A 144,179-nucleotide genomic window follows, 5' to 3' on the forward strand; every position below is an offset into this window, starting at 1 on the left:
GTTCAGCTCCAGAGCAATTATTTTTGTTTTCCGCATACATGTAAAAATCATTTTAAAGTTTACTAGTAGCTGTTGTGCAAGAATTATTGTTCTCACTCTGACATTCACGGCGATATGTCACACGTATGGTGCGGCTGCGTTTTACATGCACGTGCACACCCTGGGCTTGCGTTTGCATTTGCACACATCTGCGGGCCTACGAGGGTTTTCGGTAATTTTTTTTATTTAAATTTTTTTTATTATAATTTTATTTTTTACATTTTTTTATTTTCTTTTTATATTTATTTTTACTTGATTGCTATTACAAGGGGTAAAAAAACACCTATGTGATAGTATTGGGCAAGAGACAAGTACTCTTTATGGAGACATTATGGGTCTGATAGACTCCAATGTCTCCCCTACCCTTCACACCATCTAACATAGTGGCTTGGTTAGAGGTGTCCCCTGCCTGTACTAGACAGGAAAGCATCTGAAACTGAAAGTGACATCACTTCTGGTTTCACTGGTTGCATATGAGATTGAGGCATGGATTTGCCTCAGTCCCACTGCAATCGCATTCAATCTCTCTCAATCAAATGCATTAACCTCCCTGCGGTATGATTCTTTTGGATTTTAGGTGCTGAAAGCGGTGCCATTATTTTGCATGTAATTCTTGTGAATGAGCAGCCCAAACCAACTGTATACATTTATTATATATACAGTCAGGTCCATAAATATTGGGACATCGACACAATTCTAATATTTTTGGCTCTATACACCACCACAATGGATTTGAAATGAAACAAACAAGATGTGCTTTAACTGCAGACTTTCAGCTTTAATTTGAGGGTATTTACATCCAAATCAGGTGAAAGGTGTAGGAATTACAACAGTTGGTATATGTGCCTCCCACTTTTTAAGGGACCAAAAGTAATGGGACAATTGGCTGCTCAGCTGTTCCATGGACAGTTGTGTGTTATTCCCTTATTATCCCATTTACAAGGCGTAGATAAAAGGTCCAGAGTTAATGTCAAGTGTGCTATTTGCATTTGGAATCTGTTGCTGTCAACTCTCAATAGGAGATCCAAAGAGCTGTCTCTATCGGTGAAGCAAGCCATCATTAGGCTGAAAAAACAAAACAAACCCATCAGAGAGATAGCAAAAACATTAGGTTTGGTCAAATCAACAGTTTCGAATATCCTTAAAACGAAAGAATGCACCGGTGAGCTCAGCAACACCAGTAGACCACGGAAAACAACTGTGGTGGATGACCGAAGAATTCTTTCCCTGGTGAAGAAAACACCCTTCACAACAGTTGGCCAGATCAAGAACACTCTCCAGGAGGTAGGTGTATGTGTGTCAAAGTCAACAATCAAGAGAAGACTTCACCAGAGTGAATACAGAGGGTTCACCACAAGATGTAAACCATTGGTGAGCCTCAAAAACAGGAAGACCAGATTAGAGTTTGCCAAACAACATCTAAAAAAGCCTTCACAGTTCTGGAACAACATCCCATGGACAGATGAGACCAATATCAGCTTGTACCAGAGTGATGGGAAGAGAAGAGTATGGAGAAGGAAAGGAACTGCTCATGATCCAAAGCATACCACCTCATCAGTGAAGCATGGTGGTGGTAGTGTCATGGCGTGGAAACGTATGACTGCCAATGGAACTGGTTCTCTTGTATTTATTGATGATGTGACTGCTGACAAAAGCAGCAGGATGAATTCTGAAGTGTTTCGGGCAATATTATCTGCTCATATTCAGCCAAATGCTTCAGAACTCATTGGACGGCGCTTCACAGTGCAGATGGACAATGACCCGAAGCATACTGCGAAAGCAACCAAAGAGTCTTTTAAGATAAAGAAGTGGAATGTTATGCAATGGCCAAATCAATCACCTGACCTGAATCTGATTGAGCAAGCATTTCACTTGCTGAAGACAAAACTGAAGGGAAAATGCCCCAAAAACAAGCAGGAACTGGAGTCGCAATAGAGGCCTGGCAGAGCATCACCAGGGATGAAACCCAGCGTCTGGTGATGTTTATGCATTCCAGACTTCAGGCTGTAATTGACTGCAAAGGATTTGCAACCAAGTATTAAAAAGTGAAAGTTTGATTTATGATTGTTAATCTGTCCCTTACTTTTGGTCCCTTAAAAAGTGGGAGGCACATATACAAACTGTTGTAATTCCTACACCTTTCACCTGATTTGGATGTAAATACCCTCAAATTAAAGCTGAAAGTCTGCAGTTAAAGCACATCTTGTTTGTTTTATTTAAAATCCATTGTGGTGGTGTATAGAGCCAAAAAGTTTAGAATGGTGTCAATGTCCCAATATTTATGGACCTGACTGTATATATATTTATATATATACATATGTATACATATATTATATATGTATACATATAATATATATATATATTTCTATATCTATATCTATATCTATATATATATATATATATACAGTGGGTACGGAAAGTATTCAGGCCCCCATATGTATATATATATATATATATATATAGTGTATATATATATATATATACACATCTATATGTATGTATATATATATATATATATATATATATACATATATATATACATATATATATATATATATATATACATATATATATACATATATATATATATATATATATATATATATATATATATGTGTGTATATATATATATATATACACGGATGTGTGTATATAACTGCAGGAAAGGGCACTGGGGGGCAATCTAATGTGATTTTTTTTTCATTTTTAATAGTATCAGTGTGTTTGGTGTGTTTTACATTTGAATTTGCCGCCGGTTCCACCCCCCTGCGAACGTCACGTCGCAGGAGACGGAAGCCGGGGCACGGAGACGATCGGGAGGAAGAACCACCACTAGACACCGCCGGGCACATCGCTGGATCCCGGTGACAAGGTAAGCAACCCTGCTTACAGGATCCAGCGATGCTTCTGGCGGTACCCCGAGTGTGGCTCGGGGTTACTGCTTTTGGCTCTGAAATTTAACCCCCGAGCCACGCTCGGGAATACCGCTAAGAAGGTTAAGGTGAAAAACCTTAAGGCTTTAAATCCACTTTAATTTTTTATTTTGTTGTTTTTTTTCTAAATTATTTCCTGTGGGATGTGGTGCCCTTGTTTCCCTGGTACCTGGTAAATTCCAATATTGACTGTTATATTAGGGTTGTGTTTTTTTTATATATTATATATTTTATATGTTATATTGAATTGTTTCCCATGTGTATTGTTTCAGCTATATATTTGATGGTGCAATTGCATATAATATTGATGTAGAATCATGTAGAATTTGATATTATTCATTTTGAAAATGAACCAATTGCACCTTATCACTTATTTGAAATACCCTCATCTCTTCCTCCTCATTTCATTGCATCGTTTGTAAATATGTGGGTATTTTTGGATGCACATATCTATATGCAGATGTAAATGTATGTTATTCATGATGTTTTACGATTGTTAGACTCACGATTTAACAGTCAAAAATAGTTTTTGGTTAAAATAAGGTTTCATTTTTTTTATTGATGGGGGGTTTCTTTGATCTATGAAACGCATTGGCTGTCTTTATAAAAAAATCATTAATAAATTAATTTGGACTCTTATCCTTTGGTCTGGCGTTCCTTCAATATATGAACATCTTTTCCTGATAACCTCCTGGAGTATCTACAGTAGGGTGACCTTGCCTGTTGTGAGAAGCCTAACCTGATCCAGTGGGCTCTTCAAATGTCTTTTACCCTCTCACTACGTTGTTTAAACTTATATCAAAGTCCCAGTGCCTCCTGAATGCATTTTTTTCACAGAAGCTGAGACCGGTCCTCCTTGCTAGGCCGCATGTGAGCATTTTTTAACAGTTTTCAGGTGCATTTCAGTTCTTTAGCCTGTAAAAATTGGTCTCTTTCCCCACATTTCCATTGCCTTCTATTGGCTAAATAAAAAAATGCCTGAACCTAGAAATAGCCTTCTAAAACTCTCGCCTCCGAAGATTCTCAAAAACAATAATAAAAAAAAAAAAATGTAAGAAAAACGGGAAATTGCACTGCTCAGATATGAATGCAGCCTAACCAATAATCACTTGGCTAATTTTTAACGTAGTTTACTTTCAACAAATAATTGGAATAATAATTTCCCTCTGAACTCCTATTGGCAGGGCCTTTCACTTTTCCTACTATTATCTTTAAGCAGATAAGAATTTTTTACTGCTTAGTTTAATTTTAAAGAGGAAGTAAAGTCTTCATTTTTAATTGTACCTGCAGGTAAGCATATAATAAGGCCTACCTGTAGGTACAGTACAGTGAATATCTTCTAAACTTAAGAGATATTCAGAGTGCATGCAGCCAATAGTGATGTCGCGAACAGAAAATTCGCTGTTCGCGAACGGCGAACGCGAACATTGGCGAATGTTCGCGAACCGGCGAACATTGCGAACCGCCATAGACTTTAATAGGCAGGCGAATTTTAAAACCCACAGGGACTCTTTCTGGCCACAATAGTAATGGAAAAGTTGTTTCAAGGGGACAAACACCTGGACTGTGGCATGCCGGAGAGGGATCACACAAAAAAAAGTTCTTAAAAATTGTAATTTTTTGATAGAGAGCCAATTATTGGAAAAATTAAAAAAAAATAAAAATTAAAAATTTCTTTGGATTTAGCATCTGGGGGGTCTAAAAGTGTACCTGTGAAGTTTCTGTAGCGTGTCCGGAACCAGAAAAAAAATACGAATTAGGGTTAGGGCTAGGGTTAGGGTTAGGGCTAGGGTTAGGGTTAGGGCTAGGGTTAGGGTTAGGGCTAGGGTTAGGGTTAGGGTTAAGGTTAGGGTTAGGGTTAGGGCTAGGGCTAGGGTTAGGGTTAGGGTTAGGGCTAGGGTTAGGGTTAGGGTTAGGGCTAGGGTTAGGGTTAGGGCTAGGGCTAGGGTTAGGGTTAGGGCTAGGGTTAGGGTTAGGGCTAGGGTTAGGGCTAGGGTTAGGGTTAGGGTTATTTTTATGGCTAGGCTTAGAGGGTTAGGGTTAAGGTTAGAGGGTTAGGGTTATGGTTAGAGGGTTAGGGTTAGGTTTAGTGTTAGGGGATAGGGTTAGGGTTACGATGAGATACTTAGGGTTAGAGTTAGTAGCCCTACCCCTACCCCTCTAACTCTAACCCTAAGCACTAAAAATAACCCTAACCTTAGCCCTGACCCTAACCCTAGCCCTAACCCTAACCCTAACCCTAGCCCTAACCCTGATTCTATTTTTTTTCTGGTTCTGGACATGCTACAGAGCTGAAACTTCACAGGTACACTTTTTAGACCCCCCAGACAATAAATCCAAAGAAAATTTTTTTTGTTAAGTTTTTTTTTTTTCAATAATTGGCTCTCTATCAAAAATGACAATTTTTAAGAACTTTTTTTGTGTGATTTAGTGTCTAGGGGGTCTAAAAAGTGAACCTGTGAAGTTTCAGCTCTGTAGCATGTCCAGAACCAGAAAAAAGATAATTTTTCAGTAGAGCAGGGATGGTGGGAACCCCTTTTACACCTATATGATCTTTTTTTCCTGGTTCTGGACATGCTGCAGAGCTGAAACTTCACAGGTACACTTTTTAGACCCCCCAGACAATAAATCCAAAGAAATTTTTTTTTGTTAAGTTTTTTTTTTTCAATAATTGGCTCTCTATCAAAAATTACAATTTTTAAGAACTTTTTTTGTGTGATTTAGTGTCTAGGGGGTCTAAAAAGTGAACCTGTGAAGTTTCAGCTCTGTAGCATGTCCAGAACCAGAAAAAAGATAATTTTTCAGTAGAGCAGGGATGGTGGGAACCCCTTTTACACCTATATGATCTTTTTTTCCTGGTTCTGGACATGCTGCAGAGCTGAAACTTCACAGGTACACTTTTTAGACCCCCCAGACAATAAATCCAAAGAAATTTTTTTTTGTTAAGTTTTTTTTTTTTTTTCCAATAATTGGCTCTCTATCAAAAATGACAATTTTTAAGAACTTTTTTTGTGTGATTTAGTGTCTAGGGGGTCTAAAAAGTGTACCTGTGAAGTTTCAGCTCTGTAGCATGTCCAGAACCAGAAAAAAAAGATAATTTTTCAGTAGAGCAGGGATGGTGGGAACCCCTTTTACACCTATATGATCTTTTTTTTCTGGTTCTGGACATGCTACATATATATATATATATATTAAAAAAATACTCAAATACCAGCCCTCAAAGGGGCTTTTGGGGACAATATATACATATATATATATATATATATATATATATATATATATATATATATATATCACAGAACAAAAAAAATTACACAAATACCAGCCCTCAAAAGGGCTTTTGGGGACTATATATATATATATATATATATATATATATATATATATATATATATATCACAGAACAAAAAAATTACACAAATACCAGCCCTCAAAAGGGCTTTTTGGGGACAATAGATATATATATATATATATATCCAAAAAAAAACTCAAATACCAGCCCTAGGAAGGGCTTTTTTGGGTGCTGTCCTTACAGCAGGAGTGTACCAAGAACACTGGCTAACAAGACCGGGAACTGTCCCCAGCTATAACAACAGCAGCAGCACCAGCACTTTCCCTGCTCTCAGTAACACAGAAATGATCTAAGATGGATGCTGCCCTTGCTTATTTATAGGAGGTGGGAGGGAGGTATGCTGATTGGCCTGGAATGTGTCTGCTGACTGTGATGTTCAGGGTCAAAGTTTGCCTCAATGATGATGTATAGGAGGCGGACCGAACATCGCATATGTTCGCCCGCAGCGGCGAACGCGAACGTTCGAAGTTCGCCGGGAACCGTTCGCCGGCAAACCGTTCGGTACATCTCTAGCAGCCAATGACGTCTTTGACGCATGCGCACTAAAGATCCGGCTTACCATGCCGGACCTTTTGAGCCCGTGCCATAAACGGCGGCAAGGATGTCGGCCGTCTAAGCGGTGTGCGAGTGACGCTGGAGGGCTTTGTTCTAGCGTAAGTATTTCTTAATGAGCTAGTATTCAATGCATTCTAGCTCTTTATGCCTTTGTTATACAGGGTTTTTTTTTGTTTTTGTTTTTTATTGGGGTTTACAACCTCTTTAACCTAAACATTTCAGTTTTTGGGAGATGCTAGAGAGTTAAACCATCTTGCAGTTTCCTTTATCTTTCTGGAATTCTATTGGTAAGATCTCTGTACTGAGTTACTGGATCTGCACACCTGCTGTGACCATTGTCTGAGATTCCCACCACCCCCATTGGATTTATTCATGTACTTATTTATTTATTGATTGGTTTTATCTTTTTGGCAAAGCACCAGGAGAATCTGAAACACTCAAAATCCCAGGTGGTCAGGAATAATTTCAGGGATGCACTCAAGGGGCCCCAATAGTTTAAAAACTTTGTACAGAAACAGAGCTTATTTTATATGCCATGTGTGTAGACCAGGAGTCTCCAAACTTTTCAAACAAAGGGCCAATTAACTGCCCTTCAAACTTTAGGGGGGCTGGACTTCGGCAAGTGGGAGTAGAAAATGCTCTGGCATCAGTGGTAGTAAACCATGCCATAGGCTGAGTGGTCTGTGGGAGTAAAAAAATGCATCATTGGTGTCAATTGGAGGAATAGTGCCCTGTTATTGGTATCGGTGGGAGAATTAGTTCCCCATCTCTGGTGTCAGTGAAATGAATAGTACCCCATCGTTGGTGTCAGTGAGAGGAATAGTGCCCAGTATTTCATACCAGTGGAAGAAATAGTGCCCCAAGGGCCAAATGAAAGCAAGAAAAGGGACACATTTTGCCCACAGGCCAGAGTTTGGAGACCTCTGACATAGACCAAGCCCTGCTTTCCCTAAAACCTGGCCAAAAAACTACCATCCTGACTGATTTGTCTTGTTCTGTCCTGGAGCTGGCAAGTGGAGTTAGAGTTAGGCCCAGATATATCCAGGAACCATCAGATAAAGGGTCAATCGACTACAGCTGAAGGAATCCCTAACAAACATCTGGAGGAACCCTGGTTGAGAATAGCTTCTGTAGACTAATCCTTTTAATCCAATACAAAAGTAAAGCAATACAGAATTAGTAATAACATTGACTATGAAAAGAACTTTACAACATTTAGATTTTTGCTACTTCTTTTATTTTTTATAATACAACAAATAAATAAAGTGTAGACATCCCATAAAATATATAAATATATAAATACATTGTTAAAAATATAATTACTGTAGAATATGCAACATACATTGCTACACAAATAACTACACTTAATCAGTGCTACTAATCCTTACTAAGCGCAGTGTATCTGACAATATATAATACCGACAAATGCCCAGTTCGGTAGAACCTGTCAGTGGTGACCATCTTGTGTGTTGATCTAATGCTCAGCTTTCATATCACTAAGAACATGCCCCATCACCGCCGACAGGAGACAACTAGTGTAGTGGCAGTATATTTCAATGTTCCGGTCAAACCTACAATTTGGCTGGGTGACTGGATCTATGTAAAGTTCACCTATCATCCACTAAAAGATCTGCAAAGGAATAGGATTGGTTAGTTAGGTGCCAGCTCTATGTTTCTTCCCCAGTTATGAAGCTTGGTGTACTTCGGAAGTTGAATGATTGTTCAGGCTATCACACATAATTTTACCATAAACTATCATCAATGTCATTGAAAGAAGCAGGTACAGCATTTCCCTTCCCTACCCGCCACTCCAACATAATTAGCCCTATATGATACAGAATACTTCACTCCTGGGCTTCTCTTTACCTATCTAAATGAAATCGCATGACAACTAAATTGTATCCAAAGCCATCTCTTTTTGTTTTGGATGAAGGTTTTTACTGCTGTCTGTGGGGATATTTACCCTATGTTTTTGTCCTGGCCCATTGTTACCATTGTCCATTGACCAGTGTGGACAGAAAGTGAGGAGATAATCTAATAACTTGAGTTGTTGCAGGAAGAGATGGAAAATCATTCAATGGGGACACTTGTTCCAGTAACAACTGTACAACAGAGGATTTTCTTTAATGTGGAGAGATTTCCTCCTTTTTCCTTGTGTGTCTGAGACATGATGTAAAGGAAAATATCCCCAATGGGAAAATAAGTTGACAGGGGTTGAACTTTCCTTACTCTATACAAAACTTTGGCTTTGGGTATATTTTAAGTAAACTCTTTCAATACATTGTGATTATTTTAGAAGTGGAACATTTTGTACCATTACGTAGTTACATAGTTTATAAGGTTGATAAGGTTTATAAGGTTGAAAAAAGATGGGTCCACCCAGTTCAACTTATACGAACAGGTCAACCGTTGGGAGCAGGTCATGTTGGAGGTTCTGCCTTTTCCATATCTTTTAGAGAACTATGGCTGGCAGGCTAGCAAAGTCCAGAAACATCACTCTTGTTCTGTGTTATTGCTCCTGGACCATGGCCCGGACACAGGTGCAGCCAACAGTGACCATCTTTTTCTCCAGCTTGAAGGTGGGGATACAGCCTTTCATCTCCCGATGGAGGACCAGGATCTCCTGTTTGATGGGAACTGAGTTCAGGTTGATGTCCACATTACCCTCTGCATCCAAACATCCTGTATGGAGACACTTGGCCTCAGCGATTGTAGAGGGGAATCGATTGTTGTTTACGTCATAGCTGCCGGCAAGAAAAAAGCATACATTGTAAGTCAGTATGAAGAGGCTTCAGACAACAAGCTAAGTCAATCAAAAAACTTTAATGGGATCTGGGTACACTGCAACTGGGCTGAATTTTCAGGCTGAATTCATTTTAATGAGGTGAGAGGAGCACTGAGGTCAGCACTGCTGACCTCTCCTTCTGAGAATGAGTTATGCTGATCCTCCAACTTCAACACATTGAGTCACTGACCTACAAGTCACACAGGGGTTGATTTACTAAAACTGTGGCGTGCAAAATCTGGTGTGTCTATGCATGGTAGCCAAGCAGCTTATAACATCAGCTTGTTCAGCTAACATATGTTCCTAAGTATGATAGCTGGGATGACATCTAACCATCATCAATAGTTCCTGGATCTGCCATTGCCTCTTATAATACTCAATGCACTTAAAACACCAATGTAATTCTTCTCTCTTCAATGAGAAAAGGGAAGGACTGGCAAGGTTGCAAAGAGTTTTTCCAATATTTTGAAAAATCTTTTAGCAACATAAAACATTTATCTAAGAGTCGGTTCAGTGTGGACCGGCTCTAAACCTAACGGCATGCATTTATTTTATTAAAGCTTAGCAATCCCTAAGTCCCGGTTCACACTACTGCGACTTGTCAGGCGACTGGTCAGCCTGACAAGTCGCGGTCCTTTCTGTGCTACGGGAACCGTTCTAATAGGAGCGACTCAAGTCGCTCCGACTTAGAAAATAGTTTCTGTACTACTTCGGGGCGACATTGGAGTGACTTGCATTGACTTCCATTATGTGAAGTCCGTGCAAGTCACGCCAAAGTCGCGGTGCATGCGACTTCACAGGTCGCCCCCGAAGTCGGATCGTCATAGTGTGAATCGACACTAAATGTGGTGGCTGTTGTTTTCTTTTTTTTATATATATATATATATATATATATATATTCAACTGTCCAGCAAAAGTGGCAGTTAGTGGGTTGAGATAAGTAACCTAATTTTTACTGCAGTTAATTACATTTTGCCATCTGAAGACTTCTTCAAAATGACCAGAACATCCAAGCTAAAGGTAATTTATTTTGAAAAAGCATGTTCATATATTTGCTTTTTCAATGATTTTAACCTGATGTAAAAAACAAAAATTGACTTTTGAACTTTACTCTGAAAGTACTGAAAGCACAATTATTAAACGTGCACTTAATAGTTGCATTTTTTATTTTTATTTTTTTGAGTGATGGCAGAAGTAAAGAGTTACCTGTACTCCCATGGAGAGATGGAGCGTTTCCTCACATCACCACTCATGGCGGGAGCATCCTGTCCATTAATGTTCAGATTAACTTTCACTGATGTGGGGAACTTTGTAACAGGCGGACACCCTCCTTTCTTCAGGTGATGGAGATCCACAGCTGCAATAGGGACCAATAGGGAGACTCCCAGGAGCAAAATCAGTACAGTCATTTGAATCTGGGGGAAGAAAATCAGGACCCGTTATTAACATATTAATTTACAGCACAATGGGGTTGGCTTGCTAAAAGAACAGAGACTGTTAACTTAAAAAAAATTATATTTTCTGAGCTTAGTAAATAAGATAAAGCTATGGTTAGTTAACTCATAACAATAAGCCCGATTTTTTTTTTAACTTCCATCACACATATTTGGGTGTTTACAGCAGTGAACAGAGATTCACCTTATTTACTTACTTTCACCTTGCAAAGTGAGTAAACACTTTGCAAAGTGATCGTTCGCTTTTATAGGTGAACAGAATTGACTCCTTTACTAGAGCAACCAAACCGAATTAAAATCTGCAAAATTGTACATAAGTATGTTATAACAACAAACACTTGTTTAATTGAAGTTGCAGTTTAAAAATTTTGTCTGTGAAACATTTATTGTAATGAAATTCCATAATTGAAGATTATCTGCCACATTTTGAATGATTTTCCAGTTTCAAGCAACCAAAATTGCAGTAATAATCCAACAAAACCATCAAAATGTTGGTCAAAAGAAACTGCATTTGTTAGATTGCTATAGAGTGTTCAGTTCCATGCAATTGTGTTTCTACTGATGTACTTCCAAAACTGGCAAAAAAAATTCAAATATATGGACAGAAGAAAGAAACTTTGACCTAATACAGCTATTTATAATTTATAATGCTAGACAGGTATTTATCAAAATGTTATTGTCTTTTCCCAATGTAATCTAAATGTGCCTCTGTTATTTTATCCTTAGTTAAATCAAATATGTTAACAAAAATCAATGGAAAGAATATTGATACTTTTTTTTTTTAAATCAAGTTTAAACTACCATTTATTCTATATAGTTTTGATCAATAGGGATGGGACTGGACAATCAGAATTGATATCATAGCACACATTTTGTGGGGGGTTTTTTTTCAGCTTAAAAAAACAACATATTTTTTAAAATGTTACTTTTAGTTCTGAAAAGGAAAAACTAAAATACATATATAAAACAAAAATTGATATGTGCAGGGATTCTTGTGTGTGTAACTTAACTCTCTCTGTCTCTACAATATATTTAATATTATACAGCAATAAAATAAAATAATACATTTTGCAAGCAATAACCACTCCAAATAACACTACAGATTTTGATCCAGGGATCATGAAAACGTGTGTTTTTCCCTGTTGGAGCAAATTGGAGCATGATTTATAAGGGCTTTTATTGCCTTCCCCTGGATTAACTGTGGGTCCAGGGTCGCTGTATATAAATATCAGTTTTTTTTATTTATTTATTCATTTTTTAATTGGTTGAACTTGATGGACTTATATCTTTTTTTTTTCAACCTATGTTAACCCTTGTAAAGTTTGTATAGGCTTTTAATTATCCATTCTAACCAACAGAAAAATTGTCATGGAGGAGGGAAATGTAAAAATCTGACAATGGAATAATCACAAAGATGTAACATTTCATATATATATAAATGGGAATAATAAACCAATGCGCTAACTGCTAGGAGAATGAGTAAAATATAAAAAATATATATATATTATAAACTGTGTAATAAAACTTAATAGCAGCCATTTTTTTTGCAGTGTCACCACTTGCAATAATATAGCGTAAAAATATATATAGAAATATATATATGTAAAATCAGCGCTAAGATTACACAGATAACAGTGAATTCAAAGTGATAGGCTAATAGTGCATAAAATCAATGCAAATGAGTAGACAAATAATTCATAAAATAATCCATAATTTACACAGATAAAAAAAAAGTTAAAGTGACTAGTGCTCCAAAAATGTCCAAAACACGTGAATGAGAAAGTGCTTCTTTAAACAATCATGTGAAAAATACCATTAGTATTGGGGTGAATGGTTAAAAGATTCAAAATAATTCATATAAGTAAATAGTAATAATTAAAATGATTAAGAATCAAGTTCAATACAGAGAGTCCATGTGGTTGTGCAGAGAAAACACATAAAATCTTTACCACATGAATGGATTTTTTCACATGATTGTTTAAAGAAGCACTTTCTCATTCACGTGTTTTGGAAATTTTTGGAGCACTAGTCACTTTAACTTTTATTTTATCTGCATAAATTATGGATTATTTTATGAATTATTTGTCTACTCATTTGCATTGATTTTATGCACTGTTATCCTATCACTTTGAATTCACTGTTATCTGTGTAATCTTAGCGCTGATTTTATATATATATATATTTCATATATATACATACAGGCAGAAAGTGAAATATACATTTTCCCAACATTAGAACTTTGGCAAGTTCAAGAGTATTTAATAGATGAGAGGAGATACACTGTGAGAAAATATTTGCAGAATAATTTTGCTGCCCTTGCTTACAATTTAAATTAATATGATAAAAAGTAAAGACAGGGTCCCTATTAATCTTGCATGGTTTGAGAGTAATGTCTAATCAAGAAAGCTAGAAATAAATAAAGATCATCAAAACTGTCCTCACCATGGTGGCTCTTGTGTTGTCCATGGTTCTTCTTTGTCTTCTATGTGAGTGTCTCTATAGCAGGTAGGTGTTCTGAGTTGTACATCAGGTTGGGACCCCGGCATTATATAGCCCATTCTGTGGGTTTTCCACTGCTCTCTGGTAAGTCTGTGGTTTCACCGTAGAGTGGTTTCCTCTCTGACATCGGTGTACGCTCTTATTTCTTGTTGAACAGAAGGAAAATCTGTGGCCAGGCTTCCTGAACTAGAAAGTAGTGCTGATAAATGATAAACTATATTTGCATATCTCTAGCAGACGTCACTGTGCAATAATCATTCTGGTTTTCATTCATAAATAGTTCATGAGTTGTGGGTGTGTGTGTGTTGTCACATTGACATTGGTGTTTGTTTTACACAGCCAGAAAAGCAATGTGCGCTAATAATACTAAAGCCATCAGGAAAACAAATCTTTATTTAATACTATGGACACTCTTACCCTACGTTCACACCTATACGTTTTTTTAATGGGTGTTGTAGTTTGCAGAAATGTACAACAGTCCATTTAACATGGTTTCCTATGGTACACGCTCACATCTATGCATTTTGCTGCCGGTTTTTGGAAAGGGTCTGGGACTTTTTTCCCGCCTTCTGGGTAGGCGGGTCATTGTTGATAACCAAAGGTGGATTGGCTGTCCAATGAGGCTGTCCTATATATATATATACCTACGACACGAGTGCGATCACATGACCCTTGAGAACGTCAGCTGCGTGCTGATGAAACGCGCCGGGACGTCTGATCGCAATCACGTTGCCACGTCATTTCCGGCTCTGGGTGGAACGCAAACCAGAATGCGGAAGTGGCGTTCACCTGGCTTACGGCTTGTACTGTCTTTTATTCGTTTGATCCAAGAAACCACATTGTAAGTGTTATTCTTTCAATAAATTTTTGTTGCACCGATATACTTCACTATGGAGTCTCTTCTTGTCATCTCTATATGATTTATGGGAGCTTTGCATCCTGGCAAGGAAAACACTCCAAGGTGGATGGTTTAGATTCGGCTGGACTAACACAGTGAATATTGGCTATATACCCTGTCCTACATTTGTGCAACAAGGCTTCTACTGACCCCCCTATAATTTAGGGGTCTATCATTTCTGGTAAGCAGTTTGACACACCGGGTGGTTCCTGCTGTTTGGTGGAAGTGTTACTATCAGAAGAAGCATCATTATAAGACTCTTCAGATATTCCATAATTACTTGGATGGTGCTATTTGGACTGTTTTCTGTGGTCCATTATCATTTATTGTTGGGACTTTTGTTTGCACATCTAATTATTAGTCACTTTGCACTTTAGAGCACATATTTATTTATTTATTAATTTATTTATACCATTTATTGTATCTGTATTTATCTACTATCACAACCATTGAAATTTATATTTATGTGCACATTTAATTCATATGAGTGTTGTTTAAGAATTAATTGCACTTGGTATTTATACCCTTGACACTATTAGTTTGGTCTTTGCTATATGTGCTTAATTTATATAGGTTTTGCCACTACATCTATACACTTGACATAATTTAATTCATTTAATTGGTTGAGCGCAGTTATTATATATCATCATATAATTCCTTCATAAAAAAAAGAATTGCTGGCAAAAAAAAATTGGCAAATAAAATGGTGTGCCCTCCCCCCCCCCAAATCCCTTTGGGTCTGGTATGGATTTGAAGGGGGCACCCCCACACCAAATTTTTTTTTAAATTACATGGGGTCCCCCCTAAAGTCAATACCAGACCCTTACCCGAGCATGCACCCTGGCAGGTCAGGATAGGAGGGGACGAGCGAGCACATACCCTCGACATAGGGGGCTTTGGGGGAACCTTGTCCCCATGGATAAACCACATATATAATATGGAAAACCGATATTGAAAATTCATGGGAATCTTGAAAAATTGCATGCCATGTGAAATATGCAATATAAATGACTTTAGGATAATTTGGCAGGTTGAATAACCACTTGATCTCTGGATTTACCCCCCCCCCCATCATGACCGGGCCATTTTATTGCGATAGGGCACTGCATTATTTTAGCTGACAATTGCGCAGTCATTAAATGCTGTATCCAAATACAATGTATGTCTTTTTTCCCCATCAATAGAGCTTTCTTTTGGTGGTATTAATAATCAAAAAAAGACCGACAATTTTGAAAAAATTGGGCCAATATGTATTTTTCAAAAAAATCCCAATAGAAATATTGATTGGTTTGCGGAAAAGTTATAGCGCCTACAAATTATGGTATATATACTGGAATTTTTATTTTTTAACATTTTTTATATACTAGTAATGGTGGGGATCAGTGACTTGTAGTGGGACTGCCATATTGCGTCGGGCAATCATACACAAACTGAAACTTCTGACACTTTGTGGGAACAAGTCTTACTAATACAGTGTATAGTGCTAAACATAGAACTGTCACTGTACTAATGACACTGGCAGGGAAGGGGTTAAACATCTAAGGTGATCAAAGGGGTAAATGTGTGACTAGCCAGTGTTTTTGTGTACAATGTGTGCTGCTTATGCTAAGGAAAGTAATAGATTGTATTCCCTGATTTGCAGGGACACAAAATCCATCACTTTCCCTCTGTCAGAATGGAGCTCTGCCTTGTTTACTTTAGTAGAGCTCCATTCTGTGTCTTTGCCCGATGATCAATGGGTGACGGCAGACATCCATTACTCGTCACCCGCAGATCCGCTTCTGCTGTGAGTATTCACAGCAAAAGCGGCACACATGCCTGCCCCCTAGGCCGAAGTGCAGAATAACATATACAGTATCTCACAAAAGTGAGAACACCCCTCACATTTTTGTAAATATTTTATTATATCTTTTCATGTGACAACACTGAAGAAATGACACTTTGCTACAATGTAAAGTAGTGAGTGTACAGCTTGTATAACAGAGTAAATTTGCTCTCCCCACAAAATAACTCAACACACAGCCATTAATGTCCAAACTGCTGGCAACAAAAGTGAGTACACCCCTAAGTAAAACTGTCCAAAATGGGCCCAAAGTGTCAAAATTTTGTGTGGCCACCATTATTTTCCAGCACTACCTTAACCCTCTTGGGCATGGATTTCACCAGAGCTTCACAGGTTGCCACTGGATTCCTCTTCCACTCCCCCATGACAACATCAATGAGCTGGTGGATATTAGAGACCATGAACTCCTCCACCTTCAATTTGAACATGATCCACAGATGCTCAAAAGGGTTTAGGTCTGGAGACATGCTTGGCTATCCATCACCTTTACCTTCAGCTTCTTTAGCAAGGCAGTGGTTGGCTTGGAGATGTGTTTGGGGTTGTTATCATGTCGGAATATTGTCCTGTGGCCCAGTTTCCAAAGGGAGGTTTCAGTATGTCACAGTACATGTTGGCATTCATGGTTCCCTCAATTAAATGTAGCTCCCCAGTCCTGGCAGCACTCATGCATCTCCAGACAATGACTCTCCCACCACCATGCTTGACTGTAGGCAAGACACACTTGTCTTTTTACTCCTCCCCTGGTTGCTGCCACACATGCTTGACACCATCTGAACCAAGTAAGTTTATCTTGGTCTCATCAGACCACAGGACATGGTTCAAGTAATCCATGTCGTTAGTCTGCTTGTCTTCCGCAAACTGTTTGTGGGCTTTCTTGTGCATCATCTTTAGAAGAGGCTTCCTTCTGAGATGACAGCCATGCAGACCAATTTGATGCAGTGTTCGGCGTATGGTCTGAGCACTGACAGGCTGACCCCCCACCCCTTCAACCTCTGCAGCAATGCTGGCAGCACTCATACATCTATTTCCCAAAGACAACCTCTAAATATGGCGCTGAGCACGCGCACTCAACTTCTTTGGTCCACCATGGCGAGGCCTGTTCTGAGTGGAACCTGTCTTGTTAAACCACTGTATAGTCTTGGCCACCGTGCTGCAGCTCAGTTTCAGGGTCTTGGTAATCTTCTTATAACCTAGGCCATCTTTATGTAGAGCAACCATTCTTTTTTTCAGATCCTCAGAGAGTTCTTTGCCATGAGGTGCCATGTTGAACTTCAAGTGACCAGTACGAGGGAGCGAGAGGGATAACACCAAATTTACCACACCTTGTTCTCCATTCACACCTGGGACCTTGTAACACTAACAAGTCACATGACCCCGGGGAGTGAAAATGGCTAAATCGGCCCAATTTTTACATTTTCACTTAGGGGCGTACTCACTTTTGTTGCCAGCAGTTTAGACATTAATGGCTGTGTGTTGAGTTATTTTGAGGGGACATCAAATTTACACTGTTATACAAGCCGTACACTCACTACTTTACATTGTAGCAAAGTGTCATTTCTTCAGTGTTGTCACATGAAAAGATATAATCAAATATTTACAAAAACCTGAGGGGTGTACTCACTTTGTGAGATACTGTATATACACGATTCTGCACAGAACAGCTGTATATCTGCTATAGGGTGGTCTTTAAGTGGTTAAGAGAGCCTGGGGTTGCTTTACTAAAACTGGAAAATGCTAAATCTGGTGCGGCTGTGCATGGCAGCCAATCAGCTTCTAACTTCACCTTGTTCAATTAGCTTTGACAATAAAACCTGCAAGCTGATTGGTTTCTATGCAGAGCTGCATCAGATTTTGCACTCGCCAGTTTTAGCAAATAAACTCCCCTGTGTTCTCCCAGCACCAAATCATCTGCAGAAGAACAACAAAATAGGAACAAAATAGGAACAGAATAGGAATCTCCTTTTCACATGATTAGAGGAAGTAAAGATAATGATCAGCAGGACAAACAGAGAATGGGAAACTTCCCAGAGGTGACACAGACAGCAATAAAAAAAATCTGGAAAGGCACTTCCTTGATGTATCCAAAACTAAAAAAAAAAGAAATATATTGTAATATGTATGAAATTACACAAGAGGACTATCGGAAACAAAACCCAGTGCTGCTTTTTTATTGGTTCAGGGACTGAGTGACTTTGTTACCATCTCTGCTGCCCCCTGGTCCAATACTTTCAACAAAGGCAAAGTAAATTTGGTTAGTCTAGTGTTAGGGGGAACGTCACGTTTAGGGTTGGGATCAGAGGTTAGCGGTTATGGTCAAGTTAAAGGTTTCAATGTTAGCTTCAGGTTAGGTTTGGTCAGTTTCAGAATCTTGGTGTACTTTTTGTATTTCTTCCAAATTTGTGCAGTAATATAGGGTGACACTGTGGGGTTGATTTACCAAAGGCAAATAGACTTTCCACTCTGCAAGTGCAGTTGCTCCAGAGATTAGTAAATGAGGTAAGGCTTCAGTTTGGAAAGAGTACCCAATCACATGCAAGGAAAATAAATAAAACAGCATTTTTGCTTGTACATGTTTGGATGATGGAAGTCAGCAGAGTTTCTGCTCATTTACTAAGCTCTGGAACAACTGCTCTTGCAGAGTGCAATTGCACTTTGCAAAGTGCACAGTTGTTTTGCCTTTAGTAAATCAACCCATTGGCCTCTGTGCAGGAGCTTCCTGTAATAAAGACCGGTCATTGCTGCTCTCTATCCCTCTGCAGGGTGACTGGTCTTGTCTCCAATGAAGTGGATGCAGACTTAGCAGCTGCACAGACACAGTTACGTGTAAAATTTCACATGCAGGCAGGATCTGGTGCACGGACACAAAGGTGCAGGGGTTGATTTACTAAAGGCAAATACACTGAACACTTTGCAAAGTGCTGTTACTCCAGAGCTTAGTAAATCAGCAGTAACTCTGCTGACTTCCATCATCCAATCATGTGCAAGCAAAATGCATTTTTTTTTTTTTTTTTACTCTTTAAAAAGTGAAGGTTAACCTAATTTAAATTCTTTGGCTCACCTCTTGGAATCTATGCCCTGGACCCCCCATCCTGGGGTACCTACCTCACACGTGCCACCCCAACACCATTCCAATGCCTCCTTCCTGATATCCCCTTCTCTGTATATATGTATATATATTGCTGTATAAATCAACTCATTATATGGATACATTATTTATATATTCCAATTGTTTAGTATGCAATAAGGCGACAAATGTTTTGAGCCTTTAAATCAATCTTTTATTATTTATGTATTATCATATATTCATGCATGGTCTGCCAAAACATGATTCCAAGTCTTCTTTTCCTTTTACACATCCGGCACAGGGGACCCCGGTGATCCAAAAACCGGGGGCTCCATGAGAAATAGAAGATGAGTCTTCTATAATGATCTCCTTGCGGGATGTCCTCTCTATCCCTGTGTCGGCGGCCGTTATCTCTATACCCCGCTACGCTGACAGGATGTGCGCGCACACGTGCTACTTCACACAAACACCCGGAAGTCCAAACATGCCACGTCGATGCGCACATCTGCGCATGCGCGGAGAGTACAAAAGGCCGGGGAATTCCAATAGGGCGCCACTTCCCTCCAGCTGAGGGAACGAACGGACGCCCGGACCTGCTAGCCTGGATGACTGACTGTGGATACCTCCTCACACCTAAAAGTGAGTTAACCACAATGCTATGACATGCATTGATGGTTGTTCTTAATTACAAAAAGTGAAAACTCAGTCTCCCCCTCTCTTCCACCACTAGAACAAACGGGAAAAATTTGGACCGATCCCCTATTGGTCTGCCAAAGTATTACAACACAGCAAGCGCTCTTTCAGTAAGTACAACTGAAGATACCTATATTAATCCAACAGCCAGTCTCACCCACTATGTCTACTTACATGTATTAAGGGCCGATTGACCCCCCAAAATTATAACTAATATCCCTGTCATTATTAGAATTAACTGGACAAGAATGGGACTATCCTCCCTACTGGCTGTTTAAAGTACTACACTGACAGTAAGTACCTCCAAGCTACATATATCCACGATATATATCCAAAATAATAAATGTTAATTACTGCATATTGTACACCACAGCAGCAGTGTCCACTTTCAATTCCTGTGTGAAATAAAATGATCAGAAGCAAGGTCTCAGGAGCAGGCACACGTTTTTTTCAACAAGTATGTACCTTATTATGCAACCAATGGAAACTACCCACAGAAAGCATAATATTCACTAACTGTTTATCTACTATACTTACAGATATGGTGGACAAACATTCCTTGACAAAGGCAACTTACCTAAAATGCAGAAACGCGTAGGAAAACCCAAGGTATCTATCCCTACAGACTTCACGCTGAAATCATAAGCATGGACGGATAGATAGACATACCAATTGTCACCATATCACTATGTCACATATCTTCCTTCTTGAATCACTACCACCTATGGGTCTATAACCCATACACCAACCTTTACTTATTATTATTATGATTATTATTATCTATATCATTTATGTTATCAACTTTTCTCAATAAATTGTATATAACCACAAAGTTGTTCTATATTAGTCCATAAAGTCCCAACCCTATTTGGCCTGAGGCACCAAATCTCTTTCTAAACCTCATTTACTAAGCCCTGGAGCAACGGCACTTGCAGAGTGTTACTGCACCACTCAAAGTGCACAGTCTATTTGCCTTCAGTAAATCAACCCCACAGTGTCTGTGGCTCATTGCGAAGAATGGGACAGCACCCATCTGAATGAGTCCTATGGGAATGCACAGAGTCTGTGTTTGGGGCCATAAACATGCACCCACATGTCTGGAGGGCCCTGTCAAGTATGCTGTACAGGGCCCTATGATTTCCAACAGCAGCCCTAATATGGCCCCTTCAATATGAGCCGTGACTTATTCAGAAAAATATTGTGATAGTTTTGGTAAGGGCTCATTCACATGTGTGACAGCCCTTGCCGCCCCTCTGAAAAAGTGATCTGTGATGGATCGCTTTTCAAAGAAGTGGAGGTGAGTCCTGCTGTCAGAATACAGTGTCCCGACAAGGTGGGGATTCCTCCATCCACCTCCTTTGTGTGACCCATCCTGGCCAGTTTTACACAGGTTTCCTCTTCTTCTTCCTCTTGTTATTGCTCAATGCTAATAAAGTGCAGAGAGAAAAACGATAGCAAGAGATGATAATTTACTCAGCTGACCAGAGACCAATACAAAAAGGATTTGGTGAAATTCGTTAGAAAATTTAATTAATCTCCCTATTTTTTTTCTTTATTTAGAAGTTGTTGCTGTATTTAGGGTAGTTTAATTTATGTAATTTAAGTGTCCTTTGTATTTGTGTGTTTGTTTTTATTTTGTAAATGTTTCTTTAATTTTTGAATGCTACTTTCACAAGAACAGATCCAGGATAGTTGAAGGAGCTCCTGTAACCTCCAGGAGCCATTGAAATCCCATTGCACGTGTAAACACCACCAATAACTGCTTTAATATGTTGACTTCAGTCCATTTTGCCAAAAATGGCAATAATGCACTAGATTTTTTTCTGAAATTTCAAAAACATAAAGACTCTCAAATCCACTCATCCTTAACCAGTTCAACTCCAGAGCAATTCTTTTTATTTTCCGCATACATGTAAAGATCTTAAATTTTGGCAATAAAATTAATGAAACCCCCAGGACATTATATATTTTCTGAAAGCAGAGGCCCTGTAGAATAGAAATGTGATAGTTAGAAGTTTTTGTTTTACATGATATTTGCACAACTGTTTATTAAATGCAAATTTTCAGGAAAATATAAAATAAAAGCTAATTTTAGTGCTAAACCACACCATATAATACAAATATTTAGTTAAAATATAAAATATGAGGTTGCATCGAGTAAACAGAAACCAAGCATTCCATGTCTTAAAATTGCGTGTTCTCACGATGTCACCAAAAATGATGGTGCCCAAAAATCCCCAAAGGTGACGCTTTAAAAGCCTTTACAGCTCATCATTTTAGAGTTTTCTAGTAGCTGTTATGCTAGAACTATTTCTCTCACTCTGACATTCACAGAGATATGTCACACGTATGGGCTTGTGTTTGCGTTTGCACAGGTGTGCGGGCCTACAAGGGTTTTTGGTAATTTTTTTATTTTAAAATTGTTTATTATAATTTTATTTTTTGCATTTTTCTTTTCTTTTTATATTTATTTTTACTTGATTGCTATTGCAAGGGGTTAAAAAACACCTATGTGATAGTATTGGGCAGGTGACAAGTACTCTTTATGGAGATATTAGGGGGCTAATAGACCCCAATAACTCCCCTGCCCTTCACACCATCTAACCAAGTGGCTTGGTTAGAGGTGTCCCCTGGCTGTGCTGGACAGGAAGGCCTCTGAAACTGGAAGTGACATCACTTCCGGTTTCACTGGTTGCATATGAGATCGAGGCATGGGTTTGCCTCAGTCTCACTGCAATCTCTCAATCAAATGCATTAAGGTGAAAAACCTTAAGGCTTTAACCGCTTGCCGACCTCCGCACGACTATTTATGTCGGCAGTCAGCCCATCACAGGCAAAGCGTCGTAGGGTTACGTCGCTAGCCTGTGAGGCTCTAGGGAGCAAGCGCGTGCCCCCGGAGGCACGCTCCCACTCCCGCGCGGTCACAGACCCCCCCCCCCCCGATGTCCGCCGGGCACACGCGATCTTCCGTTACACCGGAAGAAAGGAAGGCAGCTAATGTAAACAAAGCTGCCTGTCATTCTTCCCTGTGTAAGAATGGAGATCATACGGTTCTACTATGTAGGACCGTTGATCTCTGTTCTTACACTAGTAGCCACAGCCAATCACAGTTAGAAACACGCCCCTAGGGACACACTTAACCCCTCCCTCTCCAATAAAGTTAACTCCTTCACTGCCAGTGTCATTTTTACAGTAACAGTGCATATGTATAGCACTGATTACTGCAGTAATGTCACTGGTAACCCCAAAAGTGTAAAAAATGTCAGTCAAGGGTCCGATCTGTACGCCGCAATGTCGCAGTCCCGCAAAAAAAACGCAGATCACCGCCCCAATACTCGTTAAAAAAAAAAAACAACAAAAATTACAAAAATCTTTCCCTTAGTTAGTAAACGCAATAACTTTTGCGCAAACCAAACAAAAATACGATTTTTGCAATTTTTTTTTACTAAACATAGGTAGCATAAAACAAATTGGCCTAAAATGTTAAAAAATTTTGATTTTTACATTTTTTTTGGGGAATTTCATATAAAAAAATGTGAAAAATATTGTTATTTTTGCAAAATTGACGCTCTTTTTTTTATAGCGCATGATCAAAAAATCGCACAGGTGATCAAATACCACCAAAAGAAAGCTCTGTTTGTGGGAAAAAAAGGACGTCAAATTCGTTTAGGTACATCGTCGCACGACTGCGCAATTGTCCGTTAAAGTCACGCAGTGCCAAATCGCAAAATAGGCCCTGGTCAGGAAGGGGGTAAAATCTTCCGGAGCTTAAGTGGTTAAATCCACTTTAATTTTTTATTTTGTTGTTTTTTTTCTAAATTATTTTCTGTGGGATGTTGTGCCCTTGTTTCCCTGGCACCTGGTAAATTCCAATATTGACTGTTATATTAGGGTTGTGGGTTTATTTTATATTATTTTTATTATATTGAATTGTTTCCCATGTGTATTGTTTCAGCTATATATTTGATTGTGCAATTTCATCTAATGATCATGTAGAATCATGTAGAATCTGATATTATTCATTTTGAAAATGAACCCATTGCACCTTATCACTTATTTGATATACCCTCATCTCTTCATCCTCATTTCATTGCATTGTTTGTAAATGTGTGGGAATTTTTGGATGCACATATGTATATGCAGATGTATATGTATGTTATTCACGATGTTTTACGATTGTTAGACTCACGATTTATCAGTCAAAAATAGTTTTTGGTTATATTATGCTTTTTTTTTTTTTTTTTTTTATTGAAGGGGGGGTTTCTTTGATCCATGAAACGCATTATTCATAATAAATGAATTTGGACTCTTATCCTTTGGTCTGGCGTTCCTTCTATATATGAACATCTTTTCCTGATAACCTCCTGGAGTATCTACAGTAGGGTGACCTTGCCTGTTGTGAGAAGCCTAACCTGAGCCAGTGGGCTCTTCAAATGTTTTTTACCCTCTCACTACCTTGTTTAAACTTATATCAAAGTCCCAGTGCCTCTTGAATGCCTTTTTTTTGCAGGAGCTGAGACCCGTCCTCCATGCTAGGCCGCATGTACACATTTTTTAACATTTTTCAGGTGCATTTCAGAAGTTCTTTAGCCTGTAAAAATTGGCCTCTTTCCCCAAGTTTCCATTACTTTCCATTGGCTAAATAAAAAAATGCCTGAAGCTAGAAATAGCCTTCTAAAACTCTCGCCTGCAAAGATTCTGAAAATCAATACAATTTATTTTTTTAAAAACTGGAAATCACACTGCTCAGGTGTCAATGCAGCCTAACCAATAGTCACTTGGCTAGTTTTTAATGCTGTTTACTTTCAACAAATAATTGGAATAATAATTCCCCCGTGAACTCCTATTGGCAGGGCCTTTTATTTCTCCTACTATTATCTTTAAGCAGATAAGAGTTTTTACTATTTAGTTTAATTTTAAAGAGGAAGTAAAGTCTTAATTTTTAATTGTGCCTACAGGTAAGCCTATAATAAGACTTACCTGTAGGTACAGTACTGTGAATATCTTCTAAATTTGAAAAGTTTAAGAGATATTCAGAGTGCATGCAGCCAATGACGTCTTTGAGGCATGCGCTCTAAAGATCAAGCTTACCATGCCAGACCTTTGGAGCCCATGCCGTAAATGGCTGGGAAGATGTCAGCTGTCTCAGAGGTGTGAGGGTGCCACTGGAGGGCTTTGCTCTAACGTAAGTATTTCATAACGAGCTAGTATGCGATGCTTACTAGCTCATTATGCCTTTGTCTTACAGTTTTTTTTTGGTTTTTTTTTAATCAGGGTTTACAACCTCTTTAACCTAAAGGGTCAACCCACCATTTGACATTTGACATTTGACACCAATGACATTTCAGTTTTTGGGAGATGCTAGAGAGTTAAACCATCTTGCAGTACCCTTTATCTTCCTGGAATTCTATTGCTGAGATCTCTGTACTGAGTTACTGGATCTGCACACCTGCTGTGCCCATTGTCCAAGATTCCCACCACACCTGTTGGATTTATTTATGTATTTATTTATTTATTAATTGTAATTATCTTATGGTCAATGCACCAGATGAAGCTGAAACACTCAAAATCCCAGGTGGTCAGGAATAATTTCAGGAACATTTCACTGTTTGAGTATACAAGACCTTTGAAAGGTTTAGTTCACCTTTCTAAAAAAAAAACAAAAAAAAATGTACTGTGCACTCAAGGGGCCCCAGTAGTTTATAAACTTTGTACAGAAACAGAGCTTATTTTATATGCCATGTGTGTAGACCAGGGGACTCCAAACTTTCCAAACAAAGGGCCAATTAACTGCCCTTCAAACTTTAGGGGGGGGCTGGACTGTGACCAGTGGGGATAGAAAATGCTCTGGCACCAGTGGTAATAAACAATGCCATAGGGTTGGTGGTCTGTGGGAGTAAAAACAAATGCATCATTGGTGTCAATTGGAGGAATAGTGCCCCGTAATTGGTATCAGTGGGAGAATTAATTCCCCATCTCTGGTGTCAGTGAAAGGAATAGTACCCCATGGTTGGTGTCAGTGAGAGGAATAGTGCCCAGTATTTGGTACCAGTGGAAGAAATAGTGCCCCAAGAGCAGGATGAAAGCAAGAAAAGGGCCACGTTTGGCCCACAGGCCAGAGTTTGGAAACCTTTGGTGTAGACCAAGCCCTGATTTCCCGAAAACCTGGCCAAAAAACTACCATCCCGACTGATATGTCTTGTCCTGTCTTGGAGCTGGCAAGTGACATTAGAATTAGACCCAGATATATCAAGGAACCATCAGATAAAAGGTCAATCAACTACAGCTGAAGGAATCCCTAACAATGTCTGGAAGAACCCTAGGATTTCACTGAACCCTGGTTGAGAATAGCTGCTGTAGACTGATCCAATACAAAAGTAAAGCAATACAGAATTAGTAATAACATTGACTATGAAAAGAACTTTACAACATTTAGATTTTTGCTACTTCTTTTATTTTTTATAATACAACAAATAAATAAAGTGTAGACATCCCATAAAATGTATAAATATATAAATACATTGTTAAAAATACAATTACTATAGAATATGCAACATACATTGCTACATAAATAACTACACTTAATCAGTGCTACTGATCCTTACTATGCGCAGTGTATCTGACAATATATAATACCGACAAATGCCCAGTTTGGTAGAACCTGTCAGTGGTGACCATCTTGTGGGTTGATCTAATGCTCAGCTTTCATATCACTAGGAACATGCCCCATCACCGCCGACAGGAGACAACTAGTGTAGTGGCAGTATATTTCAATGTTCCGGTCAAACCTACAATTTGGCTGGGTGACTGGATCTATGTAAAGTTCACCTATCATCCACTAAAAGATCTGCAAAGGAATAGGATTGGTTAGTTAGGTGCCAGCTCTATGTTTCTTCCCCAGTTATGAAGCTTGGTGTACTTCGGAAGTTGAATGATTGTTCAGGCTATCACACATAATTTTACCATAAACTATCATCAATGTCATTGAAAGAAGCAGGTACAGCATTTCCCTTCCCTACCCGCCACTCCAACATAATTAGCCCTATATGATACAGAATACTTCACTCCTGGGCTTCTCTTTACCTATCTAAATGAAATCGCATGACAACTAAATTGTATCCAAAGCCATCTCTTTTTGTTTTGGATGAAGGTTTTTACTGCTGTCTGTGGGGATATTTACCCTATGTTTTTGTCCTGGCCCATTGTTACCATTGTCCATTGACCAGTGTGGACAGAAAGTGAGGAGATAATCTAATAACTTGAGTTGTTGCAGGAAGAGATGGAAAATCATTCAATGGGGACACTTGTTCCAGTAACAACTGTACAACAGAGGATTTTCTTTAATGTGGAGAGATTTCCTCCTTTTTCCTTGTGTGTCTGAGACATGATGTAAAGGAAAATATCCCCAATGGGAAAATAAGTTGACAGGGGTTGAACTTTCCTTACTCTATACAAAACTTTGGCTTTGGGTATATTTTAAGTAAACTCTTTCAATACATTGTGATTATTTTAGAAGTGGAACATTTTGTACCATTACGTAGTTACATAGTTTATAAGGTTGATAAGGTTTATAAGGTTGAAAAAAGATGGGTCCACCCAGTTCAACTTATACGAACAGGTCAACCGTTGGGAGCAGGTCATGTTGGAGGTTCTGCCTTTTCCATATCTTTTAGAGAACTATGGCTGGCAGGCTAGCAAAGTCCAGAAACATCACTCTTGTTCTGTGTTATTGCTCCTGGACCATGGCCCGGACACAGGTGCAGCCAACAGTGACCATCTTTTTCTCCAGCTTGAAGGTGGGGATACAGCCTTTCATCTCCCGATGGAGGACCAGGATCTCCTGTTTGATGGGAACTGAGTTCAGGTTGATGTCCACATTACCCTCTGCATCCAAACATCCTGTATGGAGACACTTGGCCTCAGCGATTGTAGAGGGGAATCGATTGTTGTTTACGTCATAGCTGCCGGCAAGAAAAAAGCATACATTGTAAGTCAGTATGAAGAGGCTTCAGACAACAAGCTAAGTCAATCAAAAAACTTTAATGGGATCTGGGTACACTGCAACTGGGCTGAATTTTCAGGCTGAATTCATTTTAATGAGGTGAGAGGAGCACTGAGGTCAGCACTGCTGACCTCTCCTTCTGAGAATGAGTTATGCTGATCCTCCAACTTCAACACATTGAGTCACTGACCTACAAGTCACACAGGGGTTGATTTACTAAAACTGTGGCGTGCAAAATCTGGTGTGTCTATGCATGGTAGCCAAGCAGCTTATAACATCAGCTTGTTCAGCTAACATATGTTCCTAAGTATGATAGCTGGGATGACATCTAACCATCATCAATAGTTCCTGGATCTGCCATTGCCTCTTATAATACTCAATGCACTTAAAACACCAATGTAATTCTTCTCTCTTCAATGAGAAAAGGGAAGGACTGGCAAGGTTGCAAAGAGTTTTTCCAATATTTTGAAAAATCTTTTAAGAGTCGGTTCAGTGTGGACCGGCTCTAAACCTAACGGCATGCATTTATTTTATTAAAGCTTAGCAATCCCTAAGTCCTGGTTCACACTACTGCGACTTGTCAGGCAACTGGTCAGCCTGACAAGTCGCGGTCCTTTCTGTGCTACGGGAACCGTTCTAATAGGAGCGACTCAAGTCGCTCCGACTTAGAAAATAGTTTCTGTACTACTTCGGGGCGACATTGGAGTGACTTGCATTGACTTCCATTATGTGAAGTCCGTGCAAGTCACGCCGAAGTCGCGGTGCATGCGACTTCACAGGTCGCCCCCGAAGTTGGATCGTCATAGTGTGAATCTACACTAAATGTGGTGGCTGTTGTTTTCTTTTTTTATATATATATATATATATATATATATATATATATATATATATATATATATATATATATATTCAACTGTCCAGCAAAAGTGGCAGTTAGTGGGTTGATAATTAGATAAGTAACCTAATTTTTACTGCAGTTAATTACATTTTGCCATCTGAAGACTTCTTCAAAATGACCAGCACATCCAAGCTAAAGGTAATTTATTTCCAAAAAGCATGTTCATATATTTGCTTTTTCAATGATTTTAACCTGATGTAAAAAACAAAAATTGAATTTTGAACTTTACTCTGAAAGTACTGAAAGCACAATTATTAAACTTGCACTTAATAGTTGCATTTTTTATTTTTTTGAGTGATGGCAGAAGTAAAGAGTTACCTGTACTCCCATGGAGAGATGGAGCGTTTCCTCACATCACCACTCATGGCGGGAGCATTCTGTCCATTTATGTTCAGATTAACTTTCACTGATGTGGGGAACTTTGTAACAGGCGGACACCCTCCTTTCTTCAGGTGATGGAGATCCACAGCCGCAATAGGGACCAATAGGGAGTCTCCCAGGAGCAAAATCAGTACAGTCATTTGAATCTGGGGGAAGAAAATCAGGACCCGTTAATAACATAATAATTACAGCACAATGGGGTTGACTTGCTAAAAGAACAGAGACTGTTAACTTAAAAAAAATTATATTTTCTGAGCTTAGTAAATAAGATAAAGCTATGGTTATTTAACTCAGCCTCATAACAATAAACCCGATTTTTTTTTAACTTCCATCACACATATTTGGGTGTTTACAGCAGTGAACAGAGATTCACCTTATTTACTTACTTTCACCTTGCAAAGTGAGTAAACACTTTGCAAAGTGATTGTTCGCTTTGCTAGGTGAACAGAATTGACTCCTTTACTAGAGCAACCAAACCAAATTAAAATCTGCAAAATTGTACATAAGTATGTTATAACAACAAACAATTGTTTAATTGAAGTTGCAGTTTAAAAATTTTATCTGTGAAACATTTATTGTAATGAAATTCCATAATTGAAGATTATCTGCCACATTTTGAATGATTTTCCAGTTTCAAGCAACCAAAATTGCAGTAATAATCCAACAAAACCATCAAAATGTTGGTCAAAAGAAACTGCATTTGTTAGATTGCTATAGAGTGTTCAGTTCCATGCAATCGAGTTTCTACTGATGTACTTCCAAAACTGGCAAAAAAATTTCAAATATATGGACAGAAGAAAGAAACTCTGACCTAATACAGCTATTCATAATTTCTAATGCTAGACAGGTATGCATCAAAATGTTATTGTCTTTTCCCAATGTAATCTAAATGTGCCTCTGTTATTTTATCCTTAGTTAAATCAAATCTGTTAACAAAAATCAATGGAAAGAATATTGATACTTTTTTTTTTTTTAAATCAACTTTAAACTACCATTTATTCTATTTAGTTTTGATCAATAGGGATGGGACTGGACAATCAGAATTGATATCATAGAACACATTTTGTGGGGGGTTTTTTTTTCAGCTTAAAAAAACAACATATTTTTTAAAATGTTACTTTTAGTTCTGAAAAGGAAAAACTAAAATACATATATAAAACAAAAATTGATATGTGCAGGAATTCTTGTGTGTGTAACTTAACTCTCTCTGTCTCTACAATATATTTAATATTATACAGCAATAAAATAAAATAATACATTTTGCAAGCAATAACCACTCCAAATAACACTACAGATTTTGATCCAGGGATCATGAAAACGTGTGTTTTTCCCTGTTGGAGCAAATTGGAGCATGATTTATAAGGGCTTTTATTGCCTTCCCCTGGATTAACTGTGGGTCCAGGGTCGCTGTATATAAATATCAGTTTTTTTTATTTATTTATTCATTTTTTAATTGGTTGAACTTGATGGACTTATATCTTTTTTTTTTCAACCTATGTTAACCCTTGTAAAGTTTGTATACGCTTTTAATTATCCATTCTAACCAACAGAAAAATTGTCATGGAGGAGGGAAATGTAAAAATCTGACAATGGAATAATCACAAAGATGTAACATTTCATATATATATAAATGGGAATAATAAACCAATGCGCTAACTGCTAGGAGAATGAGTAAAATATAAAAAATATATATATATTATAAACTGTGTAATAAAACTTAATAGCAGCCATTTTTTTGCAGTGTCACCACTTGCAATAATATAGCGTAAAAATATATATAGAAATATATATGTAAAATCAGCGCTAAGATTACACAGATAACAGTGAATTCAAAGTGATAGGCTAATAGTGCATAAAATCAATGCAAATGAGTAGACAAATAATTCATAAAATAATCCATAATTTACACAGATAAAAAAAAAGTTAAAGTGACTAGTGCTCCAAAAATGTCCAAAACACGTGAATGAGAAAGTGCTTCTTTAAACAATCATGTGAAAAATACCATTAGTATTGGGGTGAATGGTTAAAAGATTCAAAATAATTCATATAAGTAAATAGTAATAATTAAAATGATTAAGAATCAAGTTCAATACAGAGAGTCCATGTGGTTGTGCAGAGTAAACACATAAAATCTTTACCACATGAATGGATTTTTTCACATGATTGTTTAAAGAAGCACTTTCTCATTCACGTGTTTTGGACATTTTTGGAGCAATAGTCACTTTAACTTTTATTTTATCTGCGTAAATTATTGATTATTTTATGAATTATTTGTCTACTCATTTGCATTGATTTTATGCACTATTATCCTATCACTTTGAATTCACTGTTATCTGTGTAATCTTAGCGCTGATTTTATATATATATATTTCATATATATACATACAGGCAGAAAGTGAAATATAAATTTTCCCAACATTAGAATTTGGCAAGTTCAAGAGTATTTAATAGATGAGAGGAGATACACTGTGAGAAAATATTTGCAGAATAATTTTGCTGCCCTGGCTTACAATTTAAATTAATATGATAAAAAAGTATAGACAGGGACCCTCTTAATCTTGCATGGTCTGAGAGTAACGTCTAATCAAGAAAGCTAGAAATAAATAAAGATCATCAAAATTGTCCTCACCATGGTGGCTCTTGTGTTGTCCATGGTTCTTCTTTGTCCTCTATGTGAGTGTCTCTATAGCAGGTAGGTGCTCTGAGTTGTACATCAGGTTGGGACCCCGGCATTATATAGCCCATTCTGTGGGCTTTCCACTGCTCTCTGGTAAGTCTGTGGTTTCACCGTAGAGTGGTTTCCTCTTTGACATAGGTGTACCCAGCACGCTCTTATTTCTTGTTGAACAGAAGGAAAATCTGTGGCCAGGCTGCCTGAACTAGAAAGTAGTGCTGATAAATGATAAACTATATTTGCATATCTCTAGCAGACGTCACTGTGCAATAATCATTCTGGTTGTCATTCATAAATAGTTCATGAGTTGTGGGTGTGTGTGTTGTCACATTGACATTGGTGTTTGTTTTACACAGTCAGAAAAGCAATGTGCACTAATAATACTAAAGCCACCAGAAAAACAAATATTTATTTAAAACTATGGACACTCTTACCCTACTTTCACACCTATACGTTTTTTTAATGGGTGTTGTAGTTTGCAAAAATGTACAACAGTCCATTTAACATGGTTTCCTATGGTACACGCTCACATCTATGCATTTTGCTGCCGGTTTTTGGAAAGGGTCTGGGACTTTTTTCCCGCTTTCTGGGTAGGCGGGTCATTGTTGATAACCAAAGGTGGATTGGCTGTCCAATGAGGCTGTCCTATATATATATATACCTACGACACGAGTGCGATCACATGACCCTTGAGAACGTCAGCTGCGTGCTGATGAAACGCGCCGGGACGTCTGATCGCAATCACGTTGCCACGTCATTTCCGGCTCTGGGTGGAACGCAAACCAGAACGCGGAAGTGACGTTCACCTGGCTTACGGCTTGTACTGTCTTTTATTCGTTTGATCCATGAAACCACATTGTAAGTGTTATTCTTTCAATAAATTTTTGTTGCACCGATATACTTCACTATGGAGTCTCTTCTTGTCATCTCTATATGATTTATGGGAGCTTTGCATCCTGACAAGGAAAACACTCCAAGGTGGATGGTTTAGATTCGGCTGGACTAACACAGTGAATATTGGCTATATACCCTGTCCTACATTTGTGCAACAAGGCTTCTACTGACCCCCCTATAATTTAGGGGTCTATCATTTCTGGTAAGCAGTTTGACACACCGGGTGGTTCCTGCTGTTTGGTGGAAGTGTTACTATCAGAAGAAGCATCATTATAAGACTCTTCAGATATTCCATAATTACTTGGATGGTGCTATTTGGACTGTTTCCTGTGGTCCATTATCATTTGTTGTTGGGACTTTTGTTTGCACATCTAATTATTAGTCACTTTGCACTTTAGAGCACATATTTATTTATTTATTAATTTATTTATACCATTTATTATATCTGTATTTATCTACTATCACAACCATTGAAATTTATATTTATGTGCACATTTAATTCATATGAGTGTTGTTTAAGAATTAATTGCACTTGGTATTTATACCCTTGACACTATTAGTTTGGTCTTTGCTATATGTGCTTAATTTATATAGGTTTTGCCACTACATCTATACACTTCACATAATTTAATTCATTTAATTGGTTGAGCGCAGTTATTATATATCATCATATAATTCCTTCATAAAAAAAAGAATTGCTGGCAAAAAAAAATTGGCAAATAAAATGGTGTGGCCCCCCCCCCCAAATCCCTTTGGATCTGGTATGGATTTGAAGGGGGCACCCCCACACCAAATTTTTTTTTTTAATTACATGGGGTCCCCCCTAAAGTCAATACCAGACCCTTACCCGAGCATGCACCCTGGCAGGTCAGGATAGGAGGGGACGAGCGAGCACCCCCCCCTACTGAAACATACCAGGCCGCATACCCTCGACATAGGGGGCTTTGGGGGAACCTTGTCCCCATGGATAAACCACATATATAATATGGAAAACCGATATTGAAAATTCATGGGAATCTTGAAAAATTGCATTCCATGTGAAATATGCAATATAAATGACTTTAGGATAATTTGGCAGGTTGAATAACCACTTGATCTCTGGATTTACCCCCCCCCCCCCATCATGACCGGGCCATTTTATTGCGATAGGGCACTGCATTATTTTAGCTGACAATTGCGCAGTCATTAAATGCTGTATCCAAATACAATGTATGTCTTTTTTCCCCATCAATAGAGCTTTCTTTTGGTGGTATTAATAATCAAAAAAAGACCGACAATTTTGAAAAAATTGGGCCAATATGTATTTTTCAAAAAAATCCCAATAGAAATATTGATTGGTTTGCGGAAAAGTTATAGTGCCTACAAATTATGGTATATATACTGGAATTTTTATTTTTTTAACATTTTTTATATACTAGTAATGGTGGGGATCAGTGACTTGTAGTGGGACTGCCATATTGCGTCGGGCAATCATACACAAACTGAAACTTCTGACACTTTGTGGGAACAAGTCTTACTAATACAGTGTATAGTGCTAAACATAGAACTGTCACTGTACTAATGACACTGGCAGGGAAGGGGTTAAACATCTAAGGTGATCAAAGGGGTAAATGTGTGACTAGCCAGTGTTTTTGTGTACAATGTGTGCTGCTTATGCTAAGGAAAGTAATAGATTGTATTCCCTGATTTGCAGGGACACAAAATCCATTACTTTCCCTCTGTCAGAATGGAGCTCTGCCTTGTTTACTTTAGTAGAGCTCCATTCTGTGTCTTTGCCCGATGATCAATGGGTGACGGCAGACATCCATTACTCGTCACCCGCAGATCCGCTTCTGCTGTGAGTATTCACAGCAAAAGCGGCACACATGCCTGCCCCCTAGGCCGAAGTGCAGAATAACATATACAGTATCTCACAAAAGTGAGAACACCCCTCACATTTTTGTAAATATTTTATTATATCTTTTCATGTGACAACACTGAAGAAATGACACTTTGCTACAATGTAAAGTAGTGAGTGTACAGCTTGTATAACAGAGTAAATTTGCTCTCCCCACAAAATAACTCAACACACAGCCATTAATGTCCAAACTGCTGGCAACAAAAGTGAGTACACCCCTAAGTAAAACTGTCCAAAATGGGCCCAAAGTGTCAAAATTTTGTGTGGCCACCATTATTTTCCAGCACTACCTTAACCCTCTTGGGCATGGATTTCACCAGAGCTTCACAGGTTGCCACTGGATTCCTCTTCCACTCCCCCATGACAACATCAATGAGCTGGTGGATATTAGAGACCATGAACTCCTCCACCTTCAATTTGAACATGACCCACAGATGCTCAAAAGGGTTTAGGTCTGGAGACATGCTTGGCCATCCATCACCTTTACCTTCAGCTTCTTTAGCAAGGCAGTGGTTGGCTTGGAGATGTGTTTGGGGTTGTTATCATGTCGGAATATTGTCCTGTGGCCCAGTTTCCAAAGGGAGGTTTCAGTATGTCACAGTACATGTTGGCATTCATGGTTCCCTCAATTAAATGTAGCTCCCCAGTCCTGGCAGCACTCATGCATCTCCAGACAATGACTCTCCCACCACCATGCTTGACTGTAGGCAAGACACACTTGTCTTTTTACTCCTCCCCTGGTTGCTGCCACACATGCTTGACACCATCTGAACCAAGTAAGTTTATCTTGGTTCAAGTAATCCATGTCGTTAGTCTGCTTGTCTTCCGCAAACTGTTTGTGGGCTTTCTTTAGAAGAGGCTTCCTTCTGAGATGACAGCCATGCAGACCAATTTGATGCAGTGTTCGGCGTATGGTCTGAGCACTGACAGGCTGACCCCCCACCCCTTCAACCTCTGCAGCAATGCTGGCAGCACTCATACATCTATTTCCCAAAGACAACCTCTAAATATGGTGCTGAGCACGCGCACTCAACTTCTTTGGTCCACCATGGCGAGGCCTGTTCTGAGTGGAACCTGTCTTGTTAAACCACTGTATAGTCTTGGCCACCGTGCTGCAGCTCAGTTTCAGGGTCTTGGTAATCTTCTTATAACCTAGGCCATCTTTATGTAGAGCAACCATTCTTTTTTTCAGATCCTCAGAGAGTTCTTTGCCATGAGGTGCCATGTTGAACTTCAAGTGACCGGTACGAGGGAGCGAGAGGGATAACACCAAATTTACCACACCTTGTTCTCCATTCACACCTGGGACCTTGTAACACTAACAAGTCACATGACCCCGGGGAGTGAAAATGGCTAAATCGGCCCAATTTTTACATTTTCACTTAGGGGCGTACTCACTTTTGTTGCCAGCAGTTTAGACATTAATGGCTGTGTGTTGAGTTATTTTGAGGGGACATCAAATTTACACTGTTATACAAGCCGTACACTCACTACTTTACATTGTAGCAAAGTGTCATTTCTTCAGTGTTGTCACATGAAAAGATATAATCAAATATTTACAAAAACCTGAGGGGTGTACTCACTTTTGTGAGATACTGTATATAAACGATTCTGCACAGAACAGCTGTATATCTGCTATAGGGTGGTCTTTAAGTGGTTAAGAGAGCCTGGGGTTGCTTTACTAAAACTGGAAAATGCTAAATCTGGTGCGGCTGTGCATGGCAGCCAATCAGCTTCTAACTTCACCTTGTTCAATTAGCTTTGACAATAAAACCTGGAAGCTGATTGGTTTCTATGCAGAGCTGCATCAGATTTTGCACTCGCCAGTTTTAGCAAATAAACTCCCCTGTGTTCTCCCAGCACCAAATCATCTGCAGAAGAACAACAAAATAGGAACAAAATAGGAACAGAATAGGAATCTCCTTTTCACATGATTAGAGGAAGTAAAGATAATGATCAGCAGGACAAACAGAGAAAGGGAAACTTCCCAGAGGTGACACAGACAGCAATAAAAAAATCTGGAAAGGCACTTCCTTGATGTATCCAAAACTAAAAAAAAAAGAAATACATTATAATATGTATGAAATGACACAAGAGGACTATCGGAAACAAAACCCAGTGCTCCTTTTTTTTGGTTCAAGGCCTGGGTGACTTTGTTACCATCTCTGCTGCCCCCTGGTCCAATACTTTCAACAAAGGCAAAGTAAATTTGGTTAGTCTAGTGTTAGGGGGAACGTCACGTTTAGGGTTGGGATCAGAGGTTAGCGGTTATGGTCAAGTTAAAGGTTTCAATGTTAGCTTCAGGTTAGGTTTGGTCAGTTTCAGAATCTTGGTGTACTTTTTGTATTTCTTCCAGATTTGTGCAGTAATATAGGGTGACACTGTGGGGTTTATTTACCAAAGGCAAATAGACTGTCCACTCTGCAAGTGCAGTTGCTCCAGAGATTAGTAAATGAGGTAAGGCTTCAGTTTGGAAAGAGTACCCAATCACATGCAAGGAAAATAAATAAAACAGCATTTTTGCTTGTACATGTTTGGATGATGGAGGTCAGCAGAGTTTCTGCTCATTTACTAAGCTCTGGAACAACTGCTCTTCAGAGTGCAATTGCACTTTGCAAAGTGCACAGTTGTTTTGCCTTTAGTAAATCAACCCATTGGCCTCTGTGCAGGAGCTTTCTGTAATAAAGACCGGTCATTGCTGCTCTCTATCCCTCTGCAGGGTGACTGGTCTTGTCTCCATTGAAGTGGATGCAGACTTAGCAGCTGCCCAGACAGAGTTACGTGTAAAATTTCACATGCAGGCAGGATCTGGTGCACGGACCCAAAGGTGCAGGGGTTGATTTACTAAAGGCAAATACACTGAGCACTTTGCAAAGTGCTGTTACTCCAGAGCTTAGTAAATCAGCAGTAACTCTGCTGACTTCCATCATCCAATAATGTGCAAGCAAAATGCATTTTTTTTTTTTACTCTTTAAAAAGTGAAGGTTAACCTAATTTAAATTCTTTGGCTCACCTCTTGGAATCTATGCCCTGGACCCCCCATCCTGGGGTACCTACCTCACACGTGCCACCCCAACACCATTCCAATGCCTCCTTCCTGATATCCCCTTCTCTGTATATATGTATATATATTGCTGTATAAATCAACTCATTATATGGATACACTATGTATATATTCCAATTGTTTAGTATGCAATAAGGCGACAAATGTTTTGAGCCTTTAAATCAATCTTTTATTATTTATGTATTATCATATATTCATGCATGGTCTGCCAAAACATGATTCCAAGTCTTCTTTTCCTTTTACACACCCGGCACAGGGGACCCCGGTGATCCAAAAACCGGGGGCTCCATGAGAAATAGAAGACGAGTTTTCTATAATGATCTCCTTGCGGGATGTCCTCTCTATCCCTGTGTCGGCGGCCGTTATCTCTATACCCCGCTACGCTGACAGGATGCGCGCCCACACGCGCTACTTCACACAAACACCCGGAAGTCCAAACATGCCACGTCGATGCACACATCTGCGCATGCGCGGAGAGTACAAAAGGCCGGGGAATTCCAATAGGGCGCCACTTCCCTCCAGCTGAGGGAACGAACGGACGCCCGGACCTGCTAGCCTGGATGACTGACTGTGGATACCTCCTCACACCTAAAAGTGAGTTAACCACAATGCTATGACATGCATTGATGGTTGTTCTTAATTACAAAAAGTGAAAACTCAGTCTCCCCCTCTCTTCCACCACTAGAACAAACGGGAAAAATTTGGACCGATCCCCTATTGGTCTGCCAAAGTATTACAACACAGCAAGCGCTCTTTCAGTAAGTACAACTGAAGATACCTATATTAATCCAACAGCCAGTCTCACCCACTATGCCTACTTACATGTATTAAGGGCCGATTGACCCCCCAAAATTATAACTAATATCCCTGTCATTATTAGAATTAACTGGACAAGAATGGGACTATCCTCCCTACTGGCTGTTTAAAGTACTACACTGACAGTAAGTACCTCCAAGCTACATATATCCACAATATATATCCAAAATAATAAATGTTAATTACTGCATATTGTACACCACAGCAGCAGTGTCCACTTTCAATTCCTGTGTGAAATAAAATGATCAGAAGCAAGGTCTCAGGAGCAGGCACACGTTTTTTTCAACAAGTATGTACCTTATTATGCAACCAATGGAAACTACCCACAGGAAGCATAATATTCACTAACTGTTTATCTACTATACTTACAGATATGGTGGACAAACATTCCTTGACAAAGGCAACTTACCTAAAATGCCGAAATGAGTAGGAAAACCCAAGGTATCTATCCCTACAGACTTCACGCTGAAATCATAAGCATGGACAGATAGATAGACATACCAATTGTCACCATATCACTATGTCACATATCTTCCTTCTTGAATCACTACCACCTATGGGTCTATAATCCATACACCAACCTTTACTTATTATTATTATGATTATTATTATCTATATCATTTATGTTATCAACTTTTCTCAATGAATTGTATATAACCACAAAGTTGTTCTATATTAGTCCATAAAGTCCCAACCCTATTTGGCCTGAGGCACCAAATCTCTTTCTAAACCTCATTTACTAAGCCCTGGAGCAACGGCACTTGCAGAGTGTTACTGCACCACTCAAAGTGCACAGTCTATTTGCCTTCAGTAAATCAACCCCACAGTGTCTGTGGCTCATTGCGAAGAATGGGACAGCACCCATCTGAATGAGTCCTATGGGAATGCACAGAGTCTGTGTTTGGGGCCATAAACATGCACCCACATGTCTGGAGGGCCCTGTCAAGTATGCTGTACAGGGCCCTATGATTTCCAACAGCAGCCCTAATATGGCCCCTTCAATATGAGCCGTGACTTATTCAGAAAAATATTGTGATAGTTTTGGTAAGGGCTCATTCACATGTGTGACAGCCCTTGCCGCCCCTCTGAAAAAGTGATCTGTGATGGATCGCTTTTCAAAGAAGTGGAGGTGAGTCCTGCTGTCAGAATACAGTGTCCCGACAAGGTGGGGATTCCTCCATCCACCTCCTTTGTGTGACCCATCCTGGCCAGTTTTACACAGGTTTCCTCTTCTTCTTCCTCTTGTTATTGCTCAATGCTAATAAAGTGCAGAGAGAAAAAGGATAGCAAGAGATGATAATTTACTCAGCTGACCAGAGACCAATACAAAAAGGATTTGGTGAAATTTGTTAGAAAATTTAATTAATCTCCCTATTTTTTTTCTTTATTTAGAAGTTGTTGCTGTATTTAGGGTAGTTTAATTTATGTAATTTAAGTGTCCTTTGTATTTGTGTGTTTGTTTTTATTTTGTAAATGTTTCTTTAATTTTTGAATGCTACTTTCACAAGAACAGATCCAGGATAGTTGAAGGAGCTCCTGTAACCTCCAGGAGCCATTGAAATCCCATTGCACGTGTAAACACCACCAATAACTGCTTTAATATGTTGACTTCAGTCCATTTTGCCAAAAATGGCAATAATGCACTAGATTTTTTTCTGAAATTTCAAAAACATAAAGACTCTCAAATCCACTCATCCTTAACCAGTTCAACTCCAGAGCAATTCTTTTTATTTTCCGCATACATGTAAAGATCTTAAATTTTGGCAATAAAATTAATGAAACCCCCAGGACATTATATATTTTCTGAAAGCAGAGGCCCTGTAGAATAGAAATGTGATAGTTAGAAGTTTTTGTTTTACATGATATTTGCACAACTGTTTATTAAATGCAAATTTTCAGGAAAATATAAAATAAAAGCTAATTTTAGTGCTAAACCACACCATATAATACAAATATTTAGTTAAAATATAAAATATGAGGTTGCATCGAGTAAACAGAAACCAAGCATTCCATGTCTTAAAATTGCGTGTTCTCACGATGTCACCAAAAATGATGGTGCCCAAAAATCCCCAAAGGTGACGCTTTAAAAGCCTTTACAGCTCATCATTTTAGAGTTTTCTAGTAGCTGTTATGCTAGAACTATTTCTCTCACTCTGACATTCACAGAGATATGTCACACGTATGGGCTTGTGTTTGCGTTTGCACAGGTGTGCGGGCCTACAAGGGTTTTTGGTAATTTTTTTATTTTAAAATTGTTTATTATAATTTTATTTTTTGCATTTTTCTTTTCTTTTTATATTTATTTTTACTTGATTGCTATTGCAAGGGGTTAAAAAACACCTATGTGATAGTATTGGGCAGGTGACAAGTACTCTTTATGGAGATATTAGGGGGCTAATAGACCCCAATAACTCCCCTGCCCTTCACACCATCTAACCAAGTGGCTTGGTTAGAGGTGTCCCCTGGCTGTGCTGGACAGGAAGGCCTCTGAAACTGGAAGTGACATCACTTCCGGTTTCACTGGTTGCATATGAGATCGAGGCATGGGTTTGCCTCAGTCTCACTGCAATCTCTCAATCAAATGCATTAAGGTGAAAAACCTTAAGGCTTTAACCGCTTGCCGACCTCCGCACGACTATTTATGTCGGCAGTCAGCCCATCACAGGCAAAGCGTCGTAGGGTTACGTCGCTAGCCTGTGAGGCTCTAGGGAGCAAGCGCGTGCCCCCGGAGGCACGCTCCCACTCCCGCGCGGTCACAGACCCCCCCCCCCCCGATGTCCGCCGGGCACACGCGATCTTCCGTTACACCGGAAGAAAGGAAGGCAGCTAATGTAAACAAAGCTGCCTGTCATTCTTCCCTGTGTAAGAATGGAGATCATACGGTTCTACTATGTAGGACCGTTGATCTCTGTTCTTACACTAGTAGCCACAGCCAATCACAGTTAGAAACACGCCCCTAGGGACACACTTAACCCCTCCCTCTCCAATAAAGTTAACTCCTTCACTGCCAGTGTCATTTTTACAGTAACAGTGCATATGTATAGCACTGATTACTGCAGTAATGTCACTGGTAACCCCAAAAGTGTAAAAAATGTCAGTCAAGGGTCCGATCTGTACGCCGCAATGTCGCAGTCCCGCAAAAAAAACGCAGATCACCGCCCCAATACTCGTTAAAAAAAAAAACAACAAAAATTACAAAAATCTTTCCCTTAGTTAGTAAACGCAATAACTTTTGCGCAAACCAAACAAAAATACGATTTTTGCAATTTTTTTTTACTAAACATAGGTAGCATAAAACAAATTGGCCTAAAATGTTAAAAAATTTTGATTTTTACATTTTTTTTTGGGAATTTCATATAAAAAAATGTGAAAAATATTGTTATTTTTGCAAAATTGACGCTCTTTTTTTTATAGCGCATGATCAAAAAATCGCACAGGTGATCAAATACCACCAAAAGAAAGCTCTGTTTGTGGGAAAAAAAGGACGTCAAATTAGTTTAGGTACATCGTCGCACGACTGCGCAATTGTCCGTTAAAGTCACGCAGTGCCAAATCGCAAAATAGGCCCTGGTCAGGAAGGGGGTAAAATCTTCCGGAGCTTAAGTGGTTAAATCCACTTTAATTTTTTATTTTGTTGTTTTTTTTCTAAATTATTTTCTGTGGGATGTTGTGCCCTTGTTTCCCTGGCACCTGGTAAATTCCAATATTGACTGTTATATTAGGGTTGTGGGTTTATTTTATATTATTTTTATTATATTGAATTGTTTCCCATGTGTATTGTTTCAGCTATATATTTGATTGTGCAATTTCATCTAATGATCATGTAGAATCATGTAGAATCTGATATTATTCATTTTGAAAATGAACCCATTGCACCTTATCACTTATTTGATATACCCTCATCTCTTCATCCTCATTTCATTGCATTGTTTGTAAATGTGTGGGAATTTTTGGATGCACATATGTATATGCAGATGTATATGTATGTTATTCACGATGTTTTACGATTGTTAGACTCACGATTTATCAGTCAAAAATAGTTTTTGGTTATATTATGCTTTTTTTTTTTTTTTTTTATTGAAGGGGGGGTTTCTTTGATCCATGAAACGCATTATTCATAATAAATGAATTTGGACTCTTATCCTTTGGTCTGGCGTTCCTTCTATATATGAACATCTTTTCCTGATAACCTCCTGGAGTATCTACAGTAGGGTGACCTTGCCTGTTGTGAGAAGCCTAACCTGAGCCAGTGGGCTCTTCAAATGTTTTTTACCCTCTCACTACCTTGTTTAAACTTATATCAAAGTCCCAGTGCCTCTTGAATGCCTTTTTTTTGCAGGAGCTGAGACCCGTCCTCCATGCTAGGCCGCATGTACACATTTTTTAACATTTTTCAGGTGCATTTCAGAAGTTCTTTAGCCTGTAAAAATTGGCCTCTTTCCCCAAGTTTCCATTACTTTCCATTGGCTAAATAAAAAAATGCCTGAAGCTAGAAATAGCCTTCTAAAACTCTCGCCTGCAAAGATTCTGAAAATCAATACAATTTATTTTTTTAAAAACTGGAAATCACACTGCTCAGGTGTCAATGCAGCCTAACCAATAGTCACTTGGCTAGTTTTTAATGCTGTTTACTTTCAACAAATAATTGGAATAATAATTCCCCCGTGAACTCCTATTGGCAGGGCCTTTTATTTCTCCTACTTTTATCTTTAAGCAGATAAGAGTTTTTACTATTTAGTTTAATTTTAAAGAGGAAGTAAAGTCTTAATTTTTAATTGTACCTACAGGTAAGCCTATAATAAGACTTACCTGTAGGTACAGTACTGTGAATATCTTCTAAATTTGAAAAGTTTAAGAGATATTCAGAGTGCATGCAGCCAATGACGTCTTTGAGGCATGCGCTCTAAAGATCAAGCTTACCATGCCAGACCTTTGGAGCCCATGCCGTAAATGGCTGGGAAGATGTCAGCTGTCTCAGAGGTGTGAGGGTGCCACTGGAGGGCTTTGCTCTAACGTAAGTATTTCATAACGAGCTAGTATGCGATGCTTACTAGCTCATTATGCCTTTGTCTTACAGGTTTTTTTTGGTTTTTTTTTAATCAGGGTTTACAACCTCTTTAACCTAAAGGGTCAACCCACCATTTGACATTTGACATTTGACACCAATGACATTTCAGTTTTTGGGAGATGCTAGAGAGTTAAACCATCTTGCAGTACCCTTTATCTTCCTGGAATTCTATTGCTGAGATCTCTGTACTGAGTTACTGGATCTGCACACCTGCTGTGCCCATTGTCCAAGATTCCCACCACACCTGTTGGATTTATTTATGTATTTATTTATTTATTAATTGTAATTATCTTATGGTCAATGCACCAGATGAAGCTGAAACACTCAAAATCCCAGGTGGTCAGGAATAATTTCAGGAACATTTCACTGTTTGAGTATACAAGACCTTTGAAAGGTTTAGTTCACCTTTCTAAAAAAAAAACAAAAAAAAATGTACTGTGCACTCAAGGGGCCCCAGTAGTTTATAAACTTTGTACAGAAACAGAGCTTATTTTATATGCCATGTGTGTAGACCAGGGGACTCCAAACTTTCCAAACAAAGGGCCAATTAACTGCCCTTCAAACTTTAGGGGGGGGCTGGACTGTGACCAGTGGGGATAGAAAATGCTCTGGCACCAGTGGTAATAAACAATGCCATAGGGTTGGTGGTCTGTGGGAGTAAAAACAAATGCATCATTGGTGTCAATTGGAGGAATAGTGCCCCGTAATTGGTATCAGTGGGAGAATTAATTCCCCATCTCTGGTGTCAGTGAAAGGAATAGTACCCCATGGTTGGTGTCAGTGAGAGGAATAGTGCCCAGTATTTGGTACCAGTGGAAGAAATAGTGCCCCAAGAGCAGGATGAAAGCAAGAAAAGGGCCACGTTTGGCCCACAGGCCAGAGTTTGGAAACCTTTGGTGTAGACCAAGCCCTGATTTCCCGAAAACCTGGCCAAAAAACTACCATCCCGACTGATATGTCTTGTCCTGTCTTGGAGCTGGCAAGTGACATTAGAATTAGACCCAGATATATCAAGGAACCATCAGATAAAAGGTCAATCAACTACAGCTGAAGGAATCCCTAACAATGTCTGGAAGAACCCTAGGATTTCACTGAACCCTGGTTGAGAATAGCTGCTGTAGACTGATCCAATACAAAAGTAAAGCAATACAGAATTAGTAATAACATTGACTATGAAAAGAACTTTACAACATTTAGATTTTTGCTACTTCTTTTATTTTTTATAATACAACAAATAAATAAAGTGTAGACATCCCATAAAATATATAAATATATAAATACATTGTTAAAAATACAATTACTATAAAATATGCAACATACATTGCTACATAAATAACTACACTTAATCAGTGCTACTGATCCTTACTATGCGCAGTGTATCTGACAATATATAATACCGACAAATGCCCAGTTTGGTAGAACCTGTCAGTGGTGACCATCTTGTGGGTTGATCTAATGCTCAGCTTTCATATCACTAGGAACATGCCCCATCACCGCCGACAGGAGACAACTAGTGTAGTGGCAGTATGTTTCAATGTTCCGGTCAAACCTACATTTTGGCTGGGTGACTGGATCTATGTAAAGTTCACCTATCATGCATTAAAAGATCTGCAAAGGGATAAGATTGGTAAGTTAGGTGCCAGCTCTATGTTTCTTCCCCAGTTATGAAGCTTGGTGTAATTTGGAAGTTGAATGATTGTTCAGGCTATCACACATAATTTTACCATAAACTATTGCCAGAAGCTCATCGTTATCAGCAAATTCAAGATGCAAAGAGCACAAGGGCTCAGGGAACTAAGGTGTTTAACAGGAAACTTCCAACACACAATAAATCATCATTTAAATCATCATCGTCATTGAAAGAAACAGGTATGGCATCTATCTTCCCTACCCACCACTCCAACATAATTAACCCTATATGTTACAGAATACTTCCCTCCTGGGCTTCTGTTTTAAATGAAATCACATGACAACTAAATTGTATCCAAATCCACCTCTATTTGTTTTGAGATGGCTAGCACCTCTATCAGGTTTTTACTGCTGTCTGTGGGGATATTTATCCTATGTATTTGTCCTGGCCAATTGTTACCATTGTCCATTGACCAGTGTGGACAGAAAGTGAGGAGATAATCTAATAACTTGAGTTGTTGCAGGAAGAGATGGGAAATAATCCAATGGGGACACTTGTTCCAGTAACAACTGTCTAACAGAGGATTTCCTTTAATGTGGAGAGATTTCCTCCTTTTTCCTTGTGTGTCTGAGACATGATATAAAGGAAAATATCCCCAACGGGAAAATAAGCTGACAGGGGTTGAACCTTTCCTTACTCTATACAAAACTTTGGCTTTAGGTATATTTTAAGTAAACTCTTTGAATACATTGTGCTTATTTTAGAAGTGGAACATTTTGCACCATTACGTAGTTACATAGTTTATAAGGTTGAAAAAAGATGGGTCCACCCAGTTCAACTTATGAGAACAGGTCAACCATTGGAAGCAGGTCATGTTGGAGGGTCTGCCTTTTCTATATCTTTTAGAGGACTATGTCTGGCAGGCTAGCAGAGTCCAGTTACATCACTCTTGTTCTATGTTATTGCTCCTGGACCATGGCCCGGACACAGGTGCAGCCAACAGTGACCATCTTCTTCTCCAGCTTGAAGGTGGGGATACAGCCTTTCATCTCCCGATGGAGGACCAGGATCTCCTGTTTGATGGGAAATGAGTTCAGGTTGATGTCCACATTACCCTCTGCATCCAAACATCCTGTATGGAGACACTTGGCCTCAGCAATTGTAGAGGGGAATCGATTGTTATTTACGTCATAGCTGCCGGCAAGAAAAAAGCATACATTGTAAGTCAATATGAAGAGACCTCAGACAAAAAGCTAAGTCAATCAAAAAAATTTAATGGTATCTGGGTACACTGCAACTGGGCTGAATTTTCAGGCTGAATTAATTTTAATGAGCTGAGAAGAAACTGAGGTCAGCACTGCTGACCTTTCTTTCTGAAAATGAGTCATGCTGATCCTCCAACTTCAACACATTGAGTCACTGACCTACAAGTCACATAGGGGTTGATTTACTAAAACTGGGGCGTGCAAAATCTGGTGTGTCTATGCATGGTAGCCAAGCAGCTTATAACATCTGCTTGTTCAGCTTACATATGTTCCTAAGTATGATAGCTGGGATGACATCTAACCATCAATAATAGTTCCCGGGTCTGCCATTGCTTCTTATACTATCCAATGCACTTAATACACCAATGTAATTCTTCTCTCTTCAATGAGAAAAGGGAAGGACTAGGAAGATTGCAAAGAGTTTTTCCAACATGTTGAAAAATCTCTTTTAGCAACATAAAACATTTATCTAAACCTAATGACATTTATTATAGTAAAGCTTAACAATCCCTAAAAGTTTTGGCTGCTGTCTTCTTTTCTTTTTAATTATATTCAGCTGTCCAGCAAAAATGGCAGTTATAGGGTTGAGACAAACAATTTATCACTGACAGTGGGGTGCTAACAATGGTAATTTTTCATTTATTTAATTAAAACCTTGGGGAAAAAAAACTGTTTTGTAACTGCTTAAAACGTGTTAGTTGGAGTTAGGATTTTAGTTAGTCAGTTACGTAAAGTCCATTTGAATCTACTATTCCATTTGACACTTTTCCCAGAAAATGCAACTGTTGCCCAAGTTTGTCTCTATTGCTCTTCCAAAGATGGAGGAGCCATTCTAAGACATGGAATGTGTTACTAGCCAGATCCCCAGGTGTAAAAAAAAAAATGAAAAAAGCCTAAAAACAGAAAACTAAATCAGCCACCTAAAGAATTGGTACTGGTACTGGTACTGCTTTAAGCCCTTCCCTTATCACAGGGATGTTTAAAGAGAAAACATTTAGCATTCTTATTATTTTCATTATTTTGTAAAAATTGTTAATATAAAATATTTCAAAATTTGACGTAAACATATTAAAGCGGAGTTCCAGCCATTCACTCACCGGTCCAGCGATGCGGCCGCCCGAAGCCTCGATCCTCTCCCTTGGCGCCGGCATCACTGGTATGGGAACCCGGCTGTGACAGTTTGCGGCTTCACAGCCGGGTACCCACTGCGCATGCGCGAGTCGCGCTGCGCGTCTTGATTGGCCGGCAATCTTCTGGGACCTCTGACATGTCCCAGAAGATTGCAGGGAGGGAGGGGGAGAGGAGAACTTCCGTTCAGGGCGCCGCGGCGCTCCGAGCGGAAGTGGGAGCGGGTACCTGTCAAAACTAGGTACCCGCTCCCCCCCCAAAAAAAATGACATGCAAAATGTGGCATGTCAGGGGGTCAGGACTCCCTAAAGTGGAAGTTCCACTTTTGGGTGGAACTCCGCTTTAAGGAAGTTGCCATTTGTTATTCCCATTAGAGAGATGAGTATCCAAATTTTTACTGCAGAAAATTACATTTTGTCATCTGAAGACTTCCTCAAAATGATCATCACATCCAAGCTAAAGGTAATTTATTTCCAAACATCATGTTCATATATTTGCTTTTGCAATGATTTTAACCTAGTATAAAAAAAAAAAAAAAAAAATGTAATTTTGAACTTTACTCTGAAAGTACTGAAAGCACAATTCTTAAACTTGCAATTAATAGTTGCATTTTTTATTTTTATTTTTTGAGTGATGGCAGAAGTAAAGATTTACCTGTACTCCCATGGAGAGATGGAGCGTTTCCTCACATCACCACTCATGGCAGGAGCATCCTGTCCATTAATGTTCAGACTAACTTTCACTGATGAGGGGAACTTTGTAACAGGCGGACACCCTCCTTTCTTCAGGTGATGGGGATCCACAGCTGCAATAGGGATCAACAGGGAGTCTCCCAGGAGCAAAATCAGTACAGTCATTTGAATCTGGGGGAAGAAAATCAGGACCCCTTAATAACATAATAATTTACAGCATAATGGGGTTGACTTGCTAAAAGAACAGAGACTGTTAACTTAAAAAAATATATATTTTCTGAGCTTAGTAAATAAGGTAAAGCTATGGTTATTTAACTCAGCCTCATAACAATAAGCCTAATTTTTTTTAACTTCCATCACACATATTTGGGTGTTTACAGTAGTGAACAGAGATTTACCTTATTTACTTACTTTCACCTTGCAAAGTGATCGTTCACTTTGCTAGGTGAACAGAATTGACTCCTTTACTAGAGCAACCCCACTGAATTAAAATCTGCAAAATTATAAATAAATATGTTATAACAACAAACAATTGTTTAATCGGAGTTGCAGTTTAAAAAAAAAATTCCGTGAAACGTTTATTCTAATGAAATTCCATAATTGAAGATTATCTGCCACATTTTGAATGATTTTCCAGTTTCAAGCAACCAAAATTGCAGTAATAATCCAACAAAACCATCAAAAGTCCGGTCAAAGGAAACTGCATTTGTTAGATTGCTATAGAGTGTTGAGTTCCATGCAATCAAGTTTCTAGTGATGTACTTCCAAAACTGGCAAAACAATGTCAAATATATGAACAGAAAAAAGAAACTCTGACCTAATACAGCTATTCATAATTTCTAATGCTTGGCAGGTATGCATCAAAATGTTATTGTCTTTTTTTTCAATATCATTTAAATGTGCCTCTGTTTTTTATCTTTAGTTAAATCAAGTCTGTTAACAAAAATCAATGGAAAGAACATTGATACTTTTATTTAAATCAACTTTAAACTACCATTTATTCTATATAGTTTTGATCAATAGGGATGGGACTGGACAATCAGAATTTATATCATAGCACACATTTTGTGTTTTTTTTTTTTTTCAGCTTAAAATAACAACATATTTTTTAAAATGTTACTTTTAGTTATGAGAAGGAAAAACTTAAATATAAAAAAAAAATCGGTATGTCAGGAATTCTTGTGTATGTAACTTAACTCTCTCTGTCTCTATAATATATTTAATATTATACAGCAATACAATAAATCAATGCATTTCGCAAGCGATAACCACACCAATAACACTACAAATTTTTGATTCAGGGATCATGAAAACGTGTGTTTTTCCCTGTTGGAGCAAATTAGAGCATGATTTATAAGGGCTTTTATTGCCTTCCCCTGGATTAACTGTGGGTTTAGGGTCGCTGTATATAAATATACTTTTTTTTATTTATTTACTTATTCATTCATTTTTTAATTGGTTGAACTTGATGGACTTATATATATATTTTCAACCTATGTTAACCCTTGTAAAGTTTGTATAGGCTTTTAATTATCCATGCTAACCAACAGAAAAATTGTCATGGATGAGGTAAATTTTAAAATCTGACAATTGAAAAATCACAAAGATGTAACATTTTATATATATAAATGGGAACAATAAACCAATGCATTAACCGCTGGGAGAATGGGTAAAAGAAAAAAAAAAAAAAAAATATATATATATATATATATATATATATATATATATATTATAAACTGTGTGATAAAACTTAATAGCAGCCAATTTTTGCAGTGTTACCACTAGGAATAATATAGTGTAAAAAGATATATAGGAATATATATGTAAAATCAGCGCTAAGATTACACAGATAATAATGAATTTAAAGTGATAGGATATAAAAGCAAAGGGTAGTACACTATTCAGATGTGTGATGAAGCTAAAATAATAATATGATAAACCAAGAAGTGTAATAGAAAAAAACAATATGATAAACCTTCAAAATATATAAATAAATAACAAGCAAGTAAAAATCAAAAAGTCAAAGTGATAGGATAATAGTGCATACAATCAAAGCAAATAAGTTGACAAATAATTAATAAAATAATCCATAATTTACGCAGATAAAATAAAAGTTAAAGTGACTAGTGCTCCAAAAATTTCCAAAACACGTGAATGAGAAAGTGCTTCTTTAAACAATCATGTGAAAAAATCCATTCGTATTGAGGTGAATGGTTAAAAGATTCAAAATAATTCATATAAGTAAATAGTAATAATTAAAACGATTCAGAATCAAGTTCAATACAGAGAGTCCATGTGATTGTGCAGAGTAAACACATAAAATCTTTACCACACAAATGGATTTTTTCACATGATTGTTTAAAGAAGCACTTTCTCATTCACGTGTTTTGGAAATTTTTGGAGCACTAGTCACTTTATTTTTATCTGTGTAAATTATGGATTATTTTATGAATTATTTGTCTACTGATTTGCATTGATTTTATGCACTGTTATCCTATCACTTTGAATTCACTGTTATCTGTGTAATCTTAGCGCTGATTTTACATATATATTTCTATATATATTGTATATATACATTTCTCCACAGGCAGAAAGTGAAATATACATTTTCCCAACATTAGAACTTTGGCAAGTTCAAGAGTATTTAATAGATGAGAGGTGGTACACTGTGAGAAAATATTTGCAGAATAATTTTGCTGCCCTGGCTTACAATTTAAATTAATATGATAAAAAAGTATAGACAGGGACCCTCTTAATCTTGCATGGTTTGAGAGTAATGTCTAATCAAGAAAGCCAGAAATAAATAAAGATCATCAAAATTGTCCTCACCATGGTGGCTCTTGTGTTGTCCATGGTTCTTCTTTGTCCTGTATGTGAGTGTCTCTATAGCAGGTAGGTGCTCTGAGTTGTACATCAGGTTGGGACCCCGGCATTATATAGCCCATTCTGTGGGTTTTCCACTGCTCTCTGGTAAGTCTGTGGTTTCAACGTAGAGTGGTTTCCTCTCTGACATCGGTGTATATAGCACGCTCTTATTTCTTGTTGAACAGAAGGAAAATCTGTGGCCAGGCTTCCTGAACTAGAAAGTAGTGCTGATAAATGATAAACTATATTTGCATATCTCTAGCAGACGTCACTGTGCAATAATCATTCTGGTTTTCATTCATAAATAGTTCATGAGTTGTGGGTGTGTGTGTTGTCACATTGACATTGGTGTTTGTTTTACAAACACCATGAAATCCACCAGGAAGCCACCAGGAAATCAAATCTTTATTTAATACTATGGACACTCTTACCCTGCGTTCACACCTATGCATTTATTTAGTGCAGTTTGCAGAAATGTACAACAGTCCATTTAACATGGTTTCCTATGGTACACATTCACATCTATGCGTTTTGCAGCCAATTTTTGGAAAGGGTCTGGGACATTTTTTCCCACATTTTGCGTGTAATAGACTTCAATGGAGTCGCACCAGAAAAGCAAGTGTTGTATTTGAGATGTTATTTTTGATGCGTTTTGTGTTTTCTTTTCCCTTTAAAAAACGCTGTCAATAGCTGGTTGCTAAGAAGTGGGCCGCTGCATCCTTGACAACTGATGAGTCATCAGCTGTCAGTGGGGTAACCCGCTAACAGCTAAATGTAAAAAAAAGATTTGCTGGCAAAAAAATTGGGGAAAAAAAACGATATGGACCCCCCCCCTCTTCCTAAATCCATGCCAGGCCCTTCGGGTCTGGTATGGATTTGAAGGGGACTCCCCCACACCAAAATTTCTAAAAAAATTTCTAAATTTCTAAAAAAATTACATGGGCTGCATGCCCTTAACATAGGGGGGCTTTGGGGCCCCCACCCCAGAGAACTTTGTCCCCATGTATAAACCACATGTATAATAGGGAAAACCGATATTGAAAAGTCATTGAATAACCACTTGACCTCTGGATTTACCCCCTTCATGACCAGGTCATTTTTTGTGATAGGGAACTGCGTTACTTATATAATAATATAATAATATAATAATAAAATAATAATATAATAATAATTTTGAAAAAAATTGGCCAATATGTATTTTGCCACATATTTTTGGTAAAAAAAAAATCCCAATAGGAGTATATTGATTGGTTTGCGCAAACGTTATAGCGCCTAAAAACTATGGTATATATACAGGAATTTTTATTTTTTTACATTTTTTTTTTACTAGTAATGGCGAGGATCAGCGACTTGTAGTGGGACTGCGATATTGCGGTGGACAATCGGACATTAACTGAAACTTCTGACACTTTGTAAGAACAAGTGATATTAATACAGTGAATAGTGCTAAACATATAAACTGTCCCTGTACTAATGACACTGGCAGGGAAGGGGTTAAACATCTAAGGTGATCAAAGGGTTAAATGTGAGGCTAGGCAGTGTTTTTGTGTAAACTGTGTGCTGCTTTTACTAAGGAAAGTGATGGATTTTATTCCCCAGGGACACAAAATCCATCACTTTCCCTCTGTCAGAATGCTCCACAATGCTCTGCCTTGTTTACATTAGCAGTGCTTCATTCTGTGTCTTTGCCCGATGATTGGTAGATGCCGGCGGACATCCATAGCCCGTCACCAGCAGATCCGCTTCTGCTGTGAGTATTCACAGCAAAAGCGGCCTGCCGGCGGCGCACACGCGAAACAGTGCAGAATCACTTACACAGTATCTCACAAAAGTGAGTAAACCACTCACATTTTTGTAAATATTTTATTATACCTTGTCATGGGACAAAATTGAAGAAATTACACTTTGCTACAATGTAAAGTAGTGAGTGTACAGCTTGTATAACAGTGTAAATTTACTGTCCCCTCAAAATAACTCAACACACAGCCATTAATGTATAAACTGCTGGCAACAAAAGTGAGTACACCCCTAAGTGAAAATGTCCAAATTGGCCCACAGTGTCAATATTTTGTGCGGCCACCATTATTTTCCAGCACTGCCTTAACCCTCTTCGGCATGGAGTTTACCAGAGCTTCACAGGTTGCCACTGGAGTCCTCTTCCACTCCTCCATGACAACATCAAAGAACTGGTGGATGTTAGAGACCTTGCGCTCCTCCACCTTCCATTTGAGGATGCCCCACAGATGCTCAAAAGGGTTTAGGTCTGGAGACATGCTTGGCCAGTCCATCACCTTTACCCTCAGCTTCTTTAGCAAGGCAGTGGTTGTCTTGGAGGTGTGTTTGGGGTCGTTATCGTTTGGAATATTGTCATTTGGCCCAGTCTCCGAAGGGAGGTTTTAGTATGTCACAGTACATGTTGGCATTCATGGTTCCCTCAATGAACTGTAGCTCCCCAGTCCTGGCAGCACTCATGCAGCCCCAGACAATGACACTCCCACCACCATGCTTGACTGTAGGCAAGACACACTTGTCTTTGTACTCCTCACCTGGTTTCTGCCACACATGCTTAACACCATCTGAACCAAATAAGTGTATCTTGGTCTCATCAGACCACAGGAGATGGTTCCAGTAATGCACGTCCTTAGTCTGCTTGTCTTCAGCAAACTGTTTGTGGGCTTTCTTGTGCATCATCTTTAGAAGAGGCTTCCTTCTGAGACGACAGCCATGCAGACCAATTTGATGTAGTGTGCGGCATATGGTTTGAGCCCTGACAGGCTGAACCCCACATCCCTTCAACCTCTGCAGCAATGCTGGCAGCACTCATACGTCTATTTCAAGACAAGACAACCTCTGGATATGACACTGAGAGCGTGCACTCAGCTTCTTTGGTCGACCATGGCGAGGCCTGTTCTGAGTGGAACCTGTCCTGTTAAACCACTGTATGGTCTTTGCCACCATGCTGCAGCTCAGTTTCAGAGTCTTGGCAATCTTCTAATAGGCCTAAGCCATCTTTATGTAGAGCAACCATTCTTTTTTTTAGATCCTCAGAGAGTTCTTTGCCATGAGGTGCCATGTTGAACTTCCAGTGACCAGGATGAGAGAGAGACAGGGAACAATACAAAATTTAACACACCTGCTCCCCATTTACACCTGGGATCTTGTATCACTAACAAGTCACATGACAGTGGGGAGTGAAAATGGCTAATTGGGCCCAATTTGGACATTTTTACTTAGGGGTGTACTCACTTTTGTTGCCAAAAGTTTAGACATTAATGGCTGTGTGTTGAGTTATTTTGAGGGGACAGCAAATTTACACAGTTATACAAGCTGTACACTCACTACTTTACATTGTAGCAAAGTGTCATTTCTTCAGTGTTGTCACATGAAAAGATATAATAAAATAATTACAAAAACCTGAGGGGTGTACTCACTTTTGTGAGATACTGTATATAAACGTTTCTGCACAGAACGGCTGTATATCTGCTATAGGGCGGTTCTTAAGTGGTTAAGAGAGCCTGGGGTTGCTTTACTAAAACTGGAAAGTGCAAAATCTGCATGGCAGCCAATCAGCTTCTAACTTCACCTTGTCCAATTAGCTTTGACAATAAAACCTGGAAGCTGATTGGTTTCTATTCAGAGCTGCGTCAGATTTTGCACTCTCCAGTTTTAGCAAATAAACTCCCCTGTGTTCTCCGAACACCAAATCATCTACAGAAGAACAACAACAAAATAGGAACAAAATAGGAATCTCCTTTTCACATGATTAGAGGAAGTAAAGATAATGATCAGCAGGACAAACAGAGAAAGGGAAACTTCCCAGAGGTGACACAGACAGCAATAAAATAAATCTGGAAAGGCACTTCCTTGATGTATCCAAAACTAAAAAAAAGAAATACATTGTAATATGTATGAAATGACACAAGAGGACTATCGGAAACAAAACCCAGTGCTGCTTTTTTATTGGTTCAGGGACTGGGTGACTTTGTTACCATCCCTGCTGCCAGCTGGTCCAATACTTTTAACAAAGGCAAAGTAAATTTGGTTAGTCTAGTGTTAGGGGGAACATTGCGTTTAGGGTTGGGATCCGAGGTTTAGCGGTTATGGTCAAGTTAAAGGTTTAAATGTTAGGTTCAGGTTAAAAAGGAGCTCCAGTCTTCTGTGAAAAAATTAAAAGTCAGCAGCTGCAAAAACAGAATTGTTAAAGGCTCAGGGTATGCCTAATTGTTATGTTAGGGTAAGGTAAGGAATAATGGGCTAATTTGCTTAACCACTTCTATACAGTGCACTTTCACCCCCTTCCTCTCCAGGCCAATTTTCAGCTTTCAGCGCTCTCACATTTTGAATGACAATTGCGCGGTCATGCTACACTGTACCCAAATGACATTTTTATCATTTTTTTCACACAAATAGAGCTTTCTTTAGGTGGTATTTAATCACAGCTGGGTTTATTTATTTCTATTTATTTTTATTTATTTATTATTTATTTCTTACAAAAAAAAAAAAAGAAAAAAGACAGAAAATTAAAAAAAAAAAAAAAGTTTTTCTTATTTTCTGCGAATAAATATTGAAAATAAATAATTTTTCTCCTTCACTGATGTGCGCTGATGAGGCGGCACTGATGGGCACTGATAGGCTGCACTGATGGGCACTGATGAGGTGGCACTTATGGGCACTGATGAGGTGGCACTTATGGGCACTGATGAGGTGGCACTTATGGGCACTGATAGGTGGCACTGATAGTCGGCACTGATGAGCACCGACAGGCGGCACTAATGATCACTGACAGGCGGCACTGATGGGCACTGAAAGGTGGCACTGATGGGCACTGAGAGGTGGCACTGATGGGCACTGACGGGCAGCACTGATGGGCACTGACGGGCAGCATCGATGAACGCTGATGGGCGGCACTGATCGGCAGCACCATCAGTGCCAACTATCAATGCCCATAGTGCAGCCAGTCAGTGCTTAGATGAGCAGGCACTGATGGGCACTGACTGGCAGCACTATGGGCACTGATTTTGGGCACTGATGGTGGGCACTGTGGGTACTGATTGTCACTTGATTTCACTTCTGTAATCAGTGCCCTGATTACATGTTTTTCTCTCCCCTATGAGGAGGAGCCGCTGATCGGCTCTCCTCGCCTCACACTCTGACAGTGTGAGGCGAGGAGAGACAAATAACGGCACATCCTCATTTACATGTGACCGGCTGTGAATGGACACAGCCGATCACATGGGTAAAGAGTCATGTCATTGACTCTTTACCGAGATCGGGGTCATGCCGTGTCCTAGCAACACGGCGTGGCCACGATCGCCGCACTTCGCGCCCCTGCTGGTGTGCGAGAGAGACAATTCTGGGGCACCGTCATATGACGGCGCCCCAGAACAATAGTTGCACCGCTCCACCGTAAATTGACAGCAGGTGGGTAGCAAGTGGTTAAGCACTTAAAGGGTAACTCCACTTTTGTGGGGGGAAAAAACAGCAAATAAAGGAAAAACAATATAGCGTATACAATTGCGACACAAGTCATATTGTAATTGAATGTTATCAAAAATTACCTTTTCTTTTCAATTTGCAGCTGCTGTATTTTCTGAAATTGCAATGCAATATGGCTACCTGGAGCTGTTCTGTACACAGAATGTATACTGACCGCACCCCAGAAACATCATTTCCTGCTTGTGTGATTGGCTCACTAATTTTCCCAGAAGCCTGCTTAAGAAACAAGTCAGATTTCTGGCATCCCCTGCAACAAAAATGTAATTTTTGGTGAGATACTTCTAATAGGAACACGTCTAAAGGTATACACGCCTGGCAGATTTCCTCATTAGTGTCCTGCAGCTGCCACAGCTGATAGATAATTATGAAACCACTCCCATTTGACCCACTCAGCACAGAGGCACAGAGAAACAAACAATGATTTCTTCAGAATAACAAAAGGTAGGAATCTGCAACAAAGTTTGTTATAATCCCTGCAATGTACAGAGATCACCCAGAGGGTAATGTTTTTTTCTCAACAAAAGTGGAGCTACGCTTTAAGGACCAAGCCTATTTTTGACACTTGTTTGCAAGTTAAAATCAGTATTTTTTGCTAGAAAATGACTTAGTACCTCCAAACATTATATATTTTTTTTGTAGCAGAGACCCTACAGAAAAAATCAGAGATCATTGCAATACTTTATGTCACAACGTATTTGTGCAGCGGTCTTACAAACACAATTTTGTTTTGGAAAAAATGCACTTCTTTGATTTAAAAAATAAGAAAACTTTAAAAAACTAGCCCAATTTTTTCTCTATAATGTGAAAGATAATGTTATGCCGAGTAAATTGATATGTAACATGTCATGCTTTAAAATTGCGCACACTCACGGAATGGTGACAAACTTTGGTACTTAAAAATCTCCATAGACGACGCTTTAGAAATTTCTACAGGTTACCAGTTGAGCGCTATAAACAGAAAAAGAGCGACTATTCTGAAAAAAAAAACTATATTTTTCATTTTGTGCTATATAACATTCCCAAAAAAAAAATGTAAAAATCTAAACCTTTCTTTCTTTTAGGCCAATTTGTATTCTGCTACATATTTTTTGTAAAAAAAAATCACAATAAGTGTATTTTGATTGGTTTGCGCAAAAGTTATCGCGTCTACAAACTAGGGCAAAGAGTTATGTAATTTTCATTTATTTAACTTTTTTTACTAGTAATGGCGGCGATCTGTGATTTTTAGCGAGACTGCGCATTGTGGCGGACAGATCGGACACCTAACTGACATTTTTGACACTTTTGGGGGGACCAGTGACATTACTACAGTAATCAGTACTAAAATATGCACTCTTACCTGACTAATGACACTGTCAAGGAAGAGGTTAACCCAGAGGTGATAAAAAGTTTAAGTGTGAGCCTAGGGAGTGCTTTCTAACTGTGGGGGGGACTTGTGAAGTGATCATAGAGACCTGTGATCCTATATAGAAGGATCACAGGCGCTTTGTGAGCATTTCAGAGAGAACGGTCAGCTGTGCTTACAACAGGAGACCGTCCTTCTCTCTCAGCGGGGAGCGATCGCGGGTGCCTGGCGGCAATCGCAGCTGCCGATCCCATGGATTAACATCCTTGCTGCCTAGTGGGGGCAGGAGCATGCCGCCGGCGTGCGCTTGCCACCCCCCCAGCACCGCTCAAGCGAACCGACGTACCCATGTGTTGATTAGCGCAGCCGAGCCAGTCTGCTGCAGTATATGTGCAGCGGGCGGTCGGCAAGAGAGGGCAAAATTTGTCATAATTCTGCAAAGAACCCGATCAGGTTCCAGGATTTATTGCTAAAGCTTAATTAAACAAGATGAGGTTAGAAGCTGGTTGGTTTCTTTGCAGAATTGTGTTTAATTTTGCTCTCTCTAGCTTTAGCAATTAAACCCCCAAGTGTCAGAATTGTCGGCCGCAATGTCTCAGTCCCACTAAAAATCACAGATCGCCCCCATTACTGTTAAAAACAATAAAAAAATAAAAAGTCCATAGTTTGTAGACACTATAACTTTTGCGCAAACCAATAAATATACGCTTATTGTGATTTTTTTGTTACCAAAAATATGTGACGGAATATAAATTGGCCTAAATTGATGAAGAATTTCGTTTTATAAATATACATATATAAAAATATATATATGGTTTTTTTTTTCAAAATTTTGGAGTTGTGGAGAAAAAAGGACATCTGCTTTATTTGGGTACAGTGTCGCACGACCGCGCAATTGTCAGTTAACCACTTCCCGACCACCCGCCGCCTATTTACTATGACAGGGTGGCTCTCCTGTGCAAACCGACGGAGGTCTATGTCGGTCGCGCGCGGGAAGCTAGGGGGCGAGCGCGCGCCCCCGGTGGCGCGATCCCACCCGGCTCGTCAGTGGGGAAGCCAATGCATAGGGCAGATGGCTCCGATTGCCGTCTGACACCTGTGATCGCTCCCCGCTGAGAGAGAAGAACGGTCAGCTGTTGTAAACACAGCTCATCGTTGTTCTCCCTGGAATTATCATAGAGCCCATGTGATCCATCTATGTAGGATCACATGTCTCTATGGTCATTTCACAAGCCATGCCCCCCACAGTTAGAATCACTCCCCTAGGCTCACATTTAACCCCTTGATCACCCATATTGTTACCCCTTTCCCTGCCAGTGTCATTATTACAGTAACAGTGCATATTTTTAGCACTGATTACTGTAGTAATCAGTGGTGGCCGGGCGATAGGGGGCGCAGCCCCCCCCCCCCCCTAAAAAAAGAAAAAAAAAAGTAAATTTTTAGCGCACTCGGGGCACCGGACCTAGTGCTGGGTATGGGGGGGGGTGGGGTTTTGCCTCCCACGTGAGGCAGACACAGGCGCCGATTGGTGGCCTTCTGGGGGTCATCGGGGCGCAGAGCAATGCGCCCCGACACTCCCCACTTTCCTGGACTCCTGGCTGTGATTGGTCCAGACTCCAGCCTGGACCAATCACAGGAGGACATCCCGGGACGGTCCTGGGGTCACGTGACATATGGGGGCGGTGCACCACCCCGGCGTCACGTCCTTCCTGCCCGCCGGCGCAGTCTGAGTGAGAGCCTGAGGAGAGCAGCCTCATTTGGAGCACTGGAGTAGGACGTCCGACCGTACGTACCACTGTGAACGCGCCATTCTTTCAGTTCGCACGACTGTCATTCGGGCATCGGCATTCGGCAAGAAGCTGCGTGGCGTGAGACCGGCGCTGGTGACCTGACCTGGAGTGCAGTGACCACAGTGTGTTATCGGCCTGGTCCGGAGTGTGTCGGCCTGGAGTGACCGCCCGGAGTGTGTCGGCCTGGTCCGGAGTGTGTCGGGCTGGAGTGACCGAGTCGGCCCAGACTTACCCGCCTACTCCCAGACAAATTTCTGGAGTCTGGACTGGACTGGAGCCTATTCCTGCTAACAAACAGGTAAGCAAAGCAGAATAATGTCCCATATATGATCAGAGTGACCTATGGAGCCAGGGCTATATACTGCTATATACTCACTGACTGAAATATACTGACTGCAATATACTAACTGCAATTTACTGACTTCTATATACTCACTGCTACATACTGACTGCTATATACTGACTTCTATATACTCACTGCAATATTCTGACTGCTAGGTACTGACTGCTATATACTCACTGCAATATACTGACTGCTAGATACTGACTGCTATATACTCACTGACTGCATTATACTGCCTGACTGCAATATACTGACTGCTACTGTATATACTCACTGACTGCTATATGCCCACTGCAATATTCTGACTGCTATATAATGACTGACTGCAATATACTGACAGATATATACTGACTGCTACTGACTGCCGAGACTGACTGCTATAGACTGACTGCTACATACCGACTGACTGCTATATATTGACTGCTATATACTGACTGCCTGCTACATAATGACTGCTATATACCCACTGCAATATACTGACTACTACATACTGACTGACTGCAATGCTCTAACTGCTATATGTTGACTGCAATATACTGACCGCAATATACTAACTGCAATATACTGACTTCTAAATACTGACTGCTACGTACTGACTGCTATATACTGACTCCTATATACTCACTGCTATATACTCACTGCTACATACAGACTGCTATATACTGACTTCTATATACTCACTGCAATAAACTGACTTCTATATACTGACTGCTATATACTGACTTCTATATACTCACTGCAATATACTGACTTCTATATACTGACTCCTACGTACTGACTGCTATATACTGACTTGTATATACTGACTGCTATATACTCACTGCTACGTACTGACTGCTATATACTGACTTCTATATACTCACTGCAATATACTGACTACTAGATACTGACTGCTATATACTTACTGACTGCTATATACTCACTGCTATATACTGACTGATTGCCATATACTCACTGCTATATACTGACTGCTACAAACTGACTGACTGCAATATACTGACTGCTACATACTGACTGACTGCTATAGACTGCTACAAATTTATATGTTTAGAGTGACCTATGGAGGCCGAGACACCAACAGAGACATACTACATACTGACTGAAATATACTGACAGCTACATACTGACTGCAATATACTGACTGCAATATACTGACAGCTACATATTGACGTACGCTGGTCACTGCATTGAAAGGGGGCCTGTACTGTGGGGTTTGTGCTAGGGGGCCTGTACTGTGGGGTTTGTGCTAGGAGGTCTGTACTGTGGGGTTTGTGCTAGGGGGACTGTACTGTGGGGTTTGTGCTAGGGGGACTGTACTGTGGGGTTTGTGCTAGGGGGCCTGTACTGTGGGGTTTGTGCTAGGGGGCCTGCACTGTGGGGTTTGTGCTAGGGGATCTGTACTGTGGGATTAAAGCTAGGGGGTCTGTACTGTGGGGTTTGTGCTAGGGGGTCTGTACTGTGGGGTTTGTGCTAGGGGGCCTGTACTGTGGGGTTTGTGCTAGGGGGCCTGTACTGTGTGGTTTGTGCTAGGGGGTCTGTAATGTGAGATTAAAGCTAGGGGGTCTGTACTGTGGGGTTTGTGCTAGAGGGCCTGTACTGTGGGGTTTGTGCTAGTGGGTTTGTACTGTGGGATTAGTGCTAGGGGGTCTGTACTGTGGGGTTTGTGCTAGGGGGTCTGTACTGTGGGGTTTGTGCTAGGGGGCCTGTACTGTGGGGTTTGTGCTAGGGGGACTGTACTGTGGGGTTTGTGCTAGGGGGTCTGTACTGTGGGGTTTGTGCTAGGGGGTCTGTACTGTCGGGTTTGTGCTAGGGGGCCTGTATTGTGGGGTTTGTGCTAGGGGGCCTGTACTGTGGGATTAGTGCTAGGGGGTCTGTACTGTGGGGTTTGTGCTAGGGGGCCTGTACTGTGGGGTTTGTGCTAGGGGGCCTGTACTGTGGGGTTTGTGCTAGGGGGCCTGTACTGTGGGGTTTGTGCTAGGGGGTTTGTGCTTGAGGGGTTTGTGCTTGAGGGGTTTGTGCTGGGGGGGTCTGTACTGTGGGGTTTGTGCCACTCTCAGTCAGTGTATCCCATAATAGGGTGTCTCTCACAGTACATCCCATAATAGGGCCCCTGCTCCCTATTATGGAATATACTAGTGCTGATGGACCCCTTAATATGTGATATATTGGGAGAATTTGTTCACGCAAGCAAAATACAGGGGACAAAATGGGTGGAGTATATAAGGGGTGGGGCTTTTGAGAAATGGGAGGGGCCAAAATGGAAGGGCGGGGTCTTGCGCCCCCTCCCCCATCTTAAAACTTCACCAGCCGCCACTGGTAGTAATGTCACTGGTCCCCAAAAGTGTCAAAAATTTCAGTTAGGGGTCCGATCTGTCCACTGCAATGTCGCAGTCCCACAAAAAATTGCAGATTGCCGCCATTACTAGTAAAAAAAAAATGACATAAATCTTTCCCGACTATTAACTTTTGCGCAAACCAATCAAAATACGCTTATTGCAATTTTTTTAACAAAAATATGTAGCAGAAAACAAATTGGCCTAAAATGTTAAAAAAAAATGTATTTAAATTTTTTTGAGAATGTCATATAGCAGAATGTGAAAAATATTGTTTTTTTTTTTCAAAATTGTCGCTCTCTTTTGTTTATAGCGCAAAAAATAAAAATCGCACAGGTGATCAAATACCACCAAAAGAAAGTTCTATTTGTGGGGAAAAAAAGGACATCAATTTTATTTGGGTACACAGTCGCACGACCGCGCAACTGTTCGTTAAAATAACGCAGTGCCGAATCGCAAAATAGGGCCTGGTCAGGAAGGGGGCAAATGCTTCCGGTCTTAAAGTGGTTAAAGAAAATAAATAATCACAGTTTCATCCATCCCTAAGGCTCGGTTCACACTACGGCGCTCCGACTTAGGGGGCGACCTGTGAAGTCGCGTGCACCGTGACTTCAGCACGACTTGCATGGACTTCATAAAATGAATGTCTATGCAAGTCGCTCCAGGTCACCCCGAAGTAGTACAGGACCCTTTTTCTAAGTCGGAGCGACTTGTGTCGCTCCTATTAGAACCGTTCCTGTACTACACTATGGGACGCGACGGTGCATGACTTGTCAGGCTGACCAAGTCGCCTGACAAGTCGTACCAGTGTGAATGGAGAGTAACTGCATTAATGTTTTTCTTTTCAGAAAGTAACATGTTTTTCTTTTCTGCAAAAAATGTGAAATATAATTTACCCCAAGCCAAACCCATTGGCAGGATTTTTCACTCTTTATGTTATTTTTTTGACCAGGCTTCGGGGAAGCTTGGCCTCTAGGTATGGCGTATAAGCTCAGCTCCATTTTTCTAAGCTGCAAAATGTTTTTTAAACTTTTCCGACCCCTTGCCTTCACAGTACATTTTTTTAAAGGTGAAATAACCCTTTAAAACTCAGGGGCTGACTCAGACCACTGGGCTCCACCTATGACTAAAATATCACTTTTGTGGGGAGAGATCCTTTAATTTATATCAAAAGAAAAGCAATACAGAATTAGATCCTTTGAGAAAGCCAATTGGGCGCTACATGTCAGGTGGGCAGTGACATTATCACGCTGGGCGGGGCTTGGGCATAATATTAGAGAACAGTGTTTTTCCTGTGTTTATATCATGCCTGATTTTATTGATTACATATACAGTATCTCACAAAAGTTAGTACACCCTTCACATTTTTGTACATATTTTATTATGTCTTTTCATGTGACAACATTGAAGAAATTACACGTTGCTACAATGTAAAGAAGTGAGTGTACAGCTTGTGTAACAGTGTAAATTTGCTGTCCCCTCAAAATAACTCAACACACAACCATTAACCACTTTGCCACTGAGTACCGTAGTACTACTGCGACAAAGTGGCTTGTTATCGTCTGACGACGTAGACCTACGTCGTCAGACACTCCCCCTTGTGGGCGGCGCTCGCGCACCGCCGGAGGCTCGCTCCCGCTGTATTCAGTCACAGCAGGAGTTGGGCCAGTGGAGGAGCAGCGGCGATCGCCGCTGCTCTGCCCCGAACGTCGGGGATCTAGTGTGGAGATCCGCCCGCCTGTGTAAACACAAGCGGGTGGATCTCCCAAGTGACAGGGAGTGACAGATCGGAGTGTTCAGTATAGCTGAACACTCCGATCTGTCCCTGTGTCACTCAGTCACCCCCCCCCCCCCCACATGCCAGTAAGCACCAGGCATACATTAACCCCTCCCTCTCCAATAAAATTAACCCCTTCCCTGCCAGTGTCACTTTTACAGTAACAGTGCATATATATAGCACTGATTACTGCAGTAATGTCACTGGTACCCCCAAAAGTGTCAAAAATGTCAGTCAAGGGTCCGATCTGTCCGCCGCAATGTCGCAGTCCCGCAAAAAAATCGCAGATCGCCGCCATTACGCGTTAAAAAAAAAACACCAAAAATGACAGAAATCTTTCCCTTTGTTAGTAAACGCAATAACTTTTGCGCAAACCAATCAACATACGCTTATTGTGAATTTTTTTACCAAACATATGTAGCAGAAAACAAATTGGCCAAAAATTAAAAAAAAATTTGATTTTTACATTTTTTTGGGGGGAATTTCATATAACAAAATGTGAAAAATATTGTTGTTTTTTCAAAATTTACGCTCTTTTTTTGTTTATAGCGCAAAAAGTAAAAATCGCACAGGTGATCAAATAACACCAAAAGAAAGCTCTGTTTGTGGGGAAAAAAGGACGTAAATTTCGTTTGGGTATGGCGTCGCAGGACCACGCAATTGTCAGTTAAATTCGCACAGCGCCGAATCGCAAAAAGTGGCTCAGACGTAAGACAGCAAAATGCTCTAGTGGTAAAGTGGTTAATGTCTAAACCGCTGGCAACAAAAGTAAAAATTAAAAAATTGGGCTCAAAGCATCAATATTTTGTGTGGCCAGCATTATTTTCCAGCACTGCCTTAACCCTCTTGGGCATGGAGTTCACCAAAGCTTCACAGGTTGCCACTAGTGTCCACTTCCACTCCATCCAAGCTGCTTGCTGTGGGGGCACTGAACAGGAGTGGGGGCCATGAGAGCAGAACAGGGACCCAAGAAGAGGAGGATGAGGGTTGCTCTGTGCAAATCCTCTACAATGGAGCAGGTAAGTATAACATGTTTGTTATTTTTTTAGGGAAAAAAAATTAGACTTTACAATCGCTTTAAAAGAGCTTTACTAATATTTTATTATTTTGAATTAATAGTAACATTTATTATGAAGATGAATTTACAGCATTCAGCTTTCTTTTACTTCTTTTATTTTTTTATATTATAACAAATAAATAAAGTGTAGCTATCCTATAAGAAGATATAAATATATAAAATACATAAATACATAGTTTAAAGTACAGTTACTATAAAATTTGCAACATACATTGCTACAAAATTAACCACACTTATTCAGTGCTACTGATCCTATAAATCACTGGCAATTTATAATACAAACAAATGCCCAGTTCGGTAGAACCTGTCACTGGTGGCCATCTTGTTCTCGTTTTTTTCATATCGCTAGGAACATGCCTCATCACAGCAGACAGGAGACAACTAGTGGGATAAATAGGTAATATGCTTCAATGTACTGGTCAAGCCTACAATGTAGTTGGGTGACATGATCTATTTAAACTGCACCTGTCATTGAGTATATGATATTCTGCAAAGGACTAGGATTGAGAAATACATAACACCAGCTATGTATGTTTCCTCTCTAGTTATAAAGCTTAGAGTAATTTGGAAGTTGAATGATTGTTCACACTAAACTTTCTCACAACCTAAACTCCTTGTGCTATCATGGTAACGTATATGAAATTTATCATAAGCAGCAAATTCACGATGCAAAGGATACTAGGGCACCCAGACCTATGTTAGGTGTTTAACAGGTAACTTCCAAATTACTTCAAACTTCTTCATTATAAGGACCAGGTATAGTGCCTACCTTCCCTACTCAGCCCTCCAACATGGTACACTTTGTATATTACAGAATACTTTGTAATTGAGCTTCTCTTTACTTTTCTGAATAAATCACTTGAGAGGTAAAGTGTATCCAAAGCCACTTCTTTTTGTTTTTTGGTTGGAACCTCTGCCAAGTTTTTATTTATGTTGGTGGGGAGATTAACTCTCTCTATTTGTCCTGGTCCATTGCCACCATTATCCATTATCCAGAAAAGAAAGTAATGGAATAATCTAATATTTTAAGTTGTTAGAGTAAAAGATGTGAAATCCTTCATTTAGGACCCTTTTTCCAGTGGCAAGTATGTAACAGAGGATTTTTTTTTTTTTTGGTGGCCCGTACGGGGACCGAACCCGCGACCTTGGCGTTATCCTAACAGAGGATTTTAATTAGTTTGGAGAGATTTCTCCTTATTTCCTGTTGTGGTAAAGGGAAATCTCCCCAATGGGACACAAAGAGGAAAAAAAAGTTGACAGGAGTTGATTCCTTACTCTATCCAAAACTTTGGCTTTAGATATATTTCAAGTACATTAAAATTATTTTAGGAGTGGAACTTTTTCTACCACGGGGAGTGGGTCATGTTAGAGGGTTTGCCCTTCTCTTTTAGAGAACTCTGTATGGCTGGCATGTTATAGCAGAGTCCAGTAATATCACTCTTGTTCTGTGTTATTGCTCCTGGACCATGGGCCGGACACAGGTGCAGCCAACAGTGACCATCTTCTTCTCCAGCTTGAAGGTGGAGACACAGCGTTTCATCTCCCGATGGATGACCAGGATCTCTTGTCTGATGGGAACCGAGTTCAGGTTGATGTCCACATTACCCTCTGCATCCAAACATCCTGTATGGAGACACTTGGCCTCAGCAATTGTAGAGGGGTATCGATTGTGGTTTACATCATAGCTGCAGGCAAGAAAAAAGCATGCATTGTAAGCCATTATGGGGTGACCTTAAACAACAATTAAAGTCAATCAGAGAACTTCTAATGGTATCTGGGTCTAATGGCAACTTGGCTAAAATCACAACTTGAATACATTTTACTGAGCTGAGGAGAAGACCAAAAAACAGTTAGTCACCTTGCAATAGAATTTTCAATTTTCCCCTAAGCTTAGAGAATGTGGTGAAATTTCACTTTGCAAAGAATACCCAATCACATGCAAGGAAAATAAAAAACAGCAATTTGCTTTCACATGATTGGATGATGGAAGTCAGCAACACTTCACCTAAATCATTAAGCTGTGGAGTAAATTGCCTTGAAAAGTAAATTGTTTATTTCTCTTTAGAAAAGGAACCTCTATGTACAGACTGGATTGGTATAGCTGCTTTCTTTCAGGATTTTTGAAGTGCAGAAAAAAAATGTATTCATACTTTTCATTTTGTTCTTTTTTTAACTTGATTTATAGTGTCTCTTTAGGTGGACATTTACAAAACTAGAAATATAATAAAGCCTAAAAAAAGTTGTTTCGTGGCAATATTATTTTAAAGTTTTAGATACATTTTTACAATTTTAAATTCTATTTAATGGAAGCATCTGCGTTTTTATATAACTTGTGTTGTGTGGCAGGCAGTATAAATCTTAGGACTAACTGAATAGAAATACCAATATTTTGGCAGGTAGAAGAGCTCCCATTTGCTTATTGCAATGGAATATTAAGCTCTAAATAATTTGGGGTATTTAAAGTTAAGTGCAAAAGTTTTACTTAAAGCAAACATCTTCCTAATTATTCACTTTCCAAACTTTGAAAACCTAAGCAAATGTGAACTACCCATTTAGAAAAAAGCTGCACACACTATCTCTATATCTGTCTCCTAATACATTTTTTTCATAGATGGCAGAAGTAAAGAGTTACCTGTACTCCCATGGAGAGATGGAACGTTTCCTCACATCACCACCCATGGCGGTAGCATCCTGTCCATTAATGTTCAGATTAACTTTCACTGATGAGGGGAACTTTGTAACAGGCGGACACCCTCCTTTCTTCTGGTGATTGGGATCCACAGCTGCAATAGGGATCAATAGGGAGTCTCCCAGAAGCAAAACCAGCACAGTGAGCTGAATCTGGGAGAAACAAATAAAGACCAGTTAATGATGTATAATTTACAACACAATTGGGTCATTTCCTATTGAACAGAGGCTGTTCACGTGGCAAAATGAATGTTTGCTGAGCTTAGTAAATAAGATATAACTAGGTTTATTTACCTCAACCTAATAACAAAAAGCCCGATTTTTCAACTTCCATCACTCATAATTGAGTACTCGAAGTGACCAGAGGTTAACCTTATTTACTTACTTTGCACTTTGCAAATTGTTAATTCCCTTTGCTAGTGAACAACATTTACTCTTTATTAAAGCAACTCCACTGGATTAAAAATTAAATCGTTATCTGATCACAAAAAATATGTTTGATTTGAGTTGCAGATAAAAATATTTTTTTGTGAAAAGTTTATTCTACAGAACACTCCACAATTAAAGATCATCTGCAACATTTTGCATGATTTCCCAGTTTGAAGCATCCAAAATTGCAGTAAAAATCCAACAAAATTATCCCAGCCTTTAAGTGCTTCTAAGCTAGCCCCACTACAATTTTGCTAGTAAACAACTTTACTAACGCAACTCCACTGGATCGAAATCTGTAAATAATAAATAGTTATCTGGTCGCCAAAAAAAATATGTTTAAATGGAGTTGTAGATAAAAATATTTTTTGTGAAAAGTTTTTTCTGCGGAAAATTCCATAATTAAAGATCATCTGCCACATTTTGCATGATTTCCCAGTTTGAAGCAACCAAAATTGCAGTAAAAATCCAACAAAATAATCCCAGCCTTTAAGTGCTTCTAAGCTAGCCCCACTACAATTTTGGTCATTTGGTCAGTCAAAAAGCAGAAAACAATAATAGAAACTGCATTTTAGTAAATTGCTATGGAGCATTCAGTTCCAGGCAATCATGTTTCTACCAAGCAAAATTGGTTAAAAATAAATGTCAAATATATGAATACCAGAAGAAAGAAACTCCTAATACAGATATTAAATCCTTTCTAATGCTAGACTGATGTATATGAATATTTTGTCTTTTTTTTTTCAATGTATTCTGAATGTGTCTCTGCTTTTTTTTCTTAGTTAAATCAAATCTGATAACACAAATTAAAGAAAAGAACATTGACCAATTTTGTTAAAATTACCTTTAAATTACTATTCACTCAGTACAGTTTTGATTAGGGATGCACAAGCAGAGAAACTGGACAATCAGATTATATACAGCACAGCTTTTGTGCTGTGCTTCAGTTAATTGACAACTCATAATTAATCAACATAAATGGAAGAATATTTTTGAAAATTATATATTTAGTTCTGAGCATAAAAAAAGAAAATATAAAGAAGAATATTTTTTAAAATGTTATATTTAGTTCTAAACATTAAAAAACATATATAAAGAGAAAGAAGAGTATATTTGCAAATGTTATATTTAGTTCTTTAGTTAATTATTTTGCTGACCTGGCTTATAATTTGAAATAATATGATAAAAAGAGTAATGACAGGGTCCCTCTTAATTTTGCATAGTTTGAGTAATGTCTAATAAAGAAATCTGAAAAGAAATAGGGGTCATTAAAGTGGTCCTCACCATAGTGGCTCTTGTGTTGTCCATAGTTCTTCTCTGTCCTTTATGTGAGTGTCTTTGCAGCAGGTAGATGTTCCGAGCTGTAGAGCAGCTAAAAGTTCTGAGCTGTATAGCAGGTAGGTGCTCTGAGTTTTACATCAGGTTGGGACCCAGTCATTATATAGCCCGCTCTGTGGGCTTTCCACTGCTCTCTGGTAATCTGTGGTTTCCTCTCTTACTCTTTAATTGTTGAGCATAGGAAAATCTTACATTGATAAATAATATAGACAGTGGCCAGGCTTCCTGAAGTGGAATGTAGTGCTGATAAATGATAAACCTGGTTTACCTGGTTTGGTAACCTGTGGTTTCATCTCTTACCCCAATTTGTTGAGTCGAAGGAAATTCTTACCTTGATAAGTGCTTTAGACAGCAGCCAGGCTTCCTAAACTGGAGAGTAGTGCTGATAAATAATAAACCATATTTGCATATCTCTAGCAGACGTCACTGTGCAATTTTTGTTCTGGTTTTCATTCATAAATAGTTCATGAGCTGTGGCTATGAGTATGTTGTCACATTGACATGTTGGTGTTTGTCAAAAAGTGAACTAAGAATAATAAAGCCACTAAAAAAACCAAAAAAATCTCTGCTTAATCCTATTTTAATACTAATTTCAGGTTGTACAATGCCAAAGACAGAAGAATCCTTCTCAACCTGTAACCCCCAGCATTTTTTTAAAAAATGTTTATATATGCATTTCTTTTGGTGTTTGAATACTGCAGGACAGGTACATTATGCGGCGCCCAAAAATGCAGTGCTATCCCTTTAAATCAAATAAATACTGTGTAAAAAAAAAAAAAAACTTACATATCATACATGTTCAAAAATAAATAAATAAATAAATAGATAAATAAATAAATATATATATATATATATATATATATATATATATATATATATATATATATATGTATTTATATATATACAAAATTAATATATATTAAACATAATTCCACAAAATGGTCCAAATGTCCCATGAAAAGTAAGAAGTAAAATCCTCCCCAATATCCATTTGATATCTTCTTCTGTGAGTCCGACTCTGCTACCGTGAAAAATGTGAACTCTTACAGTTATATACTGTATCATTTTTATTCTAATTGCCTATCACCATTGCAACATTCCTAAAAATGCTACTTGACTGGCTGTTCTGATGATTTATGGGGCTTTAAAGCTAAATTCCTGGAATTTAGTGTCTTTGTAAAAAGTGAAGCCACAGTATGAGCTAAATCCAAGGAGCTACATGACATCTCATGAGCCTATCTATATTATTTACATCTTACAGTTTTATTGCACTGCCAGAAGGTAGTAACTGCTCTATTTCTGGGAGCCCGTTGCTGATGCTTCAGGTCTAAGCATCTTTAACGTTTGAGTCGGTGCAGTTTCTATGCCTGCCCCTCCCCTCCTCCTGCCCAATCACAGAAGCCTTTGTATTATGTGAACTCATTTACAAAATACAAAGGCTTCTCTAAATGGGCAGCAGAGGGGAGGGGTGGGCATAGCTGCTCTGTGTGCTTCTCTCTCCTCTCTTACAGCCCGGAGTGTCAGGATATGCTCTGGCATAGCCATAAACCTGTCAGATATAGATAATAGAGATAAGTTCAGGAGATGTCATGTACCTCCCTGAACTTACCTCAAAGTGTGCTTGCACTTTTTAAAAAGTGGCTGAATTCCTGGAATTCAGCTTTAAATGCATTCTCATTTAGTGATCTGGAACATGTAAGCATATCAGGAAAGTGGTAGAAAAGTCAAAAGTCCCTATTGGGATACTTGTTTCTGATCGCCAACCTAAAGTATTGAGGGCAGGGTGTTAGGATGACAGCCAACTAACTAGCATTTTCAAAAGTGATGGGGCCTCCTTTTTTCCCCATGGCATTTTTATTCCTAAAGGAGGCCTATCGCCAATGTTCAAACTTTTCCCAAATGAATAAGAAACACATTATCAAAATCATTTTTTAATTATAGTGATATCAGTTATTATTTGTCATGATATGAAAGTCTGAAGCTTGAATTGTTTATCTATTACACCAGATTAAAGATACATTGACATATTGAAAGATGTCTTGTGAAATATGCCACATGTATAATATGATCATTTCAAAATAAAAGAAAGCCATAATAAAAATTCATCAACATATTAAAAAATGGTATGCCATGTGAAATATGCAACATAAGTGCCTTTTAGATAATATGTGGGTGAATTACTAAGCCAAGGAAGCATGTGTTCTATTAACCACTTGCCGACCGCCCGCAGCAGATATACTGCAGTAGGCTGGCTCGGCTGCTCGAATCGCCATACATGTACAGCAGACTGCGGGAGCGCCCTCATTAGCCAGCGGGGCAGCTGTCTCACGGGGCCGGCAGCCGCGATTGCCACCAGGCACCTGTGATCGCTCCCCGTGGAGAGAGAACAATGGTCTGCTGTTGTAAACACAGCAGACCATTGTTCTCTCAGGAATCAGTAAAGAGCACCTGTAATCCTCCTATTTAGGATCACAGGTCCCTGTGTTGATTCCACAAACCCATCACCCATCACAGTTAGAAAACACCATCTAGGCATACATTTAACCCTTTGATCACCTCTGAGTTAACCCATTCCCTGCCATTGTTACAGTAACAGTGCATATTTGTAGCACAATGTTGCAATCCTGCTAAAAATCGCTGATCACCGCTATTACTAGTAAAAATAAATAAATAAATAAAAATACCATAAATCTTTCCCCTAGTTTGTAGACGCAATAACTTTTGCGCAAACCAATCAAAATACACTTATTGGGATTTTTTTTTTACCAAAAATATGTAGCAGAATATAAATTGGCCTAAAATGATGAAAAGATTTTTATTTTTACATATTTTTTAGTGGGAATGTTATATAGCAGAATGTGAAAAATATTGTTTTTTTTTTTCAGAATTGTTGCTCTTTTTTGTTTATAGCGCAGAAAATAAAAATTGCAAAGGTGATCAAATACCACTGAAAGCTCTATTTGTGGGGAAAAAAGGACATCAATTTTTTTTGGGTACAGTGTCGCACAACCATGCAATTGTCCGTTAAACGCAGTGCCGAATCGCAGAAAATGGCCTGGTCATTAAGAGGGTAAAACCTTCCACTCCAGAAGTGGTTTACTCCAAATCATCTGCAGGAGAATTCAACAAAATAGGAATTTCCTTTGCACACGATCAGATGAAGTCAAGTCAAAGATCAGTAGAATTGATAGAGGGAATCTTCTCAGTGGTGACACATACAGCAATAAAAACCTGGAAAGGCACTTCCCTGATGAAAAATATATACGTATTACAGTGTATTTTTTTTTTTTTTTTTTAGTTTTGGTTGCAGTGGGGGGGGGGGGGGGAAATAACAATATACTATAATATATATTTTTAAGTGAGACAAGGGACAATCGGAAACACAACCCAGTGCTGTTTTTTTGGTATAGGGACTGGGAGGCTTTGTTACTAGCCCTGATGCCCAATGGTTACATTTAGGGCTAGGATCATAGGTAAAGGATTAGGGGTTATAGTTAAAATTAAAGGTATAAATGTTAGGTTCTTATTAAGTGCTAACATCTCAGGGTATGCCCAAGGAATGGGTTAAGGTAAGATATTATGGGCTATTTTGGGGGTTAAGTTTTAGGGTGGAGGTGGTGAATTGGTGATATGAAACCCCTACAGTTAGCAGGGTTGAGCTCTGTAGAGCCCAAAGGGGAGAACAAATAGGGATAGCCTTGCGGTTCGCCCGGCGGTCGGTTCGCGGCAAATTTTGCTTGTCCGCAACCTGCCAATTTTGCGAACACATGGCGTTGTTCGCGGCGGCCATATTAGTTTACATTGGGGAGAACTTGACACAGCCATCAGGTGGAACAGGACAGCCAATTGAAACATTTCAGCACATGGACATGCCCCCTACCTTATAAATAGACCAGAGCTGGCGGCCATTTCACATTCTGCTTTTTATCAGCGTAGGAAGAGTTTGGCGAGTGCATCAGGGACAGATTGCCAGTGACACAAATAGCTCTGTTAAGATCCACAAAAGTCCCTTTCAGGGCTGATATTTGGTATAGGTCTACTACAGTCTCTTTTCAGTTTAGGGACAGGTATGCTGTGTTCATCAGGGACAGATCGGCAGTGACACAAATCGCTCTGTTAAGGTCCAGAAAAGTCATTTTAAGGGCTGCTATTTATTTGGTATAGGTGTACAGTCTTTTGTCAGTGTAGGGACAGGTATGCTGTGTGTGCACCAGGGACAGATCGGCAGTGACACAAATCGCTCTGTTAAGGTCCACAAAAGTAATTTTAAGGGCTGCTATTTGGTATAGGTGTGCAGTGCACTATATAGGGGTGTAATCCACGTATAATATACTTTGTAATATAGAAAGCATATTATAGTGGATTTGTATTGTGCACTATGCAGCATTGTGACTGGTGTGTTGAGCGTTGCTGCAGCAATACTACAAACAGTGATAATGTATTATGTGATGGTGTTATTTAACAGTATACTCTTCTAAGTGTGTATTGTAGTCCTGCAAAAATGTGGCCTCTTTTGCTGCGTTAACTGTGCTACACACAGTGACAACAGTTACTGCCCAATTATTTGTAGAACTGGTGTGATAAAACTGTGCCCCCCCCCCCAATACCACAGATTGAAGTAGGGTGTTATCTGTGTATACTTTTATAAGTGTATTTGTGTCCTGCAACAATATTGCCTCTTTTGCTGTGTTAACTCTTATACACACCGTGCCAAACTCACTGGCCAATTTTTTGAGCAACTGGTGTGATAAACCAGTGGCCCCCCAATACCACATATTGAAGTGGGGTGTTATCTGAGTATACTTTCATAAGTGTATTTGTGTCCTGCAACAATATTGCCTCTTTTGCTGTGTTAACTCTGATACACACAGTGCAAAACTCACTGGCCAATTTTTTGAGCAACTGGTGTGATAAACCAGTGCCCCCCCCAATACCACATATTGAAGTGGGGTGTTATCTGAGTATACTTTCACGAGTGTATTTGTATCCTGCAACAATATTGCCTCTTTTGCTGTGTTAACTCTGATACACACAGTGCCAAACTCACTGGCCAATTTTTTGAACAACTGCTGTGATAAACCAGTGGCCCCCCAATACCAAATATTGAAGTGGGGTGTGATCTGAGTACACTTTCATAAGTGTATTTGTGTCCTGCAACAATATTGCCTCTTTTGCTGTGTTAACTCTGATACACACAGTGCCAAACTCACTGGCCAATTTTTTGAACAACTGGTGTGATAAACCAGTGGCCCCCCAATACCACATATTGAAGTGGGGTGTCATCTGAGTATACTTTCATAAGTGTATTTGTGTCCTGCAACAATATTGCCTCTTTTGCTGTGTTAACTCTGATACACACAGTGCCAAACTCACTGGCCAATTTTATGAACAACTGGTGTGATAAACCAGTGGTCCCCCAATACCACATATTTAAGTGGGGTGTTATTTAACAGTATACTTTTCTAAGAGTGTATTTTAGTCCTGCAAAAATTTGGCCTCTTTTGCTGTGTTAACTGTGCTACACACAGTAACAACAGTTACTGGCCAATTATTTGTAGAACGGGTGTGATAAACCAGTGGCCCCCTCAATCCCACAAATTGAAGCGAGGTGTTATTTACCTTTTTCCAGATATACTGCAATTCTCTAGAGACTTTTGTCACAGGGTAATTTAAAAAATGACAGGCAGAGGAAGAGGCAGGCCCTTACGCAGGGGTGGTAGGGGTAGGGCAGGAGCAATAGGCCGGAGCCAAAGTGTGAAGTTTCAGAAGGTGCGTTCGATTACACCAGACTTGGTTGAGTGGCTCACTCAGCCTTCCTCTTCTGCACCCTCCTCATCCGTTCTATCTGCACCCTCTTCACTCTCTGCTGTGTGCACCCCCAAAGACACAACAACAAACACCACCACCACCACCATATACCTGTAACGCTCCTGCGTTTCATGTATGGTATGGATTTTCAGCTGCAGAAATATTCCACTTCAGTAGTCATGTAAGAGAGATGCTGAGATACCATTCCCAACCTCAATGACTCATCATGTGTGGAAGGTCTTAATTCAGCTAGTAAATACACACACTCAACAAGCTGGTTCCTAGAGTGACTTTATGTATGTAGTAACACAGTGATGAAGATTTAAGAGACAGGTTGAGTGGAGGTGGTAGGTGACAGACACTTGAAGGTAAGACAGTAGCAGATGGATGCAGGTAGGTTTAGCAATCATGTATGGTAGCAGATGACAGAGTAGCAGGTGGACATACAAGAGTGATCAACCCAGTGCAGGAATAAGTAGCAGTAGTCTTAAGAGCTAGCAATCTAGATATGCAGATGTGATAAATAGTCTTTACTATGCAGAGCTAGATAGTGTAAGCTTAGTATAAGTTTATAGAGAGTTCCCCTGCGGGGTACTTAGCACTAATAGCAATACAGCCGAAGGTTGGTTCAGGAGGAGCGGATGATCCGGAAGCGGGATGCAGGGATCAGCGCAGCGAGGTTCCGTCAACGAGGTATGCTTGCAAGCACGAAAGCTTCAAGCCAAGTTAGCATCCAGGTAAGGGTGTTTGAACGAACACATGTGAGTGAGAACCGGCGATTTAAATAGCCATCTAGTCCGGCGCTGAGTGATGACAGCTTCAGTCTTAAAGGTGTATGCGCACCTTTCCAAAAGAGAATGGTGGGGCGCATACACTTGTGAAAAGAGTAATTTAGGGTACCAAAGGTACCGGAACATTACAATACCCCCCCCTTAAGGCCGGCTCCTGAAGGCCTCTGGAGCTGGTTTGTCTGGGTATCTCGCATGAAAATTGCGGATTAATCTAGGGGCATGTATTTCAGAGGTGTTTAGCCAGGTGTCGTCTTGGGGCCCATAGTTCTTCCATCTAACCAAGTACTGAAGTCTTCTTCTGTAGATACGAGAATCCAGAATCTCTTTTATCTCGTATTCTTCTCCACCTTCAACTTGTACAGGAGGCGGAGGTGGAATATTAGGCCTTATTCCTTGGTCTGGAACATGGGGCTTCAGTAGCGACACATGGAAAATGGGATGGATTTTTAGGTCTATTGGCAATGTAAGCTGTACTGCAGCTTTTCCAATAAGTTTTTTGATTGGGAAAGGTCCCAAGAACAGAGGTCCAAGCTTTTTGCTAGGGATCTTCAGTCTTAAATTTTTTGTTGAGAGCCAAACGAGGTCCCCGATAGTGTACTGTGGAGAAGGTCTTCTGCGAAGATCATAGTACTTCTTTTGTTGACTGTGAGCGTGTGCAATGGTAGTATTTAATAAACCCAGAGAATCCTTTATTTGGGTAAGATAGTCTGAGGCTACTGGGTTGTTTGAAGGAAGGATGCGTGGTGGAAGAATAGAGGGATGAAACCCATAGTTCAAGTAGAACGGACTCTGCTTGGTTGTACTGTGGGTTGCATTGTTGTAGACAAATTCTGCCAGAGGGAGAAGATCCACCCAATCATCCTGTTGGTAAGAAGTGTAACAACGTAAATACTGCTCGATGCATTGGTTGACTCTTTCAGTCTGTCCGTTGGTCTGCGGATGGTAAGGAGAAGTGAGCTTCCGCTCGATCCGTAGTATGTGACATAGTTCTTGCCAGAACTTAGAAATAAATTGGGATCCACGGTCAGACAGAAGAGTTTTTGGGATACCATGTAATCTAAAGACATGTTTCATCAGGAGTTCTGCCGTTTGTTTGGACGAAGGTAGTCTGCGAATAGCAATGAAATGTGCCATCTTTGTCAGATGGTCCACTGACACCAAGATGGTATTAAATCCTTTGGAAAGAGGTAATTCTACGATGAAGTCCAAGGACAAAACTTCCCATGGAGTTTGGGGTATTGGTAGACTGCATAGTAGACCGGATGGTCTCGTAGTGTCAATTTTGGACCTGGCACAGACATTGCATGAAGAGACGAATTTTTGTATAGATGTTTTCATGTCAGGCCACCAGAATTGCCGGGAAATCAAATTAAGAGTCTTTGTCATACCCATATGTACTGCCATAGGCACATCATGAGATAATTCCAAGATCTTGGTGCGTAGGGTAGGTGGTATGTAAAGTTTGTTGTTGTAGTAGAGGAAGCCTTCTGCATCAGTATTTAGTTGTGGTGGGGGTGAATCCAAACTTATACCATGCAAAACCTCTTCCTTCAAGGAACGGACAACTCCAATAATGCGTTTGTGAGGTATTATAGGAACGGAAGGGATTTCAAAGTAGTTTTCTTCAGTTAGTCGTGATAGTGCATCTGCCTTTTTGTTCTTATCTGCAGGTGTGTAAGTCACTAGGAAGTTAAACCTTAGAAAGAATAGTGACCATCGTACCTGTCGGTGCGAGAGAGTTTTGCTAGTCTGAAGATATTGGAGGTTTTTATGGTCCGTGTATATAATTATTGGTAATTGGGTGCCTTCGAGTAAATGTCGCCAATTCTCCAGAACCAATTTTATAGCAAGCAGTTCCTTTTCACCCACGGGGTAATTTATCTCGGGACTGCTTAGGGATTTAGAAAAAAAGGCGACTGGATGAAGTGGTGAAGTGTGGTTGGTGTAGGCCAATCCTGAATGCAGGATATTTTACTCATGTCCATCTCGATTCCTGTTTTGGATATGATGTAGCCTAGAAAGTGTACCTCATCTTTATGAAACAAGCATTTCTTCAGTTTCACATAAAGGTTATGTGCAAGCAATCTCGATAGTACAAGTCTTACATGTCTTATGTGTTCAGACAGGGATCGTGAATATATAAGTATATCGTCCAGATATACCACAACACAGACATCTAGTAAGTCTTTAAAAATATCGTTTATAAATCGTTGGAAAACTGCAGGGGCGTTGCATAGCCCGAATGGCATCACAAGATATTCGAACAATCCGTATCTGGTTCTGAATGCAGTCTTCCACTCGTCTCCATCACGGATTCGAATGAGATTATATGCTCCTTTCAGGTCCAATTTTGAAAAATAGGTAGCTCCACGCACCTGCTCAATGAGCTCAGGGATAAGCGGTAGAGGATAGCGATCTTTTATTGTGATAGCATTCAATTTCCTGTAGTCGATGATAGGTCTGAGACTTGAGTCCTTATTGCGAACAAAAAAGAGTCCTGCTGCTGTGGAAGAAGTGGAAGGTCTAATAAAACCTTTTTCCAAGTTCTCATCCAAATAGGTTTTGAGGTGGGAAAGTTCATCCTGTGAAAGAGGATAAACATGACCGAACGGCAATTTGCTATTTGGGAGTAGATCAATGCTACAATCATAGTCTCGATGAGGAGGTAATGCTTGAGCATTTTTCTCAAGAAAAACCTCAGAAAGATCCTGATAACATAGTGGTGCAATCTCATCTGTCACCATAGACAGAATCTTCCCGAAGGACGGGAGGTTACACGTATCCTTGCAATAGCAAGAGAGGAAGGCCAAGGACCGTTCCTTCCAATCTATGGTTGGTTGGTGTGTGTGTAACCAGGGAAGTCCCAACACAATGGGAAAGTGGGGTGAAGATATTAAATCGAAGGTAGTAGTCTCCCTATGAGACTCGTTAATAGTGACTAGAAGTGCTTGTGTCTGATCGGTGATTGGACCAGAGGATAACGAACACCGGTAATAAGACTTACTGAGACAGGTTTAAGTTTAGAAATAATAGGAATTTTATTTGAAGCAGCAAAACATATATCAATATAATTTCCACAAGATCCTGTGTCAATCATGGCCTTAGTAGTAATCCTGTTCTGGTCCCACTGTAATGTCAAACAAACAAAAATGGAAGGGTTAGTGAATGAAGTTGTCAATCCCCCTAGGAGGACATGTGAACACTCACCCTTCTTTTTGTTGACTAGGGGACAGACATTTATCCTGTGATCCGGGGATGCACAGTACAAGCAGAGATTTTCATATCGTCTTTTGGCTTTTTCCATAGTTGATAGCGGTGGGCGTATGGTTCCTACCTCCATAGGAACGGGGTTAACGGCCGGAATCCGAGAGGAAACGGATAATGGCATTCCCATTTTCTCAGCCTTTCTTTCTCATAGTCTTCTATCTATGGTAATACTGAGTTGTATTAATGCATCCAGGGTTTTTGGTAGATCCGCTCGGGCGAGCTCGTCCTTAATGGCTTCTGATAGGCCAAGCCTAAATTGGGTTTTCAGAGATGCATCATTCCATTCTGAATCAAGGGTCCATCTCTTGAATTCCGCGACAAAGTCTTCTACAGGCCTCCTTCCTTGTTTCAAGGATCTTAATTGAAGATCGGCAGTACTCTGTCTATTGGGGTCATCATATAGGCTAGTGAGTTCTGCTAGGAACAAGGCATAGGAGTTGAGAAGCTGGTTGTTTTTCTCAAAAAGAGAGTCTGCCCAGGCTCGAGGATCGCCTGTTAGGTAAGAAATAATAGTACAAACCTTAATGTGATCAGTAAGGTAGGTACGAGGTTTTAGCAAAAAAAGTAACTCACATGCGTTTTTAAATTCCCGAAATTTTTTGCGATCGCCTGTAAATACCAAAGGGGGATTTATCTTGGGTTCAGGGGACTGAGCAGAGGTAAGTTGTGTCAGTCTAATTACCTGCTGCGACAGAGCCTGATTGTCTTCTTTTAATTCAGCAAGTGCGTGTATTAACGCAGTTACTTGCTGTTTTAATTGTGTCACCTGAGTGGTTATTTCTGCTGAATCCATTTGTGGGTTCGTTCAATCTGTAACGCTCCTGCGTTTCATGTATGGTGTGGATTTTCAGCTGCAGAAATATTCCACTTCAGTAGTCATGTAAGAGAGATGCTGAGATACCATTCCCAACCTCAATGACTCATCATGTGTGGAAGGTCTTAATTCAGCTAGTAAATACACACACTCAACAAGTTGGTTCCTAGAGTGACTTTATGTATGTAGTAACACAGTGATGAAGATTTAAGAGACAGGTTGAGTGGAGGTGGTAGGTGACAGACACTTGAAGGTAAGACAGTAGCAGATGGATGCAGGTAGGTTTAGCAATCATGTATGGTAGCAGATGACAGAGTAGCAGGTGGACATACAAGAGTGATCAACCCAGTGCAGGAATAAGTAGCAGTAGTCTTAAGAGCTAGCAATCTAGATATGCAGATGTGATAAATAGTCTTTACTATGCAGAGCTAGATAGTGTAAGCTTAGTATAAGTTTATAGAGGGTTCCCCTGCGGGGTACTTAGCACTAATAGCAATACAGCCGAAGGTTGGTTCAGGAGGAGCGGATGATCCGGAAGCGGGATGCAGGGATCAGCGCAGCGAGGTTCCGTCAACGAGGTATGCTTGCAAGCACGAAAGCTTCAAGCCAAGTTAGTATCCAGGTAAGGGTGTTTGAACGAACACATGTGAGTGAGAACCGGCGATTTAAATAGCCATCTAGTCCGGCGCTGAGTGATGACAGCTTCAGTCTTAAAGGTGTATGCGCACCTTTCCAAAAGAGAATGGTGGGGCGCATACACTTGTGAAAAGAGTAATTTAGGGTACCAAAGGTACCGGAACATTACAATACCCTCCGCTTGAGTCACTGTAATTATTTTCCGATCCATCACAAGACATTTGCGATGCGCAGTCATTGTTGGCATCGGATCAGGAAGAGGAGGTAGCAACAGCCGCCACTCAGCAGTCTGACGACAGTACCCAGATCAGCCCAAGAAGGTTGGTCCCCACTGTTGCTGCCTACTCCGAGATCTCGAATGTTAGTGGTGGGGGAGGTGACGTGGATGATGACGTGTCTGTGGATGTCATGTGGGTGGCCACAATAGAGGAAGAGGAGGGGAGTTCAGAGGGAGAGACGGACCAGCAGATAGGGAGGTGAGGCAGGCGGAACTTGCATTGCACAAGAGGTACAAAGCAGACTGCAATTGTATCAGGAGCGAGCCATCAACCATGTACAGTCACATCTGGCGCTCCCAGGACGCGTACACATGGCTCCGCAGTGTGGGCTTTTTTTAATGTGTCCATTGCTGACAACAGTGTTGCCATCTGCAGCCTTTGCAGTCAACGCATAAGTCGCGGTAAGCCCAACACTCACCTAGGGACGACCGCCTTAAGAAGGCACTTGAACTCCCATCAATGAGCCCAGTGGGAGCAACACCGTCAGAACCCACAAAGCCACACTCCAGGCTCTCACCGTCCAGCCTCTTCTCCTCTCTCCTCACAATTGTCCTCCACTCCATCTTCCATGATGCCGTCATCACGTTGTTCTGGAAAAAGGCAGGCTTCTATGGCTCAAATGTTGGAGCGTAAAAAAAAAATGATGACGCCGGATAACCCTCTTGCCCAACATTTGACTGCTGGCTTGTTGGAACTGATAACCCGCCAACTACTGCCATATCCATATCAACTGGTGGACTCGGAGGCGTTTCATAAATTTGTGGCCATTGGAACACCACAATGGAAGGTCCCAGGCAGGAAATATTTCTCGCAGAAGGGCATTCCAGAGCTATATGGCCATGTTCAGCGGCAAGTGAATATATCTCTGGAACACAGTGTTGATGCCAAGATACATCTGACCACAGACACATGGTCTAGCAAACACGGGCAGGGAAGGTATATCACTTTTACTGCCCACTGGGTGAACTTTCTGACGGCCGTCAAGCATGTAACCGGTAGGACCCGTGTAGATTTGGTTGTACCGCCACGGATTGCATGCAGGCCTGCCTCTTCTTCTACTCCTCCTCCTCCATCCTCCCTCTCCTCCTCGGCTGACTTCTCCTTTTCCGCTGCTACCGTCTTTTCTGCTGCGCCGCCCAAGATCCCCAGAACCTATTCCACATGCCAGGTGAGACGTTGCCATGCTGTGCTGCGTCTGTTGTGCCTGGAAGCCAAGATCCACACTGGTCCTGCACTCCTTTCAGCTTTGTGTTCACAGGCAGATCAGTGGCTGACACCGCTGAATTTGACAGTTGGTAAAGTGGTGTGCGACAACGGTGCCAATCTGCTGAGCGCACTAAAACAGGGCAAAATTGCACACGTGCCATGCATGGCACACGTCCTAAACTTGGTCGTGCAGCGATTCGTTGCCAAATACCCTGGGGACCAGGACATCTTGCTGACATTCAGTGGTGACACAACCTGCCCGTCAGGCGTCTTATTTGTGACTGCCCGATGCAATGGAACTCAACATTGCATATGCTTGATAGGCTGTTCCAGCAGAAATGTGCATTTAACGACTACCTGTACTCTGCGGCAGGACAGGTTCCGGGGAGCTTGGGTTTTTTTCACCTCGCCAGTGGCTGCTCATGCGGGAGCCATTCGATGAGTTTACCAAACTGGTCAGTCACGGCCAAGGCGCCATAAGTGACATCATACCTTACGCCTTCTTTCTGGAGCATGCATTGCATCGTGTCATTGATCAAGCTGTCAAGGAGCAGGAAGATGAGGAAGTCGCAATGTTGGATGAATTCCCAGGGGATGCTACTCCATCTGAGACAAGTCAACAACAGGAGTCTGAAGAGGAGTCAGAGGAGGATGGTGCTGGAGCAGATGAGGAGGAGCAAGAAGAGCATGCTTTAAACCTTTCTGGGATCCCTGTTGTTATCCGTGGATGGGGGGAGGAGAACGAGGACGACATTATCCTGGAGGATGAGCTGGAGCCAGGCCACTACACCGCTTCCAGTTTAGTGCGAATGGGGGCCTTCATGCTCCAGTGTTTTAAGGGGGACCCCCGTATAAAAAGCATAAAGGCTAAAGACCAGTACTGGGTGGCAACATACTTAGACCCCTGGTACAAACACAAAATGGCGGAAATGTTACCAGCATCACAGAGGGCGGTCAGAATGCAGCACTTCCATGCCTTGCTGCGAGAAATGCTGCATTCTGCTTTTGCGTGCGCTGGCAGAGGAATTTCCAGTCACAGAGAGACAGTTGCGGGTAGCAATCCAACAGCGCCTGCAAGAAGAGGGTGGTTTGAAGATGTCTTGGTCACTTCAGATATGAGATCCTTCTTTCAGCCAAACCATCGACAGCTGTACTCCGGATCCAGCATCAGGGAATGCCTAGACCGACAGATTTCCGACTACATCGGGTTAACGGCCGATGTGGATGCTCTGAGGAGTGATGAACCCCTGGACTACTGCGTGGGCAGGCTAGACCTCTGGCCAGAGCTTGCACAATTTGCAATGGAACTGTTGGCTTGCTCCCCGTCCAGTGTCCTGTCCGAAAGGACGTTCAGCGCAGCAGGGGGAATCGTGACCGATAAGCGCACTCGCATAGCTCATGACAGTGTAGACTACATCACATTTATAAAAATGAATGAGGCATGGATCTCTGAGGAATTCAACACAGGTGACCAGTAGACCATGTTTCATTGAAATTCCTTATGCCACAAATATATGTATTGTCTTCCCTCACATTGTAAAGCGCTGCACAAACTGTTGGCGCTATATAAATTATGTATAATAATAATAATAAATAATATCCGCCAGACCGCCATCCACCCACAACAATTCCTGGTCCTTGTCTTTGCTAAATACAGCGGCATAAAAGGCATTTCATGTCCACCGAAGGCCTAATTTTTGGGGCCTTTCATGGCCGACAATAATTTTTTCTGTCAATGCCTAATGAACCTTCAGCCACAGAATACTACGTTTTTAGCTGTCAGGTAAACCCGTGTGGGCTAATTTTTTGGGGCCTTTACTGGCGGGCACTTACTTCTGTATCCTGTGATTGCCTAATGTACCTCCAGCCACAGAATACTACGTTCTTAGCTGTCAGGTAAACCCATGTGGGCTAATTTTTGGGGCCTATACTGGCCGACACTTACTTCTGTATCCTGCGAATGCCTAATGAACCTCCAGCCACCAAATACTACTTTCTTAGCTGTCAGGTAAACGCATGTGGGCTAATTTTTGGGGCCTATTCTGGCCGGCACTTACTTCTGTATCCTGTGAATGCCTATTGAACCTTAAGCCACAGAATACTACATTCTTAGCTGTCAGGTAAACCCATGTGGGCTAATTTTTGGGGCCCATACTGGCCGACACTTACTTCTGTATCCTGTGAATGCCTAATGAACCTTCAGCCACAGAATACTACATTCTTAGCTGTCAGGTAAACCCATGTGGGCTAATTTTTGGGCCTATTCTGGCCGGCACTTACTTCTGTATCCTGTGAATGCCTAACGTACCTCCAGCCACAGAATACAACGTTCTTTGCTGTCAGGTAAACCCATGTGGGCTAATTTTTGGGGCCTATACTGGCCGACACTTACTTCTGTATCCTGTGAATGCCTAATGTCCCTCCAGCCACCAAATACTACATACTTAGCTGTCAGGTAAACCCATGTGGGCTAATTTTTGGGGCCTATACTGGCCAACACTTACTTCTGTATCCTGTGAATGCCTAATGTACGTCCAGCCACTAAATACTATGTTCTTAGCTGTCAGGTAAACCCATGTGGGCTAATTTTTGGGGCCTATTCTGGCCGACACTTACTTCTGTATCCTGTGAATGCCTAATGTACCTCCAGCCACCAAATACTACGTTCTTAGCTGTCAGGTAAACCCATGTGGGCTAATTTTTGGGACCTATACTGGCCGACACTTACTTCTTTATCCTGTGAATGCCTAATGTACCTCCAGCCACAGAATACAATGTTCTTAACTGTCAGGTAAACCCACGTTGGCTAATTTTTGGGGCCTATACTGGCCGACACTTACTTCTGTATCCTGTGAATGCCTAATGTACCTCCAGCCACCAAATACTACGTTCTTAGCTGTCAGGTAAACCCATGTGGGCTAATTTTTAGGGCCTATACTGGCCGACACTTACTTCTTTATCCTGTGAATGCCTAATGTACCTCCAGCCACAGAATACAATGTTCTTTGCTGTCAGGTAAACCCATGTGGGCTAATTTTTGGGGCCTATACTGGCCGGCACTTACTTCTGTATCCTGTCAATGCCTAATTTACCTCCAGCCACAGAATACTACATTCTTAGCTGTCAGGTAAACCCATGTGGGCTCATTTTTGGGGCCTATACTGGCCGACACTTACTTCTTTATCCTGTGAATGCCTAATGTACTTCCAGTCACAGAATACAATGTTCTTTGCTGTCAGGTAAACCCATGTGGGCTAATTTTTTGGGCCTATACTGGCCGACACTTACTTCTGTATTCTGTGAATGCCTAATGAACCTTCAGCCACAGAATACTATGTTCTTAACTGTCAGGTAAACCCACGTTGGCTAATTTTTGGGGCCTATACTGGCCGACACTTACTTCTGTATCCTGTGAATGCCTAATGTACCTCCAGCCACCAAATACTACGTTCTTAGCTGTCAGGTAAACCCATGTGGGCTAATTTTTAGGGCCTATACTGGCCGACACTTACTTCTTTATCCTGTGAATGCCTAATGTACCTCCAGCCACAGAATACAATGTTCTTTGCTGTCAGGTAAACCCATGTGGGCTAATTTTTGGGGCCTATACTGGCCGGCACTTACTTCTGTATCCTGTCAATGCCTAATTTACCTCCAGCCACAGAATACTACATTCTTAGCTGTCAGGTAAACCCATGTGGGCTCATTTTTGGGGCCTATACTGGCCGACACTTACTTATTTATCCTGTGAATGCCTAATGTACTTCCAGTCACAGAATACAATGTTCTTTGCTGTCAGGTAAACCCATGTGGGCTAATTTTTTGGGCCTATACTGGCCGACACTTACTTCTGTATTCTGTGAATGCCTAATGAACCTTCAGCCACAGAATACTACGTTCTTAGCTGTCAGGTAAACCCATGTGGGCTAATTTTTGGGGCCTATACTGGCCGACACTTACATCTGTATCCTGTGAATGCCTAATGTACCTCATTCTTTGCTGTCAGTTAAACCCATGTGAGCTAATTTTTGGAGCCTATACAGGCCAACACTTACTTCTGTATACTGTGTGAATGCCTAATGTACCTCTAGCCATCAAATACTACGTTCTTTGCTGTCAGTTAAACCCATGTGAGCTAATTTTTGGAGCTTATACAGGCCGACACTTACTTCTGTATCCTGTGAATGCCTAATGTACCTCCAGCCACAGAATACAACGTTCTTTGCTGTCAGGTAAACCCATGTGGGCTAATTTTTGGGGCCTATACTGGCTGGCACTTACTTCTGTATCCTGTGAATGCCTAATGTACCTCCAGCCACAGAATACTACGTTCTTAGCTGTCAGGTAAACCCATGTGGGCTAATTTTTAGGGCCTATACTGGCCGACACTTACTTCTTTATCCTGTGAATGCCTAATGTACCTCCAGCCACAGAATACAATGTTCTTTGCTGTCAGGTAAACCCATGTGGGCTAATTTTTGGGGCCTATACTGGCCGGCACTTACTTCTGTATCCTGTCAATGCCTAATTTACCTCCAGCCACAGAATACTACATTCTTAGCTGTCAGGTAAACCCATGTGGGCTCATTTTTGGGGCCTATACTGGCCGACACTTACTTCTTTATCCTGTGAATGCCTAATGTACTTCCAGTCACAGAATACAATGTTCTTTGCTGTCAGGTAAACCCATGTGGGCTAATTTTTTGGGCCTATACTGGCCGACACTTACTTCTGTATTCTGTGAATGCCTAATGAACCTTCAGCCACAGAATACTACGTTCTTAGCTGTCAGGTAAACCCATGTGGGCTAATTTTTGGGGCCTATACTGGCCGACACTTACATCTGTATCCTGTGAATGCCTAATGTACCCCATTCTTTGCTGTCAGTTAAACCCATGTGAGCTAATTTTTGGAGCCTATACAGGCCAACACTTACTTCTGTATACTGTGTGAATGCCTAATGTACCTCTAGCCATCAAATACTACGTTCTTTGCTGTCAGTTAAACCCATGTGAGCTAATTTTTGGAGCTTATACAGGCCGACACTTACTTCTGTATCCTGTGAATGCCTAATGTACCTCCAGCCACAGAATACAACGTTCTTTGCTGTCAGGTAAACCCATGTGGGCTAATTTTTGGGGCCTATACTGGCTGGCACTTACTTCTGTATCCTGTGAATGCCTAATGTACCTCCAGCCACAGAATACTACGTTCTTAGCTGTCAGGTAAACCTATGTGGGTTAATTTTTGGGGCCTGGAATGGCCGACACTTACTTCTGTATCCTGTGAATGCCTAATGTACCTCGTTCTTTGCTGTCAGTTAAACCCATGTGAGCTAATTTTTGGAGCCTATACAGGCCAACACTTACTTCTGTATACTGTGTGAATGCCTTATGTACCTCTAGCCATCAAATACTACGTTCTTTGCTGTCAGTTAAATCCATGTGAGCTAATTTTTGGAGCTTATACAGGCCGACACTTACTTCTGTATCCTGTGTGAATGCCTAATGTACCTCTAGCCATCAAATACACTACGTTCTTAGCTGTCAGTTAAACCCATGTGGGCTAATTTTTGGGGCCTATACTGGCCGACACTTACTTCTGTATCCTGTGAATGCCTAATGTACCTCCAGCCACAGAATACAACGTTCTTTGCTGTCAGGTAAACCCATGTGGGCTAATTTTTGGGGCCTATACTGGCTGGCACTTACTTCTGTATCCTGTGAATGCCTAATGTACCTTCAGCCACAGAATACAACGTTCTTAGCTGTCAGGTAAATGCATGTGGGCTAATTTTTGGGGCCTGTACTGGCCGACACTTACTTCTTTATCCTGTGAATGCCTAATTTTCCAGACTGGAATTTAAAATATAATGGGTCTGTGAAGGTTCTGACAAATTGTGGAATGGATGTGGACCCATTTTACAGATGTGTGAATGGACCCTATATGTATTTGACATGTATTTACCGGCTGCTGTCAGTTCTGGCTGATTTCTGAAAAAGTAAATACATTTTTTTGCTGTAAAAAAAAAAAAATTTAGGGCAACTTTTCCAATTGCAATACTTCTGTTATAAAAGTATATATAGTGAACCTGCGCTAATTTCTAAAGATGCTCAAATATACGATTAAAATTGATCATGTAAAGCGTTAAAAACACATCAATTCCAAATGAAAAAAATGCATGAAAAAAACCTCAATAATTTAGCTATGCATGATGCTAACATGATCCAAACAAAAAATGGTGACCATTAAATGGGAAGAGATTCAATGTAAACGCTGGTCCAAATATCAAAGGATATAAAAACGCATCATGCAGTAAGAAATTTGCAAGTAGATAAAATTAAGCATGTATTGCAAGTGAGGATAAAAACATTTCACAAACAAATGTGATATATATTCATGGCACATTCAAGGTGTGGTGTTTATACCATAAAGAAAGGTGAAGAAAATTGTAAAAAGCTATTTTGAATAAAATGTGTCCTACTATTCAAGTACCAAGTCAAATGTAGAGTGAGTAAATATATAATAGTGGATAAATGCAAAATATCAAATAAAATTCATGATCAAATACATATGCAATATAAAAAATATAAAAAATAAATATGAATATATATAAATAAATAAATAGCGTCTTTGTGCCAACAAGGTGCTTCACACTCTCTGAACAGGTAATTAGTCTTCACAATATAACGTCCATGTGCAATCAAAGGATAAAGTGACTGATGGTGATTTTTTCTTAATAACATTAAATATCTCCTACTCTATTAGCTTTTAGGTGATCTCTGAAAACCCTCCTTTTCAGAGAAGCCTATCCTACCCACACTTAACAACTATACTTCCATTTTCTCCATCAGCTCATCCCCCACGGTTATTGCCTTTTGTTTCACTTGACCCTCCCTTCTAGATTGTAAGCTCTAACGAGCAGGGCCCTCTAGTTCCTCCTGTTTTGAATTGTATTGTAACTGTATTGTCTTCCCTCACATTGTAAAGCGCTGCGCAAACTGTTGGCGCTATATAAATCCTGTATAATAATAATAATAAATAAATAAAGGTGACTTTAGTAAAATCCAAGTGGTGTGGTCCGGAGTGAGCAAGAAAGCAAACAATAAGTGCAATGGCCGCTCACCTCACATTGCAACAATACAGGCGCTTAAGCTGGTAACCACTCCAGGGATGGAGATGATGGGTTCCTCCTTTTCTATTGGGGGCTTTTTTGGGGGCAATCTCACGCCTTCTACTGTTTTTGTTGCGATACTCCCAGTTGCTATCTCTTTTTATCTCTTACTCTTTTTTTCTCTTTTAACCACTTAAGCCCCGGAGGATTTTCCTGCTAAACGACCAGGGGGTATTTTGCGATTCGGCACTGCGTGACTTTAACGGACAATTGCGCGGTCGTGCGACGCTGTACCTAAACGAATTTGACGTCCTTTTTTTCCCACAAACAGAGCTTTCTTTTGGTGGTATTTGATCACCCGTGCGATTTTTACTTTTTGCGCTATAAACAAAAAAAGAGCGTACATTTTGCAAAAATAACAATATTTTTCACATTTTTTATATGAAATTCCCCCAAAAAAATGTAAAAATCAAAATTTTTTAACATTTTCGGCCAATTTGTTTTATGCTACCTATGTTTGGTAAAAAAAATCACAAAAAGCGTATTTTGATTGGTTTGCGCAAAAGTTATCACGTTTACTAACAAAGGGAAAGATTTTTGCCATTTTTGTTGTTTTTTTTTAACGTGTAATGGCGGCGATCTGCGATTTTTTTGCGGTACTGCGACATTGCGGCGGACAGATCGTACCCTTGACTGACATTTTTGACACTTTTGGGGTTACCAGTGACATTTCTACAGTAATCAGTGCTATACATATGCACTGTTACTGTAAAAATACACTGGTAGGGAAGGGGTTAACTTTATTTGGGAGTGAGGGGCTGTGTGTATCCCTAGGGGCGTGCTTTCTACTGTGATTGGCTGTGGCTTGAGCTGTAAGGACACTGATCAACGGATCTACATACTAGATCCGTGTGATCAGTGTCTTTACAGCGAGGAGAATGACAGGTGGCTTGTTTACACAAGCTGCCTGACATTCTCCCTCTCCCCCGCCGATCGCCGAGTGACCGGCGGACATCGGGTCCGCTGGTCACACACGCGGGGGGGTCCGTGACCGCGCGGGAGCGGGAGCGCGCCTCCGCGGGCGCGCGCTCGCTCCCCAGAGCCTCACAGGCAAGCAACGTAGACCTACGTCACACTGCCTGTGAGGGGCTGACTGCCGCAGTAAATATACTGTGAGCAGTCGGCAAGCGGTTAATCTCTTACTAAATACATTGGAATGTTTTCTTTCCAAAAAGGGGTAATTTGGGGGTATTTGTACTGCCCTAGCATGAGATAGGCTGTCAGTACTCAGTGCATCATAATTGATCGATTTTCAGATATAAATACCATAGTTTGTGGACTCTATAAACTTTCTTACAGACTAAATAATGAACACTGATTTGGATTATTTTCACCAAAGAAATGTCACAGAATACAGTTTGGCCAAAATCTATGAAAACAATTTATTTTATTTTATTTTTTTGCAAAATTTTATAGCAGAAACTAAGAAAAAAGGATCAAAATTTTCAGTATTTATTTGTTTATTTAGCAAAAAATCAAAAAACCCAGTGGTGATTAAATACCACTAAAAGAAAGCTTTTTCTGTCTGAAAAAAGGAATAGAGATTTCAAACGGGTGCTGTGTTGCATGAACACGCAATTGTAATTAAAAATGCGACAGCGCTGAAGGTTAAAAATTGGCTTGAGTGGTAAGGGGGCGAAAGTGCCCAGTATTGAACACCACCACCAAAAACTCTTTAATTTAGCCATCCCCTATTGACTTCAATGCATTTTGCCAAAATGGCAACATGTCACAGAAATCTCCAGATTTTTTAGAAATTTCAAGGAAATTCACTTTTCTTTAAATGACAAATGCTTTGCTTGTTTTTTCAGAAAGTGACATGTTTTTATTTTCAGCAAATAATTGGAAATATAATTTATCCCCAGCCAAACCTATTGGAGGGATTTTTCACTCTTTACGGTAATTTTTTTGGCCAGGCTTCGGGGAAGTATGGCCTACAAGTAAGGCATATAAACTCAGCTCCATTTTCTAAGCTGCACACTGTTTTTTAACTACTGGGGCCCCTTGTCTGTATAGTACATTTTTTTGAAGGTGAAATAAGCCTTTAAAACACAGGGGCTGACCCAGACCACTAGGAGCCACCTATGACTAAAATATCACTTTTGTGGGGACTGATCCTTTAATTCATATTAAAATAAAATCAATACAGAGTTAGTAGTAACATATTTAATGAAGAATACTTTACAACATTCAGTTTTCTTTTACTTCTTTTATTTTTTTATATCATAACAAATAAATAAAGTGTAGACATCCCATACAAAGCTATAAATATATAAATACATAGTTTAAAATGCAAAAAATTTTAACATACATTGCTACAAAAGTAACCACACTTAATCAGTGCTACTGATCCTATATATCATTGGCAATGTATAATAAACACAACTGCCCAGTTCAGTAGAACCTGCCACTGGTGGCCATCTTGTCCTTGTTTTTTCATATCCCTAGGAACATGCCTCATGACAGCAGGCAGGAGACAACTAGTGGGATAATAGGCAATATGCTTCAATGCACTTCTCCAGCCTACACTGTAGTTGGGTGACAGGATCTATTTAAAGTGCACCTGTCATTGTGCAGTAAAAGATATTCTGCAAAGGACTTGGATTGAGAAGTACGTAGCACCAGCTATGTACATTTCTTCTCCAGGTATGAAGCCTAGAGTAATTTGGAAGTTGAATGATTGTTCACACTAAACTTTCCCACAACCTAAACTCCTTATACTATAATGGCAATGTGTAAGAAATGTATCATAGGCAGCATATTCAAGATGCGAAGGGTAAAAGGTCACACAGACCTATGTTACTGTAGATATTTAACAGGAAACTTCCAAATTGCTCAAAACCTTCTTCATTGAAAGAACCAGGTACAGCATCTGCCTAACCTACTTAGCCTTCCAACATGATCCACTTCATATGGTGCAAAATACTTTGTCCTTGGGCTTCTCTTTACCTTTCTGAATGAAATCAACTGACAGCTAAAATGTATCGAAAGTCATTTATTTTTGTTTTTTTTCCTGGACCATTGCCATCACTGTCCGTTGTCATGGGACAGAAAGTGAAGTGTCAATCTAATATTTTGAGTTGTCACAGTAATATAGGTGAAATCCTCAATTCAGCACCCTTATTCCAGTGGCAACAATCTAAGTTTGGAGAGATTTCCTCTTATTTCCTGTTGTGGACTTGTGGTAAAGGAAAATCTCCCTAAAGGGACACTAAGGGGAAAAAAATAGACAGGAGTTAAACCATTCCCTAATCCATCCATAACTTTGGCTTTGATATATTTTAAGTAACCTCTTTGAGTTCCTTATGATTATTTTAGGAGTGGAACTTTTTGTAACTTCTTTTTGGAGGGTCTGCCTTTCCTTCTCTTTTAGATTTATATTTATGCCTGCCAGTTCTCCCTCCTCCTTCAGAGAACTATTTAAGGGTGGCAGGCTAGCAGAGTCTAGTAAGGTCAGTTTTGTTCTGTGTTATTGCTCCTGGACCCTGGGCCGAACACAGGTGCAGCCAACAGTGACCATCTTCTTCTCCAACTTAAAGGTGGGGACACAGTCTTTCATCTCCCGATGAAGGACCAGGATCTCCTGTCTGATGGGAACCGAGTTCAAGTTGATGTCCACCTTACCCTCTGCATCCAAGCATCCTGTATGAAGACACTTGGCCTCAGCAATGGTAGAGGGGAATCGATTGTTGTTTACATCATAGCTGCAGGCAAGAAAAAAAAGAATACATTGTAAGTCATTATGGGGTGACCTTAGACAACAAGTAAAGTCAGTCAGAGAACTTCTAATGATATTTGGGTCTAATGGCAGATGGGCTAAAATCACAACTTGAATACATCACCACTTCTGACCTCTCCTTCTGAACATTAGTGATCCCGATCCTCCAACTTTACTACTCCTAAACTCCATAAAGAATGTAGCTATACAAATCCAGTCTGTGCTTAGTGGTTGATTTACTAAATGCAAAACAGATAGTCACTTTGCAATAGAATTTTACATTTCCCCCTAAGTTTAGTGAATGTGGTGGAATTTCACTTTGCAAAGAATACCCAAACACATGCAAGGAAAATAATAATAATAATAATAATAATAAAAAAAAAAAAAAAAAAAACAGCACAACAAACGAATCGATGATAGAAGTCAGAAAGTCAGCAACGCTTTACCTAATTCACTCAGCTCTGTATAGAATTCCCTTGCAAAGTTATCAGTCTATTCTATTCTGTATTCTAGGCTGTTCCTTTTTTTACTTGATTATTAGTGTCCCTTTAGGTGGACATTTACAAAACTATAAATATAATATAAAGCCTAAAATATAATATAATATAACATAATTTAATATAATATAATATGATATAATATAATATAATATAATATAATATAATATAATATATTATATTATAATAAATTAATAATAATATAATATAAACTCTAAAATAGAGCATAAAAAAGCATATTTCATTGCAATAATATTTTAAAGTGTTAGAATTTTTTTTTTTATAATTGTAAGTTCTATTTAATGGAGTTGTCTGCATTGTTATATACACTTGTTTTGTGTGAAAAGGCAGTGTACATCTCAGGACTGGCTGGACAGGCATACCAATACTTTGGCATGTAGAATAGCTCCAACATGTTTATTTCAACGGTATAATAAGCTCTAAAGGTTATTTGGCGATATTTATAATTAAGGTGTTAGTTAACCCAGGACCGGTCTCCCACAGTACACACAACATTAAAATGCAATTATTTTAGTAAACATCAGCAGTATATAGCAGTCTTGTGACTTATATCAGTGTCTGGCCGAGCACTGGCTAAAGCTTGTAGGAAGAGTTTTCATTCTCCTCTGACTGTCCTATGAGGCTGCATGTCCCCTGACCCTCTGTCTGGACAGTGCTGATTGGCCCTGTGCCGATCACATGCACCCTCCTAAAAAAAAAAAACTCTCTAGCAGTACACACCACACTGAGCATGTGCAGAGTGCCCTCAAGGCTCTTTACTGCTGCTGTACTACTAAAAGCAGGTGGAGTGTGGACCGTGGAAGAAGGGGAGGATCAGAGAAGACAGGATCAAAAAGTATTTTAACACAATGAGAATTAACCCCTTAGGTTCCAAAGTGAGTATAACAAGCATGCTTTACTGCATATACAGACTGCTGTTGGTTTAGTAACATTTTAAATGCCAAGTTAAAAAAATACATTTTCCTAATTATTCACTTTCCAAAACTATTAAAATGTAGGCAAATGGGAATTACAAATAATACACATTTAGAAAAAAGCTGCACATTCTGTCTATCTGTTTCCTAATAGATTTTTTTCAGAGATGGCAGAAGTAAAGAGTTACCTGTACTCCCATGGAGAGATGGAACGTTTCCTTACATCACCACTCATGGCGAGAGCATCCTGTCTATTAATGGTCAAATTAACTTTCACTGATGAGGGAAACTTTGTTACAGATGGACACCCTCCTTTCTTCGGGTGATGGAGATCCACAGCCGAGATAGGGATCAATAGGGAGTCTCCCAGGAGCAAAATCAGCACAGTGAGCTGAATCTAGGGAGGAGCAAATAAAGACCAGGTAATGATGTATAATTTACAACACAAATGGCTCATTTCCTATTGAATAGAGGCTGTTCACTTGGCAAAATGAATGTTTGCTGAGCTTAGTAAATAAACTAAAACTAGGTTTATTTACCTCAAACTAATACCAAAAAGCCTGATGTTTCAACTTCCATCACTCATAATTGAATATTCCAAGTGACCAGAGGTTCACCCTATTTACTTAATTTGCTACTAAACAACATTTACTAACGCAACTCCACTGGATCGAAATCCATAAATAATAAATAGTTATCTGGTCGCAAAAAAAAAAAAAATATGTTTAAATGGAGTTGCAGATAAAAATATTTTTTGTGAAAATTTTTTCTGCAGAAAATTCCATAAAGATCATCTGCCATTTTTTGCATGATTTCCCAGTTTGAAGCAACCAATTACAGTGAAAATCCATTAAAACAATTCCAGCCTATAAGTGCTTCTAAGCTAGCCCCACTACAATTTTGGTAATTTGGTCACTCAAAAAAAACAAGAGAAACTGCATTTAATAAATTGCTATAAACCGTTCAGTTCCAGGCAATCATGTTTCTACTGAACAAAATTGGTAAAAAAAAATTGCCAAATATATGATTACCAGAAGAAAGAAACTCTGACCTAATACAACTGATCAATCCTTTCTAATGCTAGACCAGTGGCTATAAAAGTTTTATTATCTTTTTTCAATTTAATCTGAATGTGTCTCTGCTTTTTTTTTTAGTTAAATCAAAGCTGATAACCAACGTCAAAGGAAAGAACATTGATCAATTCTGTTAAAATTACCTTTAAATACTATTCACTCAATACAGTTTTGATCAATAGAGATAAGCAAGCAGAGAGATTGGTCAGATTATATGTGTCACAGCACAAATTGTGTGTGTTTTTTCCTTTAATTAACAACTCATATTTAACCAACTTCAAAGGAAGAATATTTTTGAAAAAGTCCTATTTAGTTCTGCGCATAAAAAAGAAAATATAAAGAGAAAAAAAATATTTTCTAAAATGTTATATTTTATTCTAAGCATAATAAAAGAAAATATGGAAAAGACAAATATTTTTGAAAATGTTATATTTCGTTCTAAGCATAAAAAAAGAAAACGTAAAATGTAAGAAGAATATTTTGGAAAATGTTATATTTCATTCTAAGAAAAAAAAAAGAAAATATAGAGAAGAAAAATATTTTTGAAAATGTTATATTTCATTCTAAGCATAAAAAAAGAAAATATAAAGAGAAAGAAGAATATTTTTGAAGTTGTTATATTTAGTTCTGAGCATGAAAAAAAAAAAGAAAATATAAAGAGAAAGAAGAATATATTTTAAAATGATATATTTAATCTGAGCATAAAAAAAGAAAATATAAAGAAAAAAAAAAGGTATAGGAATGCTTGTGTATAACTTATCCCTGTCTGTCTCTATGAAAAATGTAATATTGTACAGCAATACAATTAATTATTGCATTGTGCAACACAGTCACACCAATAACCCCACAGATTGTTGATCCAGGGAATATTTGACCGCCTTAGGGCCGTCAAATATTTCCTGGAAGAATTGGATTATTTTATGGAAGAATTGGGATATTTCCAGTTTGTGCAGGTTGGACCATGATTTTTAAGAGCTTTTATTACCTTCTTCAGGATCATTTCAGCGTTTGAAAGTTCTGTATATAATATATATTATAGGTAAAAACTCTGGGAATTGTTGATTCAAGGAATATCCAATTGCCTCCTGGGGGGATCAAGAAATAATTCCTTGTTGGAGAAAATCGGATCATGCTTTATAGAAGGGGTCTTCAAACTATGGTTCTCCACTTGTTCAGGAATTACAATTCCCATCATGCCTAGTCATGTCTGTTAATGTCAGAGTTTTACAATGCCTCATGGGACGTGTAGTTCTGCAACAGCTGGAGGGCGGTAGTTTTAAGATCCCTGCTTTATAGGGTATTTGCATTCCTCTGGATCAACTGTGGGTGTAGGATTGTTTATATGGAGGTTTTCTATTTGGTTTTTTTTTTTGTTTTTTTATTGGTAGAGCTTGATGGACGTGTATCTTTTTTCAACCTGAAAAAATGATGTAACTATATAATTTTTAATTATATTTTAATAAATTTTAAAATATAATTATATTTATTTTTCTATTGGTTGAGTTTAACAGATTTACACCTTTTTTTTTTCAACCCGACTAACTGTGTAACCTCTATGCTGTATAGCCTTTAGATGCTTTTAAAATATCCATGTTAGCCAACAGAAAATTGTCATTGACGAGGCAATGTAAAAAATATGACAATGGAATAATTACAAAAAATGTAGCATTCCATAATTCTGCACTCCACTACATGGTAGAAAAATAAAATCACTGGTTGACCATCTATGCAACCTTTAACCGGTTGCCGACTGCGCACAGTATATTTACTGCGGCAGTCAGCCCCGGCCAGGCAGAGTGACGTAGATCTACGTCGCTCGCCTGTCACTGGGTTTTGAGCCAATAGAGGGCGAGCGCGCGCCCACCTCGGCTCGTTCACGGAGGAGTGCGGGCATGTGACCGGCGGACCCGATGTCATGTTATGTAAACAAGCCGCCTGTCATTCTCCCCTGTGTAAAAATGGAGATCAGACGGTTCTACTATGTAGAACCGTTGATCTCTGTTTTTACACCAATAGCCATGTCCCACTACAGTTAGAATCACGCCCCTAGGACACACTTAACCCCTCCCTGTCCAATACAGTTAACCCCTTCCCTGCCAGTGTCATTTTTACAGTAAGAGTGCATATGTATAGCACTGATTACTGCAGTAATGTCACTGGTACCCCCAAAAGTGTCAAAAATGTCAGTCAAGGGTCCGATCTGTCCGCCGCAATGTCGCAGTACCGCAAAAAAAATCGCAGATCGCCAACATTACTCGTTAAAAAAAAAAAAACAAATAACAAAAATCTATCCCTTTGTTAGTAAACGCAATAACTTTTGCGCAAACCAATCAAAATACGCTTTTTGCAATTTTTTTTTACCAAACATATGTAGCATAAAACAAATTGGCCGAAAATGTTAAAAAAATTTGATTTTTACATTTTTTTTCATATAAAAAAAAGTGAAAAATATTGTTATTTTTGCAAAATTTACGCTCTTTTTTTGTTTATAGCGCATGATCAAAAAATCGCACAGGTGATCAAATACCACCAAAAGAAAGCTCTGTTTGTGGGGAAAAAAAGGACACAAAATTAGTTTAGGTACAGCGTCGCACGACCGCGCAATTGTCCGTTAAAGTCACGCAGTAAAAAATCGCAAAAAAAACCCTGATCAGGAAGGGGGTAAAATCTTCCGGGGCTTAAGTGGTTAAAGAAGTACATTTATGATACTACTTTTGAACATGGTTGTACCACAGTTTTATTGACTTATACGCATCTAATGATACTACTTTATATTATTTTGTTGTACTTCTCATTGTGCTCTCACTCATGTTCATACCACCTTACAAAAAAAAATGTTATGCATGTTGTCGTTTGTAATACCCAACTTTGCTTATCTCAATAAAAACTTTTCTTAGGGAAAAAAAAATAAAAAAAAATGTTTTTTTTTTCAATTGGAAACATTGTTCTTATAGGAGTCATTATAGATTTAGAGAAGATACATCATAAAAAAAATTGCAGACCTATCTTGCTGCTCTGACTTACAATGTGAAACAATACGATAAATCGGTATGAAATGGCAGTCCCCTCTCCTAATTTTGCACGGTTAGAGAGTAATGTCTACTCAAGACAGCTGAAAAGAAATAAGGGTCATTAAAGTGGTCCTCACCATGGTGGTTCTTGTGTTGTCCATAGTTCTTCTCTGTCTTCTATGTTAGTGCCTCTGCAGTAGGTCGATGTTCTGAGCTAAAGGTTCTTAACTGTATAGTAGGTAGGTGCTCTGAGTTGAACATTAGGTTGGGACCTCGGCATTATATAGCCAGCTCTGTGGGCTTTCCACTGCTCTCTGGTAGTCTGTGGTTTCCTCTCTTACACTTTATTTGTTGAGCATAGGAAAATCTTACATTGATAAATAATATAGACAGCGGCCAGGCTTCCTGAAGTGGAACTTAGTGTTGATAAATGATAAACCATATTTGCATATTTCTAGCAGACATCACTGTGCAATTTTTATTCTGGTTTTCATTCATAAATAGTTCATGAGCTGTGGCTATGTGTGTGAGTTGTCACACTGACATGTTGGTGTTTGTCAAAAAATTAAACTAAGAATACTAAAGCCACTAAGAACACTACAGACAATTTTCAATACTAATTCTTGGATGGGCAGCGCCAATCCTTCTTGACCTGTAAAATATCCCCCAGCAATTTATTTTTCAACTTTGTATATATACCTTTATTTGGCATCTGAATACTGCACAACAGGTACATGGTGTGGGTCCCAAAGATGCTGTGCTATCCCTTTAAAGGAGATCTTTGGGGAAAAAAACATTTTTTTACATGTTCTTGTTGCTAATCATCTACCTTCACTAAATATGCCATTCATCTTCTTGCTACTTCAGTAGTTCCTCTGTAAAAGCCTGATTTTTAAATGAAACTGGTGGCTGCTATTCCTTCCTGTACCTCCAGCCACTGGTCTTGGCAGGTCCCATTTGTTGTTCTACAGCAAGCAGGTCCGCCCAAAAACTATACTGCCCACTTACTTTCAGTGTCCTCTCCCGCACCAGTTAACAGACAGTCTTGTCATTCCCACTTTGCCACCTGTCATTGGCGCCCGACACCTTCCCCCCATCTTCCTCTCCCCCTCACCTGTGGTTCTGAATGTCCCTCCCCACCTTTCTTATGCTGACCCCCCCCCCCTTCCCCTAGCACCGATGCCCTGTGAGCTAGCTCCTCTCTTTTCAATCTTAGAGCGCTGTGAGTCACAGGGGATTAAACTATAAAAAATAGATCCCCAATTCCCTTCACTGCTCCAACCATGGTACTGCCCCCCTCACCGATGCCCCATGATGTCTTCCTGCAGCGCTGCTGGTAGGTTTCGCTCCAGCCCGCTTTAGCTACTTAGTGGTGGGGAATCCAAATCTTCCTCTTTATTCCAGGGCGCTCCCGCACATCCAATACTGGGCTCTTACCCGCACTCACCTCCCTGCAGCTGCTGGCCAGCTTCTTCCCCTCCCCCTCTCCCTCCCGCTGCCGGTATCTGTTGCTGGGACTGGAGAGCAATGCAGCTGCAAGTGTTTAGGGGGGAGGAGGGTCACCATGCCTCAGGGCAGCTCAATCAGTGCCCATCAATGAAGCTCTATCAGTGTCCATCAGTGCAGCCCCATCAGTGGAGGTTCACAAGTGCTGCTTCCTCAGTGGAGGCTCACCATGGCAGCTTCACCAGTGGAGGCTCACCAGTGCACCCTCACAGTGCAGCCTCACCAGTGGAGGCTCACCAATGCAGCATCACCATTGTGGCCTAATTAGTGGAGGCTCATCATTGCAGTCTCGTCAGTGGAGGCTCACCAGCGCAGCCTAATCTGTGCAGCCTCACCAGTGCAACTTCATCAGTGGAGGCTCACTGTTGCAGCCTTGTCAATTCAGGATCACCAGTGCAGCCTTGCCAATGGAGGCTCACCAATTGCAGATTCATCAGTGGAGGCTTACCAGTGCAGCCTCACCATTGCAGCCTCATCAGTGCAGGCTCACCTTTGCAGCCTTGTCAGTGGAGGCTCACCATTGCAGCCTCATCAGTGCAGGCTCACCTTTGCAGCCTTGTCAGTGGAGGCTCACCTTTGCAGCCTTGTCAGTGGAGGCTCACCAGTGCAGCCTCATCAGTGGAGGCTCATCAGTGCAGCCTCATCAGTGCCCATCAGTTATTTCAGCAGACTACAGTGTGTATAATATATAATTATGGGCCTGTGTCTATAGTTCGATAGTAATTAAATAAAGCAAGTAGGGGCAATTCGTTTATCTGTTGTTGTGGCTAAAGGGGAGAGATGGCATGGGAAGATTGCAGCCAGTAACAGAAAACCTAGAGAAGGGAGAAATCAATATTTAATGAAAGTAGACTACATAGAATGCACTAAACATTTTGCAATTGCATGCTTTACATATATCAGACTGTCATCTGTGTGCTCAGCAGGGTGGCTGCAGAATGAGGGAGTGTGAGTTATGCTGAAGTGGGCTAGTTCACATTTAACATGTACAAGCCAAGTGTATCCTTCCACATTCACTGCAATTCACAAAGGTTCATGGGAAATGTAGTTCCTTTTCCTGTAAAGAGAGAGTAAAGGATATCATGCAATCCTTGGTGTAACACCTCCTCCTTGACAGAGAAGATGCTGGTATTTTTTGAATTAAAGAGCTGACTTCCTGAAAATTCTTTAGACTGTTCTCCTCAATGGTAAGGAATTTCACAAATGTAATAACTGTTTAGTGTTTTGTGTAGGTGGGTGTACTAATGGGCGATTTTCTTGCTGATACGTGGACGTGGACCGAACAACGTGACACTATTGGAACGCAAGCCGGATTCACCTCAGCTCGCCACTCTGCATTGTTTGTATCGGTTTGTCACGAAAGTTTCCGCAAATACGATCCTTTGCCGGATCATTGTAGTATTTTATTGAATAGTGCTATTTTATGGGAATAAAACCCTTTTAAACAATATCATACCATCTGGAGCTTTTATCTTTCTTCTCCTAAAAAACACACTATATGCTGCCTTATGGAATGGTGAGGAGGAAACTACCATCGACATAGCCAGGAGGATCTTAAAGGGGACCTACCAATAAGCGCGATTGGTCTTAATACTATAAGGTATATGAGACCCACTTCATTTGGTAAGTCACCAATTTCATAGCTTGTTTCACGGGAAGAAGGCATTCAGAACCTGCACTTTACCAGTAACTATTGGAGTGTTTATTTTTGAGCACTAGCACAGTTCCTGAAATAAGGAATAATCACGGAATAATGGATTTTGTCACTTTTTATTTTTATTTTATTATATAAGATGAACTTATAGTAATGGGCCATTGGAGTGTTTTTATATTATTATTTTTTTGAGCACTTGCAAAGTTCTTGTAATAAGGATTAATCACGGAATACTATATTTTATGTATTTTTATATGAGATGAACTTTTAGCAATCAATGTTTTGTATTTATATTCAGTAATTGGCACACAATTTTGCACATTTGCACAATTTCTTTTACTTTGCAATTTTGCACATATTTATGTTTAAACATATTTTTTAGCAAGCGCTGTAGATAGCCCTTACCAGGACTTTTTTTCACATATAATCTTACACTACTGCTGCTGCTATCATTTTCAAATTTTTCACAATTTTCAAAGGTTTTAAAAAATACTATCTCCTAGGCGCGGGGAGTATGCCTCTGTTTAGGTGTTACTTTTCTACATACATTCTTATAATATGTCAACAAAAGTTAGATTTTATTTCCATCATTTACACTTTCAAAGAACAGAAAACAAAAAAATGGCGTCTGCAAAAGTTTGGGCACCCTGCAGAGTTAATATCTTGTACTGCCCCCTTTGGCAAGTATCACAGCTTGTAAACACTTTTTGTAGCCAGCCAAGAGTCTTTCAATTCTTGTTTGAGATATCTTTGCCCATTCTTCCTTACAAAAGTCTTCCAGTTCTTTGAGATTTCTGGGCTTTCTGTCACGCACTGCTCTTTTAAGGTCTATCCATAGATTTTCAATTATGTTGAGGTCAGGAGATTGTGAAGGCCATGGCAAAACCTTCAGTTTATGCCTTTTGATGTAATCCCTCATGGATTTTGAGGTGTGTTTAGGATCATTATCCATTTGTAGAAGCCATCCTCTCTTTAACTTCAGCTTTTTTACAGATGGCATCAAGTTACCATCCAAAATTTGCTGAAATTTTATTGAATCCATTTTCCTTCTATTCGTGAGATGTTCCCTGTGCCACTGGCTGCAATACAACCCCAAAGCATGATTGATCCACCCCCATGCTTAACAGTTGAACAGAGGTTCTTTTCATTAAATTCTGTGCCCCTTCTTCTCCAAACGTACCTTTGCTCATTCCGGCCAAAAAGTTGAATTTTAACCTCATCGGTCCACAGAACTTGTTTCCAAAATGCATCAGGCTTGTCTATATGTTCATTTGCAAAGTTCAAACGCTGATTTTAGTGGTGAGGACGTAGAAGAGGTTTTCATCCGATGACTCTTCCATGAAGACCATATTTGTACAAGTATCTCTTTATAGTAGAATATTGTACCACAACTCCAGTGTATGCCAGATCTTTCTGGAGGGATCGTGCAGTCAAACGTGGGTTTTGAATTGTTTTTCTCACAATCCTGCGAGCTGTTCTGTCTGATATTTTTCTTGGTCTTCCAGATCTTGCTTTAACTTCCATTGTTTCTGATGACTGCCATTTCTTAATTACATTCCGAACAGAGGATATTGACATCTGAAAACGCTTTGCTATCTTCTTATAGCCTTCTCCAGCTTTGTGAGCGTCAACTATTTTCAGTTTCAGTTTTCTAGACAACTGCTTAGAAGATCCCATGGTGCTGATTGTTGGGGCAAGGTCAGATGCGTCTGGGCATTTAAAACCTTTGAGATTGACATCACCTGGTCTTCCCAGACAATGATTGAGAACAATGTCCATGACACTAGCAGGTCTCAGCCTTGCAAAGGGGCCAGTGCATGCTATAAATTCTGCAGGGTGCCCAAACTTTTGCAGATGCCATCTGTAATTTTTGAAAGTGTCAATGATGAAAATAAAATCTAACTTTTGTTGACATATTATAAGAATTTCTAATCTGTAATGTAATGCCTTTTGGAGATTTTTCAATCTTTCCTTGGCTTCTTTATGCACATTAATACAAATTTTTACCTGGGGTGCCCAAACTTTCGATCCCCACTGTACATGTTTATATAAATATGTACTCTGTCTCTCTCTTTGTGTATATATATATATATATATATATATATATATATATATATATATATACAAAAATAAGAAATTGAGTGAGCGCGCCAAAGTCTCAGCAAGTAGCACGCAAGGTGACTCCACAAAGAGCAGCTTTATAGTATGATAAATATCTCCCAGCAATAATCTGAAAAAAATATTGTGCAAGGCTGATACATAAAACTATACCGTACAAAACATGTGAAATATAGTCAACGAGAGTAGTTTGAATGTCAAAATAAATCCAGTATGTTAAAAAGGGGGTGTCACTAATCCAACACCCAACAGAGTTCATGAATAAATTCTATGAGGAATCTTCAAAATCCACCATGTGAAGAATAACTGGTGCTATATCTCTGCCACCCTATGTGCCCACCAAAAATACACCATATATACACATTTAAAAATTCTCATATTAGTGAAAGATCCACCAGGTCTCCACATTATCTGACTGGTGTAAAAACCAAGGGATTATTACTGTATCAGTATAACTTCTGTGGTAAATAAACCTCCTTGTGAAAGATTTTAGAAAATAGGAATTACTAGTCAGACAAGGCCAGGGCTTCTGATGTTCTCCTCATCTTTTCACAACTATCTCAGCTGTGATCCCTGAAGAAGTCACATGAAGGTGATGTAACGCCTAGGGTGTAAATGGAGGTTTACCGGAAGTGACATAAGCAAGTGTACAAGTCTTGGACTCCTGGGTGTTATTCTATTTTAAAGTGTTTTAAATGTGAGTGAAACTATTTGCTTAACCACTTAAGCCCCGGAAGATTTTACCCCCATTCCGACCAGGGGGTATTTTGCGATTCGGCACTGCGTGACTTTAACGGACAATTGCGCGGTCGTGCGACGCTGTACCTAAACGAATTTGGCGTCCTTTTTTTCCCACAAACAGAGCTTTCTTTTGGTGGTATTTGATCACCTGTGCGATTTTTTGATCACGCGCTATAAACAAAAAAAGAGCGTCAATTTTGCAAAAATAGCAATATTTTTCACATTTTTTTATATGAAATTCCCCAAAAAAAAAATTTAAAAATCAAAATTTTTTTACTTTTTCGGCCAATTTGTTTTATGCTACCTATGTTTGGTAAAAAAAATCGCAAAAAGCGTATTTTGATTGGTTTGCGCAAAAGTTATCGCGTTTACTAACAAAGGGAAAGATTTCTGTCATTTTTGTTGTTTTTTTTTTTAACGTGTAATGGCGGCGATCTGCGATTTTTTTTGCGGTACTGCGACATTGGGGCGGACAGATCGGACCCTTGACTGACATTTTTGACACTTTTGGGGTTACCAGTGACATTTCTACAGTAATCAGTGCTATATATATGCACTGTTACTGTAAAAATACACTGGTAGTGAAGGGGTTAACTTTATTTGGGAGGGAGGGGCTGTGTGTATCCCTAGGGGCGTGCTTTCTACTGTGATTGGCTGGGGCTTGAGCTGTATGGACACTGATCAACGGATCTACATACTAGATCCGAGTGATCAGTATCCTAACAGCAAGGAGAATGACAGGCAGCTTGTTTACACAAGCTGCCTGACATTCTCCCTCTCCCCCGCCGATCGCCGAGTGACCGACGGACATCGGGTCCGCCGGTCACACGCGCGGGGGGGTCCGTGACCACGCGGGAGCGGGAGCGCGCCTCCGGGGGCGCGCGCTCGCTCCCTAGACCCTCACAAGCTAGTGACGTAGCCCTACGTCACTTTGCCTGTGAGGGGCTGACTGCCGATGTAGATCGGCGTTAGGCAGTCGGCAAGTGGTTAAATAAGTCCTTGATATAAAACTATATCGCACTATGGGAAGTTTTTTTCAACACTTACGTAAACCCTGGGCGAGATTATGAACTGACACAGAGGAGCACCATAGAGGAGACGGGGGAGAAACCACCAGAGGGCCCCTAGAGGAAAGAGGGGATAGGAGGATCATCTAATTGGGAGTTAATTCCTGCATGCATTAACTCAAGTAGTAAGAAGGTGAGAGTCCAGAGAGCACAGTGGTGTCACAGCAATATTTTAAAGAAGACTCAGAAGTTTATTTATTTCACATAGAGGTGACGGGACATATACAATATAACAGAATGTTTCAAAGATAGATGGACAATATGATTAACTACGTATATTAGAATACTGAAGACACACACAATTCTACTTTTCTTTATTCACTTTGTTCTATATTATATACAGCACTTTTTTGCTTCAGAGAATAGGTGCAGGAACTCAATCACGCCCACACTGCCAGTGATATCCAAAGTGTATGCAGAAAAAACATCTAATAGTGCTCAGATCAGAGATCATCCACCTGAGGAAGACACATGACCCTGTGTCGACACACGTAGGGGAGGGGCGAGGACAGTGCCAGCATCTGTATCCAGCGTGGGCTGTGCATCTGATTGTTGTCTGCAAGGCTTGTGTGGAGAGAGCGGCATTTTCAAAACACTGATTTAAACAGCACTTGTTTTAGGTTGGTGCGCTGGAAGCACCTAAGTAATGTGAGTTACCTGCATTTATTGAATACATTGAAGTTTGTTTGGAGGATATAAGTACTATTATTTGTTTTTTTTCTACATGCACTTTGGATATCACGGATCATCATGAGCCATGTTTGAGGAAGTAACAGCAGGGGATTTTTAAGTGTAGAGATCACAGTCCATCAGGTGAGATTATTCCTAGAGGGGGAGCACTTGGCGGTGGCATGGTGACTGAATTGAGATGCACCTGTATAACGTGGCAAAAGTTTGCACAGTGCTTTACAATATAAAGGAGGACGGTGCAATTACAATACAATTCAATACAGAAGGAATAGTAAGGCCCTGCTCATGGAACTTATACTCTAAAGGGGAGGGGGTGATTCAAAAGGTAATAGGTGCGAGGGATAATCTGATAGAGGTGACCCAAGTACAGTTTTTAGGTGGAGGAGGAGTAAATGGGTTTTCAAGGATCGCCTAAAGGTGGACAGTGTAGACACTAACCAGATATAATGAGGTGGGGAGTTCTAGAGAATGGGAGAGGTTCTGGAGAGGTCTTAAAGGTGAGCATGGGAGGTAGTAACAAGATAGATAGAGAGCAAGATATCTTGGTAAGGGGCAGAGTGGACAGTTTTGGTGATATCTCAAGATGAGGCTGGCAATGCAAACAATTGCAAAATACAAACACAATCTCAATATAAACTCCACCACACAAATTGTGTAATTTTATGTTTAAGTCCACTACAATAATATAATATATAATAATGACTTCTTGTGACCAAATATCTCAATGGGGATCTCAGCTTAGAAAAAAAGCTGTTCAGTCGAAGGGATTGCATGAGGACTCGGGGGCATACAATGCGATTAGAGGAGAAGCGTTTTAACCTCTGGCAACGTGGGGGGTTCTTTACTGTTAGGGCTACAAGATTGTGGAATTCTCTACCACAAGAGGTGGTTTCTGCGGGTAGTATGGTGGCTTTCAAAAGACTATTGGACGTGCATCTCAAGGATCAGAACATTCAGGGGTATGTGAGATGATTACAGCCACACACACCTACACAGGTTGAACTGGATAGACTATTGTCTTTATTCAACCTCACCTACTATGTAACTATGTAACTTAAGTTCTCCAACAACCAGTGATATCCCAGCTAGGGATATTATATTCTAAATGATTAAATTATAAGTGCCTTCTTTGTACTAAGCTAAGAATTCATACTCCATGAAAGATTGGTACATTGTTTTACCAGTGTCTGTATGCTCAGTATAAATTCATTGATAATTTGTATGAAATTGCATTGTGTGGCTGCTGTCTTCATGGAGATTAGTGTAACTGAGTGTAAGATAGCAGATCTGCCAGACAAGAGTCTGTATGTTTGCGTTTGTGTGTGTCCAGACTGGGAAACTAGATTCCAACAATAATTTGCCAGTGTGTCATCCATGACACATTGATTTCATTTTTTTCTTTTACTTTCATAAGAATAGGTCTAATATAGTTGAAAGGACCCCCCCCCCCCCCCATTGTAACCCCTCAAGAGCCATGGGAACCATTTAAAAGCTCATTGCATTCACCACCACCATAAATACTTTAATTTAGCCTTCCTAATTAACTTCAATGCATTTTGACAAAATGCTGACATTGGCAGGACCTCTCACATTTTATGTTAGTTTTTTGGCCAGGCTTTGGGGAAGCTTGGTTTACTGGTATGGTATGATATTTTTCTAAGCTGCACTACTGGGGCCTCTTGCCTGCAATGTGTTTATTCTGTTTCAGTACATTTATATTGAATAAACTTCAAAGACAGCATAATTACAAATGTGCATCTTTTTTACAGTCACACAGATGTATGTGGGTGCAACATTCAATAAAAAAGGGTGGGTGTACACGTATTTAGACATTTGGTGAATGTGATCTAACAATTTGTCAGTTTACTTTAAGTACTTTCAAGTATTATTTAGTCCCATTAAGCAAAGTAGTATAGGAGACTGTGACACCCACAAGAGTAGAACCAGGGCAAAGGATCAGGGCTGAGCTAGGTCAGGTTCCTATACATAGATCAAACCTCAGGAAGCCAAGTATGAAAGGTTGAATTGACCAATGGTAAACATTCCTACCACTAGTATATCAAAGTCCCAGTCAAACCACAGCCCCAGGATCTCAGTCACTCTGGTGCAAAGTGAGCAATTCTAGAGGAAACTGTATGCACAGTGCGTTTTTTAAAAAGGTGAAATCACCATTTAAAACCCAGGGGCTGACTCAGACCACCAGGCTCTATCTATGACTTAAATATCACTTTTGCATGGACTAATTCTTCAATTCGCGATAAAGGAAAAGCAAAACAGAATTAATAATAACATTCATATTTAGAAAAATGTTACAAGTCGGAGGCTAGTCCAGACCTGGCTCCTTTTTTTTTTTATAAATATATAGTTTCTCCTCCTTTCCATCCCATCTTCTTGAATATTCTCAATATTCATTAGAAACCAAATCCACACTGCCAAAAAGGGAACCCACATTAATAAAACTCACATTGGACATTGGTGTTCCCCAATGCTCTGTCTACATCAGTAGCCTCATAAAAACTGCGGCCTGGGGGCCGGATGCAGCCCTTTGCTTGCCTTTATCTGGCCCTTGGGGCACTTTTCCTCCCACTGATACAAGACATTATTCCTCCCACTGACACCAACAATGGAGCATTTTAATCCTTTTCAACCTTCGTTTTTTATGGAGCATAATTCTTGCAAGTGACATCAGCTATTGCACACTTTTCCTTCCATTGATGCCAACGATGGGGTACTATTCCTCCCCTATTACCAAGATGCATTTTCTTTCTCCCACCGAAGCCAGGACAGTTTCTACTCCCAATGGCCACAGTCTGACCCCTCCAAAATGCTTGCAGAACAGTAAAATGGCCCTTTGTTTAGAAAGTTTGAAGACCAATGGTCTACATCATAGTTTTTATAGTTTCCGTTTAAAATTTAAGCTGTGCCTTGTGCATGCTTATTGCTAACTGTATTGAGACTGTACTTATGCATGCTTATTGCTAACTGTATTGAGACTGTACTTATGCATGCTTATTGCTAACTGTATTGAGACTGTACTTGTGCATGCTTATTGCTAACTGTATTGAGACTTTACTTGTGCATGCTTATTGCTAACTGTATTGAGACTGTACTTGTACATGCTTATTGCTAACTGTATTGAGACTGTACTTGTGCATGCTTATTGCTAACTGTATTAAGACTGTACTTAATGGTTATGTTATGCTTTGTCTTGGATTGTACTTTTATTCTTTTTCCTTCTTTTGTGGACTGTACAGTATAAATAAAGAATTAAAAGAAAAACAACTTTACAGCATTAAGCTTTGTTTTACTACTTTTATTTTTTATATTATAATAAATAAAGTATAGACATCCAATAAAAAGATATAAATATATAAATACATAGTTAAAAATACAGTTACTCTAACATTTGCAATATACATTGCTACGCATCACACTTAATCAGTGCTACTAATCCTATATATATCTGGAAATGTATAATGACAAACGCCCAGTTCAGGAGAAGCTGTCACTGGTGGTCATCTCTTGGGCTGATCCAATGCTCGGCTTTCATGTCACTAGGAACATGCTTTATCACAGCGGACAGGAGACAACTAGTGGGATAATAGGGGCTATGCTTCAAAGTACTGGTTAAGCCTACAATATGGCTAGGTAACAGGATTTATTTAAAGTGCACTTGTGATGGTGCAGTGACATATATTATGTAAAGGACTAGGCATGGGAATGTTAGATACAAGCTTTATATATTTCTTCCCCAGTTATGAAGCTTAGTGTAATTTGGAAGTTGAGTAGTTGTTCACACCAAACCTGTCGCACCAAACTCTCCAACAACCTAAACTACTGCTTTCAGGGTAAGATATAAGAAGTTCATCATTATCAGCAAATTCAAGATGTAAAGGATGCAAGGGCTCAGAGAACTAAGGTAGGTGTTTAACAGGAAACTTTCCAAATTACACTAAACCTTCATTGAACAACAAGGTACAGCATCTACCTTTCAAATCCAGCAATCCAACATGATGGATACCCCATATGGTACAGAATACTATGCTCCAGGGCTTCCCTTTTTATTTGTGAATTGAATCACCTGGCAACTAAAAGAAAACCCAAAGCATTTTTTTTTGTTTTGTTTTTGGATGGATTCCGAAAGGGTTAGAACCTCTGTCAGATTTTTTAATACTGTTTGGGATTGTGCTGGGGAGTTTCATCCTCTCTATTTGTCTTGGTCATTGCCATAAGACAAAAAGTGGTGGGATATTTCAATATTTGAGCTGTCACAGGAATAAAGGTGAAATTCCCCAATGAGGACGTTTGTTCCAGTCACAACTGTCTAACAGAGTATTTTCTGGAGAGAAGGATAAAGGAAATTCTCTATAATGGGACACAGAGATCAAAATAAAACTCGACAGGGATTGAACTATTCCTTACTCTAAAACTTTGCTTTAGAAATAATTAGTAAACTCTTTGAATTCATTGAGATTATTTAGGAGTGGAACATTTTGTACTATTACATAGTTTATAGGGTTATAAAAAGACACAGGACCATCCAATTCTAACCATGAGAGCGAGTCAACCAATAGGATTGGATTATGTTGGAGGTTCTTTCTCCCCCTCCCTTAAGAGAACTATTTATGGCTGGCAGGCTAGTAGAGTCCAGTAACGTCACTCTTGTTTTGTGTTATTGTTCCTGGACCCTGGACCGGACACAGGTGCAGCCAACAGTAACCATCTTCTTCTCCAGCTTAAAGGTGGGGGTACAGCCTTTCATCTCTCGGTGGAGGACCAGGATCTCCTGTCTGATGGGAACTGAGATCAGGTTAATGTCCACGTTACCCAATGCATCCAGACACCCAGTATGGAGACACTTGGCCTCGGCAATTGTAGAGGGAAATCGATTGTTGTTTACATCATAGCTGCAGGCAAAAAAAGCATACATTGTAAGTTATTATGAAGCGACCGCAGACAACAAGCAAAGTCAATCAGAGAACTTCTAATACTATCTGGATTCACTACAATTGAGCTAAATTCACAACTTGAATAATTTTTTCTGAGCTGAGGGGAGCCTTGAGGGCACCACTGCTGAGCATTAATCATGCTAGTCCTCCAATTTCAATGCATTGGGGTTGATTTACTAAAGGAAAATCAACTGTTCTCTTTGCAAGGGAAGTTGAAGGAGGATTTTTCCCAGAGCCTAATGAATGTGGTGGATTAAAAAAAAAACAGCAATTTTGCTTAAACATGATTAGATGATGGAAGTCAGCAAAGTTTCACCTTGCTCTCTAAACTCTGGATAAAATTCCCTTGAAAAGTGAACAGTCTATTCGACTTTAATATACCAACCCCTGTGTACAGACTAGATTGGTATAACTGCTTCCTTTCAGGACATATGGAGTAATGTAAAAAGACATTACTATTCATACTTTGAATTTTGTTCTTTTTTTTTCTTTACTCTGTTAACTGTGCCCTGTTAGATGGACATTTACAAAAGTCGACACATAGGGGTTAATTTACTAAATAGACTGTGTACTTTTGCAAGTGCAATTGCTCCAGAGCTCTTAGTAAATGGGGGGGGGGGAGTTCTGTTGACTTCCATCATCATATGCAAGCAAAAATGTTTAATTTTCTAATTTTCCTTGCATGTGATTGGGTATTCTTTTTACCCCATTACTAAGCTCTAGAGCACAGCAAAAATACTCAGTCTATTTGCCTTGAGTTAATTAACCCCATATAATACTAAACCATAAAAAGATATGTTTCACTGTTATGTTATTTTAAAGTGTTAGATATGTTTTTAGAATTTTAAGTTCTATATAATAGAGGTGTCTGCATTGCTATATACTGCTTTGTGCTGTGTAGCAGGCAGTGAAAATCTCAACACTGAAATTACAATCCTTTGGAAGGTAGAAGAGTTCCCACCTGCTTATTTCAATGCTGTATTACATTCTAAATGATACTTATGGGCATATAGTTAAATGCCAAAAGTTTAATAATAGACATGTTCCTAATTATTAACTTTTTAAACTGTTAACATTAAAGCAAATGCAAATTGCAAATAATATGCATTTAGGAAAAAGCTGCCCACACCAATCTTATACCTGCTTGCTAATAGATGCATTTTGTTTTAGCGATAGCAGAAGTAAAAAGTTACCTGTACTCCCATGGAGAGATGGAACGTTTCCTCACATCACCACTCATGGCGGGAGCATCCTGTCCATTTATGTTCAGATTAACTTTCACTGATGGGGGGAACTTCATAAGAGGCGGACACCCTCCTTTCTTCAGATGATGGAGATCCACAGCCGCAATAGGGACCAACAGGGAGTCTCCCAGGAGCAAAACCAGCACAGTGAGCTGAATCTAGGGGGAAGAAAATGAGGACCAGTTAATGATGTATAATCTACAACACAATGAGGTTGATGTCCTACAGAGTAGAGGTTGTTCACTTACTGTAAAAGTAATGTTTAGTGAGCTTAGTAAAAAAAAACAAAGCTGCATTTATATCAACCTCATACCAAAAACTCTGTTGTTATTTTAATTGGCTTTTCAAAAGGAATGTCAAGACAATTCCAGTCAATAGGTACTTCTAAACTAATTCCAATTTCAATCAATTGACCATTACAAAATCAGGAAACTATGGGGGAGATTTACTAACTGGTGCACACAGAATCTGATGCATCTGTGCGTAGTAACCAATCAGCTTCCGGGCTTTATTGTCAAAGCTTAATTGAACAATCTGCATTTAGAAGCTGATTGGTTACAATGCACAGCTGCACCAGATTCTATGTTTACCAGTTTAGTACCCCCAATGGAAACTGCATTTGGTAGATTGCTATGAATCATTTGTTTCCATGCAATCGTGTGTCTACTGATATAAGGTTTTCACAAATTGGCAAGAAAATTGCCAAATATATGGACACCAGAAGAAAGAAAATCTGACCTAATACAGCTATTTGTCTTTCTAACGCTATACAGGTGTGCATTCATATTTTATTGTCTTTTCTCACTGTAATCTGAATGTGTCTCTGCTTTTTTTCTTAATTTATTAAAATCTGTTAAGTAGAAAACAAAGGAAAGAAAATTGACCAATGCTGTTAAAGAGGAAGTAAAGTCAAAAAAAAAAACCTAGAAAAAAAAAGCCCTGTAAAGAGAAAGGCATAATGAGCTAGTATGCATCGCATACTAGCTCATTATGTAGTACTTACCTTAAAACGAAGCCCCCGCCGTGCCGCCACCTCAGCGACAGGACGGCGACATGTCCTGCGGTCCCGCTTCCGGGTTCGCGTCCTCCGGCCATCTGATTGGCCGGAGGCGCGATTACATCACTCCCGCGCATGCGCGCGGGAGCCGCCGTTCACGGCACTGAGCTCTGAAGGAACGGCACGGGTGGCCGTTCCCTCAGAGCGCCTGCGCCGATGACGTCATCGGCAGTTTGCGCTGTAAATATCTCCTAAACGGTGCAAGTTTGGGAGATATTTATAGCACCTATAGGTAAGCCTTAATATAGGCTTACCTATAGGTAAAAGTTATAAAAGAGGGTTTACAACCTCTTTAAATCACTTTTCAGTTACTATTCATTCAATATAAATTTGACCAGGAGTTATGAACAAGCAGCGGTATTGGACCATCAGATTGTCTTGTATGCTTTATTATTAACGTTTTACCTTCTTCTCTTGGTTTAGGGTTCTGTTTAAAATATCAGATTTTAAATGCATTTCTTAATTTGGTTTCCCATTGGGTGAACTCAATGGACTTGGTCATTTTTCAACCTATTTAAACTTTCTATGCCTTATTGCCTATACAGAACTTTACTCCTTGCTAACGAACAGAAAATTGTCATGGAGGAAAGAATTTAAAAATCTGTTAACTAAAAGTCAAAGGAAAGAAAATTAACCAATGCTGTTAAATCCCTTATCAATTACTATTCAGTCAATATCAATTTGGCCAGGAGAGATGAACAAACAGAGGGATTGGACCATTAGATTGTCTTGTATGCATTATGATACAAATGTTGTGTTTTTCCTTTACATAGCAACTCATATTTTAATCAACTTATATATATGTTTAAGTGTTATTTTTATTTCTGAGCTTAAAAAAAGAAAATACTAAAAAAAAAAAATAACATTCCTTTAAACATGGAAAAAAATAATGTGCAGGAATGCTTGAGTGTAACCTAACCCTTCCTGTCTATATGACAGCAATATAATAAATTAATACATTTTGCATAATTAATTAATTAATAATCACACCAGTGACACCACAGTTTGTTGGTCCAGGGAATATAATTGCTTTAGGTGAATCAGGTGGAAATTGTATTTTTCTCTATTGGAGTAAATTAGACCATGCTTTATATGGCCTTTTTACCTACTTCTTTATCAACTCTGGGTTTAGGGTTCTGTATAAAATATCAGATTTTTTATTTATTTCTTATTTGGTTTCCCATTGGTCGAACACAATGGACTTGGTCATTTTTAAACCTGACTATTTAACCTTTCTATGCCTTGTTGCCAATACAGACCCTTACTCCTTGGTAACGAACAGTAAATTGTCATGGAGGAAGGAATTAAAAAATCTGACACCGGGATAATCAAAAAAAAGATGCAAAATGTCATATGAGTACAGTTCTGGACAGGGCAGAAGCTGAAATAAGATCTTCTTCAACATTGGCAATTACAAGAGTATTTACAAGATGAGAAAAGATACATTATGAATAAATATTTGCAGATTTTTTTTTTTTTTTTTTTGCTGCTCTTGCTTACAATTTGAAACAATATAATAAAAAGGCACAAAATGAGAGGCTCCCTCTTATTTTGCATGGTTTGGGAGTAATGTCTAATCAAAAAATCAAAAAATAAATAAAAGTGGTCCTCACCATGATGGCTCTTGTGTTGTCCATAGTTCTTCTCTGTCCTCTATGTGAGTGTACCAGCAGCAGGCAGATGTTCTGAGTTGTATAGCTTAGGTGCTTTTAGCTGTACAGCAGGTAGATGTTACTGCTGGTATTGGGTAGGGACCCTGGCATTATATAGGCAGCTCTGAGGGCTTTCCACTACTCTCTAGTAGTCTGTGGTTTCCTCTTTGACATTCGTGTACCCAGCAAGGAAACTCTTACCTCGATAAATCATATAGACAGCAGCGAGACGTCCAGAACTAGATTGTAGTGTTGGTAAATTATTAACCAATCAATTCACCAAGGTATTTGCATATCTCTTCCAGGCATCTATGTGAAATTGCATTGTGGTTTTACATTCATAAACGTATGCATTTCATCGGTATAGTTTGAGTTGAAAGTGTCACATCAGCATGTTTTAAGAAGTGAAAGAATGGTGTGGAAAGTGTCAAAACCCAATGAGACAATCGGAAAAATACATTTCATTGCTATAACCATTCTTACCCGGTGAGATGACATTTAACTGCTTGCGCTTGAATTCAGTTTATTAATTAAGTGTAAGTAAAGCCAAAACTTTTTTTTGTTTAGTTTTGGATAGACTTGGGTAGGATTAAATCTGTAAGGTTTTGATTGATGTCTGTGTCCTGGCTGCGGTGATTCAGCCTCTCTGTTTGGTGTTTTAATGGGTTCTTGCTCATTAAATCAATGAGTAATACAGCATTCTGGAGCTTGACCAGATTGCTGTATTCCTTGTGGCTAATATGTGTCTCATTAAGTTGTTTAGAGTTTTTTTAGAATGAGCATTTTTAGTCTCTATATACTGATAAAATGGCCACCACCATTTGGCTCTCTAGGTAGGCAAGTTCCAGGCAAATGGCATCGGACTCCAACAAAATAGCACCTGCAGTGTTTACAATTAAGGCTTGCTATATAAGCATGCATGGTGATACTGAGACTCGTACTCCTTGAGGAAGTCATGTGACGAGTGACGAAACGCGCCGGTCGGGGCTTAGTGATGTCATTGCGGATGAGTAGGTAGTGTTTCCCTATCTCTTCAGAGCCGAATTACAACAATATCCAAGTGACGTTTTAAGGTGCCCACACACCCCAAATGTGTCAAGTATAATGCCTAGGTGCACTAGAGGAAATGCACCCAAAAATGTGAGTTTATATATTTTTAAGCTTTTATTAAAAGGATTGGTCTTTTAAACGATTCAACACTCTGATTTCCTATGAGTACCTTACATACAGATTACCATACATTGGAACACGTGTACCTGGATCAGGATCCTAGCAACTAGCCGCTGGACTATACACCCCTTAAAGGGGAAGGCTTACTGTGACCTGTGGAAGGTCTGTTTTTGAGGTGAGCGCATAGTTTGGAAGCAGGGGCACTCAAGGTGATTTGTGACAAAACACCTGATTTACAGAAGAATGTGTTTATTCTATTGACTTTGTGCACTGTTTTATATTTTGAACTTCATCACATGGAGTGTGTAAATTAACTTATTGATACTTTTTCACTTGGTATTTTTTAAAATCATGGTTCACAATACTTATTAGTATTTGATTGTTTTTTTTTTTTCCGTCACAGGGTATTATTATTTATTGGCTATTAATTTAAAACTATTGTTATTATTTGGTATGTACAATATAAGAAATAATATAGAGGGTAGTGCTTTACTATTTTTCTATTCACAGTTTGAGTTTATGTGGGAACACATATATGTGCATAACAGCAGACCCCACGATTATTAATTCATCAGCACTGTATTTTTTATTTTTTGCACATAGTAGCAAAGGGGATCAGGCACTTTACATGGGCTTTTGCTCATGTTGGATTTTGATCTGCCTATCTCCCCATTTAAATCTACTCTATATTACCAAACATATTGGGACTTCTGCCTTTACAAGTACAGTACATGAACTTTAAGGGCATCCAAGTCTTAGTTCAATATTGAGTTGGCCCACCCTTTGCAGCTATAACAGCTTCAACTCTTCTGGGAAGGCTGTCCACAAGGTTTAAGAGTGTGTCTATGAGAATGTGTGACCATTATTCCAGAAGCATAATTCTTACTTTACAGCATTTCTTCACACCAGATAGATATACAGCATATATACAGACTATGTATATTTAATCATGTTCTTTTAGGCCATGCTCCGTGTTCAGTGCATTTTAGCCACAACCACTTTTCATGTTTTCTCATCTCCAAGTTGTCCCTCTTTCCCAACTTCTAGGGATGAGCCAAATGTACATGGGTTTATTTTAAGACAGATTCAGCCAACATTACTGAAGTTCAAGAGCTGAATCCAAACCCCATTGAAATCAATGGGAGCCGAATGTTAAAAGATAATAATGGCCATTTTCTAGGCTAATAGGCAAGTGATTGTCAAACACATGGCTTGTGTGGCTGAGCACTGCCCTGAGAAACATGTACCAAAGCAAAAATATGTTTTAAAAGTTCTAATTGATGGGGAGCAGTAGGTTTAAAAAAGGGAAATATTAAAAATGTAAAACCATGCCTTGGGGATACCCTGACCATGCCTGTGAAATAGTGCATCTGTATAATATATATAACCTACTGCAGCAAAATTAACGTTTGCAAAAAACAAAATCCAGTTTAAACTGTTGGCAAATGACAGCTTCCAGCTGCTTTACTTCTGTTTTTCAAACAAACCCCTGGGAATTCCTTTCATTCACACTCGATACTTGTTCTACAAGTTGATGTTAATGAGGAAACCCACAAAAAAAAAAAAAAAAAACATGGGGTTCCCACTACAAATACATACCAGACGTTTATCCTCGATGAGGGTCTAGAATTGATGACAAGGGAGATCCTTTCCCCAAAAGAAACTACTTGGTATTTCTTCAAATTCTATACATAACCCCTCTGGTCTGTTATGGATTTAGAGGGGAAACACTAACCAAAATCCAGAAAGACCCCCCCAAAAAAAAAAAAAAAAATCCATACCATACGGTCATTTAAGCCTGGGAAGGTTAAAGTCTACATGCATTTAACACCCTTGCCAAAGCACCTTATCCCTATGTTGATAAGTGCAAGGTCCTCTTCCCCAAAAACCCTGGCCCCGTGGTTTTGGGGATCTGTGGGGGGGGGGTGCCCCCTTATTGTTAAAGAACTAGGGATGTTGTTCTTATCAACATACGTACAAGGTGCTTTGCCAGGAGGGCCCTTTGGCAAGGTACGCCCATGTTGAGAGCATGTGGCCTGGTATGATTCAGTATGGGGATAACACACTTGTACTCCCCCCTTTTCCACCCAACCAGGATACATGCTTGGATAAAGGCCTGGCTGGTATTATTTATAAGGGTAACCTCATGCTGTATTTTTTTTTTTATCTAGTAAATAATGCTGGGTAATATCACTGGTTGTATGCATCGGGTACAGGCATCGGCCGCCTTCCTAACAACGATTGACAGCAGAACAAGGAAGATGCCATATATAGTAGTAGGAGAAAAAACTAGTCCTGAGTTGGGACAAATGGCAGAATAAGCAAAACTGAAAGCCCATCCTTAATATAGATAAAAAGAAGAAGATTGTGTAGGCATGCCTTGGCAATGTTTTTTTTTTTTTTTTTTTTTTTTTTTGGATTCTGGTTTGTATAAACAGATTGAGTCTATTCAGAGTTGTGTATTGCCAACATCCCTGAGACTTCAACAGACTGTTACATTTCTCCAATGGGACGTTTTACAGCAAAGAAAAGCAGTTTATATAAATCATTATATACAGTATTTTATTTGTTTATTTGTACAAATTATAAATATAGCCTCATAAAAACAGCTGTTCTGGCAAAAGTGGAATATCTTTTGAATAATTGACACTAGATCATTGCATTGCCCATATACCACCTGGTGGGGGTTATTCCTTGAGATGTTTATACAACTTGATTGGAGTTCACCTGTGGTAAATTCAGTTGATTGGATATGATTTGGAAAGGCACACACCTGTCTATATAAGGTCCCACAGGTAACAGTGCATGTCAGAGCACAAACCAAGACATGAAGTCCAAGGAATTGTCTGTAGACCCCTGAGAAAGAATTGTATTGAGGCACAGATCTGGGGAAAGGTACAGAAAAAATTCTGAGCGATTGAAGGTCCCAATGAGCACAGTGGCATCCATAATCCATAAATGGAAGAAGTTTGAAACCACCAGGACTCTTCCTAGAGTGGGCCACCTGGCCAAACTGAGCGATTAGGGGAGAAGGGCCTTAGTCCTTAGTGGGGATGTTTTTCAGTGGCAGGAACTGGGAAACTAGTCAGGATTGAGGGAAAGATGAATTTAGCAATGTACAGAGACATCTTTGATGAAATCCTACTCCAGAGTTCTCTGCACCTCAGACTGGGGCGATGGTTCATCTTCCAACAAGACAAAGACCCTTAGCACACAGCCAAGATAACAAAGGAGTGAATATGAGGCAACTCTGTGAATGTCCTCAAGTAGCTCAGCCAGAGCCCAGACGTGAACCTGGTTGAACATCTCTGGAGAGATCTGAAAATGGCTGTGCACCGATGCTCCCCATCCAACCTGATGGAGCTTGAGAGGTCCTGCAAAGAAGAATGGGAGAAACTGCCCAAAATTAGGTGAGCCAAGCTTGTAGCATTATACTCAAAAACACTTGAGGCTGCAATTGGTGCCAAAGGTGCTTTAACAAAGCATTGAGCAAAGGCTGTAAATACTTACTGTATGTATGTGGGATTTTTTTTTTTTTCAATAAATTTGCAAAGATTATAAACAAACTTCTTTCAGGTTGTCATTATGGGGTATTGTTTGTAGAATTTTGAGGAAAATAATGATTTTATTTGATTTTGGAATAATGCTTTAACATAACAAAATGTTGAAAAAATGAAGTGCTGTGAATACTTGCCGGATGCACTGTATCCTAATTATTATCTTTCTTTATACTATACATACACCATAGTATCATCTATATGTATTGTTAATCATCCTTGTTTTTTCAATGGTCCACGGGAATGATATTTCGATCTACCTTTATTTATCATTCATTCCAGGGTTTCCTAACTTCATTAGGCTTTTGCCTTGGGCCAGTCTCTTGGACTGGTTTCGAATAGTCCTGTGGTTCCTTGTGTGCGTAAATACTGTCCCTGCCCCCCCCCCCCCCAAAGCTTGGAGGTGCAAAGACACGGTATCCATTTTGTATCTGTTTGGCTGGTATTCATCGGTGACACATCTGAAATGTAAGTGTGCATTATGAATAACAAAGACATGTACATGATTATGTAATAAAATTTCTCACAGTATATACCATAATTTTTTTATAGATTGACATACCCCTCCTCTTGAAGAAGATTTGTAAAAAAACAAGTTGAAGCACATTGGGCTCCTCTGGTGAGGGCATTTAGTGAAGAAATTCTAAAGTTAGATGTGTATATATGATTAACCCCCTCCAGTTGGTATATGCATATTGCAATGATCTAATGTCCCTTATTTGAAAGATGTACCCCTTTGCCAGAACAGTTGGTTTTATGAGAATATAGCTTAAATTTGTACAAATAAAATATATAAAGTGTTATACAAACTGTTTTTCTTTGCAATAAAAGTAAAAAGTCCCATGGGAGAAGTGTAACACTCTTTAGATGCTTTCCGGTGTGCGGCCATAGAAAATGCAGAGACCCTGCCTTCAGCTGGAGTGTCCTTAACCTCCCTGGCGGTCTGATTATGTCAGGATTTCTGTGCTAAAAGTGGTACATTGTTTTTCATGGAAATATGTTGTTTTATATTTTAGGTCTGTAATTCTTAGGAATAACCCACTTAAATCTGTCCAAAGACAGATTGTCTACTAGACAAGAGTCTAGTAGACATCCCTGGTATGACAAAGTTTGAAACATGAAATCATAAATTATAATAACCTCCCTTGCGGTATTCCCGAGTGTGGCTCGGGGTTAATATGGTGTACCAAAAGCGGTAACCCCGAGCCACACTGGGGATTACCCCAGAATCAAACTCACCTTACCCTACGATCCCCCGCCGTCCTCCAGCCATCCAGGGCAGGACAGCGGGAGGATGGCTGGAGGACGGCGGGGAGGATGGCGGGGGATCGTAGGGGAAGGTGAGTTTGATTCTGGGGTAATCCCGAGTGTGGCTCGGGGTTACCGCTTTTGGTACACCATATTAACCCCGAGCCACACTCAGGAATACCGCTAGGGAGGTTAAAGGAGTTGTAAAGGCAAAATGTTTTTTATCTTAATGCATTCTATGCATTAACTGCTTCCGGACATTTACTGCGGCAGGCTGGCCCTCCTGCGCGAACCGACGTAGGGCTTGGTGCTGGGGGGCGATCGCCCCCCCTGAGAGAGAAGGACGGTCAACTGTTGTAAACACAGCTGATCATTCTATAAGATCACAGGTCTCTGCGGTCATTTTACAAGCCCCTCCCCCCACAGTTAGTAAACACTCCCCTAGGCTCACATTTAACCCCTTGATTACCCACAATGTTAACCCCTTCCCTGCCAGTGTCATTATTACAGTAACAGTGCATATTTTTAGCACTGATTACTGTAGTAATGTCACTGGTCCCCCCCAAAAGTGTCAAAAATGTCAGCTAGGGTCTGATCTGTCCATTGCAATGTCGCAGTCATACAAAAAATTGCAGATCGCCGCCATTACTAGTGAAAATAAATAAATAAATAAAAATGACATAAATCGTTCCCCTAGTTTGTAGATGCAATACCTTTTGTGCAAACCAATCAAAATACGCTTATGGCCATTTTTTTTTTATACCAAAAATGTGTAGCAGATTATAAGTTGGCCTAAAAGGATGAAAATTTTAGATTTTTTAATATTTTTGGGGAATGTTATATAGCAGAATGTGAAAAATATTGTTTTTTTTTTTTTTTCAGAATTGTCGCTATTTTTTGTTTATAGCACAAAAAATAAAAATCACACAGGTGAGCAAATACCACCAAAAGAAATCTCTATTTGTGGGGAAAAAAAGGACATCAATTTTATTTTGGTACAGTGTCGCACGACCGTACAATTTTCATTGCCAAATGCCAAATCACAAAAAATGGCCTGGTCGTTAAAGGGGCAAATCATTCCAGTCCAGAAGTGGTTAAGATTAAAATCCTTCTGTGTGCAGCAGTCCCCCAAATACTTACATGACCCCCTCTTGATCCAGTGATGTTCACGAATGCCTCAGTCATCTGGCACCTCTCCCTCCTGATTGGCTGAGACACAGCAGCGGCACCAGTGGCTCCTGCTACTGTCAAAGTCAGCCAATGAGAGGAGAGAAGGGGCGGGACCAAATCATGGCTCCATTTCTGAATGGATACACAGAGCTGTAACTTGGCTCAGGTGCCCCATAACAAGATACTTGCTGTGAGGGCACTCAGCAGGAGGGAGGGGCCAGGAGCTCCAGCCAGGGACCCGAGAAGAGATTGATCCAGGCAGTCCAGTGCAAAACCAACTGCACAGGTAAGTATAACATGTTTGTTATTTTAATAGAATAAAAAAAAGGAGACTTTACAATCACTTTAACTAAATGTAGTGTATTTGAAGCTAGGCTGTTGCCAGCCTTAGCTTTGTGTTCTCTGAATTCAGTAGGTTTCAACAAAACTCAGGACATTGATTATTTCTACCTGCTGCCATTAAGTTGTTTTGAGTACTTAGTGTGAGAAATAAAAATGTACTGAATTATGAATATCTGTCTGCCTTGGCCAGGGCCGGAGTGGGACTAATTTTCAGCCCTGAAGTTTCATGCCTTAGACTGGCCCACTTTAGTTCACGACTATATTAAAATAATGTAATTAAAGAATATAAGTTTGCAATGGCGCACTGTTCTCTACAGCCTTGTAATTCGTTCAGGGAGAGAGAGAGAGAGAAGGAGGGGTGAAAGAAAGAGGGAAGGAGAGCGCTAGAGAGAGGGAGAGAGAGAGAGAGGTGGAAAGAAAGAGGGAAGGAGAGAGAGGGGTGGAAAGAAAGAGGGAATGAGCGAGAGAGAGAGAGAGAGAGAGAAGGAGGGGTGAAAGAAAGAGGGAAGGAGAGAGAGAGCGAGAAGGTGGGGTGGAAAGAAAGAGGGAAGGACTAACCCCCCCTACATTGACACCTACACTGACCCCTAAACTGTCCCCCTCCACTGACCGCCACCACATTGACACCTACACTGACCCCCCTACACTGACCCCTACACTGACCCCCCCTACACTGACACCCCCCCACTGAGACCTACACTGACCCCCTTCACTGACCCCCTTCACTGCCCCCCCCCCCCCCACATTGCAGCAGTGGCATCTGTAAACCTCTAGCTGCTGCCTCTGCATCTTAAATGGGGGGGAGTGATAGGGAGCTGTAAAATGAGGCTCAGCAGCATGTTTTATTGCCCGCCAACCGCAAGTGTAAATGAGCCCATGGCTAGGTTCACACTGTTACAGGTGGTTGCATGTGCAGGACAGCGTGTAAATGGCACCTATTCCCACAACCACCTGCAGGAAAAATTCCCTGCTCTTTTACAGATGTGCAAGGCTGCCATTTATTCCTTTTGGCACTGCCACGCATTTGAAAATGCAGCACATTTTTTGGTGCGGAAAATTGCACGGTGCTTTTGCATCATGCAATTTCATAAAGGTGCAGGGACCTTTTTCCTGTGTTTCCTGCAGGTACAGTAGCCCATTTAAATGAATCGGCTGCTGTGCCTGCGCAAATGCGAGTCACAGAAAACGCATTAGTGTGAACCTGACATAATAGTCACCTAAAAGGAAAATACATACAGCAAGGTGCCTCCAACATATTTTACTTAATAGCACAAATGTCACTTTAAAAAATATTTCTGCTGAGTACCCTATTTATCAATCATATCCACAGTGCTCAGCTGAAAAGAGCAGAACATCACTGCATTGTACCTGTAATTCATCCCTGCATTGTACCTGTAATTCATCCCTGCATTGTACCTGTAATTCATCAGTGTTCTTGGGTTTAATCTGGGCATCTTCTGTCTGCTTCTGCCCCCATCTGTCAGCCCGCCCACCACCTGAATTGCTTTAGTATTCTTAGCTCTGCCAGGGATGTAGTCCTGACATTTTCGTCATCATCTGCTGGCCTCTATCCCCGCCCACTGGCCCGCCCACCACGTATAGCACTTTCCTAGACGATTAACTACAGGTCTGATAGGAGGTGAGCGGGGACAGAAGATGCAGAAAATGCCGGGACTCAACCTGGATACAGAGCTAAGAATTCTAAAGCAATGCAGGTGGTGGGCGGGCTTACGGTCAGGGACAGAAGATGCTGAGACTAAACCCGAGCCCGGTGCTCCCGATTAGCCAATCTGGGCCTGGCCTTGGCCAATAACTGGGAGTTTTATTTCAGTGATGCAAGCTGAGGGAAGAACATGAAAAATTAGAGTAACCTTCAAAAGGGAGTTCCCTTCCCGGTCTTTGACTGTCAAGGATGCAAAGAATCAGAGTAAAGATGGGGTCTTTGTCTGCAGGGGGGCCTGCACCAGCTTCTAAGTTAGCCTCCAGCAGGTGCCTAACGAATCTAAGATGGCCTGTAGCAAAGGCTTTTAAAATATGAAGGTGGTTACCCAGAGGGAGCATCTTCTCAGGAGTCTGCTAGGTGGTATAAGTTCTTGAAGAGGTTGTAAGAAGCTGTTACTGGAGGACCTTGCATGGGGATTCCTGCTACTCATGCATCAAAGTACCTGTGACTAAGCTCTGGAGAAACATGTAGTGCACCTCGAAGCTGGAGGTGTGAATACTTTCCTGCCGGTGCTTAAGATTAGGGATGATTGAACTTTTGAAAAGTTTGGTTCGACCAGAACACCCGAACTTCCCGAAAGTTCGGTTCGGATTTCAGAACCCCATTGAAATCAATGGGACCCGAACTTCGTTAATCAAAAAACACAATTTTGAAGCCCTAAAACCCAATAAATGCCCCTAAAAAGTGCCTAGGGTTCTGGGTCATGCCCCAGGGACTATTAATCACACAAAAAAAAGTTCTTAAAAATTGTCGTTTTTGATAGAGAGCCAATTATTGAAAAAATTAAAAAAAAAAAAAAAAAAAAGAGATTTCTTTGGATTTAGTTTCTGGGGGGGTCTAAAAGGTGTACCTGTGAAGTTTCAGCTCTGTAGCATGTCCAGAACCAGAATTATAGCATACCAAACCTTCAAAAATGACTTTTTTGCTTAACCGCACCTTTCTTTTGCTCCTAATCAACGGCTCAGCCAATGTGTATGATGGGGACATAATGCAGTGCACTGGGAACAAGATTAGAGTTTTTTTTGGAAAAAGGTGCTATCTCTTTAAATGTGCATATAATTAACGGGTGTATTTCCACAATGGGGCTATTATTACCAAATATTTTCAAGAAGTCCAAAGATGTATGTAATTGCACTTTATTTCATGTAAAATGGTGTTTGGTGCACTTTAACTTGAATTCTCACAAGAAACAGACATATATGCACGGATACATTGAGGGTTAGGGTTAGGGGTAGGGGCCACAATGTAGTGCAGAGTGAACAAGATTAGAGATGTTTTGGATGAATACTGCTGTCTCTTGACTTTGAATAGAAGTAAAGGATGCTTAAAAATTGGGCATTTGGTGGTGCGGACGATGCCTTGACACCATATCCCTATGAAAGTGCTGGTAATGAAGGCAAAAATTGCCTTTGTAAGGAAAAAAATTACAATGATATGCATCTGTGTGACAGGTGCGCAAAAATTGTTGTTTGGGTGTTGGTGGAGCCATACCACTGTAAGCCCAAAGAGCTGGTGTTGAAGAAGGCGTAAAAATTATGAAGGTGTGCACATGTGGAACAGGTGCGCAAACATGGTAGTTTTGGTGTTGGCGGAGCCTCCCCACCATAACTCCAAAGAGCTGACTTTGAAGGAGGCCCAAAAATTGTAAAGGTGTGTACCTGTGGAACAGGTTCGCAAACATGGTAGTTTTTGTTTAGCATAGCCTCCCCACCTTAACCCCAAAGAGCTGGTGTTGAAGGAGGCCCAAAAATTGTAAAGGTGTGCACCTGTGGAACAGGTGCGCAAACATTGTAGTTTTTGTTTTAGCATAGCCTCCCCACCTTAACCCCAAAGAGCTGGTGTTGAAGGAGGCCCAAAAATTGTAAAGGTGTGCACCTGTGGAACAGGTGCGCAAACATTGTAGTTTTTGTTTTAGCATAGCCTCCCCACCTTAATCCCAAAGAGCTGGTGTTGAAGGAGGCCCAAAAATTGTAAAGGTGTGCACCTGTGGAACAGGTGCGCAAACATTGTAGTTTTTGTTTTAGCATAGCCTCCCCACCTTAACCCCAAAGAGCTGGTGTTGAAGGAGGCCCAAAAATTGTAAAGGTGTGCACCTGTGGAACAGGTGCGCAAACATTGTAGTTTTTGTTTTAGCATAGCCTCCCCACCTTAACCCCAAAGAGCTGGTGTTGAAGGAGGCCCAAAAATTGTAAAGGTGTGCACCTGTGGAACAGGTGCGCAAACATTGTAGTTTTTGTTATAACCAAAATGAGGTTCTGTGAACGTAAAGAGAATGAGAGGAGGGTTTGAGGGTGGCACCATGGTCCAGGCTTAAACTGAGGCTCAGCTGCCACATCACAACGATAGCCTAGTCTACAAGGTCTGCATCAGGTGCATCAAAGCTTGATATCCACGACTGATTCATCTTAATGAATGTCAAACGGTCGACTGAGTCGGTGGAGAGTCTCGTTCGATGGTCTGTGACGAATCCTCCTGCTGCGCTGAATGTCCGTTCCGATAGGACACTGGAAGCAGGGCAGGCCAACAACTCCATGGCATACTGGGCCAGTTCTGGCCAGTGGTCTAATCCTAAGACCCAGTATGCCAGTGGATCGGCATCGTCACATGAAAAGCCCTCTGTGTCACTTTGTGCCCTCACGCAATCGTCCACCATGTGATGCAGACGCTGTCGATGCGATGTGGCAGCTGAGAGGCCTGGGCGGTGAGGACTAAAAAAAGACCGAAAGGCATCCGTCAACCGCACGCCTTCTCCAACGCTCCTCTCGTGACCACCAGTAGAATCCATGGTAGGTTGTCCTCGCCCCTGCACCCTACGGGAGTCGGGGAACGTGTTCACCAGATTCCTCTTGAGACTGTCCTCAAGGGATTTGATCCTGTGGACTCTCTGGGTGGATGGGAAAAGCTCCGAGACTTTACACTTGTACCGGGGGTCAAGTAGGGTGGCCAACCAATAGTGGTTAGTCTCTTTAATGGCCTTGATTCTGGGGTCCTTTCGCAGGCTCTGAAGCATGATGTTTCCCATGCGTCGCAAATTAGCGAAGGCCTGAGAAGCTGACTCCTCGGGGTCATTCATAACGACATTATCTTCAACGGGCTCCTAGTCTTCCCAGCCACGCACTACTCCAAAGTGTCCAGAGGGAGTCAAACTAGGCCTTGCAGATTGCCGCATGTCTTCCTCCTCCTCCTCCTCAAACCCTGCAAAAGTTCCCGCAGAATCGTCCTCCTCCTCCTCTTCCACCCCTGGATCCTGCTCGGGCCTCTGGGAGCTAGGCATAATGGGGTCAGGATTCTCAGGATAAAGGGGGCCTTGAGAGGCAAGGAAGTCCTCCTCTTCCTCCTGCTGCTCTGCCTCCAGTGCCCTGTCCATAATGCCACGCAGAGTGTGCTCCAACAAAAACAGTACCGGTAGGGTGTCACTGATGCATGCGCTGTCCCGGCTGACCATCCTTGTGGCCTCCTCAAATGGCAAGAGGACAGCGCATGCATCCTTAATCAAAAGCCACTGCCGTGGTGAAAAGAAGCCCAGGCGCGCAGAGCCAGTGCTGGTGCCGTACTCGCATAGGTATTCATTGAGGGCCCTCTGCTGCGTGTACAGGCGCTGCAGCATAGCCAAGGTGGAGTTCCAGCGGGTGGGCATGTCACAGATGAGGCGGTGTACCGGCAGGTGAAACTCGCGCTGCACTTCGGCCAAACGTGCAGTGGCACTGTACGACCGCCTGAAGTGACTGCACACCCTTCTTGCCATCCTTAGCACATCCTGCATTCCCGGGTACGAGTTCAAAAACCGCTGTACCACGAGATTCAGGACATGCGCCAGGCATGGCACATGGGTTAACTTTCCCTGACGAAGGGCAGCCAGGAGGTTTGACCCATTATCAGTAACCACCATCCCTGGCTGCAGCTGGCGTGGTGTCAACCCCCTCTGGGCCTGTGCCTGCAGAGCCGCAAGAATCTCAGGGGCAGTGTGCTGCCTGTCCCCTAGACACACAAGCTGCAGCACTGCGTGACACCTTTTGGCCTGAGACATAGAATAGCCCTTTGAACGTTTACGTGGTACCTCATCATATTCAAAGGACCATTCTGCAGAGGAGGGCATGGAGGAGGTAGAGGAGGAGGAGCAGGAGGGGGTAGAAGTGATCGATCTACCCGGATCAGCGACATCACCAGCTGTTTGCAGACGTGGGGGCAACACTGGCTGCAGCACCGAGCCCTGGCTACAATCCCTTCCGCTGGCAAGCAGTGTCACCCAGTGAGCAGTGACAGAAATGTACCGTCCCTGCCCATGTTTGCTTGACCAAGTGTCAGCCGTCAAGTGTATCTTACGGCTGACTGACTTGGCCAGGGACGACACTACATTGCCTTCCACATGTTGGTATAGGGATGGCAGGGCCTTATGGGAAAAGTAATGCTGACTTGGCACCTGCCACTGTGGAACTGCACATTTTGCGAAGTCACGGAAGGGAGCAGACTCTACCAGGTTAAATGGTAATAGTTGCAGAGCCAGTAGTTTAGCCAAACTACTGTTTAGACGCTGGGCATGTGGGTGGCGGGGAGTATACATTTTTTTTTGTTCCAGCATGTGTGGAATCGAAATTTGGCGTCTAGATGTTACAGCTGGTGGTGTGCTGGAGGTAGATGCGACACTGCCTGCTATATCATCATCCCTGCCAGTGGAGGCTGCCAACAGGTGACGAGTGACTATAGCAGGGCCAGGAACAGACTGATGTGCAGGTGGAGCAGGTGGAGCAGATGGAGCATGAGGAGGAGCGCGAGGAGAACTAGGAGGCCGACTGACCGATCTTTGGCCCTTTTGTGGGTTCTTTAAATGCTCCTGCCAACGGGCCGAGTGGTGGGTTGTCAAATGCCTGTTTAGGCAGCTTGTACCCAGGTGGTTGACATTTTTGCCACGTTTTATACCCTTCTTACAAATCTTGCAGATCGCAACTGTTTTGTCTGCATGGGATGTCTCAAAAAAGGCCCAGCAAGATGAGGTGTGTATAGTGGCCCGGGAGACAACAGGTGCGGCCTTAGATGGAGTAGGCCGTCTGCTCTCCCCTCTTGCTTGCTCTGCCTCCTCCTCAACCTCAGACCCAACATCTGACTCCATCAAAGACTGAGCATCAGGCCTGGCCTGGGAGACAACAGGTGCGGCCTTAGATGGAGCGGGCCGTCTGCTCTCCCCTCTTGCTTGCTCTGCCTCCTCCTCAACCTCAGACCCAACATCTGACTCCATCAAAGACTGAGCATTAGGCCTGGCCCGGGAGACAACAGGTGCGGCCTTAGATGGAGCGGGCCGTCTGCTCTCCCCTCTTGTTTGCTCTGCCTCCTCCTCAAACTCAGACCCAACATCTGACTCCATCAAAGACTGAGCATCAGGCCTGGCCCGGGAGACAACAGGTGCGGCCTTAGATGGAGCGGGCCGTCTGCTCTCCCCTCTTGTTTGCTCTGCCTCCTCCTCAAACTCAGACCCAACATCAGACTCCATAAAGGACTGAGCATCAGGCTGGAGTAGATGGCCGACACTGTGGTCAAACAGCTCAGCTGACTCCTCTGTCATGTCTGAAGTTGGGTCTAAGGGAGGACGTGAGGTGGACATGGACTCATCTGTATTTGTTCTGCCAACTGCAGAAGACTGACCACTTTTCTCTGCCTGGGTCACTGTAGTTGCAGATGATGCCAATGATGAGGGTTTGGTCATATAGTCCACCACCTCCTGTACATACTGTGGACGTATAGCTTGGCCACTGCCGGAGAACAATCCAAATGGTGGCCTGGCTGAGGACTGACCACCACGTCCACCCCTGCCTCTAGACACCCTAGAAGCTGTGCCCCTTTCCGCAGCAGGGCCACGTATGCCTTTTCTTGGTCTACCAGGCATATTTGTCACTGATGCGTTGGCAACTGTGTGCGGTGAAAAACGCACACTGCTATGCGACCCACAGTTGTCGCTGGATACAGCACAGCAGATGTGTCACGCACAGTAGCAAAGCCTTTTGCACAGTGGACCTAACGCTTTGAACAACAGGCGTTAAGTTGTCACTGATGCGTTGGCAACTGTGTGCGGTGAAAAACGCACACTGCTATGCGACCCACAGTTGTCGCTGGATACAGCACAGCAGATGCGTGTCACGCACAGTTGCAAAGGCTTTTGCACAGTGGACCTAACGCTTTGAACAACAGGCGTTTGGTTGTCACTGATGCGTTGGCAACTGTGTGCGGTGAAAAACGCACACTGCTATGCGACCCACAGTTGTCGCTGGATACAGCACAGCAGATGCGTGTCACGCACAGTTGCAAAGCCTTTTGCACAGTGCACCTAACGCTTTGAACAACAGGTGTTAAGTTGTCACTGTATTTTGCTGCCTAGCAAGCACGTACACCTGCTCTGATACAGCAGCACTGTGCCACGTGCTCACTAAACAGAACCCTCACACTTTCATTACAGAAACTCAATTATTAAATATAACTAATCTAGTACAAAGTTCCCTAACTACACTAGATATCCCTTTCCACTAAATAGAAAGCTCCATACAGCAGAAGACTGACACTGTCCCTTAAGTTTTTTTTTTTTTTTTTTTGTAACTCTAAGAACCAGCACAATCGCTGTATCTATCTACACTGGCTGTAAGCTAAATACAATTCTGCTATATGGAGCTTTAGAACCACTCGATATGTAGGAAATGTAGTGTAGCAAAGCAGGAGTCAGACAGAACTGCTTCAACTCTCTTCAACAGGATTTGGATAACTGTGCTAGGGGTTAGGCGGGGCCATCTTATATAGTGTGGGGCGTATTCACTCCTGATTGTCCTCTGGTCCCCGTAGTCACTCCAATCACGTTCCTAGGAGACTCCTGCCCCCTCATTGGCTTTTGCAGACGTTTCTGGGCCAATCACGGGCTTTTAAAGCCCAGTTCCTGTCCCAGTGCATTTTGGGCGGTTCTGGTGGCCGAATACCAAACTTTTGCCGCAAAAAGTTCGGTATTCGGCCGAATATCGAACATCCAATGTTCGGGTCGAACCGATGGTCGACCCAAACCGTTCGATCATCCTTACTTAAGATGAGGGAGTGTTTTGTTGCACTAATCCAGGAGTGTTGGTATTAAAGGAAAAAGACGCCACTCAACTGACCCATTGCTCATTGAAGTGTATGGCTTCACCCAGGGCTGCTCCACTTGCAACGCCTTCTGGCATGTTTCGTCCTGCCCACCAGGGCTTAGTCATAGAAGTGGCGAATACGAGCAGGATCTGAGTATATATATGTGCATCATTGGCCGTGAATAGGAAGAGAAAACATGTGTGTATAATTTTGACTGACCTGTAATATTATTTTTAAAGGGGAGGGAATATCTGTCCATCGTTGCTCATGGTGACTGATACTAAAATATTAAGGTCACTGCAACTTAACTGGTTGCTATTACTTTATTCAGGGCCAAATTGTTATTTTGAGGCTGCTACTAAGGATACTAAAGCCTCATTTTTTTACTGCTACTAGAAGTCCTGCAGAAGTGTTGCTATTTTTTGGGTATCCTGTACCACTAACTCTCTCCACAAGTTATTGAGCAAATTATCTTTTAAAACTAAAGTGACTGAAGTCTGATTGTCACTAGGGATGATCGAACGGTTTGGGTCGACCATCGGTTCGACCCGAACATTGACTGTTCGAAATTCGGCCGAATTCCAAACTTTTCGCTGAAAACGTTTGGAATTCGGCAACCAGAACCGACCAAAATGCAATGGGACAGGAACTGGGCTTTAAAAGCCAGTGATTGGACCAGAACTATCAGTAAAAGCCAATTGAGGGGGCAGGAGAATGTGATTGGAGTGACTAGGGGGTCCAGAGGCCAATCATTAGTGAATACGCCCCCCAGTATATAAGATAGCCCCGCCAAATCTCTACCATTTTAATACAGGGATGTGGAAGAGAGTGGAAGCAGTTCTGTTACTTCTGCTTCAAAGTGTCATTTAGCAATTATTAGTGTGAGGAAAGGGATAGCTAGTGTAGTTAGGGTACTATTTTCCACTATAGTTAGATTTAATAATCTAGTTTCTGTAGGGAAAGTGTTAAGTGTAAAGGTGACCGTAGTGTAGTGTAGGGTTAACTGACTCTGACTGCTATGGCAGGGTGACAAAACCCTTCCATGTCAGGGTGACCGCTATAGAGAAAAGATTGTTTCTCTTAGAACACTTACAGAACAGGATGGTGGCTTCTCCCCTGTCACCCTGCTTTTTGTTGCAGGCGTTTATAGGACTTTTTTGAGGACATGTTTGGAGGCAGGCATGACATCTGTACTTCTGTGTAGGGGTATATATACACACACACATGTATGTATATGTACACATACACATATATAGGTGTGAAAGTAGCAGAAACCTATGCTTGCGCTAATGAAATAATTAACAGGCATATGTCTCCGCTCCTATAACACCTATATATGTGTATGTGTATAAATACATATAAGTGTGTGTGTATATATACCCCTATACAGAATTTCAGATGTTTTGCCTGCCTCCAAAGACCCCCAAAAAATGCCCAAAAAAAAACGCATGCAACAACACACCTGGGCGGTTTTTTTTTTGGCGCAGGCGTTTTTTTGGGCATTTTTTGGGCGTCTTTGGAGGCAGGCATAACATCTGAACTTCTGTGTAGGGGTATATATACACACACACTTATATGTATTTATACACATACACACATATAGGTGTGATAGGAGCGGAGACATATGCCTGTTAATTATTTCATTAGACCAAGCATAGGTTTCTGCTACTTTCACACCTATATATGTGTATGTGTATATATACATACATGTGTGTGTGTGTATATATACCCCTACACAGAAGTTCTGATGTCATACCTGACTCCAAACATGTCCTCAAAAAAGCCCAATAAAACGCCTGCAACAAAAACCCGGCTGTAAAAGTAGCGAAGCTACTAACCTGTTCTATATTAATTCTAAAACAAACTTTTTTTTCTGGTTATGGACATGCTACAGAGCTGAAACTTCACAGTTACACTTTTTAGACCCCCCAGACACTAAATCCAAAGAAATCTCATTTTTTTTTCAATTATTTTTTCAATAATTGGCTCTCTATCAAAAATGACAATTTGTGTGATTAATAGTCCCTGGGGCATGACCCAGAACCCTAGGCACTTTTTAGGGGCATTTATTGGGTTTTAGGGCTTCAAAATGGTGTTTTTTGATTACCAAAGTTCGGGTCCCATTGATTTCAATAGGGTTCTGAAATCCGGGCCGAACTTTCAGGAAGTTCGGGTGTTCTGGTCGAACCGAACTTTTGAAAAGTTCAATCATCCTAATTGTCACCACTGGTAAGTCGGTGTGTTGTTGGGTGCAGTTGCAGTTATCGGGTGACTCACTATTAGGAAAGATAGCTGAGCCTGGTGAATTCCAGCAGCTCCCTTGGGGGTGAGTGCTACATTAATAATAACCATGCCCATTGACATGTGCCTTGCTAAGGGTAGGCATGGCATTTATTCTATATGTCACTAGCTGGTCCTGTTTAGGCCACAGTTGTGGGATTTTTAGACTGCACCTGAGCATCCATGTTGGTTTTAGGACATTTGATCGAAAGGGTGGAGAGGCTACACAAATTGCCTACTTTAAAAGTAGAACATATTCTTTAATTTCCCATCTTCTTTCACTGTATAATTTTAAAATGTAACCAAAGGAAAGGGACAGGAAGTGAAGGGAAATATCTCCAATTAGACACAGATGGCAAAAATTAAAAAGCTGAAATGGGTTTGAACTCTTACTTACTCTATCCAAAATTAAAAAAAAATGTTTTGCCTTTAGTTCTACTTTAATGATCTTCAGATATTGATTTATTGAATAAGCTGATGGGTTCACCACTTGCCAAAACCAGTAAAAAAAAAAAATAAAGGCAATCTCGGCGTAGTGTAAGACATTTTTAGAAACTGGGTCACATTGTAGTGATCACTTTAAAGGTTCAGTTTAAATTTTTCCGTGAAGTTACGTGTACAGATACAGAGCAGCCTCAGTCAAAATAGATTGTTTGTGTCACAATTGCAGTTTTAGTTTTACTGGAAAGTAGACTTGAGAAAGCCTTTATGGTTAAAAAACACAAGTGTAATATCTATGTCTGAGATCAATGGTAATAGACCACTTTGTGACCTCAGACATCTAATAATAGAAGGTTATTGGATCTGGAGATGTTATTAATAGTTATCTCATGCCATAAATAGGAGTGTAGTATGTAGAAATCAGTGATGTTGTGGTGTAGGTTGACCGATTTTTTTACACGTTTATTAATAATAAAAAATAAGGCAAGATCCTCTAGGTTCCCTTTTCAGAAAGAATGACTCCAGGTTGATGGGTTTGTAGGAAACTGTTTAGGATAACGTTATTATCTTTAAAGTCCCACTACAGCAAAAATAATTGTATTCTATTTGCTGTATGGGGTTAATGCATGCAATGATTTTTTTCATTGTTTGAATTCCTTTTTTATTCCACAGGTCTTTTATTTATATTTCCTCTACATTTACATGCAAGCCAATCTGTCCAGCGAAGTTGACAACTTCAGAGCTTTGGACATACCATATAAAATCAAAATGGCGGGGGGGAGGGGTTAACAGTGGTTAAACCCTTTCTTCCAAAAGAAAAAAAAATCCTGCTTTAACCACTTAAAAATGTTTTCTGGAGTTTGTTTTATTCGGTTTGTTTGCCTTTCAAAGCTACATATCCATCTAAAGTCAGCCATAATGGATGGAATCTCAGCATACGATTACGGCCGGTAGCTATAGCCACAGGGCCATAGATAAGTGGGGGTATTACCAGTCCTCCTGTATGGGGCCTGGGCCAGCAGGGGGGCCCAGACAGCAGGGTGAATTGGGTGTGGGCAGGGAGGGTGATCGGTGTGGCAGGGGAACAATTACTACAACAATTCCCCAGTATAGCTCTCTCTGCAGCAGCTACTGCATAGAGCGCAATACGAAGGATCGGTTGCAGTAATTGCCCCCTCAACCCGCCACACCGATCACCCTCCCTGTGCACCATATGTTCCCCCTGCTACCCAGGCTCATCTGTGTACACCTATTACTCCTGCAGTGCTGCAGGGTTCCCTCCTCTCCTTCCTGCCGGCAGCTGCAAGCACTCAATAGGATCCTTCAAGGTTGAGAATGGGGGAAAGGGTCTAGTAAATATGTCATATTTATCATCCCCTTCTTTTCGGGACATAACCAGTCCTCCTCTATGAGGCCCGGGCCAGCAGGAGGGTGACAGCAGGGTGAATTGGATGTGGGCAGGGAGAGTGATCGGTGTGGCTTATAAGGCCCCATGCCAGGTTGTCTGTATGGTTTCTAATAGCAGCCCTTTATAGCTATTAGCAGTAATCATTGTGTTCTGCCATTCAGGAAGGCTCCTCCTACCTGTGGTGGAAGGAAAGAAAAGTGAATCATCCATTTCTTGCCTAAGACTACCCTGTGCACAACAAACACTTAAAGGAAGTTAAAAAAAATCAAGTGATCTACTGGCAGGATCAACAGGTAATAAACTATGTATAGCACCCTCCTAGATAGGTGCTAGGAAAAAGCATTCTTATGCTCTATCTGCTTATCAGGGGAGCCCGATCTGTTAGTCATGCCTGTTGCATGTGTCCAGGTGTGAGTCACTTGCAGTGGCGGAGCCAGAGGGTTAGCTGGGGTGGCAATTGACACCCCAGAAGAAGCCCTTGCCACCCCTGTTGCCACCCCAATCCTGGGCGGGTGGCCGGGTGTATGTCAGCGGGAGAATCACAGTCAGGGGATCGCCGTACGGCTGGGAGCTGCGGAGGGAGGCGGATGGAAAGCAGGGAAGACTGGACTCTGTCTCCTGCTACTTACAGTGGTGGGGGGGATGTGGCTGAACGGAGTTTCAGCCCCGAGTGTGCCCCCAAAAAGCCCCAGGTCTCGTGTGGATCGTTAACCTCCTTCCTTCGGCTCTCAGCTGCAGCCAGAAGAAGACGGAGGGGGGTGGAGGCGGAGCCAATGCTAGGCGGCAAGGAGAGGAATTTGAAATCCTCCTCCTCTCGTCATGTGACAGCAGAAGAGGTTCTCGGAGCGGAGGAGGATTTCAAATTCCTCTCCTTGCCGCCTAGCATTGGCTCCGCCTCCACCCCCCTCCGTCTTCTTCTGGCTGCAGCGCTGCTCTGAGAGCCGAAGGAAGAAGAATGTGAGAGCCCGAGGGGTGGGGAAGTGGAAGAAGAATGTGAGTGCCGGCGGGGGGAGGAGAATGTGAGTGGGGGGGGGAGGAGAATGTGAGTGGGGGGGGGGAGGAGAATGTGAGTGGGGGGGGGGAGAAGAATGTGAGAGCCCTAGGGGGGGGAGATGAATGTGAGAGCCCGAGGGGGGGGGAGAATGTGAGAGCCCGAGGGGGGGGAAGAATGTGAGTGCCCGAGGGGTGGGGGGGTGGAAGAAGAATGTGAGTGCCGGGGGGGGGAGAATGTGAGTGCAGGGGGGGGGGAGAAGAATGTGAGTGCCACTGTCCGAAGGGGGGGGAGAAGAATGTGAGTGCCCGAGGGGTGGGGGGGTGGAAGAAGAATGTGAGTGCCGGGGGGGGGGGGAGAATGTGAGTGCAGGGGGGGGGGAGAAGAATGTGAGAGCCCGAGGGGTGGGGAAGTGGAAGAAGAATGTGAGTGCCGGCGGGGGGGAGGAGAATGTGAGTGGGGGGGGAGAAGAATGTGAGAGCCCTAGGGGGGGGAGATGAATGTGAGAGCCCGAGGGGGGGGAGAATGTGAGAGCCCGAGGGGGGGGAAGAATGTGAGTGCCCGAGGGGTGGGGGGGTGGAAGAAGAATGTGAGTGCCGGGGGGGGGGAGAATGTGAGTGCAGGGGGGGGGGGAGAAGAATGTGAGTGCCACTGTCCGAAGGGGGGGGAGAAGAATGTGAGTGCCCGAGGGGTGGGGGGGTGGAAGAAGAATGTGAGTGCCGGGGGGGGGGTGGAAGAATGTGAGAGCCCGAGGGGGGGGGAGAAGAATGTGAGTGCCCCGAGGAGGGGGGAAAGAAGAATGTGAGTGCCCGAGGGGGGGGGGAGGACAAACCCCTTGCCATTTGCCACAAGACAAACCCCATTAGCCGAGGAGGAGGCGGAAGGACTCGTGGAGACGCGCCGCCGGTCACCGGGACTGAGAAGAAGCCGCCCGCTGCCGCTCCAGGTAGGTAAGGGGGCACGCACGCTGATCTCTGCATTGGGGGCATGTACACTGGTCATTGCATTGAAGGGGGCATGTACGCTGGTCATTGCATTGAAGGGGGCATGTACGCTGGTCATTGCATTGAAAGGGGGCACGCTGGTCTCTCTGCATTGAAAGGGGGCACACTGGTCTCTCTGCATTGAAAGGGTGCACGCTGGTCTCTCTGCATTGAAAGGGTGCACGCTGGTCTCTCTGCATTGAAAGGGGGCACGCTGGTCTCTCTGCATTGAAAGGGGGCATGTACGCTGGTCATTGCATTGAAAGGGGGCAGGCTGGTCTTTCTGCATTGAAAGGGGGCACACTGGTCACTCTGCATTGAAAGGGGGCACACTATACCTTAATTACTGAAGGCCCCTTTCACACTTTTGCGACCTCAAAGTCACGCAATTTTTTACAGCGTTTTTTGCCGCAATGCAATGCCTATTACATTTTTCTGTTTGCGCCCCCCCAAAAATTGTGAGCACCAGCCGCCACTGTCCCCAATATACCTAGAATAATGTGCACATATTAATCTGCAAGTGTTCACAGATGTGTATAGGTCAGAGTGTTTAACTGACAAAGAATGATGTGCCATAGAACTGCTGATGATGTATTTTTCTTCTCTGTATCTAATAAATGCATACTTTACACCCCCCTTTCCAGTACCCCCCAGAGCTCTTCAGGCCCCCCCCCCCCCCACCAGTGCTCTTTAATCCCCCCTCCCCCAGGGTTCTTCAGCTCCCCACAGTGCTTTACAGCTCCCCCCTATTTTCATAAATTTAGGCTAATATGTATTCTGCCACATATTTTTTGTAAAAGTGTATTTTGATTGGTTTGCAAAAAAGTTATTACATCTACAAACTATGGAACGTTTTATTTTTTAATTGTTTTTACTAGTAATGGCAGCGATCAGCGATTATTAGAGGGACTGCGACATTGCGGTGGACAAATCTGACACTAAATGACACTTTATATATTGACCCCCCAAAATAATACCTTGCCACCCCTTTGCCACCCCTGTTTTAAAAGTCTAGCTCCGCCACTGGTCACTTGGTCTGAGGGAGTGTCCCCACTGTATCCAATAGGGGAGCCTGGGAGCCTGTTGGACACTGGAGGAAACCTGGCAAGTGGAAAATTGGCTTTTGTGGCAGTTCCAGTGGGAGGGCACTACTGAAGTGCGTCAAATACTGCACTTCATTGGCAAGGTGAAGCAGCGGCCTTGCCGCACTCAACATAGTTAGAAGTCCTAAAATTGTGCATAGCTCATCCAGTTGGAGTATCCCACTCATCCCTTCTCCTATCCAAGTTCTAAAATAAAAGCAACAAAAAAAAACACATCCCCTGGACTGTTTTCTGACTGAGCCAAACGCTTAAAGTACTTTGAATTGCTAAGTTGTTGCTATGGGTAACCCAGGGGAACCCGCTTCAAGCAGCTCCCCAGAAAGAAGTGCTACATATGGTACACATAATTTTTTTTTCTGGTTCAGACCAACCCATTTATGGCAGATTCAGGAGGGGAAGTGGACTCACACTATCCTGACACCATGTGCTCTCTTCCTCTACACACGTTTTCCAACACTGAACTATGGGCTCAGTAGAATCAATGATTTAAATGGCAAAGGAAACACTGAAATTTAGGTTTAAAAAGCCCCTTTACTGAAGTCTTTATCATCAACACTAATTAATATCATGTAACAGGATGTTTGGACACTTGTATATATCTGAAAGGATGTGTGTGGTAGTTTCTGCTTGCACCACTGGATGTCCCTGTTCACCCTGGTTTTGCCCTTGCAAAATTACAGTATATAAGGTTCCTTTATGTGTAGTCACACCAAGGATTAGCTTTTACATCTTTAAACCATGCTGTCTAGGACCTGAGAAGAAAAGGCTCAGGGCTGCTCTGTGCAAAACCATCACACAGAGCAGGTACGTTTAAAAAAAAAAAACTCCTTTAGACTCACCTTAACTCTTTCATCAAAGTAGAAGGAAAACATAATGTTGTGATACACAGAAGATGACCTGCTTCCACTTTTACGGAACAGAAGTAAATTTACCTGAGGCTACATGTTTCTATAAGTAACTAGCCTAGGAAGCCACGGCACCCCGAGGACCCATGACAGCACCCGGTTGAGAAAGGCTGGCTTATACCATATAAGAACTGTCATTTGTGAAAACTGCTACCAAAGTGCATTGCCAGCACTTTGAATAAATGTTTCTGAAAAGGTGAAATATAACTTTAACTTCTGTGTGTTGTTGCTAAGAAGATCAGTAAAGGCCTTAGAAAAATAGTCTCTAGCTGGGGAGGTCAAGATATAGGAGTCAGTAGGAAGGTTTGTTAGTGGAGGAGGCCTCACATGCTTAACAGTTAAAAATGGTAGACAGTATGGCGCTCATAGGTAGTGCTAGGAAGTGTCAGCTGCAATACAGGGTTAGGATGTGTATCCTAGGTGAATAACCAGGATACAGGTCGGCATTATACAGTGAGCTATGATGGATAAGCACGGGGGGGGGGGAGATATAGAGTCCATGTGCGAGTGCCTGAAGAAAAAGAAGGTTAAATTGACCTGGAATCCAGTGGGGGATGAAGAGGTCCGGGGTGGATCCAGGAGTGGATGGATGGATCGAAGGGCACTCGGGGCTGCTGACCGAAGGAGTGAAGTCAACTCTATGCAGAAAAGTAAAAGGAGGGGAAAGCGCCTCTTGAGTGTGATAAAAGTTATTTTTATTACAACAAAAATATAGTAACTTACATATTAGTAAGGGAATTCGCGAGTCAAACGTGGCGCTCCGAGATCGGCTGGTGGTGTGTGCAGCGTCCAGGCATCCAGGCAGTCACTGGGTTCCGGAGGACTGGAGAGGCCCGCTCTTGTCTTCCGGATCTCAAAGGACAGCGGTGAGGAGGCGGTTGCGGCGGCCGGCGGCGGCGTCTGACGTCACGGGAGTGTGGAAGGAAAGTGTCTGCAGTCTGGGCTCACAACGCGTTTCGGAGCATGCGCGGAAGTCTGATCCTGGGCATGCGCACTCCTTTGTCAAGTTTCAAAGCCGGCCGCCGCACCAGCCTCCTCACCGCTGTCCTTAGAGATCCGGAAGACAAGAGCGGGCCTCTCCAGTCCTCCGGAACCCAGTGACTGCCTGGATGCCTGGACACTACACACACCACCAGCCGCTCTCGGAGCACCACGTTTGACTCGCGAATTCCCTTACTAATATGTAAGTTACTACATTTTTATTGTAAAAAAAATAACTTTTATCACACCCAAGACGCGCTTTCCCCTCCTTTTACACATGCTTGACAGTGGCAGGAACGGTTCCCCTACATGCACATGCTGAGCAATCTTGGCACCTATGTCTCTTGGGTGTATGGGCGGTCAGTTGGAACCCAGTGGACTAGGCCTGAATTCACTGTAGACAGAGTTTACCCGTAGGCATGTAGAGTAAGCGTATGATTCCTCATATGGCCTTAGAGCGGAGAGATGACTCCTTGGATCTCCTTGGATCTCAGACCCACAATTACTGAAAATGTTTACTGTGGTCTTTGGTGAGGAAATTGGTTTAACAACTCAAAGCAAGGTGGCGTTACAGAATTTTGTGGTGGTCGGCGGGATAGGCCACTGTCAAAGAATAGGCATGACCATGGTTATGAGTCACTACGTGGTTGGTGCCTGAGTATAGTGTAACTAAGTGGGTGCCCAAGAGGGACAGTAAAGGGGATGGAAGGAGCAGAGCTGCATATGGGAAGAAGAGAGAAAGTGTATAGTTCAGCTTCAGAGCCTATGATGGTGTTTGAGAAGCGCAAGATGGAATTGGCAGCTGGTCGTGGGTGATACTGGATTTTCATCTCAGATTAATTCCTGATGAGGCCTTAGGACTGACGTTAGTTAGCAGCAAAGGGGGAGTACAAGCACAAACAAATGTGAACTAGGCCGGTTCAAATAAGCACAAATGTGTGCAAAGACAGAAAATAAGTTGATTTTGGGTCTGGAAAGAAAAACAAAAACAAACACCAAACTGTAGAAAATGCCACAAATTACATTCTTCTGCCCTAGGATCCCATGGTGGTCACATGACCAGATAACCAGGCATTTTGGTCACTTGATTTCTGTTATAGCAAAGGATCAGCCAATTTGAACTCTGCTCCTCTTCTTTCCCAGAGATAATCATTTCATGTCTGCAAATAATTTGTTTTTCCCAAACCATCTGCTGGTTTCTGCATTTCTGATGAATTCTGGTTGGTAATAATTTAATGACACTAGAGGAAATATGTGCATGCATATGTATTTCCAGACATGAAACTGGAATTTCAAATATTATTAAAGGTGGTAAGAGTCTATATAGTGTTTACACTCCACTAACCTTTCATCGCACTATACGAAAGTGTAATTATGTTGTCTGACAGAGGAAATTCCTCTTTCTTTCCATCTTCTTCCTCTTAGTCAGTGGCCTTTGGCATTGCACTGTATCAATCAGTGGCGTAGTGTGGGTTATCAGCGTCCGGGGCAAGGTAAGTAATTTGCACCCCCTATCCTGGGGACTTTTAGTACTCCCTGAGTCCCTACCGCTACACTAAAGTAGTACTGACCTACCTGATTCCTACACTGACCTATCTGCCACTATACTGACCTACCCTATTCCTACACTGACCTATCTGACCACTACACTGTCCTACCTAACCACTAAACTGACCTACCTAACCACTACACTGACCTACCTGACCACTACCTTGACCTACCTGACCACTACCTTGACCTACCTGATCATTATAGTGACCTATCTGATCACTGCACAGATCCATCTGACCACTACACTGACCTACCTGACCACTAAGCTGACCTACCTGATTCCTACACTGACCTACCTGACCACTACACTGACCCACCTGACCACTACCCTGGCCTACCTGATTCCTACATTGACAACCTGACCACTACACTGACCCACCTGACCACTACACTGACCTCCTTGACCACTACACTGACCCACCTGACCTCTTAACTGACCCACCTGCCCTCTAAGCTGATCCACCTAACCACTAGCCTGACCTACATGACCACTACCCTGACCTACCTGACTACTACCCTGACCTACCCGATTCCTACACTGACCCACCTGACCACTACACTGACCCTCCTGACCACTACACTGACCTACCTGACTACTACCTTGACCTACCTGACCACTACACTGACCTATCTGACCACTACACAGATCCACCTGACCACTACACTGACTTACCTAAGCGCTACATCAACCTACTCGATTCCTACACTGACCTACCTAATCACTATGCTGACCTACCTGACCACTGTGCTGACCTAATTGACCACTATGCTGACCTACCTGATTCCTAAACTGACCTAGCTGACCACTACACTGACCCACCTGACCACTACACTGACCCACCTGGCCTCTAAACTGACCCATCTGACCACTACCCTGACCTACCTGATTCCTACACTGACCCACCTGACCACTACACTGACGTACTTGACCACTACACTGACCCACCACCTGACCCCTACACTGGCCTACCATCCACTAGCCTGACCTACCCGATTCCTACACTGACTCACTTGACCACTACGCTGGCTACTACACTGACCCACCTGACCAGTACACTGACCCACCTGGCCCCTACACGGACCACTACCCTGACCTTTCCGACCACTACCCTGACCTACCTGGTTCCTACACTGACCCACCTGACCACTATACTGACCTACTTGACCACTACACTGAACTACTTGACTACTACACTGACCAACCTAACCATTACCCTGACCTCCAAACAAAATGTGTGAATGAACCACCTTTCTCCTGCGCTCAGAAAACGAGGCTTCCCCAACTGCTTTTCCAACTAGACTTCATGAATGGCGCCTCGGATGGCTAAGGTCTTGCTGC

At 40.9% G+C, this 144,179-nt stretch overlaps 4 protein-coding genes across 5 annotated transcripts; all 4 read right to left on the reverse strand.

Annotated features, from left to right (window-relative positions):
- Positions 1–9,293: 9,293 nt before the first annotated feature.
- On the reverse strand, positions 9,294–13,650 carry LOC309551526 (interleukin-17F-like). Its single transcript, XM_082252147.1, has 3 exons — positions 13,561–13,650; positions 10,871–11,079; positions 9,294–9,623 (listed from the first exon to the last, which is right to left on the reverse strand). The coding sequence occupies exons 1-3, from the start codon at positions 13,582–13,584 to the stop codon at positions 9,389–9,391; spliced, it is 468 nt and encodes a 155-aa protein (XP_082108273.1). The 5' UTR covers positions 13,585–13,650; the 3' UTR covers positions 9,294–9,388.
- Positions 13,651–27,771: 14,121 nt separating this feature from the next.
- On the reverse strand, positions 27,772–32,076 carry LOC309551068 (interleukin-17F-like). Its single transcript, XM_082251511.1, has 3 exons — positions 32,026–32,076; positions 29,334–29,542; positions 27,772–28,076 (listed from the first exon to the last, which is right to left on the reverse strand). Exons 1-3 carry the CDS (start codon positions 32,047–32,049, stop codon positions 27,842–27,844), a joined length of 468 nt encoding a protein of 155 aa, XP_082107637.1. The 5' UTR covers positions 32,050–32,076; the 3' UTR covers positions 27,772–27,841.
- Positions 32,077–46,391: 14,315 nt separating this feature from the next.
- Positions 46,392–70,060, reverse strand: LOC309551560 (interleukin-17F-like). Of its 2 annotated transcripts, none has more exons than XM_082252186.1 (3): positions 69,953–70,060; positions 48,487–48,695; positions 46,392–46,633 (listed from the first exon to the last, which is right to left on the reverse strand). In XM_082252186.1, exons 1-3 carry the CDS (start codon positions 69,974–69,976, stop codon positions 46,399–46,401), a joined length of 468 nt encoding a protein of 155 aa, XP_082108312.1. In that variant the 5' UTR covers positions 69,977–70,060; the 3' UTR covers positions 46,392–46,398. The 2 variants fall into 2 exon arrangements, with proteins under 2 accessions (XP_082108312.1, XP_082108311.1); XM_082252185.1 differs by lacking the exon at positions 69,953–70,060 and adding an exon at positions 51,354–51,420.
- Positions 70,061–93,324: 23,264 nt separating this feature from the next.
- LOC309551562 (interleukin-17A-like) lies at positions 93,325–115,933 on the reverse strand. The gene is made up of 3 exons (XM_082252189.1): positions 115,854–115,933; positions 113,133–113,341; positions 93,325–93,684 (listed from the first exon to the last, which is right to left on the reverse strand). The coding sequence occupies exons 1-3, from the start codon at positions 115,875–115,877 to the stop codon at positions 93,450–93,452; spliced, it is 468 nt and encodes a 155-aa protein (XP_082108315.1). The 5' UTR covers positions 115,878–115,933; the 3' UTR covers positions 93,325–93,449.
- Positions 115,934–144,179: the final 28,246 nt, after the last annotated feature.

Source organism: Pelophylax lessonae, assembly GCF_965119305.1.
Source record: "Pelophylax lessonae genome assembly, chromosome: 3".
NCBI classification, from domain to species: Eukaryota; Metazoa; Chordata; class Amphibia; order Anura; family Ranidae; genus Pelophylax; species Pelophylax lessonae.

Coding starts and splice junctions, on each gene's coding strand:
- LOC309551526 (XM_082252147.1), bottom strand. CDS start 13,584: ATGGACAACACAAGAGCCACCATG. Junction 11,080..13,560: donor ACAACACAAGAGCCACCATG/GTGAGGACAGTT, acceptor TTCTTCCCCCAG/ATTCAAATGACTGTACTGAT. Junction 9,624..10,870: donor ATCTCTCCATGGGAGTACAG/GTAACTCTTTAC, acceptor TCTTGCCGGCAG/CTATGACGTAAACAACAATC.
- LOC309551562 (XM_082252189.1), bottom strand. CDS start 115,877: ATGGACAACACAAGAGCCATCATG. Junction 113,342..115,853: donor ACAACACAAGAGCCATCATG/GTGAGGACCACT, acceptor TCTTCCCCCTAG/ATTCAGCTCACTGTGCTGGT. Junction 93,685..113,132: donor ATCTCTCCATGGGAGTACAG/GTAACTTTTTAC, acceptor TCTTGCCTGCAG/CTATGATGTAAACAACAATC.
- LOC309551560 (XM_082252186.1), bottom strand. CDS start 69,976: ATGGACAACACAAGAGCCACTATG. Junction 48,696..69,952: donor ACAACACAAGAGCCACTATG/GTGAGGACCACT, acceptor TTCTTCCCCCAG/ATTCAAATGACTGTACTGAT. Junction 46,634..48,486: donor ATCTCTCCATGGGAGTACAG/GTAAATCTTTAC, acceptor TCTTGCCGGCAG/CTATGACGTAAATAACAATC.
- LOC309551068 (XM_082251511.1), bottom strand. CDS start 32,049: ATGGACAACACAAGAGCCACCATG. Junction 29,543..32,025: donor ACAACACAAGAGCCACCATG/GTGAGGACAATT, acceptor TTCTTCCCCCAG/ATTCAAATGACTGTACTGAT. Junction 28,077..29,333: donor ATCTCTCCATGGGAGTACAG/GTAACTCTTTAC, acceptor TCTTGCCGGCAG/CTATGACGTAAACAACAATC.